Raw genomic sequence first — 142,039 nt, 5'->3', positions numbered from 1 at the left:
TAGAAACGCTGGAACTAGGGAAAAAATTTTGAGTCAAGAACGGCTTACGAATCACCCGCCACTCTCTAAGTAAATCATCAAATCAATTTTCTCAGAATTTCCATCTTGGGGCGGAGCAAGCTTATATGGAAGGAACGTACAGGACGGTGTCTGTAAGACGAATCTCGTATTCCAGAGAGATTGGTCCGTGCCCAGTTTGTCAGTTAGGGACTTCAAGGAAAACCTGGAACAAATCTGCCTTAGGATCCTCAGCCTCTTCGGCAAAAGATTGTCCCTAGTTTGGTCAGGAGGAGATACAAGCTCTTATCTTCCATCTCTAAGGGCAGCAGTCCCCACGAGACTTAACTCGACATCATGAAAAGGGAACGAGCACCCGCCTGGCGAAAGCAAAAGAAAACATGACTGGTGAGGCAAATCCAAAATCATGCCAGTATTTTTTTTCCGATAAAATCTGCTCCCAAGATGAAAGGGAAAAGTCAGGAGTCCTTAGCCACCAAAAAGCTCCAATCCCAAGAGCAAAATGAATTAAATTTTGATGTGAATCTGGGCACTACAGATAATAGGTAAAGGTGTGCGTGAAGCAGTCCCCAGCAGATAATGTGAACTAGGGCTCAACCCTGCCGTATTAGCCCAGAGGATTTTTAGATCTTCAAAAAACGACAAAGAAAATCAGGCTGCGTAGCCTTACCCCCAGAAATCGACCCAGGGCCTTCCTGCAACCACATTCCCCACAAGTAACATTCTCCAGTTGTGGGCAGGTTGATGCGGGCAGCCACCCCTTACCTCCCCTGCGCAGCCAGAGTCCAGCAAAACCTCCCGCTCTCGGCCCAACGATGATAACTGTTCCCCAAGTCTAATTATCTTTCCTGAAGTTTTTCTTTCTGTTCTGTATTAAAAAAACCAGCTACCCTTTTACCATCAAAATCAGGTACATATTTGCCCTCAAAATTACCTTTACTGCAACGAGTCGGGCTTACTCGTCCGCAAGCTTACTAGTTTTTTTTATTAAGTGGACAAAACGGTCTAATATGTCCCACTTGCTTGCAGCCATAACAGGTAGGAGGCTGCCTACGGGAAGGAGCAGCTGCTGGCTCAGACTGCACCGGGAGCATGGACCGGCCCCGGAGGCAAGTGAGGAAGATGCCTCGACATGGCCTCCCTTTGATCATCCGCATCCTGAACCCCTCTAGAGATGATGGAGAGGCGGTCCAAATCCGCAAAAGATGCGGGGACGGCTACAAAAAATCAAACGGGAGCGTTCTTCAGGTTTAATGCCCTCCAAAATAAGGCTCACCAACTCCGTTCGCTCAAGCTCAAGCGCAACACCCGGGCTACATCCCGTATCTCCCCGACAAAATGGCTCAAACGTCTCGTCTGGTGCCTGAGGACGGTAAAACGCGTTCCACCCGCAAGCGCTCCCTAACCCGAGCAGGTACAAAGAACTCCAAGATCTCGGCGTGGAACTGGTCAAAGGTGGCACCTCTCTTAAGGCAGTCTAGAAGGCGATCAAAAAGCGGCCTTAAGGAAAAACTGCGCTAAAATCTGCATAAGCATGGCATCTGTCATACCAGGAAATTTCTCTTAGCTTAAAAACTTCCAGAAGGAAATGGATAAGGTAAATTAGTGTCAAGCCCATCAACTCTGGGGAAGTGTTGTAAAACACTCCCCAAAAGGAATGGGGCAGTTTGCCAAAGCTAGAAAAGGAAGGCACAACTATAGATGATGCCTCACCAGCCGCTTCAGGAGGGCCACTACCCATCGGAGACATAGTAACTCTGGGAGGCTCGAAAGAAAGAGCCGGTGGATGGTTAGCAAAAAGTAATGGTAGTGGGAACCTCCGTTGGAGTGACAGCGTAAATAGTACCCCCTTCTCTTTTACACCGAGCGCACCTCACTCAAACCATCTAAGGCTTGTTTTAAATTTTGTTTACTGGCCGAAAAAGCCCAACTTTTAATATCAGAGTCTAAACTAGGAGCTGAACATAAGTAAAACTATTCTGTCACGCCAAATGTAAAAGCTGAGATGCCAAATCTAAATCTAGCCTTTGCTGACCCGGGACATGGGAAGTGACTCAAAATTAATATCGTTCTTCTAATTCCTCCATTCGGGTTTTACAAAAACTCGTCAAATTCTGTGTTAATTTGGAACTCTGCATTCCAGCTGCGGTCCAACGCTATACAAGCCCGTAATTGAGCTCTTAATGCCCTCATCATCTCCCTCGGGCTTCTGTCCTCTCGCCAGGAACCTCAAAAACCAACTCGGGCTTGCGTAGATGTTCAGGCACCAGGGGAAAACGCCATACCAAACAATTAAGACAAATAAATACAACAATAAACAACCAAGCGTACGCAACAATTACTTAGTAACCTAAGTGGACTCAACTCAACAAAAGGCCTTACACTGAGACGAGGTCCCAAGTGAAGAACTTAATACCTGCTACCTAATAGGAAGGATACCCTGCAAAATATACACTAACCACAACCTACAAACACAGAAGCAATAAATATAACAAAACAACACATTGATAGGGGAGAAGTAGAGTACAGTTTAGATAAATTTAGCGGTTAAGCAATTTAGAGTCCCTTGCTCCCTGCAAAGGGTAAGTCTGCAGGAAGCAAAACACTAAACCAAATTCCACCCGGTATCCTGTGCTAGGGCGAGCTCCTAATGAAAAAAAAGTTGTGTACTCTAACCTCCCCCTACCTAACAGTAACCTACACCAACAAACAAAACCAGAACTGAGAGACAGCTGAGAGAGCAGCTAACCACGCTCTGCTACCATTGAAACTAATACATCGCCGCTCGCACACCCACAGCAAACCATCAGGGAAGCGCGCGCAACATGGTGGCGAACGGGATGCCGGATCAAAACAAAACTAGGTAAAAAAGAACACCGTGGTCAGTATACTCAGGTTCATTTACTAAGACACAGCATAGGACTATCCAGTCAATATATTATATATATATATATATATATATATATATATATATATATATATATATACTATAAATAAAAAAAAATAAAAAGTGCCTGCAGTAGTATACCTCAAACAATCCTTGTCAGGTGCACCTGCATACAAAAATTAGAAACGCCATAATTTGAAACAAGAAATGCCAATTCCACCCGGTATCCTTCGGCTAAGGGCGGGCTCCTAATGAAAATCCAAGAAATAACTAAATAATATCTAAAACTAACTTAAAATTAAATAACAAAATATAAACTATATAAATGGCAACAATAACAATAACAAATAAATAAAGAATATGAGCAGGGTATCACAGATGTTGACTAGTAGAAATGTCCATCATGGTGGCCGTCCTTCAGCAGAGCGCAAAAGCGAAGGTTCTCTGCGACCACGCATGATGAAGAGATGACAGCAGAAAATCAACAACTCATCTCCTGGACCTCATCAGTGAGGGGCCGTAAACTTAGCCGCACATGTCAGAAGGAAAACAGCTCAGCAAAAACTAACAAACACTTAATTAAACAAAATATTAAACTGGAGCTACTCCTAACTTGTACACCACGGCTCGGAGTCCTTGACGCCACTCTTCCGGAAAGGCTAAACGCCTTCAAATGGTCAGTGGGCTCTGCAGCCAATAAACCACACACACATACACTATATAAAACACACATGAGCCGGGGAGATATAGGTATTGAAACCGGCTCAATGTATACAAATCTGACAAACAACACAGTATTTCAATTGTTAACTCTCCAGTTCTTATCAAAATACAATGTTCATAGGGACCCAAACTCTCCGGGGGCAGAGCCGGACTACGAGAATGACAAGGGTGGCACCAACACTTGGGATATGTACGAACCTGTCAAGCAACTCTATCTTGCAATAGGTAAACTACCTAATTTTATCTGTTAACCTAACTTAACAAAAAACGTAACTTATTAATTAATACCTAATAAACTTTGAGTGTGTTATGAATTATTAATGTGTTATTAACAGTTCAATTTCAAAAGAGTGTGTTTTGTTATTTCTGTTATTCGTTTATTATAAAGTTGAATATTAGCAATAGAATGTGTAAAGGATACCACGATTTCGGATAATTTATATTACTTGGAGGTTTGGAATATAGTATATTCTATATTATCAAAAAAAGTTAAGGCATAATGTTAAATACGTCGAGCGTGGCTGCTGCTTGGATGGATGACCACTGAGCGATCCTGTCCTTGCAAGCGGCCCCGCCTGCCAAGCCATGGTGGTGGTTCGGAAGTCAACTTTAAGCCGTTGGTCCCCAGGTTGAGTGTAAGAGAGAGCTTCTTAGCCCCCTTACTTTGGCTTTACTTTTACTTTACTTTTACTTTACTTTTACTTTACTTTTACTTTACTTTTACTTTACTTTTACTTTACTTTTACTTTACTTTTACTTTACTTTTACTTTACTTTCACTTTTACTTTTACTTTACTTTCACTTTTACTTTTACTTTTACTTTACTTTCACTTTTACTTTACTTTTACTTTACTTTTACTTTACTTTCACTTTACTTTTACTTTACTTTTACTTTACATTTATACTTTTACTTTACTTTTACTTTACTTTTACTTTACTTTTACTTTACTTTACTTTTACTTTCCTTTTACTTTACTTTTACTTTACTTTTACTTTCCTTTTACTTTACTATTACTTTACTTTTACTTTGCTTTTACTTTACTTTTACTTTTACTTTACTTTTACTTTACTTTTACTTTGCTTTTACTTTGCTTTTACTTTGCTTTTACTTTACTTTTACTTTACTTTTACTTTACTTTTACTTTACTTTTACTTTACTTTACTTTACTTTTACTTTACTTTTACTTTGCTTTTACTTTACTTTTACTTTACTTTTACTTTACTTTCACTTTTCCTTTTACTTTACTTTTACTTTACTTTTACTTTACTTTTACTTTACTTTTACTTTACTTTTACTTTACTTTTACTTTACTTTTACTTTACTTTTACTTTACTTTTACTTTACTTTACTTTTACTTTACTTTTACTTTACTTTTACTTTACTTTTACTTTACTTTTACTTTACTTTTACTTTACTTTTACTTTACTTTTACTTTACTTTTACTTTACTTTTACTTTACTTTTACTTTACTTTTACTTTACTTTTACTTTTACTTTACTTTTACTTTACTTTTACTTTACTTTTACTTTACTTTTTACTTTACTTTTACTTTACTTTTACTTTACTTTTACTTTACTTTTACTTTACTTTTACTTTACTTTTACTTTACTTTTACTTTACTTTTACTTTACTTTTACTTTACTTTTACTTTACTTTTACTTTACTTTTACTTTACTTTTACTTTACTTTTACTTTACTTTTACTTTACCTTTTACTTTACTTACTTTACTTTACTTTAATTTACTTTTACTTTACTTTTACTTTACTTTTACTTTTACTTTTACTTTACTTTTACTTTACTTTTACTTTACTTTTACTTTACTTTTACTTTACTTTTACTTTACTTTTACTTTACTTTTACTTTACTTTTACTTTACTTTTACTTTACTTTTACTTTACTTTTACTTTACTTTTACTTTACTTTTACTTTACTTTTACTTTTACTTCTTTTACTTTACTTTTACTTTACTTTTACTTTACTTTTACTTTACTTTTACTTTACTTTTTACTTTACTTTTACTTTACTTTTACTTTACTTTTACTTTACTTTTACTTTACTTTTACTTTACTTTTACTTTACTTTTACTTTACTTTTACTTTACTTTTACTTTACTTTTACTTTACTTTTACTTTACTTTTACTTTACTTTTACTTTTACTTTTACTTTACTTTTACTTTACTTTTACTTTACTTTTACTTTACTTTACTTTACTTTTACTTTACCTTTACTTTACTTTTACTTTACTTTAAGTTTACGCAGAATATATGAGGCAATAAATTTCTTAAATCCATGAATGAATTTCCTAGTACTAAATAAGATCTTTAAAAACCTTCAATCCATTTGTAATCCATTGTGGTTTCTTAAATTAAGGAGTTTGCCTAGGATGATTTAGTATTGTAACGCTACTATTAAAAATGCAGATTTTTATAATTCTTTTGTTATTAAAGTTGAGAGATTTTAAGCTTCTTATCCAGTTTTTTAAAATAAAAATTGTAATATATTGCATATTCTGTATTTTAGAGTTTGAATTGACTTATTTAGTTATAGTTAAATTATTGTCAGAAAATAAATAACGTTTAATATCAGTTAAGTTACAGGCGGTGAGACATAAATCATCTGTCCTGTCATTAATTCAATTAGAATAGAAATATCTGGCATATCATATATCTTTTATATGATATTTAGAATTATTCTTACCAAAATTCTTTTTGCGTATTGTCACATCAGATTCAGTATTATTATTATTACGAAGTAAGTTTCTAAGTAGAACAGTAAGATTGATAACGTACAGGAGAGGTGACTGAGGTGCAGAGTCACTACCGTGGACACAAGATGGCTCTCTGGCTGAACTTGATCCAGCAACTCTTGAATTCAGAGAATGACTTCCTAAGTTACAGGGAGTTCGAGGGAGATGAAGACAATTTGTACGCTGGTAAGCGAAATTTTTAAAAACATTACAAAATACTATCTCTTTTTGTCTGATAATAACGTTGTAGTGTTTCAAATTCTAGGAATTGATGGTTCTATGCTTGTTATGTAGTAAAACTTGTAAATGATAACATTTAATTCTCCACATATATTAACATATGTTTGATAAATCTCAATTTCAATTAATCATAGTAAATTAAATTTATTTTACATCATATATATATATATATATATATATATATATATATATATATTACATAATGGGTGGTAGCACATAACTAATGGCTATAATTTTGACTAGTCTAGTCAGATATTGCTTGTTACGGCCGACCGTGTTGGGGGTGTACCTACAAAGCCACTGAGAGATGTTGGCGTACAATTGAGAATTGAATTGAGCAGCTCCAACTTCAATTAATTTAGTGTCGAGATCCCAGTTACATCATGAGCATCTAGCAACCACATACCATGCTTTTGTCTCTTATTACTTGTAATTTGTTCAATTAATACAAAGTAGCAGTAATTCAAAAAAATTTAATGACTAACTCATGACATAAACTTTTATTTTAGACTGTAAAGCACACAATTATGTCTGAACTTGAAAGTGAGAAAAGATTGGAAATACTTTACGTGTAATTTCCTTTGATACATAAATTTATGTTTTATTACAAACTCAGACTAATGTAATGTATATATTGAACACTTTGCCATAAAGTCTAATGGTCATTTACAACTCGGGAATTTATTTAAATCTTATGCAGATAGTGGAGTTTATTTTTTTATTTCATGAAGAATGCAAATAAAATCCCTTTTGTTACTTCTATACAGTATGAGTTTAGCTATAAAGCAGAAGTTATAACAAATATGTATTATTTACTAACATATTTATTTGGTAAGACACTCAAAGTGCTCACTCTTTAACGAAAAAAGTCTACTTGGTTATGTAAAACGAATTTTAAATTATTGAGAATCGAGATACTAAAAGGAAAAGGGTGTAGAAAATATTGTTTAGTGCGTTTTGTGTTTATTTAAGATTAACTTCATTGTATATTACCCAACGGCATCTAAATACAACAAAGTCTGAGGAATAAAGCGTATAAAGGATAAAATATTCAATGTTGTAGAAAATAAGAATCTTGAAGTAAGGAAGTAGGGCATATCGTCTACGATTTAGCGTTTTTTTGCGGTCTTACTATTCACTAAGATATCTTTATTAGGACTTAATATCAGGACTGTACCTATCCGAAGGTGTATGAACCATTCACTATTTACTATTACGTAAACAATTAAACTTAAACCAGCTAGCGAAATAAAGAGTTAATCTTGTAGGTAGCATTAATTTATTTATATACATATTCTTTAATCTGTCTAGTCTCAGTTGGTAACTTACTCGCTATATACCGCAAAAAAAATTATTAAATCAAACATTTTACATGCCTTTACATTTTACAAAGTAAGAGTAAAATGGTGATCAAGTTTCTTCAGTTACTTGTTATCTATTTACACAGCATATGTCCTACACAGTCGCCACCATCACTACTCTCCCTATAGTACATATGTTACAGGCAATGTGTACAATTCAGGCATTGTATGGAATACCTAGGCATTGTATACATTGCCGAGTGAATCCAGGCAAAGTATGAAATAAACTCATTTCTTAACAATTGTACAAACTTTGCCTAGGCATTGTGTATAATGCCTAGGGCATTATATAGAATGTCGAAAGTTTTGCAGGCAAAGTATAAAATGAACAACATTGTTAAAAAAATTTTTATTGCAAATAAACAAACATGAAATGTATTAAACATAGGATCTGAAAATCCTCATATTTTACTAGAGTAAAATTTAAAAAGTGAAAATATTAATTTAAGAAATTACTTGTTACAGCAGGAAAGAGAACTATGGCACTTCGAGTTGCATTTTCGATTGTTTTTAACACAAGCACATTGTTTGGTTTGACATTTAGTTTTGCAAGTGCATCTCACAAATCCTTGGCCGCTTCCTGTTGACTGAGCTGTTGCAACGGTACGAAGTCCTGTTTCTTGATCAGGCACCGTCTTCTACTCGAACTAGGCTTTTTTGGCAAACTTGTAAACTGTGACCTTGCGTACAGTTGTTTCAAAACTCCGTTGGCGGTCCCTAATTTGTAAAACCTATCTTCTGTCGTATCCATGACCACTGCCAGAATATTTCTCAAGTCACCTCTTCCTTTGTCAACGTCAGGAATTGGAACACGAACAGTGACTCCTTTGGTGACGGGGGGAAAACTTTTTATCGGAATTAGCTTTCATTTTCTTAGCTTGTTTTTCAAGACAAAGCTTTTGACCTCTTCCTCTCTTTATCAATATTTTCCGAATTAAAAACAAGGGGACACACAACAGGGTTTTTTCAGTATCATCACACCCCTGAATTGAATGGCCACATGAAATATGTATGTCCGCTAAACATTTTGTGCAGTTTTGTTTATCATTAGTTTGCTGCAAACAAACGCTACACATTTGTAGAAGGCTAGAAACTGACCGAGACATCAACGGTTGCCTCATTAACTTCTGAAGTGTTATGATCGGTTTGGAGTGGAGGTTCTAGACTTGACATTGTTTGTGTTTCTGTTGTGTGCATGTTATTAACCACTCTTTCCAAATCTTCTTCGCTGTTAATGGAATCCAAAAATGTCTCGAGGCAGAGAAGATGTTGTAAGACCGACCTTTACTTTACAGCCGAAGAGAGCCTCATAGGGCGTTCTTTTGATTCCTGAATGTAAAGCTCTATTTTTCATAAGTTGCACAAATCTCAATCCCTCACTCCAACGGTCAGTTTTTTCATCTTGCATCCAAGTCGAAATCATGTTTTCAATATCTTGGTTTGCACGTTCTACACTACCCTGACTTTGAGAATGACGTGGTTTGCCATGAACGATTTTTAACGTAGGCCAATATTCTTTTAAATTGTAAACTATTTTGTTTGCAAACTCCCTTCCATTGTCTGACTGCAATATACTTGGTGCTCCAATGAGAGTAAAAATATCAACTAGGTGATATGCTACTTCCTCAGCGGTTTTAGTTTTGAGAGGCTTAAGAATCACAAATTTTGTCAAATTGATCCTGACAGACCATTATAAACTTAAACTCCCTGTCGGGCTGTGACTGGAAATCAATTAAATCTACTTGACAACGAGAATTAAATTCTGATGAAATCAGGGGCTTTACTACCACTCCTCTTTTCGAACCCTTTTGTTTCTTCTGACATGGCTCACACAAACTAATATATAGCTCAACATCATGACGTGTTACATTTTTTTACTAATATCTAGCTCTTTTAACATTCGATCTCTTCCACCATGACCAATAGCTACATGAGCTTCATGGAGAACAGTAAATAAATCTGAATCGTGGACATAAAAATTTTGCAACACTGTCTCCTTGTTTTAATGGGTGAATTAGTTTTTGCACATTTTCTACGATCATTACATCATACCTGTTGAGTAGCCAGTAGTGACGAGGTTCCTTTCTGGGGCTTGGCCTTGGCATCTTCGACCTCCAACACCAGCTTCTTATAGTCGTCTTCAGTCAAAAAACCACTATTTTTAGCACTTGCATTCCGAATTTTTACAAGTTCGGCACTAAAACGAAGTTTCATTAGCGATAAACGATCACTAGAACTACTGATACTACTGTTCACTTGTGACATTTTCAAGCAAAAATACAGTGGCACGACAGAACAGAACTGAAGCGTAGGCCTAGCACAATACTGTGGCGTGACGGAACAGAACTGAGAGCAGCGTTATAGCGGCGATGGGCGGGGGGGAGTAGGTGAGGCAAGCACGTTGTAACTTGGAAAACAATGGAACAGACAGATTTTTTAACTCTGCCTGAACTCCAGCAGGCATTTCTATAGAATGCCTAGGCAAGTATGAAAATGTTTAAAATTTCACACTTTGCCTGCTTACTTTTGGCAATGTATAGAATGCCTAGGTATTCTATACAATGCCTGATTTTACACTTTTGCCGGTAAAACATATAACAAGTATTTTACGTAGGCAATGTTATTTTATGTTTAGTAAAAGGTTTAATGCTAAACTACTTATGCACCTACATGCATTAATTCAGAATGCAACTTCATCTCATATAGAAAGGAATTTAAAACTGACTAAAACATATGTTCAAGTTAAAATGATTAGCAGTTTCACAAAGGAGTAGAAGTTATCTTGAATTTGATAAGTGGGTGCAATCTGACATAATTTAATCAATCTTCAGTACACAGTAAATGTTTACCACATTTTTCAAACAAATTGGCAATACTATGTTTTGCTTCTCACCTCTGCCAGACTTTATTCAGAGAAAGTTACAGGAACCGTTGTATATGTTCAGGAGTGGTGAGGCCGAAGACCTTCACTCGGCCACCCACCCCGACCCCGACCGTGACTACCCCCCAGGGCCAGGATTGTGTCTGGAATACCACCTCTGTGGAAAGGCCGCTACCTCCACCTCTACAAGATGTGTTCAGGTTGACCGGTCCCTGGGGTGTCACTTTCGCTATCGGATGTCTGCTACTTCTCTGCAATCTCCTTCTGTTCGCTAGCGTGTATCGCCGTCACTTCAGAACCAAGAACAGTTTCGAGCTGCGATACCGAGCGGCTGCAGACGGAAGTTGTCCGGAGGAACGACTCATCGCCAAGAGCCAGTCTGCTCCAGAACTCGCTACTACGTCTTTCCTCTCAGAAAGAACATCGCCAAAAGTCTTGAAAAGGTCCCAAAACAAATCCTCAGTTTAGGTATCTGTTTCACTATATAGTAGCAAAACCTACATTTAGGACTTTGAGACTGTTAAATGTAAATCAATATTTTTTTTAAAGAATAAAATGTCTTTTCATTTAATAATTAGGTAATAATTACTGTGTTATGTTTATCTTATTTTTAGACCATACTTTTCTAGAAAGATTGCTACTAATTAAAAAATGGTTTAAATACAAAGTTGTAGAATTTTTATCTTTTTAAAAAATTGTATTAAACTCAGTAACACGAACGAATAAATTTTCTGGTAAACACTTACTACTATGAGATGGTAGATTTATGTTGTGTTTAGTAATATAACTTTTACAAGGCAAATATTCAATGATATGACAACTAGCAAGTGATACTAACAAGAACCATCAATCCATCGATACTTATGTTCTTCCTACTATTTTCTTAATATACTTAGCATATTTTTGCCGTAAAGAAAGTAGTAAAATGCATCTCAATAAATATTTATTTGCAATTGATTAATACGACTTTCAAATCAACGTTCGATAGAGTTTCAATGCACAGGCGAAAGATTCCAATAAACTTGTCGATAAACTCAGCTAGTGAAAGGAAAACCATGAAATATGGTATAAATATCGTAGATATAGAATGGACTTATAAGAGGATGAAGATTTGATAAATAGGAAATCGATGTATTAATGTGTGTCCGCTGCCTCAAGATCCCTAGCGACCCTTGTAATCCCCAACTAATTGTAGCCTCTCTTCCTTTAGATTCAAGATAGCACTATGTGTCCTATTTTCCAAGGACGTGGTTTATCTAGAGTGCTTCACTCTTAAGTACGACGGAATCACCCTGAATGTAACTCTCTGGACATGCTCGGCTTAGTGATTTTCTAATCTCAATCACTTGTTGCAATGCCATGCTAGATCATTACCGGCAGCGAATTTGGAAAGAACACTGAGAAGCTGTCATAATGCTCCTCGTAGCATCGTCTACAGTTTATGAACTTCCTAAGCAACAATATATTGCTACTCCTGTTGAGGATGTTGTGTGCTGTATATCTTCATTAGTCCTCATAGAAAACTGTACGATACCAAATTACTGTTTCGCTGATTCTTGGATTTGGCACAGTGATGAATAAGCTGAACAAATTTCATCTTCTGTAAGCCTTATCTTTAATGATGTACTTGGAAGGTCTGTGGTTTGGGCCTTAATTTTTAATTCTTTAAGAGAAAGGCCCACTGTTGTTCCAACCTGACTAAATATAGGCTATGGCCTCTCATTTCTGACCATACACGACGAAAATCATAACACTACCTCCCAGATCAGGTGGCCCCTATACGAAAACGGTCTCTCTGAAAGCACTCTTCTCGCTCTCGATTAGGAAAGTCTTATTAGACGAATCATTAAACAAAAATTTTCTAAAGCCACATGCAATAGCAGTTGGAGATTTCTCATCACTACATCTCTTGCTGATAAAATTTTTATAACTGTTAAGAGAATTTTCTCAGAATTTTACTTCTAGAATTTGAAATATTCTCCTACCAATCCAGAGACTTAATACTCCAATGGTAATGAATAATAATACTGTATACCACTCTGTACGACCTTTGTATTTTATACGTTCGTTTGCTTTAAAACACAATATCACCTCTCAATTTCTATCAACGTTTCATATTTAAGGCTATTTAAAATTTTGTAAAAATAGGGACAATAGGGAAACATTGTATTTAATTGACTTCAGGTTAGTTAATATTGAATATACTGAGAAATATGATTTTCGCCTCTTGTCACACAAACATAATATATATATATATATGTTAAAATATACTAGTAATGGAAATATATATATATATATATATATATATATATATATTATATATAATATTATTATAAGTAAAATAGTAATTTTACTTAATCCATAAATGTGTGTAAAGATTAAAAAAAATATCGTACATTTACACGACCTATAAAAAGATAAAACTCCCAATTAAAATTTTGCACATATTCTAACTAAAGTTATAAATTACGAACCAAAAAGACATTTAACAACTTTAAAAAATAACAAATATATTCTTAATTGAATTAAATATAAAAGCTTAATATTTTATTAAATGTATAAGAAAGTTATTGAACTGATTCATTTTAAAATACGTTTTATATTCATTAATAGATCTCAAAAATTGTACTACTGAAATAAACAAAAACAGTTGTATAACTATAGTTGAACGATTATAGAACCAGACCCTAATCTGTGACTAACTAAAGAGTATGATTGATTATGCAGGAAAGTTAAGCCATATAATGTCATTAATTTTTTCCAAACAGTAGAAATGTATTTAAAAGGATTTTCATTACACAGATCATGTTTTTAAGGCCAAAGAAATGCCTAGGTATTTTGATTGTATTATTTACGTTTTATCACCTAAACCAGCAGATTATCTTTCCTCAATCCGTTAACTATAACTATGTCTGGCCGCATTATAAAGACTAACTGTGGAAACTGAGAATACATAGTGGTTAGTGAGAATGTACAAGGGTGACCAGACTGTACCGAGATACAATATTAATTATCTCCAGCTTGATACCTTGGTCTGTGATTACTGAACCATCCGAAAAAATAATCTTATCGGTGTTATATGCGACTACACTGTATCAAGATAAAATAACTTTTATCCTCTTAACGATATCCATCAGTCCTGTGATTACTGATCCATCCGAATAGTCATCTTATCAGTGTTATAGGCTTCCACCTATACCGAGATAATTTATTTATTCATTTTCTCAACGATATCCCTTGGCTCCATGATTACTGATTACTCTGACAACTTAACTCACTCGTGTTTTATTTGCTCAACCAGTTAATTTGCAAATTATTTTACATTTATGGCACGCATATCAATTATGACCCTGTATAAATATTATTTCTTTTTTTACGAGACATGAGGCATAATAAATAGGTACACAGTTTTGAAAATATTTATGAAACGCTTTGTCGTACGGTCTTTTTAACACATTGATTACATTTTCCCTCCGTACTAACTGCAATTCCTCCATAACTTAGTAATATTGTGAAATAACCTAAATGCTGTCTAGTCACACTTTGACATTGGAAGTCAGGATGGCTTAATAGTAGAGTAGTACAAGTCACAGTCAGATAATCATTGATCATATCTACCTCAAATTGTTCATGAGATAATTGTCAGTGATTAGTGTCCATAACATCAATATCTGTAGAAGAAACCAAGTACTGACTCATAAATGTGGTTGGCGTGCAATTTATTTAATTATTCTATTACCTCATGTCTTTGCCCCACACCTCTTATTATTAGTATTAATTCCGTCAATCGTTAACTATATTAACAGCCTCATTAATCTTAAATTACGCTTTCTAGTCATCTAATAAGCTTTTACACGACACATATATAAAATTCCCGTAAATCTCCCAATTTAAATTTGATCAAAATCAATTGTAGATAAATTGAAGACGCAAATTAAAGTTCTACCTATAAAAACTGTCAATAGAAGTTCTGAGTAAATAGAAGTTATGAGTACTGCTTCTAATTGTAAAAGTTGGACAGTGCCAGTAAAAGAAGACAATGGAAGTTGAATTTTATGAGAATCACTCATATTAAAACGCTAACACCAATTGTGCTAAGCATAATACAAAAATCAATTTGTTTTGCAATCCGAAAAAATACTTTACCAAAGTTCTGTTGATCGTTTTCTTTTAACGATCTTATTCTGAAATAAATGTGTTTTGTTTTAATCGCCATCAAAATACTTTAAATATCAAAGTCGTATGTAAATAAAGTCATCTCTATATTTCTTATTAGCATAAAAATGAACAAAAATGTTTAGATTAAAATACATATTTGCAAGATGTAGATCGAATATCTCTTTAGCTCATGACCTAGATGAGATATGGTTACGGCAATTAGGAAGCAAAATTCTTATACTACGCTTTTACTATTGAAAGGTTAACTGTTTGAACATGCATTGAGCATTTTCGTCGAAAATTCATATAAAAACTCATTAAAATATAACAAACAGATCAAGGCTAAAAGTTTGTGACTTTGAAAAGGAGATATACAGAGAGAATTAAAAAGCAAGATACGAGGAAAATCGCAAGTTAAATTAAATAAAAGATGTATATTTTTTTAACAACATTGAAATACTTTTAAATAAATTTCTACCAAAACACTTAATTCATAAGAATAAACATGTTTTGGTAGATATTTAAATCAAATGTACTCTATGAGAATAGTTAACTATCTTATATATAGACATACAAGTATGTAGCTTAAGGTAATGTAAATATCTAGTTTTAAGAAGGCGTTTTGTCATTATCAGTGAAAATACCAAGAAAAGTAATTTTATACCTTTAGAGTTATCCTCCATAGTGTAAAATACATGAACTATATGAGAGGCTGCAAATATATGTATATATATGGTATTAACTTGTACACGAATATAGCATTTATGAGTTTCCCTATATTTATATGTTTAAATTTGTAATTATTTGTAAATTAGTTAACATTCCAGAAATGTGTAAATACATTTGATAGAAAATATTATGGTTGTTTTCTTAATGTCTTCATTATTATTTGTAACATATTTAACAGATTAGTCGGAGTATTCACATGAGAGGATCAACACGTAGTTCAGATATCCCGTGCACCCCATTCGTGCGGCCTAAGGGCCCTACACATGTCCTTGACATTCCGTGATCTCAATCTCCATGGATTCTTCACCTATCATCAATACTAATGAGGACACTGTTTTTGTTTCATTAGCACCACAAAATACATAGCAAAGGCAGAAGGAGAAACTTGGTTGTTTAAATAGGGCTAAAGACAATTCTCTGTTTGCTTTTAGTGTTATTCATGTTGTCATTTTGTTTCTTAATATCACTTTGACCAAACATTGTCGAATAAATCCTGATCCTAAACGTGGAGCCATGTTACAGGGGTTTATTATATCTATGGCAGTTACATAATCCGGTGATCTAATGGAAAATGATTTTTGTTCATACCAGCACTGAATTGCGACTTTTAGTAATATTGCACTGCGTTACCAGTAGAAGATACAAGATTTATAAAGAATAAAACTGAGCCCTCATGAAATAAATCTGGCCCTAAAGATGTTCACCATTTAAATTAAAACAAAATATGTTAGTTACTCATAATTTAGTAACATTTAAATAAAAACCAAGTGCGTGTACGTTTAAGTTATTACTTTTTACATATTATAATCATAACATTGTTTACTTTTCTGTGTAATTATTAAACCATTTTACTGAAACGGATAAATAATGATTTTTATCAACTGATTAGTCCTAAAGTTAATATAGTATAACTATTATCCTAAACCAAATTTCAAATTGAAAATAATTTTTCTTTTAAAAAACACTAACGGAATTCATTAACTTAAATAAATAAAAAGTTTCAAATATTAATTGCAAATTTATTTTCACCAAATATATAAATTCTATGTTACAGTAAAAAATTTACAACCTCATTAGTCTACTACAAACTCTTTTAAATGCGGCTCCTAATTTATTAAAATAAAAAACTATGAGTGATAAACAATGAAACTTAATTGCATGTAATTATCAATTAAATTTATTATTTGTATTAAATGGTACTTCTTTCAAGAAACACCCCAAAAAATTGTTACGCACTAGTTATAGGAATATGTTAAAACACAACATTTTGTTCATTGGACAATAGTTACGAAGAATCAATCACCAGCGACGTACTGTATTTAAACAATTTGCGACTCTCCGACTATAAATATCTCTGACCTACAAATTCCCCTCTGGATGCTCCGAAACACAATCCTCTGCTCTCATTACACAATCAACCCGCGTCCAACCGATTAAAGGCAGTCAAACAATTGACCTCACCTTGCTTACTGCTCTGTTCTAACCATTGTCTACTAAATAAACCAGAATCTACAAGAGAACTCATTGGTTTTTAATTTTGTATGGAGAATAATAAGAAGTTATGTAGAATAAAAATATTCTAAACTATACTTTCGCGCAAGTAAAGAATTATTCTAAATTATTTTGATATTGATTAATTTTTTTCAGATTTACTTTATATTTAATATGTAACTTTATTATACACCAGTTATGAGTAGCAATAGCATTATAATTAAAAAAATCAAACTAAAAGAATTTATTAAATTATTTGTAGTAAAATGGATACGTATACGTGTAATTGAGAGCGATCGAGTTTTAATAAGGAATTGTGGAAAGGATTTGTGCCTCCTTCTTTATCTTGCTAGCAATCAAGGAAGATATATGTTTCTTTCGTTTTATGGAGGTATAGATTAAAGCTGTTCCCACAGTTGTAATTAGATTTTATACTTATATTTAGCGGAAACGAAGTTATAATGCTTCGTGAATAAGATTAAAGTATATTATTTCGTAGCTAATCAGTTTTGGGACTTTGAGTCCAGAGAACACGACTAGGAAGACGATTGCTACGACGTCTATGGATGATGACTATGCTATGAGTCAGGAAAGGAAATTAAACGAAGGACCTATTAGGATGGGAATTTTTAATATTTAGGTAATATGATACGTAATAATATTAGTTTTAACATATTTTATGGACTACTACTATCTCAAAGAAATAGGTTCAATTTAATGATTAATGTTACATCTTGGTGTTAATAAATTACCCAGCTATAGGTCTATAAGTACTGAGTGAAACAATCTATTCTAAATTTGAATGAAATTTCGTTCCTGTCAAATACTCAAATTACTGTAATTTATTATAAAATCTGAGTAATAAGGCAACATTAAAGTACGAGAAACTACATAGGTGTTCTACTTGAATTGAAAATGTTATTATAATTATATTTTTACACAGAAAGATGATAGTATGGTAAAGGAATTATTCTTTTTACTAAATCTAACACCTTTAAACATTTAGCCGGTTTTAAATTTACCCCAAACGGATTTTCAGGTAGGGAAAATTCTTTGAATAAAATCTATCAACTATGTCTTAGTTTTCTCAGGGTTTCTAGTTTTTTGCACTTGAAGATAAGCGGCTACCTTTCTAACCCCAATATGTGTATTTAAGCAGTTACTGAAGCTTGTCACGTATATCAATTTAAAATTAAAAAATGAACATTCCATAAACTAATTCTTGAAACAAACCAATTCTAACTCAGATTATATATATAGTATATATATATATATATATATATATATATATATATATATATATATATATATATATATATATGTACAATATTTACAATCAATTTAAACTAAAATTAATCAAACAATGTTAGTTTTTTTTATAAATAAAATTCTTCAACGCACTACACTAAATCAAATAAAATCCGGTAAAAAAAAAGTAAAAATGTACTTTTAATACAAAAAAATTCAAATGTTCCATTTTGACACCTATTTTGTAACTAAAACTTAAGCTTTTTGTACTTTTATATCTTAACTCGATAAAAAAATGTGTAAATGTTTAAAATTATTACTTCTCAAATATTTTATTTTACATTTAATTTAAATAATCTTCTAGATAGGCGTATGATAGCGGACAAAATTGAGCGATGGAGGTAAAACTACCGGGGATTTTTTATTTTACCGTACCTCCCACAAAGCTGGGGTCTTGGAGCATTTTCCCGAAATATGTTGTTATTATACTAACAATATAAAAACGTTTACAGCTTTGTGAAAGGATATTATTCTTATTTGCAAATAGCTGTAAGAACCGGTTATAACTTAATTAAAAATTTAACGGTTACACAAAAGAACTTAAAGTAAACGACACTAATATTAAGGGGTTTACAGAGGCTCCAGAAAATGGCTCTATCTTAAGAACTGCAAGTCACATCCTCTATCTATGGCCCAATTTATAAATTATGAAGGTCTCCCTGAATACCATTATCGTTGATTTAAAAATATGGGCATGTATTCGTATGAATTATAGTATGTATTGCACAAAAAGATTTTTTAATAAAAAAAATGCGTAGTAACACTATTGGAATGTATATCGACATGTATTTTTTTATAGAGGATATAATGTGTACCGTATGTATGTATAAAGTTTGTGACTTCTGAATTATAAATTATGTCCTTTATTACTGCCGAGCTGTTGACACATAGGCGTGGAAAATGAATGGCGATAAACAAATATAACATTAAAATAGAAAATTATAACTTAAAATTAAATATTAATTGTACAGCAAGATATCTGGTTACTATGGTGGTCTGATATTAGATGGCACAAACACGTGTTAGAGATCTGTAAATAACTGTCATAATAGGCTAATTGACTAAAGTAAACGTATATAAATGAATTAAAAATAAATATTATTTCTTTACTTGGAGATTTTATATTATCTTACTAGTCATACAAAAGAATATGATGGTATGGTAAATACTCTCTCATGGAAAACATTTTATACATGAATGAATGGGTTTATTTTCATCAATTTACAATATATACAGGAACAAATTATACATGTAATAATTATTATCAATCTAAGGTTGCTCTAAGGAAATGGGTCTACATAGGCAATGTGGCATGTGCGTTGACCCGAGTTGCTCAACTAAAAACAATAATTGCAACAATGAGTTTGAACTATTTTTGTACGGTTTAATTGAAAGCCACAATACCTACTATATACAGCCAATGGCGATATACGTCTTGAGTCAATGTGACGGAGTGTGTACGTAGGGATCGGGGAGGTGTAGCAGAGAGTTAGCGGTCAAAACCGTCCATAGATGGTCGCTATCAGTGATTCGGCTTCCGATACCGTTAAATAAAAAATTATGTTATTTATGTGTTTTTTTTTATAAAAACTGAGGGCGCAGAATAGATATTAGTGTAATTTAAATTTGAATAAATAGTTCGATATATAATTTGGGAGATGTAGTAGTAATTAGTAGTTGAGATTGATTTATTCACTCTAAAAGATCAAATTCCAGTATTATTAGAATAGCGAGTATTTTGTGAATGTGAAATTGGAGAAAAGAGGTTACTGGAATTTTTGTAAATATAAAGTAGGAGATTTTTTATAAAAATTTGTCTTTTGGTATTATATTTCAGTTTCTTTGTACACTTAAATACTACCTTTATTAAAAATCTGCTATATGCTCTTCTTCCAGCAAGCGGACTTACCACTGGTTTAATGTAAATCTGTAAAATTTCCAATTGACCTATTTAATCCCACAAAACACAGTTTAAGTTTGCTTTTTATTTGAATATCTGGATACGTTCATCTCTCTTAAACAGAGCATTACTACAGGATTCTTTTTCTTCTTCACGTATCAAAGAAAGTGTTTGAGATACATTCGCTATCTTTACTTCTTACTAAAAATGGTCTATTACTCAGGGATAGGGTGTCTTACAGTTTGGTTTGAAATTTATTAAGGCTAACCTTGCCCTAAAAAATATAAATACTAACCTATATTTATTAATTTAATGTTATGTAAAATTTCATTAATTCTCTGAACTACATTATAACCAACTATAGATAAATAATGTCCATCTCAATTTTATTTTTTTATAATCTCTACACAATTTATAAGTGTTCCTCAATATTTAAGAAAAGCAGCGGCTTCCGATGAGTCATGAGCAAAATTTGACTATCTTTTCGATTCAATAGAATTAAGGTTTTGACAATGTCATCTACAAGGATCTGAGGCTGGATAAAGGTGGCATATTTGTGTCAAAGCTGACATACTGCATACTTTTATTCTTTGTTTTCTTCAGAATATTAGTATAAATTTTGTTCCACGTGGCCTTGCTGGTCGTCTGGGGTCTGGGCCGCGAGGGAGTTGTAGAGGATATTATCGGTCAAATAGAGAATTACCATTCTCTTGTTCACTAATTTTCACATTATTGATATTGTCTACACTTAAAGCAGCTATGGTGAGAAGGGTTGATTCAGTTTAATGTTGAACCGCCTATCAATCTTTCGACCTTTCTTCCAGATACTGCACGTAAGAGGAAGGGAGACTGGAGCTAAATTCAACATTAACGTTGGAGAGACGGTGGTTAAATCGGACGGTGGGAACAACGGTAACTTGGATAAGCTCACCAGTGTTGATTTTGGGATAAGAATGCCCTAAACTGTTTTAAAAACAACAAGCAGTTTTCTACTAAATATTACAAAACTGAAACCTTCTATTGGGTATATTGCAAATATCATACACTATGTATGGTTATTTCAAGTAGCTTGGAGAGAACTAAAACAATGCAATGGAATGATAATTTTTTACATTTGTTTTATTGATTCTGATAGAAATATTTCACAATCAAATTTGTGTTTTAGCAAATACTGTTTTTACACAGAACCTATTATTGAAAAATACATATTATTCAGAAGATTTCATTAATCTGTCGGTAAAAAAATATTGAAGACTATACACTACAGCATTTAGTATAAGTTTAAAATTATTCTATACACGTGGCTCTGAGAAACTACATTATGTTATATTTCCTTATTTAGTGTTACATCTGAAATTTATTTCATTGTTATCATTTCAGTTTCTTTGCAAAACCCCTTCACACTTATCTTAGGCTCAGAGTCATACCTGTTATATTATATTTTTTTTAGCAGCTTGAGTCACTTTTAAAATACGTTACAGTATTGTTATAGCATAAAGTAACGGAGACCAGTTTGAACTATTCCGGGCCTTGCACAAGCAGATTTTATATTTACGTGATTTTTTATTGCTTGGGTTAACTATAAAATTACTATTATTATTCACTTATTATATCAAGCTTGGCAAAATAGTGGTATTGTAAAATTTATTTAACGCTGCAATTCTCACATATTCAATTAAGGCTAATCTAGACAGTCTAGTTAACACTAAAATAGTACAAGATTCGAGCGAATTCACCCCTTATTTGAATTCTAGCAAATCCACAATTATCATTCCGTAATTCTGGACAAATCTTAATGCTTTATAGGCTAACGAATCAAGCTCAAAATGACAATGTTTAAGAATCTAACAGGTTTTATTTTCGTATCTATAAGAACTACTTTTCTAATGTTCGAAATCTACCTTTCAAATTTTTATGTACTAAAAAATACAATTAATTACTTGGTAATTGTAGCGTTTTTAAAGCTACATTGATTTATTTTTTTTAATTAAAACCTAAATTAAATAAAAAATTTTGGGATCGAAATATTGGGACTTAATTTTAGATTAGATTGTGAAAAGTCAGGGTAAAAACGAACATGTGAATCCTTTGGCAAGTTAGTACTGGTAGTTTTAAATTATTAGGAAGGCAGGTTGACTGCTTTGAATTGATTAGAACTTGTCTTGTTGCGACTATTGTTCTTGTTGTTTGATACAGCTGGACCAATGAGAGAACACCGGGGATGTCCTGCAAAGTTGATTGGAAAGGGAAGTATTTAAGCGCCCGCTCATAATTTTCGCCCCTTCTTTTGATTATTATCGTGATTTAAGTTAATTACAGTGCGTCGTGTTTCTTAAATTTTTTCAGCGAGAGATTTTGAGGTAAGCACCAAATTTATTGTACGTGTTATTGAAATAGTCTTCCTGATTTGATATTAAATTAATTTTGTTGTCTTTTTGTAGGAAAAAATTAAATTCATAGAAACTACACAGCAATCTGAATAACTTATTCTCGAGGAACAATAGAGCATAATAGAATCATACAAGTTACATTTGGTTCTTGGTTGCAAGAAAAGTGAATTAAAATTGAACTTCGTTAATAACTTTAATTGAGATTTGGAAAAGTATTAATTTATTAACATTTAACTGGAACTGTTTTATTGTGAATTATTAATTGGAAATTAATTGAACATTAATAATTGTTTGAGAGAGTTGTAATCTGAATTGCAGAGACTTAACAGTTAATCTTGGAATGTTCAAGGTAACCGACGGGTTAAAAGTAAATGAACTATTAGAGTTTTTAAAAGTTGTTAAAAAATTAAAAAACGAAACGAAATGTACTGATCAAGAAATCCTGGAAATTTGCGTGTCCTTTTGCCAAGGTCCATTATTGGCAAAAATTTTGGAAGCGAAAGGGTATGGACAACCCGTCAGTTTTGTTCATTAAAATTTGTTAACTACCTTTGTACCCCCTTGTTATCGCAAGAAATTAAAATGTGAAAAGATCTATTGCCCCCAAAAATTTAATGAAAGCCTGAGTGGTTTTATACTGGATGTTAAGGAATGGGTTAGTATATTAGCCACATCAATGTCAGAGAGGGAAGTAGTAGATATTATTAAAACGGGTTTAAACCCAGACACCCGCAATAAAATGATATTTATGGGAAATCCTACTTCGCTCGAAGAGTTGGATGAAATCTGCATAAGGTGCCAAAATATTGAGTATGCGGATAAGTTGAGGATGGTTCAACAAGGCACCTCAAGCAGGGAAAGTAGGCCTATAACTAATCATATTCAATTGGGCCATAACAATCAAGTTTTATGTTTTAGATGTAAGAAAATAGGACATTACGCTAAAGACTGTAGAACTTGGCATGGTAATGAGGTTATTAATCAACCTAAATTGCCTGTTGAAGGGCTACCCCGTTTCTCCAATATTACAAAAAACTTGTAAAAGGGGAGGGCTTAGAAAAAGGTAGCTTAGATTCTAACCCTTCCCGTAAACTGGACACTCAAAAAGATTTTAAATATAGTCCGCTACAAAAATCCGGACATATTAACCACATGTGGCAGAAACGCCATGAGGAAAGCCAAAGTACCTTGCCAAGTGTACTAGTAAATAAAAAACAAAGTTAATGTGAAATTTTTGTTAGACACTGGAAGTGCACTACGTTTAATCAGTGCGAAACTTTATAATCATTTAAGGGAAGTGAATTTAGTTAACAAATTGTTAGAATCTAAGGTACAATGTGTTAGTGCTGGAAACCAAAAATTAAATGTACTAGGAGAAGTAAATCTTAAAATTAAAATTGACAAATTATCCTGGAAGGTTAATCTAGTAGTAATTAATAACTTATCACAATGTGGAATTTTAGGGGCTAACTTCATTAAATCAACTGGATTGTTGATTGATTTAAAAAACAATGTGTGTAGATTCGATTTTAACTTGAACAAGTCAGTGCATTTAATTCAAAACACTAGCTCTAATGTGTTAAATATAAATCATAATTATAAGATAGGGAGTTCCAAAGCTACACAGCAAGTTTTAGAAATCATTGAAGAGTTTCCTGAAGTTTTTTCTGGACGTCTGGGGAAAACTCTCGATTTCGAGTACAAAATGCAACTAAAGGATGATGCTATAGTCAAACTGCGGCCTTATCCACTTAACCCTCTGAAGATGGTGAGAATGAAGGAGATCATCGGTGAGCTACAAGAACACGATGTTATCGAGCCAAGCCTAAGTGAGTACTCCAGTCCTTTTTGGTGGGAAAGGAACCGGGTAAAGAAAGGTTAGTGATAAATTATAAGGAATTGAATAATAAGATTGAGGCTGTAAATTTTCCAATTGGGGATCTCCATTCTTTAAACCCGCTTTTAAGTGGTCACCGCCATTTCAGTATCATAGACTTATCAAAAGCTTATCATCAAATTCGATTAGTTGATGAAAGCCAAAATTTGACAACTATCTCTGTGCCATTCGGTAGTTATAAATTTAAAAGATTGCCATTTGGACTTCATGTGGGCAGTGGCGTTTTAACTCCTTATTTAAATTCAGTGCTTGGACACTTAAAATTTAAATGTGTTTTAACATACTTAGATGATATTATAGTATACTCTAAGGGTTTAGTTGGACGTTATGCCCACTTAAAGGAAGTTTTACGCTGTTTGAGGAACCATAAATTGACAGCAAATGTTAATAAAGTTAAGTTTTGTTACAAGGAAATAAGTTTTCTGGGACACATTGTGAGTGAAAATAAATTAAAAATTGATCCAGAAAGAACTGTAAATATTCAAAAGTGTAGGAGACCTAAAAACAAAAAGGACATTGCGCGGTTTATAGGAATGACGTCCTATTTTTCTAAATTTATTGAAAACTATGCGGACATAGCGGCTCCTCTGAACGCTATGAGGAAGAAATGTGCAGTCTTCCGGTGGACCGAAGAGTGTGAAAAATTGTTTGTACAGTTAAAGAATAAGATATCTAATCCCCCGTGTTAGCTATTACTGACTTTAATAAAGAGTTCACCCTGCAGTGTGATGCGAGTGACAGGGCTATAGGAGCTTGCTTATTGCAAGAAGATAACAATAAGAACTTAAAACCTGTGGCTTATTACTCGAGAAAATTTACTAAAAATGAAGAGAAACTAAGTACTTACCACAAGGAGGCTCTGGCAGTGGTGTGCTCAATAAACAAATTCAGGGAATTTCTTGAAGTAAGGAAGTTTAACTTGTACACTGATAACTCCGCACTTTCTTGGGTCTTGAGCAACCACACTAAACTAGGGGAACAATTTTGTCCATTCCTTTCACTGTAAAGCACATTAAGGGGAGTGATAATGTGACTGCAGACTGTTTGTCACGGCTATTTGATGACACTGATGAGGTTAATGGAGAGGTGTTGAAAGAACTGTCAAATAATTCTGCTGTTAATTTGTGTACAAATAGTGTAGTAAATTTAACTTGTAATGTAAATAACTTCTATCCTTTCTTTCCCCAAAGATTTAGAAGTGGAGCAGAATAAGGATGAGTTTGTGCAAGAACAGTTAAAAAACATTAGTAGTGATGATGAGCGCAAAGGTTTTTGGGTAGAAAAAAGAATTTTCTTTTATACAAATTCGAGATCTAAATTCCCTAAAATAGTTCTCCCCGAATCGATGTTTAAGGCGGTCTTTGATAATTATCATAATAGCCCTAGTGGGGGGCATTTTGGAGTTAATAAAACATTAAGGAAAATTGCAGCGGTGTTTTACCATCCTAATCTGAATGAGTTTGTGAAGTCCAATGTTAAAAGGTGTTCTGTTTGTCTTAGCAGTAAACCTACTAACTGAAGGGACCGTGGTGAACTGCATGTAAACCTTTCGACACGTCCACTACAGAAAATCTACATGGATGTATTTGGACCTTTGCCTTGATCTTCAAAGCAGAATGAATATATCCTAATCATGGTGGACGACTTCACAAATTACAATTGGATCGTACCTCTCAAGAAAGTAAATTCAGGTATAGTGTTGCAAGCTTTAGAGAGTAATAATTTTTAAAACTTTGGTTTGCCGGAAGTTATTGTAAGCGACAACGCTACTTACTTCACCGGCGAGGAATTAAGAGCAAATCTTTTCAAATGGGGTGTGAAATTAATCACTACAATCCCGTACAACCCCCAGGGTAACAAATCTGAAAGATATTTAAGAAACTTAAATTCAATTTTGACATGCTTATATAGTGATTGCAAAAGGAACTGGGACTCTGATTTAAGTAAACTTCAACAAGCAGTTAACTCGTGTGTGAATGACAGTACCGGGTATAGCGCATATTTTTTAATGTTTAATTTTAAACCTAACAATGAGTTGGATTTAAAATGGAACTTGAAATCTATTTTTGAAAATTTAGTGCCAAAGGAAAAATGTCAAAAATATGCCGAGGCGTTGGAAAATTTAAATAAACAGTTTATTAAAAGGTTATATTTTGCAATGAATTCCATTCATAGAGTTGATATTGGCATTTACGGCGGGCAAGCTAATAAAGTACTCTATGTGCACTATATCCCAGTCAATTTACGACTGATTTTCACATTTGCTCTCTGACGCGGTAAATGTATGCACAAAACACGAGGGTTACACAGACATGTCATGGATATTACTAAAGCAACATTCCAGAAGAATACAATTTCAGATATGGTACCACCTGGTTATACCTCATAATGGCCCTCGGGGAGTTTGCTTAAGTTACATTCAATTTTACCATTTACGGCGGTCATGCTAATAAAGTACTCCATGTACACCCTATTCTGTAAATGTACAAGCGCTTTCTACAATTTCTGTATGACTCGGTAAATTTAAACAAAACATGAGGTTTACACAGAAATGCAATAGAGATTACTAAAACAGCATTCTAGAAGGATACAACTTCTGCTATAAGACAACGTAGGTATAGCACATACTGGCCCTTGGAGATTTAGCTTATGTTGGATTCTGTGTTGCCATTTATAAACGTTCATTGCAGAGAAACAACAAAACTGGTCATGTACTGCACAGATCACCACACTGGTCTAACTCCATAACGGCTTGCAATTCTCTTCCTATAGTAAGTGAAGTTGATATAAACTATGTTCCACTTCACGAAGTTTTTCTGACTTTAGAGTCCGTGTTTCTTCATAAATTAAAATTCAAAGTAAGTGTTTAATTTGAAGTATGTAAATAAAGTCATCTCGATATATCTTATTAGCAGAAAAATGAAAAAAAATGTTCAGATTAAAAAACATATTTGCAAGATGCAGATCAAATATCTCCTTAGCTTATGACTTAGATGAGATTAGGTTACGGCAATTATGAAGCACAATTCTTATACTACGCTTTTACTATTGAAAGATTAAAACTGTTAGAACATGCATTGAGCATTTTCGTCGGAAAATCATATTAAAACTCATTAAAATATAACAAACAGATCAAGGCTAAAAGTTTGTGACTTTGGAAAGGAGATATACAGAGAGATTTCAAAAACAAGATACGAGGAAAATAACAAATTAAATGTAATATTTTTTAATAACATTGAAATACTTATAAATAACTTTCTACAAAAACACTTTAACTCATAAAAATAAACGTGTTTTGGTAGGGATTTAAATCAAATGTACTCTATGAGAATATTTAACTATCTTATATATAGACATACAAGTATTTAGCATAAAGTAATGTAAATATCTAGTTTTAAGAAGGCGTTTTGTCATTATCGGTGAAAATACAAAGAAAAGTAATTTTATACCTTTAGAGTTATCCTCCATAGTGTAAAATACATGAACTGTATGAAAGTCTACAAATATATGTATATATAAAAGGCTTGGCTTGTAATCTCCCTGAGTGGTCGGCTGCTGAGTTTAGAATAATTTTGTTACAATTCATTCAGATATTCTAGTAGCCAAGCACAATGTCACAGAAAGTACCGCTCTTGGTATGAGCAACCAAATTGGTATATTATTTTCTAACAATTGGGACAGATTACAGACTTACATAATGCGATATTAATTTAAGAGGCAAATGACAGTTTGCGGATCTCCAGAAATAGATTGTTCAAATAATGCGTCTAGTTCCTTACACCACGTTAGTCATTATACTGTTTTTAAATTATTTGAGAGTATTTGAGAAAGCGTAACTGAAACTGCTCGTAGTTATCAGTGGTGAATCCACTCGAAGATTTCATCGCGGAAAATCAACACTCGTTGATTCTGTTTTTAGTTGCGAAGATAGCGAAATCCAAAGAAAGAATGCTGAAAGTGCACGCAAATAAATATTTGTGTACTGTATAATATGTTTGGAAGTGTGTTGAACAGTTTCAAGTGGTTGTGTAGATGACTGTATCGAGTAACAAGGAAGGTAACATTTTGGAGTTGTAACTCAAGACTTCTTCTTTTCAATATCGCACTAATACTTTAATTCATGATAACCGGCGCATTACAGATGAAATGATAGCTCAGGATGGCACGTAAACGTTGGAACTGTAAATAACACAGTTCCGTATGAGCTGTATTATAAGTGAACTTGTACTTGGGGGAAATAGTTCCATAAAGCTTACGAAAGTTATAAGTCTCTATAATGAATAGGTAAAATCGTTGTTTAGTTGAAAAAGAAAGATTTCTAATTAGAAGACGTGCCCAAGTCAAAATGGTAAAAACTTTATTGAAAGCCTAAGGACTTTCCCTGTAAAAAACTCAAAACTCGGCAATATGCAGGTAATGCCATTGCTAAGTAACGTGTGATTTCGCATTAAGAAACAGTCAGGTATTAATAGAAGTAGCAATAGTATTAAATCAAGAAATACTAACAACGGGTATGAAAGATCATCCCACTTAAATTCTAAAGCCGGTACCTTGCAAATTTATGGAATTATAATACAGGTGCTATGTGAGAAAAAATCTTTCGATTTAACGAAAAAACTGAAAGTATATGTAACAGATTTTACAACTTAACCCAAATTTTATGCAATGGTATACACGAAAGTTAGAACAATAGTTTGAGTTGATATATAAATTTTTTCTGGAATATATTAAAAAATTTTGTATTAACCAATTAAATCTTTATTGCGTGCACCTCATTACTTAGTGAATGACTCTTATAGCATGTCGTAGGGTTTGGTGACAGCACATAAGTACCAACAAGGTTACAAACCGAGCACAGTACAGCAGGCAAAATGCACTGGGATTTAATAACAACACACATTTGTTAGATAACATGTTGGTCTTCAAATAAGCGGTGTCATTTTATACTTGCTGGGTAATTGTAACATATTATACAAATAAATGTAATACAAGCAGCTATATTGATTGCTTCATGATACTTATGTAACTATTTACATGTTATATTGTTCATATATTGCCATATAGAGATAGCAAGATGTAAATAAAGGCCGCCAGTTAACATGAATGTTTTATGTGATTTATTTAATTTCTTAATCTACGCCACACATTTTAAATAGCTTTAGAAACACTAAAACGAACGGAGCAAAGCTAACTGTACAGAAATATAGAATAGCCATTTGTACTGTCATGGAAAACGGCAACAGTGAAACGAAGGGGCTCTCGCTTACAACACAAAAGTCTTTCTCTTTACTTCGCCTCTCACATTTCGCTTGAGACAATAAAGCAGTCTTTTGTTGATGCTCTTTTCTCTTATTGCTTCGTTAACAAAATTAAAATATTCTATAGTTATATTGCTGCGCAAATCCATAATGGGGTCGTTTCTTGTCGTCTCGGTGTTCATTAACAGAGTTAAGAACAACATTTTTAGTTCGGTGTATAAACAATGTTGATTATTATCTAGGTTAACAACTTAGGAGTGTGGTTTCGTTCATAATATTGTTATTGCTTGGTTAAATTGTTACAGTTATTTATTGGAAATGCCTTATATATTGATTGGATTGTACTTCCAAATACTTCATTGTTAAGTGGGAGATACCACGCCAATGCCAAAAGGTTCTCTCCCTAGAAATTACCCCTCTCTCAGCCACAACAAATACCGGAAAACATTAAAAAACACAAAATACTGAAAATATATAATCCGGGGTATTAAGTGAAACAGGAAGTGCTGATTTATTTAAACGGGTAAGCTTTTGCATGGCCATAAATCAGTAAAAGCTGTGGAGTTGGTGACTGGAAACGAATCTGCTGCCATTCTGATATTTCAGGAGCATGGTGAATAGTTTTGTTGTGAAGCTGATCTCTTACTGAACATAACTCTTGATACAAAAATCAATCTTATTAAAACGTACTCAGGGCTGTATTATCATATACATAACCCTGGGAATTATAGTATAGTAAAATTTAGGCATCAGACAAAGAAAACGGTACTCTAGTAACAGTCGCAGTAACGTGAACGCTAACAAACAAGCAATGTAGATCAATCTAACGTCAAAGCTTTGGAAAAAAATAGCCAAAACTTTTAAAAACATAAAGAACATTTTCCGATAAATTTAAATCAAAACTAACTATGTTCCAAAAAAGTAAGGTCTTTCAAAAATTCAAAAACCTAAAACTCCTCCTTGACCTATGGCAATCAATAACCCTCTCAGAAACTAACAAGGATACAAACAGCATTAACAAGGTTAAAAACTGAGGTGTTTTGTGATTAATCAGAAAATACTGAATGGTAATAATTCAGTTACCATTAACATTACAATTTTACCTTACGGATGTGTGTTAATGTACAAGTGTCTAAAAACACTACTCCACGTCATGAAATACAAAACCAAATGGACGAATACAAAAAAATTGTTTGTAGAGTATAAAATGTTCTTGTTACTTGAAATACGTTGTCAAGTTTCAATGTACTGTAGAAATGCTTAGATTGTCTCTTCTAATTTTCAAGTTTCAAGTTAATCCATCAAATGAATATAACTGTAACGTGTCTATAGTAGGGTTATCTTCTATAAACCAATTACAACTACTTTTGTTTTAGTATAAGAGCGATCAATTGTGTTCTGAACTAATAGGCTAACCCTTAATTTTAAGAATGCACAAGTTCCAACGGAATTCAATTATTAAACTCAGTATAAAATAATAGTAATTTTAATAAAATTTAAAATCAATAATACAGGAACGCCAAGCTATCTTTTTTACTTTGAATTTATTCTCAATTATTTCATATTTTTAACCCATCAAAAGTTCACAAGTCCAGTCTTAAAATTAACAATCAATCAATCATTCAATAATTGTGTCCTTCAAGTTCTCAGTGCTAATGTTTTCAACACAAACTCAAAATAAAAATCTTCATTAAACTTCAAAACAAAATAATCTTCTTCAAATATAAAATGAAAACAAATAATAAAATAAGACTTCTTCTCAAAATAAAAATCAAACAAATTAAGGTAATATTAATATTTAATATATGAACAAAGACTATGTCCAACCAGTTAAACTCAAAATTGTATCAATTTCAAACTACTTATTTTCTGTAAATTTCCAATTTACAAATTATTGAATTTTCCAGAATTGTCCGCTTGGCTTTGAATGTTAAATTTAGGAACTTGTTAAAATGTAGATAGAATCTCAGAACATTAAATAAATTTTCTTTTTTAGTAGCCTATTCCTGATTAAACCAAATTGAACAGGAAAATATCATCAAGTAATTTTCTATTTCAATATTAAATTCTAACTTTCACAGTACCTCACACATCTGCTGAAGACTTCACCAAGTAACCAAAATGACTATTATAGATTAATTAATTTAAACTTGAGACTTTAAATTTTGAAAAGAAATTTTAATCTTAAACTCTACCTTCTTCCCGAAAAATCAATACGGCAAGAGTAGGCTATCACTTTACACGACTTCTCTCTCTGAGCACACAGCAAAGAATCTCCGAAAAACGTGGTTGAAGCCACCGGAAGAATCTAGAAATCCCTCCCACCATCTAATCAACCTAACATTGGCCAATCAAAATTGAGCAAACACAATGTCTGAATTGGGTGGTACCTATCCAACCCAGACCTGTAACCTATGCTCAATACCTAGATACAAAAGAAAGCTTCTAGCATTCCTCGAACCCGAATCGACAAGAAATTCAGCACTGCTGGAAGGATCAAAATCTTACAATTCACTTATTATATTAATTCACAATTCTCTTAATTAAAATTAATTATAAAGATTCCCATATATAATTAAATAATATAGGAAGCATCCTATAATAACTATTAAAGGTTTTACTGTTTCACATTATATCTTTAAGATTGTGAGATTAATACAATATTTATTTACTTAGTTATGATTGATCTGATAGGGTCTACTAATATAGTTAGTTATACAGAGTATAGTTCTTTAAAATAATTTGTTTATAGATGGACAATAGTGATAATATTTTGACCGAATGGACGAAAGAGACACAGAGGTTTGGATACCGCTGGGATCGCAGTAATGAATACTCGATTTTCAAAGTTTACTTATACGTTTAATTGTGGCAAATAAACATACAAAATCTTGAAATCTAGATTTTTAGATGTTAAAAATAATATAATGTATTGCCACGTTGCTGCCAAATTGAGTTATTATGAACTAAATGATATCATAGGGGTGGGCCTAATGGTTCCATTGTTCTATGGGGATTTTGCATACGAACTTAATAATACTTAATAATTATTCAATAAATTGAATTTTTTCACGTTAATGTCGACTCACGAGCGCGGGTGTCAGCACCTGACTACAGCTGCAAAGCTGTAGTCTGAAAAATAGGAAATTAGTAAACGAGAATTCTAAAAATCCAAGTTGAAATCAGATTCAAAGACCCGGTTGAACTCGCGTACATGGCGCGCGAGATGTTACTCGGCAGCAAGATGGCCAGCTACCTAGTTCACGAGAGAAAAAAATTAATACGCGTGCCAATTAGGTTATTAATCCACCAAGAATTTAGTTCCAAGAACATCGGATGTAACTTATATTAACCAGTAACGAGTAACAGGGTTGCGAAAATATGTATTATATAAAATACAACTAAATGACGGTACAGATTAATTAATTGGCAATATTAATTTTAAAACTTCCTTTTCACATTATTGTTATTTTTTAGCAGAAGAAGGAAACAACAGTGAATCTCAGTTTTCCGCTTTACACTTAATCGACGCAGTATTGATAAGAACAGATGTTACATTCAAAAAGAGAATGGTCACTATTTATACAAACCGTGAAGAGGTACCTCTAGATTGATCGTGTGTGTGGTCCCTTAAGAGTCAGGACAGTGACACACAGGTGGGAGTTGCCCCTTAATTGGTGTTGTCAGAGAAGTACGGGTTTAAAACAAGTTAGCCACCGCTGTCAGTATAAATGTGTTGTAACTGGAACTACGTGCTTCGTGTAAACAGCATCTTCCTGAACTATTCCTTGCAGTAGCTGGACGTAATTTACTGTTAGACATATTATCCTTATAAGGGGTACATATAAGGGGCTAATATGACCAATGCACAAGTGTGACTATTCCAGTAGCACATAAGAGTAACTGGTCATTAAATGTAATTTTTAACGATCTAATATTTATTTTATTTTTATAAAACTAAAATAAATTTTTAAACATGAAGCAATATTTTTAGTTTGTAATGTACTTAATATACGCTTTTACCTCACAGGTTTAAATATAATTTAATTCATAATTTTGCATCATCTTTTTTGAAGAAGTTTTGTTGTTGTACTCTTTCTCTAATGTACTTCACCGGGTAAATACGACCTATTAAAAAGAAAATGTAGAGTATTAGGTGGTGGAATCTATTATAACAGTTTAATTGCTAACTAAAAACGACCGTCAGTGCTGGCCCGGACACGTCTGAATTTCTTCCTTTATAGGGCAAACATTTAATATGAAGTGGGGTGTAAAGATGTATGCTGATGATATCAGATGAATCGAAAAAAATCGTAGTTGTAGCTGATAATTTTGTTCTGCAATTGGCCATTGATTTTTCTGTAGAAAATTTTCCAAGTAAATCTTCTGAGACACATAATTTCAAAATAGGGGGTTTCTTGGGTCATAGGAGGTGTACCCGATTCTTTAACAACAAAATTTATTTTGCTTGAATGGGGTTTGCCTGTGTAAGGGAGAATAAATCAGGAATGAATTATAAATTTACCTTCCGAAGTTCCTTAATATTGTGACGTTATAACACATTTCGTCAACACTGTGTTGTCTCTGTGAAAATTTATTCGGAGTATGAATTAAGATATTTTTTCCTTAGAGTTTCGTTGCACGTTAAAATTACATTAAAATCGCACTACTTTACACAGAACAATCACACGTTAATAATAAAAAAGACCACAAAAAAAATCGCTATGGTGTGAGAGCTACATGTTCATGCCCGTTTTTTTTCAGGTACATAGTCGTGTCAAACAATGAATTGGCTTGAGAGATTATCTTATCATTAAATACGTTGTTTTTGGATTTCCATTTTCACTGCTTTCTATATCTCACAATATTGTCAAAATATTCTGCAAAGTGGAAAAGAACATTAAAATACCTTTCTTGTATTTGTGAGTTATTTTAAGACTCTAATTTATATTGCAGTATATGTGTCCACATTGTATTACATGTTTAGCGAAGTTTGAACATTGTGTAGTAGTATTATTTGGATGGTGTTATTTAAAACGGGTGTTAAATAATGATCTACCCATTGATCTAGGTAGTCTAGTATTTGGGACAATCACTACACTGTATGTTATATAAGTTAAATAATGGTCTAGCCATTTATCTAGGTAGCCTAGTATTTGGGACAATCACTACACTGTATGTTATATAACTTCACTGCCATCGAAATTATCCTCGTTTCGTATTTTACTGAGAATTATTAAGTCACTGATTTTATTTTTAGTACTCAATGCCACAGTGTATCCATTTAGATATGATGTTGACCTTGTGGATATAACCTAAAATATATGTGACAGAGATTTCGTTGAAGCGTAAAGTTGACAAATATTTACTAAACATGGAAACCTGCCGATGTCACATCGTTGATACGTAATACGTGTCATGAGGTCGCAATATTGAAGAACGCCAGAAGGTAAATTTTTAATATATTAATATTTTGGAGGTTCCAGCGGTAAAAATGTGCTGCAATAAAAATTTAGAGCTTAATTTTTGTGTTTTTATATTGTATAATTAACTAATCTTAATATTATGTTATTTTAAAATGTTCATCAAATTTTGAATTAACCGCTATATTTTGTAATCACTCATTTTAGACTCAGTAACGCCAGAGAATGGTTTTACATGCTGTAAAAAACAACTGAATGTAACAGTGAAATCCCAAACCGACCCAATACACCACATTACTATGTCTTATAAATATATATTTTTTTCTGTTGACAGTACTTTTTATACGTTTACATCAGCTATTGACCTTTTAGTTCACTAGGAATAGTACTTTTTTAGCAAAAATGTGTTAAGGTTATGATCCGTGATTTGTTTTGATGTCGTGTTTACGGTTACTTATTGTAAATTTGGTTTATGTTAGTCCTGTTTTATCAAAACGCTAAAATTGAATAAATAAATGAAGAATAAAGATATTTATTGCCACTGTTCACCTAAAGCTTAAATATACAGTCATAATTCAGCCATTACTCTATTAAAAAGTCATAATTTCAAATAGTTCAGTCAGTAGAAAACGCTTGTAACGCTCCATCTGCAAATCTTTACTGCTAACTAAAATACATGTTAATTATGAGTTCACAAATAATATAATCTATCACTATTGGTCTCATTATTAATTACAGTTTATAAGAAACTAACTTTCTCAATATTAATAATTAATTTGGCCCGTCAAGAACCAAACAATTAGGGGTTTGAGCTTAAAAACTAGAACCGAATATCATTACAATAAAACTAGTACAAAGTTATGGAGCTGGAATTGTGCAGCTAGCCTCGTGCAATGCTGATACGAATTGCTGACTACAGGGCTAGCTAGCCTCTCACACAGGCCATAGTCCTTCTTGATTGACCATGGCCGCTGGACAATTATCGCTGCTTGACTTGCTGAGCAGGTGGTCGGAAGTCGTGTTAAAAATTATATGTAGGTAACATCGTCGTCCACGCCCTCCCTATAGTTATTTAAACTGTATTAAATTGTCTTATATATTTAATTTGTTCTAATTTATTTGGTATACTATTTCTATAAAAAAATATTTAAAAACCGAATATGTAAATGAGTAATGTTGGTATAAAAATTATCAATTCAAATTCAATCACAAATTAAGTCGTTTTATTTACCTGAGTAAAACTTTCATAAATTCCGATTATTTACTTAAGTGGGTTTAGTAAAGTTCACACACTCAATATTCAACACCTCATAGAAACGTTTCATATCGTACACTTTTTTATATACAATAAATGCACTTACTGTCTCAAAAAGTCCATCAATTGTCAAAAATGGTTCTTAACTAGTCCATCGTACAAATTAGATTTAAAACCCGTTGCGTAAGATTCACAAACGACACACATATTGGTTATTTTTATAAACTTTACACAGTCAATTTTAAATGCCTTACCTGTTTTAGTCAATCTTTTCCTGAGGGGTATCAGTCAAAGTTGTTTATCGCAACCTCGTATACCATTACATTCCTTAATGTGCCTTAAACATAAAGATATTTTTCATGTCAATATTTCAAATCTGTAAAAAGTGGTTTACCGGATGCTGACATAATTGGGGTAGTTATAGTTGAAAAATTATAAAATCTTGCGATTTATGACAATGCCCTTATAGAATAATACCGCATTTGGTTGTTAGATTAAAAGAGTTACAGTAACATTTAAATAACATTAAAGTAACAAAGTAAGAGTTCGCAGATACTTACTCGTATAATTTCCCCCTTCCCTAAATAAGCCTTATTCCAACAAATTTCAATTGTAACTGCCCTGTGTGAGGATATTATAAAACAAAATAAATAGGAGAATCAATACAGTACAAGATCGATGGTGCAGATAAAAAGTGCCATGGTCACATTCAAGGTTAGAACCAGCGCTATCTCTAACTCAAATCGAAAGTTCGACGTCTAAGAATGTCCAGGCGTCGGCACTCAAATCAACCAAATTAAATTAAGTTTCACTTTCCATAATAAATAGATCACTCTAGATAACTTATTACATATATTTGCAACATTTTCGTTCCAATTCAATTTATCTCTAAATTATTTCTCAATACTTTTATTGATTTGAAAATATCTTGTTGATTCAAAATAAGGATCAATCATTTTGTTTTACATTTTTAACAGATAACTAGACTCGAACCAATCCACAACTATGATTCGTATAGTATTCGATGACTTCACCAGAGACGTGTTGTCTTCAGCACATTTTACAATATACAGCAATATTAAAAGGAAATCATGAATTGGTATAATGAAAAGAACATTTACAAAGACCGAGACTTGTACAAAGATTTAAAGTACTTTTACATCTTTAAAAAACGGGAACATGAGTAATATGGGGTTATAAGGCAAAAAAAAAACGCGTTTAGTCCGTCTGTTCCTCCTAAACTTAGTCCTAAACCCTTCCTATCTTGTTTTTTTGTGCCGTGACGATTGCCATTGGCTAGTGCCCTCTAGTAAGTCGTAGGTTGTTGGTAGACGAATGCAGAGGTATTGTGACCTGTATTCTGTAGTTCAGTTTTAATGATTAGTGTTGTGTATAGTTTTTTATTAAGTGCATATTTTTAGAGTTAGTGAAATTGACAAACAGCATGGCGGTTGCAATTCCTGACTTAGGCGTGCCACAATAACATCAAATATACTTGAAAATATCACATCTAATGGTATTTTCTTTGTTAAAATTTATGCCTTCCTAATTGCAGGGTGGGTTTCATTACGAGAGTGCGTTTAGGTAAACAAGGCCTAACCATGTTATTTAGTGGTTTATTTGGTTATGAGTTCCTCCTGTAGTAAATAAATGTATAAATAAAGGATTATTTATATTACTCTTAGTTCAACCAACAGAACAAAATAAAACAACACCGTTCAAAGTTTATAAGAAGCATTACTATTTAACCCCCCCTTCTCAATTAACACCCAAATATTCCTTTTATAACAGAAATGAAATACTTAGTTTCGATACTTTTACAAAACTATACGTTTTCAATACTTAAACTGCTTTATTTTTTGATAGTGTGATTCCTAAAACATTTGTTTGATAAAAAATGTGTTCAATAACAGCTAATTTGTAATAAGTAAAGCTTATAAAGTTCGCTATAACATAAATTAAAACAAAGAAATTGCAGAGTAATTTAAAAAATAAAACATTTTTTCTACACCATGGGTGATTAGAATTCACTTGACCGTGAGGTGTTTGGTCTCAATTTGCACTCAAAATCAAATGGGCCAAAATTAAGAAACTACATTTCATGCATACGATCAATATATAATATATGATGACATAGATAAAAAATGTAAAACTGTTTAAAACCTCAATTGTCAATGAAAACTTAAAACCATTTACATTACAGAAATTCCTAAAGCACAGTTTACAGGCCGTGTACGTAAGTCATGTTATTGTCAATGGGATCGATTGATAAACATGAACATGTATATCGCGTTGTTTTCACTGACTGGGTAGTTAATTATATGAACATCGTGTTAATGTCACTGGCTATTTGTACATATAAGTTATAAATAATGCTCTTTACGTTGCGCTACTTGGGTAGCCATCTTTTCTCATCATAGGCCTCATTTGCTAGAACATGTCAAGTTTATTTTAATATTAAAAAACCGTAACAATTGTATGCTCTTATCACTGGCTTCTTTTGTCGTCTTCTGCTTGTTCAATGCGATGGGACGTAATTGTATTCTTGTGATGGCTTGGGTGGACTCGTATAAACATAAATCGTGTTTCTTTCTAGTTTGTGGTAGGGCAGGCGTCGCAAGTAAAACTCTCTGTGTTTATCACTGTCAGAGTGGGTAGTATTTCTTGTTGAAATTACTGGCTGAGTGGGAACATACGCGTATATCGTATAGGCTCATTACTAGCTAGGTAGGAACATACCTGACAATCAATTCTTCATCTTACTAGCTCTATAGGCGTATAAATTCATGTAATTCGTATATGCTACTTGAGCAGGATGTTGCAATTTCCCTTACTATCACTAGCCAGAGGAACACGTTCGTATAACTCGTGAACTGTGTAGCATCTGCTTCGAAATAATGTTCATTTTATTGACTGGGTGGCACGTTTACGAACATCGTGTTCTCGCAAAAGGTTACGTGCGTATACATCATCACAAACTGGATGGATACGTGCCTATAAACTCTGTTCTTGTCACTGGCAGGGTGGGCACGTTCACAAAAATCATGTATTCATATCACTGTCTGAGTTAATACGAACGTAATAATAATTCTGTATTCCCTACTATTTCATTATTTTACATAATTTACCGTACACGTTTCACAGATAAATATACAGGGATCTACAAGTAAGTATTATCGAATCGAAAAACTTCTTATACAAAACTAAAAGCAGATGTTAGCAGTGCTACGAAAATAATAAAATAAAATAAGTTAGTAAATTGTTATTAAATTACTGAACCCTTAAAGCGTTTTCAAAACCAATTAATTTATATATTTATTTATTAAGAAACAACGGGATTCATACTTTTTGGACAGAACAAACAACAAAAACCAGTACCTTCCCCTCAAATATCCCTAACAGCATGGCCAGTATAACAAGGCGAAAGTAAATAAGACTTTTCGCGTCCTTGAACCCGTTCACAATTTACTACGGTAATTAAATGGATGAGGTACCTCAACTGCAGTAGTATTAATATTGCACATTGTTACTAGAGATAGATAGCGCACCTGTGAAAACACGATATTAAATGTCGGGAAATGTTCATTATACCTTAAGCCTCAGCTTAAATAATTACAAACTGGAGCTATCTGAATTAGAACAATCCGTGTCCACAAACAGCTGTTGTACTTTCCTCTTGGAAAGTTCTGTAATTCGCGTTCACAAATGACCCTCTGAAATTGTTACATGTTACCTGATAGGTACTACCTCGAGTAATGTTTTTCTTTCGTCGCCATCAGGGCAGAGTTTCCTGTTGTTCGTGTTCTTAATAAATAGTTTCTTGAGTAAAAGTGTAATGTATTGTTGTTTTTTTTTTGTTGTATAAGTTATGTGTGTATTTATGTTCACTGTTTGTGAAGAACAAAGGAATGCAAATACCTAGAGGCATATAACGATTAAGCTACCCACATTACATCGAATACTACCAAGCCTTAATTCTCTAATACAACAAGAATACAAAAAAATAAGCAACTTCATGATAACATGATACGTTATAGTAAAGTATTTAAGACGTTATATTAATAAGCTAGTAAAACAAAAGAATAACACCTCTTCTATTTTGACACAGCAATTCGTATTTTAAAGAACACTTATTATATTTTTCCATGCCCTCTGAAATGAATTAAGAAAAATAAAATCTGCGACTATTTATAATCGTTTTTTACAGATTGTTAAAGAGATTAGAGGCTAATAGTGAAATATGTATATAAATAAAGTTAATATAGGTCTAGGAATACATCTTATAAATCATAAATTTAAGAAAACATATATTTCATTATTAAGGAAATGCAAAAATATATGCATTAGCTAGAAGAGAGCAAATGATGGGTCGTCGAAGATTTGCTTACACAAAATTCTTAAATCGTTTTTATGAAACATCATACACGGTTTTGCTGTTTGAAATATACGTTCCTAATCCATAAATCTTCCGCATTTGAAATCAAATGATGTGGAATATATTAATCATCTGTTGGCTGGATCGGTACGTGAACACAAATCGTGCTTTCTATTGTCTGCCTCGGTGGACCCGCATATAAATACGTTTACGTTACTGTAAGTTTGACCTGACACATGTAAATCATGTAATTTTTGATGGCGAGGTGGAAAAGTGCGTACACTCACATGGGGCAGGTACGGGGTGATAATACCCACATATGAAAACCAATTAACAAATATTGTAAGTACTTAGTTCGCTATCTTTTGTCTCCTACATAAACCAGATATTATAGTTGGAAAACGAATTAAAAAAACAAAGTAACAAGTCATCCACATAAGAGCTCCACATTAGACCCAGTAAGTTATATATTAGCCGTTTAATACAAAATTTATACAGAAACCCTACAATAAAATGAAAGAGTATATATTCTTATATATTTTACTTCCGTCCATTTATTGCATCAAATAAGTTTAGATTATTCATACATTCTTTGGTAAGCACATTATTGGATCCCATATTGAACGTAGCTTGGATGACTAGAGTTCACAAGCTATTGCTTTGCTCGTGATATTCCGTTTTTAAGTGGTTTTCATAGGCAAATCTCATTAAGTTTTCGAAAACTTATAACAAACTTTCAGAATAGAAATGTAAAAAATTCTTTCATATTATCATTATCCTAGTGCTATAGATTGATAAAAAAACTTTAAAATGTCACTTGTTCTACAAGAAACACTTCAAAGGTCAATATCGGGAAAGATAAGACTCCAGCTACAGTTGTAAGGATCTTACCAGACAGCTCATTGTCCACATAGATAAGCCCTGATGTCAGGACTGTTATTCAGAGTGATGTGGAGGTAGCTCTCTGCGATGAGGCTGTTATCTCGAAGTTTGCTGACTTCAGGCAACAAGAATATCCTAATCCATCAATGAACAGATGGGCACATAATGAAGGCACGCTTTCGACTGGGTCTAGGCTTTAGATCCTGAAATATAAATTTTTTTAAAGCGAATGTCGCGTGGATTTGGTGTACCAGAAGAACTTTGTAAAAATTCAGATGAGGTCGTAACTGATATTTGTAAAAATAAACTTACTGTTGGCATATCACTTAATGAAAATGAATGTTCACATTGAGTGAGCAAAGTTGAAAGAGCAGATAAATATAATACAAGACCACGGTAAATTTTTAAGCTACTGGGAGCGTCGGGAGTTTTTGATGTAAAAAGAAAGATTTGAGGAAAATAAAATCTAAGTACAGGAAAACCTGAGAGTGTATGATTAGGAACTGTTTAAAAGGGATTTTGCATTGCATTGTTTGAAAAATATGGTCTCTTTATGGAACAATAAACTGGGATGACAATAACAATTTCATAGGAAGTGGTTCCTGGGATTTCTGAGCATAGATTATTAAGGGCTGCTTTGTAAAACATGCATTGTCTGAGTGGTCATTTTTATGAATTAATTTTTATAATTCATTTTAATATAATAACTTTAACTCCTACTTCATAGGGTTCTCATTCTAAGCTGGCGTTGTAAGGGGAATTCAATATAGAACATTTGTTTACTTTTGTTTAAATCTATGTTAAAATAGGACTTGTATGTGTATGAGTAGGATAATTTTAATATTCTGTTAGAATTTGTAAATATATTACTCTCTGAATTTAGCTTGATACTAAGTCCAAATCAAACTGCTAAGTGACAGGATAAATGCGTTACTATATTTGTTTTTTCATAAACTATTATATTAATTTATAATACAATGTGTTTCATATAACAGATACACTGTAAGAATTAGTCCTGTTCGAATGTTATATTCATTAATTAGTTCCAAAATATTAGCACGAATTTTATACAATATGTTATTGTTATAAGTTTTAAAATTTCTGCTAAAATTATAAATTGCATTAATGATTTATTGATTTATTTATGAATGATAAAGGGCTTAGCCTTTCCCCGCATATTTTTATAAATTTCCTATTATAATAAATTGCAGGATATTTTTGAATTTGAAATTCACTAATCAACCAGTTACTATTTTATTTCAACATTTATTTCCCAGAACAATCAATTTTATCGGAAATTGCTTTTATTACTGCGTATTACTATTCTCAGCACCCACATTTTTGGGACATCGTAATTATAATAGGCTTTAATTAGATTAAGATTTATATAAAACGAAATTTCGTTTTTTAACTTTGTGCCCCAGTTTTTTTCTCTTTATGCATGTACTGTTTATCGCCTTGCCCCACTCATCGCCGCTACCGCCTGTCCGTAGTTTCTATGCGGCAGTCTTACAGGCCTCCTCACGGCCAGTGCACTACTCTTCCCCTCACCAGTCAACATCTCTGCCAAACTCTTGCACCTTTTCCATAGTTCTTGAGGGCTCATGTCAATGCACAGATTTTGTTTTGTCGCATTAAAAACTGCGCACGATTTTTCAGTATTGTGTTTGTTAAGTTATTTTAGTTTCAAAATCATTCCTAAAATCAAATGTTAAGGAACAATTACAGGTTCTATAGGGATAATCATCTGAACAAAGTTGGTGGACGAGTTGCTATTTATATAAAATCTCCTGTTCAAGCTTCTATTCTGCACTGCTCCAACACTTCTCGTGCGGACAGGCCCGAATATATGTTCTTGGGTGTATGTGCTAAAGGGGAATTTACTTTTAGTTATAGGGCTCCTGGCCTGGGTTATCTCACAGAGTTCGAGTCCGTGCTACAACCCCTCATGCCATTGTAATGGGTGATTTCAACATAGGCTTACTCAGATCTATGACCTACTAGCAAAAATATCTGACTCATTAATGTTTTTGATTAGCTATGCTGTATACTCAAAGTCACTCACCACACTGCACTCTACTGGATCTCAGTTAGCCAGCTCCATGTATAACTTACTGTTCCAGGGCTTTCAAAACATACGTCTTTTCTTTTGCCTATATATGCTCCTATCCCGCAAAGTGATATCACAGTTTATTTCCTACATACACTATAAGTCTAAAGACTTCAGAGCTCCGTTTGCTGATGAACTTCAGCTTCACTGGCACAAAGTAACATTGCTTGGCCCTGTTGATGCTATAGTGGGTGCTTTAAACGATGCCATTCTCAATAGCCATGCAGCAATCATCAATAAAAAGGTGACCTAAAAGCCAGCTCCTTGGATCAATGATACATTTCAGCAATTGGAAAGCTATAGTAACTTCGCTTTCCGCAAGACCAAAGAAGCAAATATCCTGATGGTTGGCTGATATATAAACAAGTGAGAAATCGAGCACAGAAAGAACTCTAAAATGCAAAAAAGCTTTGGCTGTAATTTTTTTTCAAAGAAACTATGAACCAAGTCAATATTGCCAAAACTAAAACAGCTTGGAAAATGAAAACTCTCTAACTCTGATCCGTTAATCTATAATCTCGATTCCATAAATACTTTCTTTTTAAAAATATCAATAGATGTATCTGGCGCTCAAAAATATTATAATGAGTTTATTATTTCCCCTTGTGATGCCCCTCCTTGTCAAATTATATCACTACAGTTACAGAGCATCTAGTGATGTGGACTGTCTTGAGAACAACTAGCATTGCTGTCGTTTCTCACGGAACTTCTATCAGGTTTATTAAGGATACTCTGCAGTTTATGCTTCCAGTGAATACTACCATGTTAAACAAGTCTCTGAGTTCTATTTTCCTACAGCTGTGTAAGTCTGTTCTTGTTTGTCCTTTGTAAATAATTCCTCTCCATAATCGCCATCTGACTTCCGCCTTAACAGTCTTCATCCTGCTGTTTGAAAATGCCTTGAACGATTATTTTACAATCATATATCTTCTTTCATTAAAAGAAACAATATTATATCTTATGTTCAATCTGGTTTCCGATCTAATCACAGTACCGCCAGTCCTCTCCTTAAACTAGCAGAGGACTTACGTATGGTGTTGGAAAGGAGACATGCTACCATTTTGATATTATTTAACTCTTCTAACGCATTTGTTTATCATCTTCTTCTTCTTTTCAAGTTGTAAATGGTTGGTTTCTTAAATGACTGCGTTGACTGGGTTGGGTCTTACTTGTCTAATTGTCAACAGTGTGTGAAAGCTATCCGTCCCTCGTGGAGTTCCTCAGTACTTTGTTCTTCCCCTGTTGTTTTCTCTTTACATTGATACTATTACTACTTCTGTTACAAACTGCCAATGCCACTTATATGCAGATGATCTAAAATGTATAACTATTGTACAGTTAGTGATTTTGACAAGAGTGTTACTTTAATCAATTCTGACTTAAACTATGTCATGTTAAGAGTACACAGCATCGCTTAAAAATTAATGATGGCAAACGAAACAGTAAACTGACAACCCAGATTGACTTTGAATAACTAAGAAATGTTTTTAATGGTCAAAGTTTTGACTACTGTGATAAGGTGAACATTTTTAAGCTGCTGATAAACAAAAGGTTAAGTAGGACTGATCAGGTTAATGTAACTTACATAGAGGTTTTGCTGGAATCCATATCCTCAAACGTATAGCTCTATCTGTTGTTGATGATAATGTAATGCTAGTAATGACGCTTATTTTTCCTTACTTATATTACCGCAATGTGATAATAATCCCTGACAGGTTTCAATGCACACACATATATTGTCTTCATTTTATTTTCAATCTATGATGGGATGATCAGGTGACTCCATATAACAATTATCCATTCTTAAACTGAGCGAGCTAAGTAACTATTACATCCTTATTCTTTTTCACGCAACTCTTAAAACTCGATCTCTTAGTTACCTGTCCAAGCGATTTGTCTTTATGTCTTCCATAAGTGCAATACCCGGCATGGGTTTTCTCGATTCGTTATTCCTGTCCATCAAACAGCTATGTTCAAAAACTCTTACACAGTTTCTTACACAGTTTGTGGAATTCCCATCCTGATGCCGTAAAAAGCATGGTAGACGAGTGTGATAGTGCTTTGGAGGTGACGAAGAGTTGAGTGTATTATAAATAATAATTACGATTTGCAATCATTGTATTTTAATTTGTTGCTTTGTTAAGTATGGTTTCAGTTTTTAATTTGTTTTGCAAGAAATTGTGCAATGTATTAATTTTATTGTGTGTGTGTGTGTGTGTGTGTGTGTGTGTGTGTTTGTGTGTGTGTGTGTGTGTGTGTGTGTGTGTGTGTGTGTGTTTGTACTTAATTTGTAACTTTTGATGCTGTTTTTGAGGTTCAGTGGAGTCATTATTGCTAAACTCGCCATGGAAAATAAAGACCATCTTAATCAGTTTATCATTCGTCAAGATAAACCACAATGAATACAGGCTTGGAAAATATTTGAGTGAAGACTAAACTGTGGTTAAATCAAATTGGTTGTAATAAATAGTGTAATACATTACATCATTCGAATGCACAAAATGTTACATGTCCGATTCACGTTATTTGTCTAGAAGGTTTGTTTAAATTTTAAAGTCAAAATACATGGATATGATTATATTATTCAATCAATAAAACATTTCAAATGATTTATGGTAAATTACTATATATATATTACTTAGTTGATTATTGTTTGAAATTTGAAAGCTCATTCTGAATCGTAATACAACATAATTGAATCGTAAAAAGTAAGGGCTCTGTGGTGTAATGATAGCACATTCAACCGGCAAGTGAGAGATCCGGGTTCGACTCCCGGTGGAGCAAGTACTTTTTGTGATTCAATGTTTATTGAAATATATATATATATATATATATATATATATATATATATATATATATATATATGCGTATGCATATGCCTGGGTATAACGTTATTAGAACGTGATAAAAAATAAATCAAATAAAATTAAAACGCACCAAACTGAGTTTGTAAACTAAATATAATATATTCACTTTTCAATTGAAGGTGTGACTCAAACCTTAGCAGTTAATTTCTTAGTGTTAACAAACATTTATTTCGTAAATTTAAACTTTTAAAACTATGTAACACACAAACTTTGGGTTATACAAAGGCACCCATACATTATTAGCCAAAATAGAATATTTATTGGTGAAAAACTTATCGGCCCGAGTTTACACGTTGCAGATGTTATATGACCCATCCCATTCAAATATTTAATATAGATTAAACTCGTGTATTAACAAAATACGTAGTTAAATATTGTTTATAATATTTTAAATTAAACCTTCCTTAAATTTTCTATAATGCCTATAGCGGATGGTTATTTAAAGTACATTGGAGGGAACAGAAAACATTGTGATGGGGTGAATTCATTTATATTAATTTTACGATTTTTTATAGAAATGTTTCACAGTAAAATTTGTGGTTCAGCAACTAATTTTATCGCAAGGTACCTATTATTAAAAACAGTATTACTCGGAAGATTTCATTAGAATCGGTCGGTAAGCAAATACTGAAGACTGTAGTATGTGGTGTACATTGAAAATATTTCTGCTTATGTGGTTCTGAGAAACACTTCGTGTGTTATTGTATGTACTTAGTAGTTCATCTTTACTTCATCTCATTGTTATCTTTCAGTTTCTTTTTGAAATATCCTCCAAGCCTACTGTCACCATCAAAGACATACCTGTAATATTCGATTATTTTAGCAACTTAAGTAACTTTTGTTAATATCTTACAGTATTCATATATTCATAATCATAGTCATAATTTATTTACTAGTACATGAGAACAAAGGTGAAATTAGGACCACATGGCCCTTTATTACATTTAATCTCCACAAAATCCAACTAATAAAAAATAAATAGCTCTAGTAGAAAAAATGTATACTAGTTTTTTATAGTATGTGATCAGGGAAGGCAAGCTTAATATATATTGCGGGAATCGTCTCGCAGCTTATAAACTGTTTAGTGGTGACTGTTAGTGGATATTTTGTGGATTTTGCGGTCCATCTACAGTGTATTAATAGCGTTTTTATGTAGATGTTATATCGAAGGTATTTTTCATATAATCAAACAGTTTTGACTAAATCATTAATTTTTGTATTGCAATTTTTTAAGATTTTAGAATTGCAAGCGTAATTAGTTGTTCTTGTATACCAGTTAAAATACCCCATAACCACTTGAGTTAACCAATATAATGTAATGCTTTGATTAGTTAGTTATTTTCTGATTAATGCGTGCATTTCATGTAAGTGATACCGCATCAATAAACATGTAAGTACAACGATGTTAGTTAATCTGGTTTTACAAAAAGTTCTAAATATTACCTACCTATGCGGTGGTTTGTAAATAGAAACAACTACCACACATTTATTCCTCTCCTAAACTTACGTTTCTGAATACTCCAAATAGTCACTGGTACGCGATAACAGTGAAATAGTTGTAACAAAATAACCTTGTCGAGACAACAGTACATAAACAGTACATGTCATTGTAAAACCGTCCAGTTTATTATCTTATGAGGAAACATGTTTTAAACCAAGTAAATTGTATTTTTCCTTAGAACCACACCTACGCATTGGAAACTGCAGTATTTAAAGTATCGACTATCGAACCTGTCAGAGAAGGAAATTCCCACTCAATATTTATACAGCTTGTGCTTAGATAAAGGTAGATTAAAACAGCATTTCAAGAAAGTTGAATCGGAATTTAGACTGAATGGAGATCCTCGGTCAGTTTAAAACAAGTGCAAACAAAAGAACGAATCGTCCGAGAAGGATAAAAACAGAATAGAGATACATTTTTGTTTTGTTTTCATCACCCTTTTTCTCCCTGGATTAATGGAGAAAGTTAGAAGAATAAGTAAAAAGTTCATCAATAGAACAGAGTTTAAACAAACAATACTCATACAAGAAGTATGTAGAAGATCAAACCTGCAGTGTTAAAGAGTAGAATAAACCATGTTTCACTTTCTAGAGTAATATTTAATTTGGTTAATGGGATAACTTCAACTTCATATGTTTATCAAAATATCAAAACCTTTAACTACTGTATTAGTAAAGACGTATCAACATCGAATATAACATTAATCAATCTTATCATTAAGTGATTTATCTCTGCAAGTCTAGACTATTAAAATTAAGGCTAAACTAGTACACTTAGTTAACCTAAAAAAGTTACAAGGATCTTGCGATCCCACCCTTATTTAAATTCCAGCGAATCCACCTCGTTGTGATCATTGAGTTTTGATTATACGTCTGGCCAAATCTGAATGCTTTGAAGGCCTACGGACCAAACTCACAATGACAACGTTTCGGAATTTACAAATTTTAGTTTGGAATGTAATAGTTCTTTTTCAATGCTTGAAATCTTACTTTCTTATTTGTGTCCAGTGAAAAGCTACTAATTATTATTTTGGAAATATAACTAAACAGTGTAGAATTAATGTGAAATATATTAAAATAGGGCCTATTGTTTTAAGAAATATTTTTCTATCCTATACTGAAACTGACTTTGTGCTCCCGAAACTCTCAGTTACAGTAAGAATCGTGTCACATGTCGACTACCCAGTGAATGGCAGCTTAATTGTCAATGCCTTCTGAAATGTATACTGAATCTTGTTGTGTGTGAGTAATTGGTTTAATTCTTCCAATACAAGTCGCATGTACTGCATGAGCCATTGGTTGGTAATGAATACTCTTAAATTACCCATCTTGCCACAACCATTATAATATGTTTCATTATGCATCACATGAAGGAAAGTTTTTTGTAGCAAATATTGGAAAGTTCATTACTTAGGTATCATTTCTTTTGATTGTAGACCCTCGTACAAAGCCCTCGTACACATAAGTCATACCCAGATATAATGCTATCCAAAATTCGTTTATGTTAATAAGTTGTCATTTAAAAATTATATCCATGTGTGATTTTTCTTCTGTGAATTGATGTTTTATTTAAAGATATTGAAAAACTACCATTAATAATAAAGGATTTACAAGAAACAGTTGAACGTGATTAAAATCAATATGTCACCAAATAAATTAATCAATGTAAGTTTGGAAGATATTACAAATAACAACTATTAGACATGACCTTTATAAGTTCTAGTCCAAAAATGTAATTATAACTTAATAATGCTGCTATGAACATTTTTTATGTGTTACAAACAATTGACATGCAGCTATGCTACTAAAATATGTTTATAATGCTTAGTAGCGTTATATTGTGTTTTTATTCTATCCATCGTTACACCATTGTGATTTCTGCCTGCCTTTGCAATGTACCATGATTTGTCAGAATAAGTTTCTTTAAAGTTTTATCTTCACTTTTTAGCCACATTCAGCCTCATATTAATTTGAAATATTATTTTTTCATTGGTAATAGCGCGATATGTACACGTTATTCATTCACAGTTTTAAATAGCATTGAGTGGGTGACAAGTAGGGCAGATATAATTAGCTGGAAATCCAGTATTAACGGTTTCATCAGTTATCATAAAGTAAAAAAATGAAGGTTTATATTTTGCAATGAATTCGACTATAGAGTGGATACTGGCATTTACGGCGGACAAGTCAATAAATTACTCTATGTGCACCCTATCCTCTCAATATACGACCGCTTTCTACAATTTCTATGACTCGGTCAATGTATGCATAACACGAGGTTTACACAGATGTGTACTAGAGATTACTAAAACAGCATTCTAGAAGGATACAACTTCTGTTATAACACAATCAGTTATATCTCATACTGGTCCTCCGATAGTTTTCTTAAGTTGGATTCAGTTTTACCATTTAAGAACCTTCATTCCAGAAAAACAACAAACTGGAAATAGGTCATGTACTGCACAGATCACCGCACTCCATAGCGGCTTGCAATTCTCTTCCTTTAGCAAGTGAAGTTGATGTAAACTATCTGCGACTTTACGAAGTTTTGTGGCTTAGGAGTCCGTGATTCTTCTTAAATTCAAATTTAAAATAATAAAATATTGTAACTTTAATATAACAAATGCAGTAAGACGTTTCATCTTCAAGGAATACATCATTATATAATGGGAGGAAATTTCAGCTAGCTTACAAGATTTGTATTGTTACGGAAAAAAAAGAATTACATCAGTACTTCATATTTATTGCTGTTTAAACTAAATGTACAGAACAATCTTCAATAAGTTCTACTAAAAAAACTTAAAGCGGAAGTTTTCGTTCGATGGGATCAACCTGTAATAGGATTTTCAGAAACTGGAAATAAAAGTACATATGAACTTGGAGTTAAATTTGGTTCATTAGTTGTATAAAGTCAGCTTTAATGGATTTAATTGAGTATTTTGATACAAATAAATTTATGAACTGTTAAGAAAATACGAATTGAAAAGGATAAAACTAGAATATCAAAATATTTTAATTTTATTTTATTTGTTACACCATTTACGGTAATACACCATTTTACGTATAAGAATATTAAGACGGCAATATACATTATAGAAAAACAATATAAAAGTATCAATAAGAAACAATACAATAGCATGTTGCAAGTACGCCAACCAACATGTTCAACAATAAGCCAAATCAATATGCAAACTTAGTATCCTGAAATAGTGGTTTAATAAATAGTGGTAATACGAGGAAAATCATATAAATGATAATAACAATAACAGTATTAACAATAATATCAATAGCAAACATAACAGCAACAATGAAACAATGTCAATGTACATAAACATAAAGCAGCAAATGACAGGCAACACATATTCATATGTAATACAATGTTTGAGCAGTAGCCTGATTTAACAAATTACATTTTTTATATCTATTATCTTATTCTATTTTATTATGTGTTATAAAACTCTTTTTCTACAACTATATTCTTGTTTAAATCATATATCCTATATATATATATATATATATATATATATATATATATATATATATATATATATATATATAATTTTATCACTTAAATATACCCTACTTACAGTTAAGTTCTATATTTTACTATTTGCTTTATATGTTTATTCCATACAAACATAACTTTTTTTTTCTTTTTTTTTGTATGGTCTCAATTCTAAATTCCTATACGTATACGAAAAATTAATCTTACACAAGAAAGAATAATTTACACAGTATTGATGTACTATGAACTTATAATTCATATCTTTATAAAAGTTTCATTTTGTATTTTCTTAACAAAGCTGCATTGCTTTCCATATCACTTTCCCGCAGTTCTCTTTCTAGTACATTCAATAATCTAATAGATGTCACTAAGAAGGACTTACTGTAGATAACAGTTCTATGAATCGGAATTTGTAAAGTTATTCCTGAAAAACGAGTATTTCTAACATGTACATCAGTCATTCTTTTGTATCTTTCAAACAAATACACTGGTTGTTCATTTTTAAGTACTTTAACTGCCAATTTCATTATATTCAATTCCATCCGCTCCTTAATTTTCAATAAACCAAGGTCTTTATAATATGGTGTTACATGTTGATCCCACCTTAAATTATAGATATATCTTATGCATGCATTTTGCGCTTTCTGTAACTTATCAGTTAACTCATTATTTATGTCACAATAAGCTATATTTGCATAATCAAAAATAGGTAATACTAGTGTTGCTACTAGAAGCTTCTTAATATAAATTGGAGGATTAAAGCTCAATTTTCTAAATTTATGCAAACACTGGAATACCCTCCGAACAATATAATTTACTTGTATACGCCATGATAAATCATTAGACATTCTTAAACCTAAATTGACATTTGAGCTCTCTAAATTTAAATGTACATTGTTTATCATCAAAGGTGTCAAACTGTTAACATCAATGTGGGGTAGCAACCTTGAGGATCCAAACAATACCGGCTTACACTTTGTTATATTAAGCTGTAATCCATGATCTTTACACCATGTATGTAATGTACCCAAATCCGCATTCATACAGTTAACAGCATCATTTACACATTGAATATTAGGCCTACTGTTTAAATATAACTGAATATCATCTGCATACATCATATATTTACAAAATATAACAGAACTACCAATCTTATTAATGTATAAAGAAAAAAGCAAAGCAGAAAGTGTGGATCCCTGTGGAACACCTACAGAGTTATTCTTCCATTCTGAAAAATTTCCATTATTTGTTTTGATCCGCTGAAGTCTATTGGTCAAGTAATCTTGAAACCAATCAACCACAGCGGAACTAAAATTGTAAGATTCCAGAACAGACAATAATAAATTATGATTCACAGAGTCAAAGGTACGACTTAAATCAAGATCATTAAACCCATTGGAGACTGAGATTTTAACGCTATTGTGACAACCCAGGACTGAGTTTTTTTTTGTTTAAAAAACGTTTAATAGTTTTTTTTCAGTTATGGTGGTATAACTTACCTGTAAAAAGTTTTTGTTGTGGAATTCATGTGTGGGTATATATTTACAAATAATTACAAATACACATTTTTACTTTTTTTAGTATTTTATTTACTGTATGAAAATTTCAAAAACAGTTCTCCAAATGTAAAGGAACTTTACATTTTTTACATTGGTAAATTGTTTCTGATCGCCTTCCGTGATCATAACACACTTTACATCTTTTGGATGGTCTAGCTTTGTTTGTTGGAGGAATTTTTTCAATGAAATGTCCCATTGTTTACATTGTAGCCTCATTGGTTGGTCTAGTGAAGGCCTCCCTCCTGTAGGCCTATCAGGAAGCTGAACTGTTGATAGTAACTGGTCAACAAATGTTTAGCCTAAATTCTGAAAGATGAATTTTCTTTTTAGTGACCAAGTTGTGTACAATACTAGCATTACATAATGCAATATCAAAAAAGGTAAAAAAATATTTTTTTTTTGTACCCTTTGGCACTCCTACGCATTACTGGAAAGGAGGGAAAGTTTTTGGTCCTGCTTGTCTACCCCACACATATACTTGTTGTAATCTACAACAACATTTGGTTTGAGGCTTACTATGGATTTTGTTTTCTACTTTCTCGCTGAGAAGTTACTTCTTGGAAATCTGGTCTCTCGTGGTATGTTGAATGCATTGTCACATCCTTCCTATCTTTCCATTTCAGACACAACATGTTATTACTTGAGCGAAATGTTATTTCTCCTTTCTTCAGTTTTTCTTTCTTTTTTTATTTCCTTGGGAACATTTTTTTCTATTGGCTCCTCAATGTACCAATGCAATAAGTATCTCTGTTTAGGAGCTCCAAAAAAAGGTTTTGGCGATGAATACCAATTTGTCCATAAACATAAGTCGACCTTCACCAACTAAGTCTTCTGTCATTGTCAAAACAACTTGTTCACTAAAACTAGCATTGTAGTGTCATTGGTAATTTCCTTCTCCAGTGTATATCTTGAAATTGTAGCAAGTACCCTGTTACAGAATCACATACCTTATAATCTTAATTCCAAACCTAGCCCTTTTTGAAGGGTTGAATTGGATGTAGGCTAACCTTCCTCGGAAGGACATCAAACTTTCGTCAATACAACAAAACTTTCCAGGTTTGAATACCCTTTTGAATGATGACAAAAAGTAATTCAACAACTGGTCGGATTTTCCTTAGTTTGTCAGTTTGCAGAAGTGAGGATGAAAAGTGTAAAGTATCTAGAAATAAATTTGAATCTGTCGCGTGACATAACCTCACTATAGATAGGACAATGAATTATTTGTCTGCGAGACCAATAGTCAGTTACTTTTTGTTTTGGGTTTTGTGACATCAAAAACAACAAGGCTAAAGTAAGCCTTCATTTCAATCCTTGGTTACATCAGTCCAATTATTATTAGGCCTAACATCCACCTCCACCAAGAATTTTCTCCCTAGCATACTTGTTAGTTTCACTTACAACTTTATCCCAGAAAACTCATTGGTTAGAAATTGATTCAATACATCTAGCTCTGTTACAATCAGCATTCAATTGCCTGGAAACAATTGGATTTATACCTGAATTTCCAGTAAAAGTTGATTTGCCTTACTGTGTTTGTGTCATTTGTCCAGGTCCAAGTTTGGAGGTTAGGCCTATTGTCATTGTCGTCATCGTCATCACTACTATCACTTCGCCCGTCATTGTCACTGATTTCATCATTATCGTCATTGATATTCACAGTTTCGCCATCTAAATCACCACTATCACTATCACTTTCATTCAGTACATTATCCACATACGCAGTATAACTCCGACGACCGGAGAAGGAAAACACTTCATCGCGAGACGCCATGTTGCTCGACTGATCGCTGTTCTATTGCAAACAGTTACGGTATTCAGGTTTATGTTCGGTTTTTTGCATTCAGTTTCTTGTATTCGGATGTTAGATACCGAATAATACGATTCAACTATCGATCGCTTGTTGGTGAACGGAATAACCATACAAATAACCGAGAATTATATCGATTGAACAAATCCCAAAATTCATGACGGACACTGTCCGTCATCCGTCTTTACGCGCTGTATACATGATGACGGGCAATATACGTCATCCGTCGCCAATGGGTTAATAATTTTATCTCTCTGTTATCAATAGCATGTCTGATATCGTCTGTTATTTTAACCAATGCGGTTTGTGTACTGTAAAAGGATCGATAACCAGACTGATATTTATCTAAAATACTATTCCTAGTAACATAATTACAAATTTGGGTATAAACTATTTTATCTAATATCTTACCTAATACACTTAATATGTTTATAGGCCTATAGTCTTTACATTCTGAAGGTGTTTTTATCTTTGCTAATAGTATAATAAGAGCTCTTTTCCACTGACATGGATAAACAGAATTATATAAAGAATAGTTGAAAATCTGACACAACACATCACTGATTTCTTCACAAACCAATTTTAAAAATCTAATATGTATTTCATCATTACCAACAGCATTAGACGATATATCTAACATCATTTTAGGAATTTCTTCTCTACGTACTACAGAAAAAATAAACATATCATCAATACCACTAAAGACACCTCTTTGACTTTTATAATAATCAATCAACTCTTCATTTATACTATGGCTAACACCACAGAAATAACTATTCAACTTATTCAGTTGTACAACTACATCTGACATAACATTAGCATTTTTACCAACTCCTTGACTGTTAATTACATTCCAAATATCTTTGCAATGCTTATCTGGTTTCAATAAAGAGTCAAAATGACGGTTTCTCGAGTCTCTTAATATACGTTTTACTTGATTTCTTAAAACTCTGTAATTTTCCCAAGTTATAGGATCTTTCGTCCTTATATATTGACTGTACAACTTATCCCTGTCTTTCATCATTGATTTTATTTGTGTATTTATCCAAGGGCAGGGAGTCCTTTTTGTTGAGATATTTCTTTCAGGTACATATTTATTAAATAAATTATTTAATTTATTAACAAATATATCTACCTTTGTATTTATATTGTCTACTGAGTAAACATCATCCCACGATAAAGTTTGACATTCTTGCCTTAATCTATTTACATCTGCATTTTTGAAATCTCTAATAACTTTCATGACCCTATTAGTACTATTTTTAACTCTAAGACATAGCTCTATGTATATTAAATCATGATAAGATATACCAGCTATAGATATTTGTCCGTACACATTTACTTTGTTCACGTCATTACAAATCAATAAGTCCAATAAGGTATCAGATGTAGGTAAATGGTATGTTGGTTGTAATGGTAGAATAGTAAAATTAAAATTCTCAACTAAATTAGTAAATTGCGTTTTATCTGGAAAAACTCTGTCTGTACTTAAGTCTATATTAAAATCTCCTATAAGTAATACATCTGAATAAGTAGGCAATAAATCCCCAATTATGTCAAAACAGTCCGCAAAAATAACATCCATTCCAAAGGTACTTCTAAAATAATAAATTCAGGAGAGAGAGAGAGAGAGAGAGAGAGAGAGAATTTTATAGAAAATATATATATATATATATATATATATATATATATATATATATATATAAAATTTATATATATATATATATATAAAGCACACACACACAAAACACATATAGCTAGAAAGCTAATGCCTTATGAGCTACCTACCAGCATGGCAGATGTATAATAAGGTAGCTTAGCACTGGTACACAATTGTCTATTGACAGATTATTTCATATGTTAACCTTCTCATGAAGATTGTTACATATTTAAGGTACAAACGAACTTTCTTTACACAAGTGTAATGTTTAAGATTGATTGTTTGCAAAGTTTCTAAAAGTGTTAATACGTTTGGTATTTGCTGATTTATAAGAGTTTGAATAGTAAATGATTTGAAATAGAGAATCTTTTTTTTTGTCATTTTGTCCTCTTCTTACGGATGTAGCATAGGAAACTCTACAAACTTCTTTGCCGTAGCATTCAACATTGAATTATAGGTTTTTTTACCCACCTTGGCCATAGAATTGATTAATTGGTGTAATTTGGCAGAAAAAACCTTTAATTCCCAACCAAAGTAATTATACGACCATCTCATTTTAAATTACAGTCAATGATTATGTTCCGCATTTAGCCTCCGAAACTCCTTTCAATATTGGAAAGCAACAATTATACTTTTTACCGTTTGATAAACGCATACACTCATGGTAACTAATAGCCAGAACTATGGTTGGTGACTTGTGTGACGAATAGAATTTAGAACTATATTCTTTTTTTCGAATTTCAAATTCATCGATTATCATGAATTTAGTTTTCGTAACAATACTTTCTGATCCAGGGCGTCAAACGTTTTGATATACTCTATGAAAACCGCAATAACGGTTCTACAATGGTGCATGCAGCTTTTATTAAAATTTATAAATTATAAAAGTCAAGTTTCCATACCTTTGTCTTCTAAACCCTCACTGGTTCGCGAAATTATCATTACTTTCTGTAAGATAAGTATTCTCTATATTGACGAGAAAACTAATGTTCAAATACTGTTTCTATAACAGACAACATTGTAGTATTCAGACAATAAATAGAAATCTATGATTTTTGTACAAGACTTATGTATTGGTTGGATTATTGATTTCTTTGCTAGTCTTTAAAGAATACAATAAGACTAGCATTTTACTTTAATAATATTATTTTTGCTAAACGTATGCTATAACTCTAACACAAATACCATCCATAAAGGAGATTTCTTATAACATAGATGATCTATATAAATTTGCCCATTTCATATGTGTGAGCTCTAGGTACAAAAACAGTTTGCAAAGGTGTAACTGAAGAGACGGGCAGATCAAGATTTTATAACATTCTGAAGTTCTTTACATTAGCTTTAAAATGCTAGAAAAATATAATTCGTATTTCACTTTCTAACAAATTGTATTTATATTTTCTACGCAAAGCAATATCTATATTTTCCCTCATTTGAACCGTAATGATCGTTAATACTCCTGTCTATATTAGTAGTAGTTCTGTATTAGCAGTTGGAGTGTATTTTTCCAACTTACCTCTAAAAAGCCAATCTCTATCCCTAATTTCATTCAATGTATTATTAGTTATCCAAGGCTTAAAAACCTTCCATCTAGTCTCATTGTTAACCTTGGATAAATTAATGATGTACTGAGTTTTATGATAAATATATTGAAAATATGTATTCAAAACACCATTGCAACATATGAGTTTCGGCTTGAAATAGTTTCAAGCAAGTGGCTTTCATTAAAATATGGTCAACGGGTCCATTCATTATAATTATTTTACAAACATGACCGGAGTTTCAAGATAACATCATTATTTTGAGAAATGAAACATCCAAGCGGGTAATGATCCGACGGTTTGTATAGGTAACAGTAGGATATACAAATACAAGAATCACATAGTATAAATAAATGATTAAAGTTTAATTTTATGAACGTGCCATTTTTAATTACTTCTCTTGTATCCAACGTAATACATTTTAACCTTAGGTCCGGCAGAAGATTCATTGAATCATACTTTTAACATACTTTTTTGTATTAACATTTTAGGACACATGTTACAGTGTTAATTTTATACACCAATCCATTCAGATCCATCCCAAGATTTTAAATATGGAATTTTATTTTACTATTATTATAAAATAATAAAGACAATAAATAATATATAAACGCTGATAGATGCTATAGTTGTGGAGGGCGAGCTCATTCTCACAACACCATGTCTGATAATGACGTAAACACTTTTGTGTATATATCTGTACGTATAACTTTTGTGTCACGTAGTGACAAACAGTTCTGAATGTTATCATTAGTGCTACTTTGAGAACAGTAATATTTAACCCGTTAAGATTTGTTTGAATGCGTTTTACCAAATGTCTCTAATGGCAAGCATTCATTGATAATAATACCGTTGGTTTTCTTTCTTTTTATGCTCTGATTTTACTTAGAAAACTATTTTTTATTATAGTAAGTTATATTTTGTACCAATAACTAATATAGAAACGTATAAAATATCAATTTTATTTGCTAAAGCAGGGAATGTTCTGGATGAATTCTAGAAGACAAAGTTTGTTTTGTTCGTAAGTTCCTAGTATACTCGTTTTAAAATTTTACTAAATTATTTTTATCAAAATATCTATAATCGTTTTAAATAGCTTATCGTTTTTCGCTAGCCCAAATGAAAAATATTTATTCTGAGCAACTAAAAACTGAAAAAATATATTCTTAAACGTAAATTTATAGTGTCAATTATTGTCAATCGCTTTACATAGAAATTATTAATGGACATTACATTTTAGGTTTTAAGAATGTGTGTTTAATAATGTAATTAACTGTCTCCTTGTTTTAGGGGGATTTTATTTAAATTTTACTGTAAGATTTAAAAAAATGTCTTTTAAAATAAAATTTTGTAAAGTCGAAATTCAATATTTAGCGACCGTTTGCTACCTCATACTTTTCATACGCATCTATAATTTTTGGTATAGGCTAAATTTCAAGTTGTTGTTTACAATTATTGCCTCTTTAACGTTTTATTTTATAAAATCAATGTATAGCAAGTCAAGTATGTGCATTTACTGGTATAAATGGATTTTACAATAGTGTTAGGATAACAATAACAAAATAATACCTAATGTAATAAGTTTTAAAAATATTTAATACGAATTCCTAAAATAACAATTACAAACATGAAAAAAGGGCCGGGCCACTCCAGAAACCTTTTGCTGCCAAATATAGAATGGAAAGCTCATATTTAAATATTTAATTGGGAGTGCCGATGGCTGACTGGACTTTGAGTCTAAGTTACAGATAGCGCAGGTACAAATCCTTTCTGTGACCGTTGCACTTTTTATCAGTACAATCAACCTCGTACTGTATCGACTCTGTTTGATAAGATCCTCGCACAGGCTAGTGGCTCATGAGGACAGGCAGAATAAGGCTTAACAGGGGGGTCAACTCTCCCTTTTTCCTAAAAAAAGGTTGAGTGGAGTGATTTATATTGCATTGCTCTTGGTATAAAGGTTTTTTCACGTTAATAGTTATGTTTCAAATCAGAATAAGCCATTTTAAATGGTTTTCAAATCTTGACAACGTTCCAAGTTCGTTTAAAAACTAGTTCGGTCAAGATTTGGTGGGCTGTAAATGTTAAATAAAGTAACTAGTTATTAGTAGAACATATTAAAACTTGCTTTATAGCAGCGAAACGAAATTATTGTTTGATTGGGATCAGCAGCTTGGGACAAAATATTTATTCTGGATGTAGGCTGCAAGACCTTTTCCTCTTTCAGGACGCCTTCAGTAAAAATAATTACTGTATTTAGGTATATTAAAGCATCTGTTATGCAATCTGAAATAAATATATATTTCACAAAATAAAACAATATCGATATTTGTATTATAACAATATACTTAACTATTAACACTAGTCAAGGTACTCTCTAATTGAACGCATATTTAGATGCAAAATATTAGGTGGGTAATGCGGAATTGATGGACATGATCGCATGTCCTGAAACAGCGAAAAGGAAGTATATTATCGTATGTCAGTACTACTTATGTTGTTATTTCGCGCCTGCCAGTCACTGAGAAACAGTTACTGTCGACAGACAAGCCGTGACATTGACCGTGAAACCAAGTCAGCTGATCGCACGCACAACAGTCGCGGTCACGCACAGGCGACCGTCATTTCTTTGTTTAAAAACAACACTCTTAATAACCTAGTTTCTCGTCGCTTTGGATTCACATTGAGTTACAGTGTGCTTCAGATTGAGTATTGTTCTTTTTGACAACATTAAAAATGAGATGGTGTGTTGAATTATTCTCAATTAGTTACAGTTTAGTGCTTGTGACTAGTTAATAATATTCTTAGTGGCAACATTAAGAATGAGATAATTTGTGGAAAAATTGTCAATGACTAACAGTTGTGACTGAATAGTATTCTTGTTGTCAACATTCGAGTGGGATGAGTTGTTGAATTTGCCTCATTGAGTTGTTCAGTGCCTGTGATTGAAAAGTTTTCTTGTTTACATCACGAATGTGTTGAGTTGTAGAATTATTCTAAATGAGTTACAGTTGTAAATAAATAGTGTTCTTGTTAGGGGCATACTGAAATAGATGGATTATTTCATTATTCTCAGTGAGTTAGAGTTGATCAGTGCTTGTGACTTAATAGTGTTCTTTGTTGGCAACATTACAAATGGGATGAGTTCTTGAATTCTTATTACTGAGTTATGGTTGTTAAGTGGTTGTGACTGAATAGTGTTCTTGTTAGCAACATTACAAAATGAGATGAGTTGTTACAGTAACTCCTGATATAAAGACTAATATTATAAATAAGAAATATGTAGATTAAAACTGGTATTTTATACTCAAATTTTTTAAACACTGGTGTAACTTAACAATTTGTAATAACGTTTACAAGAAAAACTGAGCTTCTTAAGCTTCTCAGTTAAAATTGACCATTACCTTAGATTGCATTAGTGTAACGTGAGATAAATCATTCATCTGAACGAGGTGTTAAGAGGACCGGTGTTTTATTTCAGTAAGTTCAGAGGACCTACGCTAGGTATGTGTCACGTGACTTTATTGTTACATTAATATTTAGTAACTGAGCTACTTGGGAATCTCACTCATCAGATAGCAGTTTTTCGTGCCTTCATTTATAAAATTGATTGACTCATCTCTTGCTAATAATAAAGCCGAAGCCATTACCTTATAAAACCACAACCTCGACTTAATATTAAAATATTTGCCTATTTAATACTGCCTTAAACAGATTATAAACGTACATGCAAATATGATTATAACAACCAAGTAGCATAAAATATAAATAACTGTATCAAATAACTATGTACTAAAGTATTAAACTACAACCTAAACAGTTTTTAAAGTATACATAAATTAAATCCCTCTTACAGAAATTAACTTAGAAAAATTATGCTTACATCTTGACTACAACCTAAACCACTTATGAAACATGTGAAACATCACAAATTCTGGTTTTACAGCACTTTCAAAGCTTCAAGGTTGTCTTTTCTTGCAAACTTGAGTCGGTCATTCAAAAGTAGTAAATAAATAAACCGTCGCTATATTTAATAAATTTACTGTTTGGCTTAAGAAAACAGTTATTTTAGGTGTGTATAAATTATAATAAAATGGAATATTATTTTAATATTTATAAAAAGTAATAATATGATACATTTTATTCAGTTACAAAGAAAGAGTTTCAAATAGTTGATGTTTAATTAATGCATCGTTTTATATTAACATATCGAGAAATTAAAAGGAAATCTCATTATTATTACAGATAATATGACAATTTTATCTTATAGTCAGGTTAACTATATAGGACTGGAATAAAGATAAAACAGTTCGAATAAAATATTTTCAAAAATAAAAGTTTTGGTCAATGAAATTTTATCAATCAAAGTGAATAACGGTTGGATTAGCTTGCATATTTTTATTTTTACTTTCTTGATTAAATTTCTCATAATAATACAAGGACTGAGTACCTTTTGCTTTTTGAAGTTAGCCTATATCGCAAATAAGTTTACATCGGCCGAAAATGTTTTTTATTTTTTAAGAAAAATAAACATCTAAAAATCAAACAAGGAAATGGCAAACATTGTTTATAGTATAATTTACGAACCTGACTACTATATATGCATTTAAACATTTAAAAAGGTATCACTAAAAAGGTATGGCTTTTTATAAGATTTTCAGTACTTACTCTTCAATGGGTTAATTTTATAACATACGAGTGTATTACTATATTATAAAACTTGTAATCCGTGCAAAAAGTAAGAAGGGTGTTGTATCATCCCATCCTCTGGTGCAATAAAGCTGTTCACTCTCTTGTTGAAGTAAATTGCTATCTTGTTGCGCAAAATAAAATAATCAGGATGCATTAATCGTATTTTCACAGCTTACAACATAATAAAAAATTCTTTTTCGCCTATTGGGTTTAAAAGATGGTTGACTAATCATTTTTCAGCAAATGTTCACTGTTTAACTATTCACTAAATAATAGCAATTTCAATTATTGCTGATTTGATAACTATTTGCTGTATCGGTCACTATAGTATAGAAATGACGCATTTACCTACATTATACATACAATACTGAAGTGCAAAACAGAAAAATACGCACAATGATAGTCCATTACCATAACTACAAAGCTCACCTGCTGGGGGTTACAGGACGATAGTAGGTGGTTTAGAGTTACTCCCTGTCAATACGTTGTGTACAGATCCCCTAATGTTCATGCATATACATAATATCAAATCTATATCAGCCCTGGGTCACTGCAACGCAACTGTGTGCTAAAAGAAATTTACTTGCCTCCTGTCCATTTATGTCATGTTCATGACCACTATAATTTAGAAACCCCAAGCAACGTCACCCTAATTTTAGCAATCAACACTATGGTCACATTTTGGAAAGACTAACGGAAAGAAGCAGCTAAGTCCATTTCGAGTAATTTCACAAGAGAGCCTTTTTAATGTTTAAAAAGTCCTTAACAATGAGTAATAAATACAAGAATATAATAATTCTGCATAGTAAATATTGTTTTGCATTGCTTTAAATTAGCAAAAGTTATATTGTTTTATTGTTTATTCCCAAAACTCGTACTTAAAGTCATAAGTATAAAACAGAATGTCAAAAACAAGTTCCGTCTAGAGACTTACCAAGTTCTGTACTAAACCAGGTAAAATAAAGGCCACATATAAATAGCAATTTATGTTTTTATTCAAATTAAACAAAGATACAAGATAAACTCTACTTAGTCCATCTTAGTTTGATATCCAGTTTATTCATGAGGCAAACTTCCGTAGTATTCTTGAGCTTGCGAACCACATAATTTTTCAAAGCTAGCAAATTTTAGTACTTGACAATGGAATCAGTACAAGACCTAGAAAAACAAACGTACAGTATTTTATATTAGTAACCTATAAACTATAAGTTAGGTTAGACCTAGAAAAAGGAGGTTACATTAGACTAGATTAGGTAGCTACATCACCAGGTGCTAAATGAGTGTTACCTTAATTGACATTAAATATATTGAAAGTATAATAAAATAAGCTATACAACCTTATATCATAGTTAAAAATGTGTCTGGTGTAAATTAGACTAATATTGCTTACCTTAATATGAAAAGTTTGGCACGTTAAATTCTCCCTCATTATTTTCATGTGGTGGCAGATCCATTGTGGTAATGGATGCAATTTCAAAAGAACCATTAAAACTTGTCCTAAACTTAACTTCCTTCTCTAGATTTCTTTCAAATACAATGTCTCTGACAGGGCGGGTTGCAGAGGGACACTTTTCCTTCTAAAAACGGCGCAAAGTTTACTGTCCATTGACGAAATGTATCAACCGTGGCTTCGTGCACGATAAAGGGTGACAGTTTTGTCTGAGCTGTTCCAAATACCTCGACCCAGTCATGTGGAAGCTCAGCACGAGTTTTTTGGTTGATCAACCCTAATTTTTTGTCAGTCTCAAGGTAACTATGTCATCTTACTGGAAAACCTTTTGTTATTAAGTCAAAGAGTCGCTCAGTATGAACCAAATTATAGAATAAACGAACCAATGTACAATTTTTGTTCTTTCCTGAACATCCATCACAGAACACTTCCAGTTTCCTTACTCTTTCGTCTAAGTCATAGTAAACAAATTTGTTAAGTATTGAACATACGTCATCACGTCCTTCTTTTCCTAAACATTCTGGGTAGATGATAAAGACGCTTTTCTACGCGTTAATATATGAACGTTGAAGTTGTAAACGGACAATTGCCTTTTATCGTATACATCGTTAGTAGGAACGTTGGGCAAAGGCAGTTTTTTGCCGAAATCAAAATCAATAGCCTCGTAATCTGCGTGAGTTTCAATAAACTCTTTAGCAGATTTTTCCTTGTTATAGAATGTGCTTGCTTTTCTTTCATGGACTTGGCTTTTAATATGTAAACTTTCGATATCCTTATTAATTTGTGTCAGTTAAATTATCTTTTAATACCTTAACTTTGGCTGAAAACTCATTCAAGCACTGCATGTATCTGTGCGAGGATATCCGAAAGATGAATGAATGAATAACGTTTATTCCAGCAGTTTATATATACATATATACAATCTTTCTTAGATTAAATAGCTATTATTTTATATATACAGCAGCTTATATATATATAGAAGAAATGTAAGATAAGTGTAACGAATAGAACAATAAATATGACAATACTGGAAAGCCTACATGGGCAATCTGCCTGTACGTAGGCCTAGTAGCATCTAGCCGCCAACATAAAATTTTAATAATACGCTGGATATGTTAGTAATAGAGTAAGAATAAGGTAAAAGAGATAAAAGGATATATGTCTATTGCTTCTTGAATTTTACTGTAAGTGATTGTTTTTATTCAAGCGGTGGAAAAAAATGAAATAAAAATGGTATATGTGGCTAAACTAAATAATCCATTTATGAAAGAGTGAGATGAGAGAGAGAGAGAGAGTGTGTGTATGTGTTTTTCTGTGCGTGCGTGCGTCTATATATGTTAAATTCACTTGAAAAGATTTATCTGTAACACTAATAAGAAATTTTAAACTGATGGGTATGTTTCTTTAAATATATTATACATCTTAGTTGTATTCAGCCCTTCCAACAGATAAGAATTCTTTAAGTACTTCATCCATAACGTCTGGCTTGTCTGGGACAAGCTGCAATGTGGGCCTTGATGGCATTTTTAGTTTCATCTGAAAACCTCCAAGGCCTATTATCATGTTTACCCCGTTTATTTAAAAGGTATTGACCATTTGACTTTAAACTAGACACTAAATACTCAACTTTGCCTTTAGTAATGCCATGAAAAGCAATGAAAGCTTTGCGACAAATGACAGTAGGCTTAATAGCTGCATTGATATTCACCAATACTCTATATTTGTAGAAGGCATTGTTTTGTTTGTCATTATGTGTATTTATAGGCCGTTTACGTTGAATAGGAAAGACCGAAATTAGGCAGCGCAAGTAGCTATTTTGCATGTTAACAGAATGTATTAAATTAAATTCCTTTAAAATACTATTTATAGTAACATCTGGGACTTTCTCAAAGCACTTAAAGGTACATTGGCAATCTTTACCCATAGTATGTGAAGTTGGTTAATTTTATTTCTTACCTCTGACATCCTACTATGCCTTTTCCTTTACTTCCAAGTTTCAAGTTTCATTAGAGAAGTATTAGGAGGAATTTGTACGCTCTTAGTTGTTTACGGTATGTGAAAGACATTGCAGGTTTGATTAGAATATTCGAACGTTTCATTAAACTACCAAAACTCAATAAGCAACTTTATCATATGTATCGCTAATTTATTGTAAAATAATTAGGGACTTTATCACGGAATGCGGTTATCCGAAGTTCCAGGCTATATTAAGTACGTTATAAAGAATGTAATGTTATGTGATCAAGTAGTTATTTGGTATAAGTCCAATTTAAAAAGTAACTTAATTCATTACAATTTTTTAATTATTTACTTATGCAGTAAACTCTAACTTGATATCTTATAAAATGTTTTGTAACTGTAGCTTTGACAACAAAGAACGTCACACGGAAAGCTCGATCAGTAGATTCCACCGGCCGGCGTGGATGGGAGGCGGAAGGAGGGTGATGGGGTCTTTTTCTCTAACAACGATCTTATCCGCACATGTTCAGAAACAATGATCGTGGTGAAACTGTGATATATGTGCTGTTATATCAGCCTTCGAATGTGCACTTTTACGTGTTGTAGTAGTAGGGTGGTTACTGTTTCATTTTTCGATAAGCTGACATGCGAATTTTAAATATTGTGCACATCTGCTTGTTTTGAGTTTTCTAAAATAAATTTCAATTGTTATTACTTAGAAGTTTGTTCTATTTTACATGAATATCTACAAAAATTTAAAAATATTCAGTGGATTAGTTTTGTTTTAAACGTCCAAGTAGAATAAATTTGATTTATTTGAAATTTCTAAAACTTTACGGACACAGTTCCAGTGCATCATTAAAATTCAACAAATTCATCAAATGACGTGCCTCCAAAATGTAAATTACATTGTTGGTAGTGCATTTACTACAAATAACTTAGAAATATATATATATATATATATATATATATATATATATATATATATATATATATATATATATATATATATTATTGTATCTGTACTACCCATTTCAAAGTAGAAGAATATTTATTTTCTATTTGTATCTTTTAATAAAGATAAATTTTCTTGTATTTTGTGCTTTTTATGCAAAAAACGACAGTTTTGAAGCCCAGTAAGTTTCAGTAAGAAAAAAATAACCGTAAAAAATGGACTAGATTTGCATAAATATGTTACAGTAAGTTTAAGTCTTGTTCATTATTTTTAATTCATTCAAACATAATAGTTGAATCAAACAATGTTATATGATAATTTATAATCCTACTATATCGTTGCCTTATAAATAAAAATAGAATTTGTTTGTGAACAAATGAAATTAAAAATATCCCAATACTACAATTTCATTAAACAAAGATAAAAATGTCTAGGTAAAAAATAAAATAAGATTTCCACGAGATTTATCTGATGGTAGGCAAAACATAGAAGAATTACTGTTTCTGGTTCTCTTTCGTACACTAAAATATCTGTGGCTGTTATAAGACTAGTTTGTGGTTCTTCATTTAACTTAGTCATGCTAGGTATAATAAATATAGTTATTTTAATCTATTATTAAAATATAATTGCGTATATGTTACTATTCCGAGCTAGGATTTTATATTGCTCTTAAGTTAATGACACGATTTTCCTTTAGTTTATGTAAAATTTGTTAAAGATTAAAATCATCTACCATACATCGTTCTATCTACATTTTACCCACATAACTTCACTACAAAGTCTCCTAAGGCGTCTTACTCGTCCTGTAGATTTAAAAGACAATCGGATCACCCTTTTTGTTGCCAGAATATTCTTAACATGAACTTGTTGCAGTACCACAAAACATTAATCTAAGAGTCAGCGGTAGGAGGATATTATGGTAATAAACTATTTTTTATTGTTAACTATTTACCAAACTAACACAATGTAAATATTCAAATATAGGATTTTGAGTCATACATGTAAATGTGAGTTTAGGGCGTGTAAATTACTAATAAGCAGGATTTTTATAATAAGATAAATGTCAACTTGTGGTTATATTTGTGTACTGTGCTTGTTGTTATCTATGATTTTCAGCGTTATCTGCTCCCGATACCTTATCTGAGTTTTTTTGTTGTCAGGACAGATTAGTACCACACTTACCTTTCCGTGCAGTGTAGAAAATGATCAGACCATCCAGAATTTGATCTTTTTGTGATATATCCTACCTCGAGTACAGTATTTCGTATGTCGCTATTAATATAGGACAGCCAGCACCATGGCGCTACCGTAGCCTACGCTGATGACCAGAGGTGTATGTCAGGCTGACATGGACTTTTATTATTAGAAGGTTTAAATTAACCAAAATGTCTTGTGTTAAATTCTCCTGATTTTAGCATTATTATTATTTAATAGACCCTAAGATACCGTAACGTCTGAAGTCAGCAGCAACCAATACGAGGTTGACACTTGATCATAACAAGACCACGTGATGCTCGTAGGACAATTATATATTACATCGTTTAAGAAAACTAGTTCCTTTTAAATGTTCTATAAGTTCTTTATTTGTCATACTTGACAATACGTTAATAATGTGAACCTCGTCTTTTGTCTCTCCGACCGTTAACTTCTGCATCGTTAAACTTGGCAGTGAAACAAAAATGTAAGATTTTAGTTTTATTAAGATTACAATAAATAATAATATTTGATACCATTTACATTTATGTTATACAGCTAGGATTGTACGAACCTCGAGATAAAAATGGGAGCTGTAACAACCGTACTGGCTCTGAAAAACGGACGCGTAAACTGTAGGCCTGGCAATCTATAATTGACGCAATGATAGTTACCTTCATGAAAAGCAATACTTTAATTACAAATGGACAGTATGTATCCATTAAAAAAGTAGCAAATCAAAAGCATGGTAGAGGCCTTCAAACGGCCACGGTATACTGTTGGTATTTTATATAACCTATCCAAAGCCTTTAATTGTGCAGATCATAAACTGCGTATTACTAAAATAAAAACTATAGCTAAAAAATAAAAATTAACTAGTTTGATGACTTTATTACCTTCAAGGTAGTTTAAAATCCTGAAATGACTGATAAACACAATTGTACCAATTAAAAACAAGTTAATATTCACTACGAAGTGCCGCAAGGTCCGTTTTTGAGATCTCCTTTATTTATCGCAACGATTAAAAACTAAAATGAATAAAAATGTTGTTATTTAGTCCATTGAATCTAGAATCAACAAGAAAATTTCCTTAAACTTGTTAAAACAAGCATAAATTGCTTAAGAACAAGAAATAATTATTCAAAACGATTTAAGACATGCGGAATTCAATATCAATGATTACCATAGATTTATAAGTAATGTTTCAAATGGAATAAACACAGTAGAAACATTAGATTGAATCACTTTGTTAGAAAATTGACTTCACTTAGTTTTCCTTTGAGGAGGATTTAAAACTCTCCGTTGGACATAATGAAAATTGCTTACTTTACATTGGTATGATATTTATTCTTTAATCATGCTATTTTTTATGAGAATAAGGGCACATACTTTTATACATTTAAGAGGTACAATCAGAGTAAAGCTAAGACTAACGATTAGAGTCAGTAACCTTATTGAAAAATAATCAATTCATTTTCTATCAGTTTTTATAATTTATTATTTTTATTACTTTTATAATTTATGTTAGACTGACAGGCTATATTTTTTATACATAATGTTAGTTTATTTGTAATAAAACCACAATACAAGCAGGTCCACGTTTTTAATGAAACAATATGTAACTCAAAATCAATAATTTAAAAATAGTTTAAGAATATTATAAGGAAAATATTGAGAAAAAAGTTTATTATTGAATCAAAACGTAGCGATAAAGTATTAAGTGCAAATATTGTTTTAGGAGACAGGATTTTTCATGTGTTATTTTATACATTCATTGTTTATTTATTTTTTATTCCAATTTTGTAGTTTTATGTAACATAATTTCAGTGGTGATGTTGCAAAATATATTTGATACTCGTGGTGTATTATATCGTACTTTAGTGATTTGAACACTTATTCTCGTTATTTATGAAGTTTACATTTCATATTTTAACAAGATTACCAAGTTCCTTTTTTCATTTTTAATGAAACAATATGTAACTCATAATCAATAATTTAAAAATAGTTTAAGAATATTATCAGGAAAATATTGAGAAAACAGTTTATTATTAAATCAAAATATAGCGATAAAGTATTAAGTGCAAATATTGTTTTAGGAGACAGCATTTGCATGTGTTATTTTATACATTCACTGTTTATTTATTTTTTATTCCAATTTTGTAGTTTTATATAACATAATTTCAGTGGTGATGTGGCAAAATATATTTGATACTCGTGGTGTATCATATCGTACTTTAGTGATTTGAACACTTATTCTCGTTATTTATGAAGTTTACATTTCATATTTTAACAAGATTAGCAAGTTCATTTTTTCATTGATTATCTTCAATTATTAGGAGGACTACTATAGCTATTACTCAATGTTCATAGTACTTTTATCATAATTAACGTGACAAACTCTTTACAAAGTTAAAAATTTCGTTCACAAACCGAACGAATGTTTATATATAAAAAAGAGTCACAATTAAAATTGGTTAATTTTACTTGTAGAAGCTGAAGAGCTTAAGATAAAAACGTTTTAGATCAATTTAATGATATCTTAATATGTTTTTCGAATATATAGAATTGTGAAATTTTTTACTAAATACTAGAACGAATAATAATTAGTAATGTTGATATTACTTTAGATTTTAAAACAATATTTTACCCTATAAACAAAATAAGTTTAACTTTCTCAAATTTCAAGCTTTTTTAATAGTGTCTAGGCTTAATATTTAGTGCCAATTGTTAATTTCAACATTCTGTTGAAGTAATTATCTTTGTTTTAGGAGCCACGCAAGGTGCTGAAGACAGACGTGGAGGGAAACAGAAATGGAAGATATTGTTAATATAACAGACATCTGGAAACAAGAGAGATGACGAGAAGAATGGGATATTATCAGTGTATCGTGAGCTATGGAAGCCACGGCCTCGTATGATGTGGGATGGCAATGTGGATATGTCTCATAGCGCTCGTGTTGATGTTGGCTCCAGTGGAACCGGGGCCTCGCTACAGTTCTCGCATTGTGGACACGCAAGCCGGCCCGGTCCGTGGGGTGAGTTTTGATAATCATCTCATTCAAATAGGAACCGGACTTTAATATCCTCGACCTAAAGGCACAACTGTGTAAGAGTGGCTGTGAAGAATGGGAGGGTGGGAGATAGCAAACGAAATTAGTTAAAACATAGAAATTTTACTTACCAAACGGGAAAACATATGGCTCTATGGTTTCCGTTGATCATAGTTGGAGATACGGCAATTTTTCCCTTTTTTATGCAATCTTTTCTCCTTAAAATTAAGAAACTTCAGAGACAAAGCAATCGTTACACCTTGGCTCCTTGCTTGAATACAACCCTCAAGAAAGTTTGAAAAATATGACAAAAATACTCACTTACATCTCATTAAAATTAATCCAGGATATAAGGCAAATTTCAAGTGTATCTGTTACTGTTTGTGTACCTTTGCGATCAAGAGATATATACAGTGCCTTCATTTTGATTACCTATACTGAAACTTAATTATTCTTCTTTACTTCAAGTCAATTATAAATGTATTACTGAGCACAGTAAAGGTTATGTGGCTATGATTTCTGCCATTTTTCACACTTGGATCAAGTTTTTAAAGCCCTGTAACATGCCACATGATAGGCGATTGTTTGAAATGTCAGTAGTTAGGTGGAAGATAAACAAAATGTACATAAATTTCGTCACTGAGTTTAATAACATTACTACTAACCTGGGGAACTAGAATGCAACCATTTTATTTTCCAATTTCTTTTCCTCTTGTTTCTGGAAGCAGTTGAGTAAAAGTTTTAATCTTTTAAAATATGGTTAACGATCCACCCATGCTTACTCATGTCATGTTTAGTCCCCAGAGGGACCTCCTTGTCCAAGTTGTCCAAAGAATCTCGGTCTTATTTATAATATAACAGACTGACCTGTTACGTTATTACAACATACTACATTTAAACTGTATTCAACCCAACTCTAGTTGGATTTATATCGTTTGAAAATCGAACGTACAATTATTATTCCTATATATAAAGCCATTCATTAAATATACTTGGAAGAATTTATTTGAAAATTGAAAAGAACGTCATTTCTTACGATTTTTACTATATACATATTCTTAATCGCCTCAAAGAAATCCATAATTATGTAACTTGTTAACGTAGCTAGCAAACTCTAGATTTTATCCGTATATTTTTTATTTATTAATTTACGTACATGCTTGGTTTTTAGTTTTTGCTTCGTAGTAGCTGTAATAGTTACATTTAAAAGACTGTTTCTATCTGGATAACTCTTTAACTTACAAAAGATGTTTTTTACTCTTCTAAACTTTCTTCGAGCGCTGATTCTACATAGATCTACTTTCATGGAGTTTTTCGCAATTCTGGGCGACTGAGAAATACACTATCATTGAAAGTTAAAAATATTAACTATCAGTAAGAAAGTAGAATACCATAAGATAAGATAAAGTCTGATATACCGTACAACTTAAATAATCTCAAAATTAATTCAGGTATACTTTCTATTAAAAGGTTAAAATCTATGTAATATATAAATTTCAAATAAGTTATTTTGGGAACATTTATATTTTGAAAAATAAACGTATTTCTTATAGTTGCTTTTGCCCAAAACCTATTCGAACTCAAACTATAACAATTACACGGTTAACGGAATTTAATGTAGCAAAATGGCAAGTTGCTTAATCATCCAAGTTTTGAACGTCATTAAAATCTTTGTAAAATAAATTAAATATTTAGATATCGATAAGCCTCAGTTCCTTTGATATTTACTACAGAAAAACAACAATGCATTCTTACATTTTTTAGGATCATTTTTGTAGGCTAGGAATAGATTTTGTGTGTAATGAAATTGTGTAACAAAACTTTTCAGAGATTAGTCTAGTTTCTCGAGCTTGTCTAACATCCAAGATACATATAATGTCTGTCTAATACCACTAATTACCAACCAAGTAATTTACTATGCAATTACTCTATGCATTATTCTGTGAGGGTTTAATAATGTTGGATGTAAATAGGGAACAAACAACTCGTTATACTTCGGGCTATTGTTAATCATTATGGTTGAAATAGCCACTGTTACGTTTACGTTGTAAGCATTTTAAAACCACATATAGAATATTAACCATATCTTAGGTCCTTAGGTATATAAATTTTTAACATCTCTTTAACAAACCATAATATCATATTATCGTACATCATAAATAACTTTTGTACTTTATAATCACCCAATCAGCCACTAATTTATGTTTCTTATTTAACAATTTTTAGCTTTAGAATGGTTTTTTTGTAATAAACTGAAAAACATTAGCCAAAATTAACACAATTGATAATTGTGCTTCACTAGCAATGCTGTCACATAACGGCAGTTTGTACTTATCATAACAATGCCACGTTATATATGTATAATACTATGCATAAATAATAAGTATATAATAATATTCACTTTAAGATGAGATGTGCATAATTACTTTAGCAAATTTTACCTTAAATTCGTCTCCCATTTATAATAAAACTGATTTTTAAGGGAAAAGTATGGCACATAAGGTATTGTGTTTGTTACTGATATTGTAATCTTGACACAATCGAAATTAGCTCTTTATTACGTAATTAAGGGCCTATTATGTGAATTACAACAGTATACAAAACAAACAGTATTTGGTAGCCAATAGTTTTATAATCGACAATAATAATACTAATTCATCAGTAACAGTGAATACTTCAATAACCGAATAACCTTCACTGAGATAACTAGAGCCCATTTTTTATGGTAGACTGTGAATTTAGAGTGAAAAAATAAGTAATTATATTATAATATAATTAGAATATTTCTTAGTCTAATGTAAACTAAAATATACCCAAATTATAAAAATATGTATAGAGCTTATATTGTAATTTTAATGAATCTTTATAAACATAAAAACATTGCTCTCCAGCTTGATTGTCTTTCACATATATTCAAATATGTATATAACCTTGCCTCGAAACTTCATTTAATTATAAAGGCTTGTACGCACTTATCTGCACTACGTTAATACATTGCGACTTCAATTGCGTGACTGGGTAAATTAACGACCAATGAATATTGAATTTATATTTTAAACTTAAAACATTTACTTTGTCATGATATAACATACCCTCAACATCTGTAGTTCATTTGAGCCATTATGTAAATATGGTGTCTCAAACCACCTGTCTCCAATGTCTAGTAGTTGTCTAATGGCTAACTACAGAAATGTAGTTTAAGCAGATTCCCTACTACATCTTACCTAAGGAATTTTGATAAATTTATTTAAACTGTGTAAAGATACAAAGTGTCCCAAACCACAGGTCACACGTTTGAACCTCAAAACTTTCAAATGCAAACACATGGTGTACATAATTCTACAGGTTTTTGCTTCTACAGTATTCACAACGATAGTAAATATAACTTGAACCATGTTCTCGATCATTTTAACGCACACAAAATAGTAACCAAAATTAAAAATCAATGGTAAATCTCTAGTTATTAGGGAAGAGTGGGATAACACGGGTCACTAGATATTTTAGGTTGATAGAGGCTATAACATAAAATTATATATTTAAACAATTTTCCATATGTATTTACATTTAAGTTAAACAAATATTTTTAATGTTTATCAAACTGTCTGTCAAACTTCATCTTGCCCCACCGGGTGGGGCAAGTTGGGGTCCCAGGTAGGGAATGAAGGGGCTATCACTGGCAAAGTGCAAACAGATGCACTGATTCTGCATCTTCATCCTCTTCTCCTGCATAGGTGCAGTGGACCTAATTGTTACATTTCCAACATTGCACCCATCCCTCACTAAACTGTGAATATAAATATCCACAGTAAAGGCATTCAGCTTCGAGTCGTCTTCTGATAAATAGGAACGTGGGCGTTTTCGTTTTAAAGTTTCGTTAATTAAGACTAATACTTTCCCCCTTGTGCTGTTCTTTTTGTTAGACTGTCTAGTAGATGGCTTATGCAAGTTAGTATTATTTTTCTTATCATTAAGTTTGTTTTTAATTTAATTTTAATTCTCTAATTTCGTCTTAGCCCTTTCTTTTGTTTGCAGTTTCTGTTTCTTTCTTAACATTTATTCCTTCATAGAGTTCAGTTTTGTAGGGCGATTTATTTAAAACTGCAGTCTTCCCATGCTTTTGACTCCTCTTTTTAAAATATATGTTACTGCAACTGAGATTTGGTACAATATCTTCTGGCGTAAGCAATATTGAATGAATTGGAACTTTGCTTTTCCCTGTAATTTGTGTGCCGGAGGCAGCTGGCTGAAGGCTTGTGGGTATAGCAACATGACGGCTTGCTGATGTAGCTTGCTGAAGGCTAGTGTGGACAGCAGAATGAAGGCCTTCTAATGCAGCTGGCTGAAGACAATGATCAGCTAATTGTCTGTCTGTAGTCTCAGATGGTGCATAATCATTATCATTAAACACTGCTAGGTTTACAGGCCAAGTGCTAGTCTTTTTAAATCCATTAAGTGCAGTAGTCATTGTAGATGCTATAATGAATGCATTTCCATACAGTTTGGAGATCTGATACATAGAAACATCCCTCCCTGGGTTTTATATCAGCCACATTAACACTCCCTAATCGTAATACACACTAAGCGCTTTCATGAAACTTACGTCTAGAGGTTATAAGCGGTGGGTGCAGTGGGGCGGGGGACCCTATTTTATTTGGTATAATCGATCATTTCCATGTTTTTGTGGGAGTAAAATGACCATCGAAGTTGAAGAACTGGAATCTCTTTAATATTTCAGCAACTCAACAAATGTTTACACTAATTAAAAAAATATTGGATTGTATCCAACCTTACTGGTTATTATGCCAAAGCACGAAGGGAACATTCATTCAGCAACTGATCATTGGCTGGAATTCGAGGGAATACAAACATAGATGGCATGTACGACCATGCAGCATTTTAAACAACTACTCACTTTTGAAATCGTACATCGCCGCTCGCACACCCACAGGAAACCAACAGGGAAGCGCGCGCCCATGGTGGCGAACGGGATGCCGGATCAAAACTAAACTAGGTAAAAAAAGAACACCGTGGTCAGCATACTCAGGTTCATTTACTAAGACACAACATAGGCCTATCTAGTCAATATAAATATATAAGTATAGATACTATAAATAAAAAAAAAAAAAAAAAAAAAAAAAAAAGTGCCTGCAGTAGTATATTCCTCAAACAATCCTTATCAGGTGCACCTGCATACAAAAATTAGAAACGCCATAATTTGAAACAAGAAATGCCAATTCCACCCGGTATCCTTCGGCTAAGGGCGGGCTCCTAATGAAATCCAAGAAATAACTAAATAATATCTAAAAATAACTTAAAATTAAATAACAAAATATAAACTATATAAATGGCAACAATAACAATAACAAATAAATAAAGAATATGAGCAGGGTATCACAGATGTTGACTAGTAGAAATGTCCATCATGGTGGCCGTCCTTCAGCAGAGCGCAAAATCGAAGGTTCTCTGCGACCACGCATGATGGAGAGATGACAGCAGAAAATCAATTCATCTCCTGGACCTCATCAGTGAGGGGCCGTAAACTTAGCCGCACATGTTAGAAGGAGAACAGCTCAGCAAAACTAAATAAAACACTTAGTTAAACAAAAATATAAAACTGGAGCTACTCCTAACTTGTACACCACGGCTCGGAGTCTCTACCTCTCTACCACTCTACCGGAAAGGCCAACGCCTTCAAAAGGTCAGTGGGCTCTGCAGCCAATAAACCACACACACATACACTATATAAAACACACATGAGCCGGGGAGATATAGGTATTGAACCGGCTCAGACTCCCCCCCCCAAAAGGAGGAACTCCCCTCTGTTAATTTCTTCAAAATGAAGAACCAAACGAAATGCCTCTCCCCCCCAATGGTTGAAGAATTATAAACCGGAAACCCTGAAGTCTGCAGAAGGGAAAACCAAGAAAATCCAGTTGGAGGCAAGAAATCACTCCAAGAGTTGCGTGGGTACAAAGAAGAAAACAGGACCCTTGATCAGGAAGAAAGAGCAGAGGTGATCAGGCCTCTGGACCTAAAACCCTCCCGCACAGACTAAAGAGAAATCACGGATGACTCCGGCAAGGCTTCAGATGGGATATGTGCGCCTTCCTGAAAATCTTCCCGGACTGAGGATCTCCCAGTCGGGCAGTCACCGGAGTCAGAAACTTCAAGATGCGGTGGGGACCAGTCCACCTGTAGCAAAGTTTAGCAGCTCTTTTATCCACAGCCGAACTGACTGGGTGAGCCTTGCAGTAAACTAGATCCCCCACCTGGAAGGGATTGGCAATACGACCTCGGTTGTACTTCCTCCTTACTAACTCCCTAGCCCGAATGAGATTCCGCCTGGCTGCCTCCCAAGTGGCTTTCACATTGGGAGTACCAGGAGGTGGCAGAAGATCGCTAATTTTCCAAAGGTTCGCCAAAGGGTTGTTTGGCGGAAAGCCAAATAATAACTCGAAAAGTACCGCCTTGTGACTTTCATGCTGGGCCGTATTAAAGGCAAATTGGATCCAAGGTAGTTGTTGATCCCAGGTGGTCTGATTTTCCGCATGAAAGGCAATGAGAGCAGATCGAAGATTGCGATTAAACCGTTCGGCGTGAGAAGGCTGAGGATAGAAAGGGGAAGTAGTCACATGGCGGATTCCGTGCCCAAAGCACATTCTTTTAAAGATATTGGAGACAAACTGTGAACCATTATCGGAAACTAAGGTGGCGGGGATTCCAAAGTGTTGAAAAAAATGGTTACGAAGTGCTTGCACCGTGAGCTGCGCGGTAGCACTCCGCAATGGGAACAACCAAACAAACTTGGAGAAGGCATCCACACAAACAAGTAGGAACTTATTTCCGGACTTGCTACGCGGGAGAGGCCCAACATAGTCAATGAAAACCTTCTCCAAAGGTTTTTCCGCCACCTCAGATGACAAAAGACCCAACTTGGTATTTTGAGCGGGTTTGCTTAGCGAGCACAGTTCACAAGAACGTACTCGAGCTGCAATATCCCGGTCCATACCTTTCCAGATGAACTTATCCCTAATCCTCGCGATGGTCTTATGAATTCCTAGATGTCCGCCCACAGGAGAAGAATGAAAATACTGAAAGACCAACGGTACAAGAAAGCTTGGCAGCACTAACTTAGGTTTTCTCCGCTGCTTGTCACGGCAGCATAGAGCACCTCGGTACAGAAAATAAGGAGGGTGGGCACCTCCGTTTTTAAGCTCATTGGTGATAGCAGTCAGCTCGGGATCCTTAAGTTGGTGTGGAACAATGTCCGAAAATGCCAGAGGAAAGTCTAGGAGCACGCCACAACATGGCGGCTCTGATAAATTCTGGTGGTCGTTGGGTAAGTGATACATGCGTGACAGAGTGTCCGCTATGATATTTTGGGTGCCTCGCACGTGCTGCACTGTGAAATTAAGGGCAGAAATTTGGACTACCCAGCGACCAATCTTCCCGAGCTGACGGGGGTGGGCAAGGAGCCAAGAAAGTGCCTGGTTGTCGGTTTCCAACAAAAATTCTTTATGTTCTAGGTAACGCCTGAACTTATTAATTCCAAACACGACAGCCAAACATTCCAGCTCATAAACAGAACAACTCTTCTTCTCACAAGGGGTTAACGTGCGTGAAGCATAAGCTATGGGCTGCCGGATACCATCTACTTCTTGCGATAAAAACAGCAGCAACGGCTAAGGAGGAAGCATCAGTTTGCAAGACGAACTTACGACTGAAATCAGGCATAGCCAAGACTGGAGGCTGCATCACTGCCTCTTTCAGCTGCTCAAAAGCAGTCTGTTGCGCTTCACCCCACTCAAACTTGGCACCCTTTTTCCTAAGAGAGTTCAGAGGGGCCGCCACTTCAGCAACATTGGGGATGAAACGACGATAAACATTTATCATTCCCACAAAACGGGCAATCCCCTTGGCATCCTTAGGAGGAGGAAACTCCCTGATTGCCTGGGTTCTCTCTGGATCAATACAAACACCTCGAGAAGAGACAAGATGACCCAGAAACGATATTTCCGGCTGAGCAAAACTCACCTTTTCAGGATTGACGGTAAGGCCAGACTCTCGAAGCCTAGTTAGAACTTCCTCTAGATGAGTCAAGTGCTCCTCATAACTCTCACTGTACACAAGCAGGTCATCCAGATAGTTGAACACGAACTTAAATTTGACATCATGAAAGATAGAATCCAGGAGTCTGGTGAGTGTCTGGGCCCCCACAGCCAAGCCCATTGGCACTCGGGTGAACTGGTACAAATTCCAAGGCACACAAAAGGCAGTGAGAGGTCGAGACTCGTGTTTTAGAGGAATCTGATGATATGCCTGATTAAGATCAAAAATGGAGAAATACTTGGCCTTACCAAACCAGTCGAAAGCAGAATGCAAATCAGGGAGAGGCACGGAGTCAATTTCTATCTGAGCATTGAGCTTTCGATAATCCAGGACCAATCTGGACTTCCCATTAGGTTTCGGCACTAGAAACGCTGGACTGGAAAAATTTGAGCAAGACGGCTCGATTACCCCACTCTTAAGCAAATCATCAATCATATTTCTCAGAATTTCCATCTTGGGCGGAGCAAGCTTATATGGATGGGAACGTACAGGACGGGTGTCTGTAAGACGAATCTCGTATTCCAAGAGATTGGTCGTGCCCAGTTTGTCAGTTAGGACTTCAGGAAAACTGGAACAAATCTGCCTTATGTCCTCAGCCTCTTTCGGCGTAAGATGTCCTAGTTGGTCAGGAGGAGTCAAGCTCTTATCTTCCATCTCTAAGGCAGCAGTCCCACGAGACTCGACATCTGAAAAGGGAACGAGCACCCGCCTGGCGAAAGCAAAGAAAACATGACTGGAGGCCAAATCCAAAATCATGCCAGTTTTTCCGATAAAATCTGCTCCCAAGATGAAAGGAAAAGTCAGGTCCTTAGCCACCAAAAAGCTCCAATCCCAAGAGAAATAATTAATTTTGATGTGAATCTGGGCACTACAGATAATAGGTAAAGGTGTGCGTGAAGCAGTCCAGCAGATAAGTGAACTAGGCTCAACCTGCCGTATTAGCCCAGAGGATTTTAGATCTTCAAAAAACGACAAAGAAATCAGGCTGCGTGCTGACCCAGAATCAACCAGGGCCTTCTGCACCACATTCCCCACAAGTACATCCAGTTGTGGGCAGGTTGAGCGGGCAGCCCTTACTCCCTGCGCAGCCAGAGCAGCAACCTCCCCTCTCGGCCAACGATGATAACTGTCCCCAAGTCTATTTCTTTCTGTTTTCTTTCTGTTCTGCATTAAACCAGCTACCCTTTTACCATCAAAATCAGGTACATATTTGCCCTCAAAATTACCTTTACGGCACGAGTCGGGCTTACTCGTCCGCAAGCTTACTAGTTTTTTTTATTAAGTGGACAAAACGGTCTAATATGTCCCACTTGCTTGCAGCCATAACAGGTAGGAGGCTGCCTACGGGAAGGAGCAGCTGCTGGCTCAGACTGCACCGGAGCATGGACCGGCCCCGGAGGCAAGTGAGGAAGATGCCTCGACATGGCCTCTCTTTGATCATCCGCATCCTGAACCCCTCTAGAGATGATGGAGAGGCGGTCCAAATCCGCAAAAGATGCGGGACGGCTACAAAAAATCAAACGGGAGCGTTCTTCAGGTTTAATGCCCTCCAAAATAAGGCTCACCAACTCCGTTTCGCTCAAGCTCAAGCGCAACACCCGGGCTACATCCCGTATCTCCCCGACAAAATGGCTCAACGTCTCGTCTGGTGCCTGAGGACGATAAACGCGTTCCACCCGCAAGCGCTCCCTAACCCGAGCAGGTACAAAGAACTCCAAGATCTCGGCGTGGAACTGGTCAAAGGTGGCACCTCTCTTAAGGCAGTCTAGAAGGCGATCAAAAAGCGGCCTTAAGGAAAACTGCGCTAAAATCTGCATAAGCATGGCATCTGTCATACCAGGAAATTCTCTTAGCTTAAAAACTTCCAGAAGGAAATGGATAAGTAAATTAGTGTCAAGCCCATCAACTCTGGGGAAGTGTTGTAAAACACTCCCCAAAGGATGGGGCAGTTTGCCAAAGCTAGAAAAGGAAGGCACAACTATAGATGATGCCTCACCAACCGCTACAGGAGGGCCACTACCCATCGGAGACATAGTAACTCTGGGAGGCTCGAAAGAAAGAGCCGGATGGTTAGCAAAAGTAATGGTAGTGGGAACCTCCGTTGGAGTGACAGCGGTAAATAGTACCCCCTTTTCTTTCACCGAGCGCACCTCACTCAAACCATCTAAGGCTTGTTTTAATTTGTTACTGGCCGAAAAAGCCCAACTTTTAATATCAGAGTCTAAACTAGGAGCTGACATAAGTAACACTATTCTGTCACGCCAATGTAAAAGCTGAGATGCCAATCTAGCCTTTGCTGACCCGGACATGGGAAGTGACTCAAAATTAATATCGTCTTCTAATTCCTCCATTCGGGTTTTACAAAACTCAAATTCTGTGTTAATTTGGATCTCTGCATTCCAGCTGCGGTCCAACGCTATACAAGCCCGTAATTGAGCCCTTAATGCCCTCACATCTCCCTCGGGCTTCTGTCCTCTCGCCAGGACCTCAAAAACCAACTCGGGCTTGCGTAGATGTTCAGGCACCAGGGAAAAACGCCATACCAAACAATTAAGACAAATAAATACAACATTAAACAACAAAGCGTACGCAACAATTACTTAGTAACCTAAGTGGACTCAACTCACAAAAGGCTTACACTGACGAGGTCCAAGTGAAGAACCTAATACCTGCTACCTAATAGAAGGATACCCTGCAAATATACACTAACCACAACCTACAAACACAGAAGCAATAAATATAACAAAACAACACATTGATAGGGGAGAAGTAGAGTACAGTTAGATAAATTTAGCGGTTAAGCAATTCAGAGTCCCTTGCTCCCTGCAAAGGGAAAGTCTGCAGGAAGCAAGACACTAAACCAATTCCACCCGGTATCCTGTGCTAGGGCGAGCTCCTAATGAAAAAAAGTTGTGTACTCTAACCTCCCCCTACCTAACACTAACCTACACCAACAAACAAAACCAGAACTGAGAGACAGCTGAGAGAGCAGCTAACCACGCTCTGCTACCATTGAAACCGTACATCGCCGCTCGCACACCCACAGGAAACCAACAGGGAAGCGCGCGCCCATGGTGGCGAACGGGATGCCGGATCAAAACTAAACTAGGTAAAAAAAGAACACCGTGGTCAGCATACTCAGGTTCATTTACTAAGACACAACATAGGCCTATCTAGTCAATATAAATATATAAGTATAGATACTATAAATAAAAAAAAAAAAAAAAAAAAAAAAAAAAAAAGTGCCTGCAGTAGTATATTCCTCAAACAATCCTTATCAGGTGCACCTGCATACAAAAATTAGAAACGCCATAATTTGAAACAAGAAATGCCAATTCCACCCGGTATCCTTCGGCTAAGGGCGGGCTCCTAATGAAATCCAAGAAATAACTAAATAATATCTAAAAATAACTTAAAATTAAATAACAAAATATAAACTATATAAATGGCAACAATAACAATAACAAATAAATAAAGAATATGAGCAGGGTATCACAGATGTTGACTAGTAGAAATGTCCATCATGGTGGCCGTCCTTCAGCAGAGCGCAAAATCGAAGGTTCTCTGCGACCACGCATGATGGAGAGATGACAGCAGAAAATCAATTCATCTCCTGGACCTCATCAGTGAGGGGCCGTAAACTTAGCCGCACATGTTAGAAGGAGAACAGCTCAGCAAAACTAAATAAAACACTTAGTTAAACAAAAATATAAAACTGGAGCTACTCCTAACTTGTACACCACGGCTCGGAGTCTCTACCTCTCTACCACTCTACCGGAAAGGCCAACGCCTTCAAAAGGTCAGTGGGCTCTGCAGCCAATAAACCACACACACATACACTATATAAAACATACATGAGCCGGGGAGATATAGGTATTGAACCGGCTCACTTTACTGTGTTTCCTCTTTCAGCAGAGGTCAGTACTCCAACTTATTTTCTTCCTTTCAGAGCTCGAATCCCCAGTTTCGTCACAGTTATATATTTTACTAGCCGTAAGTTTATGTTTATTCACGACGGTCTTTAGCAAATCAAAAAATGTTGTCACGTTCATTTTGTAAAATGCGCTTCCCTAGCTGTAGTTGTTATTTCTGGTTTTCTTAGTATTACCTCATAGTCCGGTAAAATAAAGATGCAACCTCGGAATGAAAGATAATAAGCTAAAAATTTGAATAAGTCTTTATTTTGATGGTATAAAATTTACCTCAAAAGTCTCATATAATCACGTGTACGTGACTTAAGATATTAAAGGTCAAAGATCACGAAAATCAGTTTTTTCAAATATCTCGTTTTCCTTACCCTAAATGACTTTGAAGGTAGTTAGAGACATTGTAGAACGGAGAATTCTCTTCAACTTTTGTCTGTAGTACTTTTATGTACGTTCAACCCTTTTTGATATACAGCGCAAAGAGTAGGGGACCGCTTACCTGTATATACGAGAATGCGAGGTCAGCCAGTAGAATACAATAAATAAATGAGTTATATTGTTAATTATTCACTTACTATTATTATTATTACTTAATAATATTATTAATGTTATTATAATTATCATTATTATTAAATTGTTACAATTATTTATTATTTAATATACCATATTTATAGATATTAATTATAAATTATATATTCTATAAATAATACTTATTTTATTTTTACCAAACATACAATATTAAAAGAAATATTTCAAATGAATTTTAATTATATATTTATTTATTGATCCAATAATCAATTTATTAAAATTACAAATATAAAATATTTTCTTTATTATTAATGATTAATAGTTTTGTTTTAATTTTCTTCCGGTTCATCGTCGTCTTCTTTGTCTTCTTCTGCTTCTTCTTCTTCTTCTTCCTCTGGCTGTTCACAATCCTGATTTCCTGCATCCGCAATTAGAACCACAACCTTTCTTGCAATTGCAAAATATTTTATTCAGCAGTTCTTCTGGTGCTGGTGGTAATAATGTCGTTATTGGTTCCAGGAGTTCATTTTGCAGTACCCAGCCAATTTCCTGGGGTTCTAAATCATTTCCCAACCAAATTAGGGTCTGATAATAGACACGAACATTTCGGAGCATTACACGTTGCTAAGAAAATATGTACTCCATTTTCAAATAATTCTTGTACAGAGCAGTTTTTTTGTTTAAATAGTTGAGTTGATTGATTTAAATCGTGATTTTTTTTGAACATTTTAGTAAACGATATTTTACCTTTTTATAAAGCACAGAAGTCGTATCACACCCACTAAACGCGTGTAAAAATAATATGTGTTTCTTAGAATGAGCGTATTTATCAAAACTTTTCGATGAATACAGTTTTGTCTCCACATTACACTTACCGTACACGTGATTATATGAGAATTTTGAGGTAAGATTTATACCATTAAAATAAAGACGTATGCAAATTTTTAGCTTATTATCTTTCATTCCGAGGTTGCATCCTTATTTTACTGAGTTATCAGGATGTCGGCGCTTAAACCCTTGTATTCAATCTTTACCAGCAATGTGTTTGATTTAAAAAAAAAAAAACTTATGTTCTTTGCCTAGTTTTTTCCGCCCATTTATATGTAGGTATCCTGGGGTCATAAGAGGTTAATCAAAATAATCTTTTGTACATTTTAAGTATATAGTTTACAAGAAATGTTGCCTCGTCCACAGTTAATACTGGTTTTATCAAATCAAATCTTTGGTACAAAATTAAGGAATTATTTTAATTGGTACACCGTACCTGATGCAGATACAGTAAATATTTCATTAGGCCTAGCATATTTTGACTGGCTATTTTTATTTTTCGTTCAAGTGTACTTGGTCGTTCTCCTAAACGAATCATCACGGTGGACCTAAATATATATATAAGTAGATATGTATATGGGGTTCCTGGCGCACTTTCGGAGCCAACCGAAAAGCAATGTAAAATACTGTTCAATGTACCATAAAGGAAGCTGAGAAATAACACAGCAAATCTCAATGAAAAATTAACCGAATCTACAGTCGTTCGTCTCCAAAAGCGATCGGTACATTACTATCTACTCTGTGGAATGAAAAATTAACCAAATCTACAGCTGTTTGCTTCTACTTTCTTAAGCTGTGCTTTGTAAAATGTTGTCAAATCTGCTACGAATAAAGGAAAAATCTTCGAAATCTTAATAAAATTTAATCAATTTAAAACATTTTTACTAAAAACATACTGTACTTTAATAAAAAACTTTTCTACTAAATAAACAACATGAACTCACCAAAGTCTCTACAATTTCTAGCATTAAAACAGTGCAACAAAGATGAATTCAGTGAATTGCAGGTTTATTTTCAACAACAGTTGATACCGTCTTCGATACTTTCCTTAAATGATACAGAATTCAAAGAACTTGTAAAGTCTTTTGCAGAAAAAACGTCTAATGGAGTGTTTTACTATCGGCAAAAAACTAAAAAAGTAAGGGATTACATATTTAATATAATTACGAAAGATATTGAAAAGAAAGTAAAAAATAAACAAACAGAGAGTTTTCATCGTTTTTTTATGACATTTTTCCCATATTATACGTCCTTTCAAGATAATCAAGACTTAATTGATGAATTTCTTAGGAATTTTTGTGAGTATCAAGATTTATCAACACAATTCATTAAAGAGCATTATAGAATTTTTCTTATAGAATATAGCCACATTTTGTGTGAAACAAAACGTATTACTGTAGATAATATTCCATGTGATTCCTATGAAGAAAGACACCAACTATGGTTATCAAAACAGTACTATGACGTGGGGAGGGACTGCAAGTTTTAGAGTTAAGACTTTATTCTACAAAGTTAATTGTTATAATTTCTTTATCTTTAATAGTCTTCTTTCCAGTAACAACCAAGTGTAATTTTTCATTTTTGTTTAATTCTTTAATCTTTTTCTCATCCAAAACAGTCAAAAATCTGTTCGGTAAGTGTACTTTACAATCTTCCAACTCGGCAATTATTGTAAACCCGAATTTATCTTTCATTTTCTCCAAATTCATGATTTTGTACTTCTTTTTTTCTTCTAATTCATTCAACTTCTTATACTCTTTAAACTTGCATTCACCAATATCATTTAACTCTTTCAAGAACTCCATTTAAATAGAAAAAATTCAAAGACGGAAAAAATGAAATTCGCTAACCTTCACTCGAGAAGTCGGGGAGAATGTGAGTAAAACCGCATTCTTTTCACGAGGTTCTTCGTTTAATTTCTCCAAATGTACTATAAAATCATCGAGGATTTCTGGTTCAAAATCATAAACAAATTCTACATCTAGATAATAAAAAAATACAGGTAATATCTTTTCATAATAAACGTGTGTATCGATACCTACAAACCTAATGTATTCTTTGAAAAGGAAAATAATTTTTTCAACGGTTCCAAGAGATAAGTAAAAATTTTTATTCTGTTTTCTAAATTCTGTAACAAATTGTGTTTGTTTTTTACCTCCATATTGCAATTTTGTAAGCAGATTATTCAAATGTGTTAGTTTATTTCGAAATTTCTTAGGTTTAGGTCTTTCATACAAAATTAAATTACAATCTCTACAAACTAAATATCTTTTATCAATAATTTCTCCTCTATTATAACACTTGTAACAGTTGGCATTATACTCTTCCATTTATACAAAAAGATTTTTTGTTATAAATGGAGATTATGGAACTAACTCTGCCGAGAAACAAATTTTTCAGCGCAAATGTTTATGTTTATATTTCAACTACCGAGATAAAAAGAAATGACTTTATTTTATTATTCAACTATTTAGGATATTTTGTCTATGATTACAAAGATTATTCCGGAAGAAATCGAGATTTTTCATCAGCGAAAGAGTATATTTTTGAAGTTTTAGAGTTTTAGAATTATTCTCTTCCTTAAATTTTGCGATCTCGGTCACATATTTCAATAAAATTTGCACAGGATAGTAACCGCTATCTATAATATTGTTCCAATCAACTGTATCTTTATTTTCATCCAAAAACTTTATACTCAAGTGTTGATAGAGACAAAGAACAGACATATGATCTTTTAATTGATAATGTATATTTTCTTGAATGAACTCTGGGGACAGAGTTTGATATTTTGCAATGTTATACCAATTCAATTTGTTTACGTATAATCTCATCATATCTTCGGATAATTCATATTTTTGAGAAATGTCATCCCAATGTTCTTTTTTCAAATCTCTTTCGTGTTGCATGATAAAAAGATCGAAAGCACTGTAATGTCCCGCCATCTCTATTTATTAAGAAAAAATTTCAAAATCAAGTTTTTATAAATTGGCTCTTTCTTGAGTTACATTCAGCACATTTTCCAGAAATTCTTTTAACTCCATTGATATTTGCATAGTATTTTATATCATTTGTTGCAGTTTTTTCTTTACATCTCACACAATATATGAGCGCCATTTATTTAGGGAAAATTTAAAATGAATCATCATAACCGCCTAATCTATTAAATCTGTTATCAATGTTTTCAAAAGATTTATTAACATCTTCTTTAAATTTATTAAAGTTTTCTTCTAGTTTATTTACTTTATCGAGATATAAAGAGTATTGATCATCTATTCTTTTAAGTAATTCATTATTATGTGTTACTTTCTCATTGAAACGTGTACCAAAATTTTCAAAAAAGTTTACTTTCTCATTGAAATGTGTATCAAAATTTTCCAGAATTTTTGTAACTACTTCACTAACTAATTCATTAACATTATTTTTATATGTATTAAAGTTTTCTTCTAGTTTATTTACTTTATCAAGTAATTCACCAACATCGTCTACTGATCTTTTACTTCTTTCATCAAGTTTTTCATAGACTTCTGTTGTAAAATCTTTAACATGCTGTTTATGATTCTCATAATTTTGTTTTAGTTCATTAAACATTTTAATAGGATCTTCTAATTGAATCATTACAACAACATCAAATGGATTAATTCCTTTACTAACACTGCTAATTCTTTTTCCTTTAAAATCTAAGGCATTTTTAACATTCGGATCATGTAAATCAACAATATCGATGTTTTCTGATAATTTTAGAGGTTTTAAAATTTGTTCTTTAACAACAACATCATGTTTGTCAATACCAGGTCGAACACCGACAATTCTTTTTTTATTAGCCAAACTAACATAATTCTTTTCAACTTTGATCGCTTCAGTAATTTTATCAGCTTTTTCGATATGAGACATTAAATTGGTAAATAATTTTTTTACACCATCATCAACTTCTTTTTCCAATGTTTTTATTTTATCAGCAACTTCATTTGAACTCATGAAATTTGCAAGTTTGTTATCATATTCTGCTTTAAAATCTTCAATCTCGACAGCAAACATATCTGAATCTGGAAGGTTTTGTAATAAATTTTCTAACTTGTTATCAAACTCATTTCTCAAACTATCAAAATTCAAACTATTATCTACATTTTGAATAATTTGTGTTCCAAATACGTCAAAAATATTTTGTGAATCCATATTTATTAAGTAATAATTTGTTAACAACTTCTTTAAATCTTTACCAGTACTCAGTTCATTCAAAACAAAAACACATAAATGACCACAAATTGGGGGATATTTATAGTCTTGAATCTGAGAATCATTGTAGTAGACGCTTGATTTTTTCAAATATTTAATCAATTCTATAGGTGGTTTGTCCTCAATTCTTCCATACGAATCAAAATAACATGCATTCTTATCATTTTTATAATAACAAATCCAATGCGTTCCACTTCCCATAATCGAGTCTAAATTCACAATTCCACATTCAAATTTCTTAACTTTTTCAGGTAATGTATCTCTCATGAAGATTCCTCTAAAATGTTTAATATTTTTGCAGATTTCTTCCAATTCCCCGAATGTTAAAGGTTTAAATTTTTTTTTCAATGTTTGATTTCACGTAATTCAAAGTTTTCTCATCTAATCCAGATCCTGTAACATCTTCCAACTCTTTATCTAACCAATTTAAAATGTTTCGAACAATAGGAATCACATCTTTTTTAACGATTGGAGCAGCTTTACGAACATAAGGAACAACATTTTTAACAACTGGAATATTTTCTCCAAAAATCTAATAAATCTTTCAAAAGTCCACCATTTTTGAGTTCTTTCAACTGATTATAAGAAAATTCTATTCTGGTTCCTTTATTGTTTTTCTTATGTTTTTCGAGTTTATTGTATTGTCTATTTGTTTAAAAATATCTTATCTTCGCCATTTTTTAGTTGATCTATTTTAAATTGAATACTAACGGGTATTTTCTTCTTAAAAGCGGATTTTATTTTTTCTTTCTGATTTTTGCTGAAATTTACGTTCACCTCCATTTATATAGTTAAAATTTCAAGTTCTCTTCGATTCCCATTCCTAGTTTTCTCTTCAAAAACATTGCTCCAGCTGTTGGAAGCGCAACAAATCTTTCACCTAAAGTAGCATCTTTTGAAAAAAAAAATCTATCCATTGCCTTATCTTGCAAAACTTTATCTGCGATATGTCTGGAATTTGTGTCTCTATGTTTTGCATAAAAAATATCGTGTTCCATAGCAGCTTGATCTAATTTATTTATACCAGTATCTCCTCTTTTTAGTCTTTTTTCGAGTTTTGTGCCGGGCCCCAGATACTGATAAGTTGGTACGTGTAATTCAAAAGGTAAATTGTTGATAAAATCATTCAAAAGTCCACTACCCTCAATCATAGATGAACTTATTGCCGGCAAAACTCGTTTTAAATATTTAATTCCATCAGGTTTTTCAATCATTTCATCAAGTTTGTTCGAAATAAAATCTTTAATCGCTTTCTTTTCGTTCAAAAAATTGTTGTTTCCAGCCTTTTCTTGAGCATAAATATAATTTATAATTCCATCGAGTTTTGTCAAATCGTCGATATATCTGTACTCAATCTTATTATCACTGTATTTTCTTATACCAGATCCTTCGATTCGTTTTTCCCAAATTGGTTTAATCAAATTGAGATATTTTTTACCTTTACTTGACTTTGGTTTCTTAGTTGATGGATCATTATTTTTGTAAATTGAATCAGATTTCCATAAAATTTCAGTATACTTTTTCAAGTCTTCTTCAGAATATAAACCGTCTTTTGGAACATCAGTGCCTGTTAATAATCTCCATAAACCCTGAGTACCTTCGTACATTTTTTCATTAATAACTATGTCATTATGTTCAAAATTTACGGGCAAATTTCCAATCATAAAACTTTTCTTTTTTCTATCCCAATACAAACCAAATTTATCATCCTTCGCTCTAGGAAGGAATTTTCTACCAATTTCACCAATTATTATATCCGTCGTTCCAGGACTTATTGGTTCAACTATTGTAGATTCTTCAATGATTCTAGGTCTAAATGGTGTTGACGATGGTAATTTTGGCAATTCAAACTCAGATTCTGGTATCGAAATATCAGCAAATTGTCGTACAACTGGAACCAAATTCATCAAATTTTGATTATCGCTTAAAACATTTTCAATTTTGCCCTCAACATTTTTTATTGCAGATGTTACAGGTTGATTAATTTTTTGAATAAATTCTTGTTCTTTTTCATCAATTCGAATCTGTTCTTTAAATTCTTTATTTAATTACTTTTCTATTTGATCAAGTTTTTTTGCTTCTTCTGAAGTTACGTTCGCCATTTATTTAGGAAAATTTTGAAACGTAAACGTGGAACGTGGAAACGTGAACACGAAACGTGAAAACGAGAACACGAAACGTGAACACGGAACGTAAAACGTGAACGTGGAACGTGGAAACGTGAACACGAAACGAGAACACGAAACGTGGAACGTAAAACGTGAACGTGAAACGTAAAACGTGAACGTGGAACGTAAAAAACGAGAACACGAAACGTAAACGTGAACGTAAAAACATGAAAACAACTAGATTATCACACGTTTATATTGGAAAATTTATTCAAATATTTGCCATTTTTAGGCTTCAAAGTTAGATTAATAGTTAAAAATCCGTAGTCTTCCTTCCAAATTTTATCACATAACTCAATAAAGTGGTTAAAACTCATATCAGATCCCACATAATTGTTATAAATCTTTCTCGAATAGTGATCATCTTGCTTAAAAATACACAACATATTCAGGTTATTTCTTATAACTTGTTTATCAACCTTTGAAAAGCATTGAGAAAGATAGATACAAGAGATATTTTTGTGACGAGACATTACGAAATATTCCTTAATAACGTCCTGATTTTCCAAAATACAATCATCAAAAACGATTAACGAATTGGGTTTACATTCGCTTAATGGAACTATGTCCTCAGAAGCATTGTAAAAATGTGATATTTCTTTGCTTAAGTTCTTCTCAATATTTTCAAATCTTTCTTGTAATTTTTTATAGGCGTCTTGTTCTAAAGATTTACTAAAAACATACAAATTGGAATAAGGAATCAACCTATTGTAGATAAAATTCAATAATAAAGTTGTTTTTCCACATCCACTTGAACCAACAATTAACAATCTGATTGGTTGATCTTTCTTATTTTCTTCAAACGTTTGAAGTTTTATCTGATCTTTTTGCTTTAAAAATTTCTCCATTTAAATAGCGAAAATGAAGCTGTTCAAGTTGACTTCAGAAAGCTCTCAATTATTTTTAAACTTGGAACATCCTATACACTTAGAGGAAGAATCAAATTATTTTATCGGTTTAAGCGGCTTTTATTCTGATAATTTTGTAATAAATATTAGTGAAAGTTCTCCTTATTGTATAGGATTTAGTGAGAAGAACATAACAAAATATTATGGTTTAAACAAAGGATATTATACCTTCGATCAAATAAAAAATTCCCTTAAAAATTATCTGAAAACATTCAAACAATCAGATAAATCTTTAAACTTTGACGAAAACAAGTTTGAAATGCAAAAAAATTATCTCTCTAATAAAATTCAAATAAAATCACCAGTAAGAATAATGTTTTCAGCAATTATAGTAGATTTATTAGGGTTTGTTCAAGAAACTATTGAGCCAAATCAGGTATATTTAGGAAATAAAACGCCAAAATTTAGACCGTTTGATGTAATTGAAGTACATTGTAATCTCGTTGAACCTAGTTTTGAAAATCATACTGAACATCTTCACAAAGAATCGGAAATTTTGTACACTTTCTTTCCAAATGTTGCTTATGGATCAAAAATCAGTGAAAAGCCGAATGAAATCGATTATATTCCAATTAGAAAAAATATTAAACGAATTCAAAAAATCTCTCTAACTATACAAGACTCTGAGGGAAATTTATTAAATAATGAGAGTAAAACAACAATATATTTAAGATTGTCGAAAGAATGATGAATCAAGGGGGAACGAATCGTTCTTACCTTCAAACTTTCAAAAAAAACACTGTTTTTATCAATGAATCTGGACTTTACACTCAAAATAAAAATTACTAGTTAAATTTCTTTTCTATCTAAATGGAGACAGTTGTAGATCTAATAAATAATCAACTCAAATTCAATAATACAGAAATTTTTACGATTGTTGACGAAAATAACGAAATTTGGTTCAAAGCAAAAGATGTTGCAGAAATTTTAGAATATGAAAACACGAGGCAAGCTATCATAAATAATGTCGATAATGACGATAAAACAACTTTTGAATGTATAAATTACAGGAGTCTATCCCATAGACCCCGAGAAAATATTCAAAAACATACTATTTTCGTTAATGAATCTGGTTTATATTCTTTAATTTTGAGATCTAATAAGCCAGAATCGAAATTGTTTAAAAAGTGGGTTACAAAAGAAGTTTTGCCAAGTATTCGTAAATTTGGTGAGTACAAACTTGAAAACAAGATTAAATATTTAGAGGACGAAGTTAAACACTTGCAAATTAAAGATGAAATAAAAACGGAAATAATCGCAAAACAAAGTGTAAAAATTGACTTAATGAAACCAGACCTTGTTTGTAAAGATTTTGCTAAGAAAAAACACCATGTTTTTGTATTAATTAAGAAGAATCACATGTGGGAATATCCTTATTACGTTATCAGAGCTCAAAAGAGAGAAATACCGAAAAGATTGAAAGAACTTGAAATTGATTACCCAGAAATGGAAATTTTATTAAGACAAGGAGATCCAAATAGTATAAATCTCTACAACCAAATGAAAGAATCTTTGAATATTTTATACAACGGAAATCATTTTACTACAAATATGGCAGAATCTCGACTGATTTATAGAATATCTAAATTACACGATGAAAATGTTTCTAAATTTTACTAAAAACTCGATTTATTATATTTTGTTTGTAAATGTTTAGCATAACTAGGTAACCATCGTAGAATTTTTTTTTCATATTCACAAGGCATTTCGTTTTTATAACTTTCGCTGAAAATTTTTTTAGCACAATCTTTGCAAAAAGCATCTTTTCTATCTTTACTATACTGCCAGTTATTAAATTCAGAAATATTTTTAATTTCTTTACAAAAGTAACACTTTTTCTCTTCTAAAGTTAATTTGTTCATTTTATCATATAATTCCTTACAATAACAGTCTTTTCTATTCTTTTCCTTATAAAATTCTTGACACTTTGTACATTTCTTTTGAGACTCCATTTATATAGAAAAAATTATTACACGATGAAAATGTTACTAAATTTTATTAAAAACTCTTAACTTATGATATTTGGTTTGTAAATGTTTAGCATAACTAGGTAACCATTGAAGAACTCTTCCACATTCGCAATGAGTCGGTTTATTTTGACTTTCTCGGAAAATTCTTATAGCACAATCCTCACAAAAAGCTTGTTTTTTATCTTTACTATAATGCCAGTTGTGAAATTCTGAAATATTCTTAATTTCTTTACAAACGCAACATTTTTTCTCTTCTAACGTTAATTTTTCTATTTTTTCGTATAATTCTCTCTCATATTTACTACGGAAATCCTTACACATAGACCCTAATCCTTCTATTTTATTCTTATTTTTATAAAAAGCTTCAAAATCTTTAAATTCTTGACACTGTGTACATTTCTTTTGAGACTCCATTTATATAGAAAAAATTACAGCTTTGACTTTCTCAATTCATATTCATAGAAATTTCCGGTTATTTCTTCATTATTGAAATCTTTTATACTATAAGTTACAGGATCTGTGTTATTAATTTGATAAATTACAAAGATTTCTCTTGACCAATTGTTCTTATATTTGTTCGAAAATGTTTGTTTTTTACTAACAATTCTTACATGATCATTGACTTTAAATTTAGTTTTCGTGTGAATTTCTGGTGGAACATACTTAAAAACCGACTCTAATAACTCTTTTTCTGCATCTTTATCTACGTCTTTAGGCTTCATTTTGATTGTGCTATGAACAGTATCGTTATATTTCTTTACGATTTCTTGAAGAATATCGATCCATTTAAAGTTTTTATTAATCTCAAAAAGAACCTTCATTCTTTCATTTTGAGTTCTGTTATATCTCTCTACAATACTTGATTTCTCTTCGTTTTCAGTATGATAAATCTTAATGTTGTATTTTCTCAAAACTTCGTTAAATTCTTTATTTTTAAACTCTAAACCCTTATCTGTATGAAGTAGATTTGGTGGTTTGTGATTGATCTTTATCGCGTCTTTTACTATATCTTTGAAGGCTTTTGAAACATCTTTACCGTTTTTTCTTTTGATAGCTCTTGACCAAGCATATTTTGAGAAAGTATCAATAACATTTAACATATACTTGAATCCATCATTTTGATCCGAATAGTTAGACATTATTACTAAATCTGCTGCCCATAAATCGTCAATTCCTAAAGTTATAATTTTTCTCTTTTTAAACTTTTTTCGTACTGGTGCATGAATTTCTCTAGCTTCAATCTCTATTTCTTCTTTATTCTTCAATTCTTTCTTTACTTGTTTTTCATAAGGATTCTTTGTAAATTTACTCTTATTTGTCTTACATTTTGAACATTTTGCTGCAATTCTATACAATCCGTTTTGAGTTTGAACAATCTTAGCATCGATATTTTTCGTTTTTTTCTTACACTTGTGACAATGTATTAAATCATCTTCCATTTACATATCAAAGTTTCCAAGTTTATTTAATTCATCTAAAATATCTGTTTTATATCCATACGGTACTGTATCGATCTTATTTTCTAGGACAATTCTCTTATCATCTTTAGCGTTCAGTGCTAACTTGTTTATAGTGACGGTGTACAACTCATGTTTGTAGCTTTTGATTACTGTCATCTCCCTAAATTCTTCTTTATCTTCGAACAAACATTTCTTCAAGTTTTCGATATTTATTGTTTTATTTACAACGCTTCTCTTAATCCCTTTGCATCTTACTGGATTTTTGTCTAGATATTTGTACGAGTACATTTTCGATCTCAATCCACAAAATTCTTCTAAGATTTCGCCATTTAGCTCGTCTTTAAATTTTCCAATAACTTTCTTGTTTTTAGTAGCGAAACAGTCGTGATCTTTTGGAAAATCGCTTGTATCAAAGTCATCTATATTTTCTTTAATAATTTTGTAAGGATCACGTTTCAATTCTAGAAAATAACTGTCTGTATCCATGTAACACAGATTCAAATCTGGATCAAAACTCTTTAATTTTTCATAATAAAATTTATACATTAACAACTTTGACAAATCAAGTACTGAAAACCCTATGTAAATCGGCTTGTTAAATTTTACTTTCTGTTTGTACATGTGACTCGCTATACAGTTGTCGTCAAAGATAGTGAAGCTTTTGAAGTTCGTTTTCTTGGCCTGTTTCATTGAAAATTCTTCATTTCCTAGTCTAATATCGCATCTATTTCGCACATTTTCCATACTTTTTCCAAAAACTGAGTTGTTCATCAGCTTATGAAAATCCTTCTCAAAGTCACTTGTAGCTTTGGTCCTCATATTAGTATTAAAATCAATGTACTCTTTCATAAAAGGCTTCTGATCGAATGCAATAACTCTATTCACATGTTTCAAAATCATACCTTGTTCCAAATAGAACTTCAAATTTCTCGAATGAACAACGTATTCAGTTTTATTCAGTAGAGTTGTGCAAAGTTTGTTTTTAAAATGTTCTGGAGCAAGAGGTAAATCCTTGTGATGTTCGTGTAAATTCGTTGGATATCCAAGATCAACTTCGAGAATATAGCCATAATCTTCGTCGCCAGTGAGTTCCAAAATTGTTTCTTTCCATTCTGCAGTTGTGTAAGTTTTTGGATCCATCCACTTGATATCACTAAACGGCAGTTTTTGCATTAGGCCATACCCATAAAGGTTATTAGCATCAACGTATAACAAATAGTTTTCGGGCTTTGTCTTATCGAAATCTTTCAAATATTTGTTATTTGCTTTAACATATCGCTTAATACACTGAGAAATGCCCCCGCGAATGCCTTTTTCAATCATCAAATACATATTATAATCGTTAATTAGCTGAAGCTCAATTTTCGTTAATTTTAACATTGCGTCCCATGCGAGACTGGGAGCTGTTAGATAGTGTGCCGGATCGAGTTTATAACAATTAAGGCAAATGTTTCTGAAATTTTCGAATATATCAGCAAGCAATAAAACATCTTGGATATTGTACAAATCAGAGTAATTTCCAAGATTTTTCTCTTTTAATTTGTTCCAAACGCTCAAGTAGTGTTGATAATCTTTCTCAGATATGCTCTCGTCTGTCAAAAGTGAATAGAAATCTTGAATTTTCAGCTGTTCTGTGTAATCAAGTTTTTCAATACTATCGATAAATTCGTAAGGAAATATGCCTTTTCCAGATAGAATTTTAAAGATTTCTTCTTCGTCATTTGGCTGTCTTTCTATAATTTCATTCAGTCCATCCTGTATAAAATGATTTGTATGTTTGAAGTCTTCTTTCTTTAAATTTTTCGCAAATTTTTCAATAGACGAGGCCATGAATCTAAATGTGTCTACGAAAGAGAACTTTATAAATTTTCTAGGTTTATCATTGTCAAACTCATAGCCATATCCAGAATTTACTGAATAATTTATATATTTTTCTTCTGAGTTTGCGATCAAATCAACGTTTCCATATTTCTTAGCTAATTCTTTTATGTACAAATGTGTGTCATAGTTACTCATATTGTGACAGAAAACTGGAATGTTTTGTGGAAATTTCAAATTCAGATTGCAACATGCATGAGCTGCGCCTCGAAACTTGCCGGTTAAATGACAATGATCTCTCACTTTATTATAACTCTTATCTTTCCAACTATCAGGAGTAAAACCATACTGAATTGACCCAACATCATAAGCAGACCATTCACAGATATGACAAACGTTTGAATTTTGATACGAAATTTCTTCTTCTTCTGTCAATTTCATAGGTTTCATGTTCTTAGAATTATATTTTTTCGCTATGTATTTCGATAATTTATTGAGTTCTTCAAACAATTTTGTCGGGACGTTTTTCAAATCTTCTTCATTTTTGGCACGATAACATATCGGTTTGTACATGCGATTGGTCACATTCGACACTAAATATAGAGTAAAACCATAAGGAATGTGCCTCTGAATCTTGGTTGTAGTTGATCTTTCTGGATTGTTCTTACATGTCGGAATCTTTTCCAATATGCTCTCAAAGTCCATATAAATTACGTACGGATGGTTAAATTTCTTTTGATAATTAGTAAATTTAGTTGTTTGACCTGGAAATGGCTTAATTGGCTTACAAACTTCATGATTTTTACAAATTTCTAAGTGATCTGTTAAATCTCCAGATTTGTAAAAATGGCTTAAACATCTTCTACACAAAAATTTTCTTTCTTTATGTTTAGACAACTGCGAAGAAACAAGCTTATTTAAATCGGTTATCAAAACATAATGAGATTTATCATCTTGTTTAACATACAATAAATCAATGTTTGCTTCAGCGTCATATTTTTCAGAAATTTGTAACGGAACAATGTTAATATTTTCATCAAAACTGTAGACATTGATAGACATTGTTGGATACTTATACTTGGAATTGTAGCTTCGTTTTTCAAATATTTGTATATCTTTCAGAGACATTGGATACTCAAAACCTGAAAATATTTCGTCATTCACAAATTATTCGTATTGCTTTACACGTTCACAGTCTCTTTCTGGTTTTCCAATAGCACATCTTATTGAGTAAATAAAGCAAAAATCATCTCTATTTTTTATATTTATACAAGCTTTTTTATCTTTGATATTCTTTTGTAAATCGATGTATGATCCTGCATTCATCATTTCGTGTTTGTTAAGGCTCAAAACTAGTTGTTTACAACTTTTAAATGTCCATCCGGAACCTTTATTTGGATTATTCGTTTGTTCTCGATGTGTTAATTTATTAAATTGCTTAGTAATAAAGTCGTTTACGTCAAAGATTTCATCTGCTTTTATAGTAAAGTACATTGGGCAAGTTTGTGGTTCACCGTTTACTAAAGTTCGTTCGTATTCGCATTCCAAAGAGAGATATCCTTTACTATTTTTCACAGTGTCTTGAAATTTTTCTATTAAACTTTTAATTTCTGGCCTCATAATTGATAGATATTTGTAAATTGACATGGAATTATCGTTTAAATTTGTTAAAATGTATTGCTTGAAAAGACCGTGTATTGAGGATAAAACTTCAACATCTATGATATTTTCAGGTTTTTCGTTAAGAGTTTTGTCAATTTCTTCGATTATTTCAGACTTAGTTTTATCGTTTGTTTCAATGGACAATTTTTCAGCGATTGATTGAATTTTTTCATCATTAAATAGATTGAGATCTTTTTTATCTTCCTTAAAGTCTTTCTTTAATTCACGCAATTTTTCTATATTATTCATGTTTTCGTGATCGGCAATTTGATTTTCTCTAGCCCACTGTCTTAAATAATTTAGTTCATTATTGTAAATTTGCTTGTTTTTTTCATGACTTTTAGAATTATAATGGCGATCATAGTTTTTTCTTAAAATTTCTATTTTGCAGAACGGACATGATATTTTATCGCGCTCCATTTATATAGAAAAATTTATTTATCTAAATGGTGATTGTAAACCAACGATTGTGCCTCTCACGGCGTGATATCACTAACGGATATGACGCGGGCGAAGCGATTATCGTGATGGTCGGTCTGTAGTGGCACACCTCGTGCATAGCGCATTCTTTCGGAACTAAAATGTCGGTAATGCAGATTGCTTTAAAGAATAAAAATTGTGTTTCCGTTAACTATTATAACATTTTCTTTTTTTAAATGTAAGATAATTTTACCTATTTTAAATATGCGTACATTTTGTTACTTGTAATTTTTAAATTATATTTTAAATTAATTTGTTAAATTTTTACTTCTCGATTGGATGTTGTAGTTTCTTGCTCAGTATATATGTCCGCGAATTCGGTTTGGTCGGTTAGGAAGTATACTTCTGAACTGTTTCAATGCGAGTGGCCATAGCGGAGAAACACCAAGTTCAGAAGTATTCAGATCGTATTCCGGAACCATTTCTCTATCCGTATCTCGCTCTTCTCTCTCTCTAGCCTGAATATAGATCCTAGCCTATAAACGGCAGAAGTGATCGTGTCATAGGCATAAAAAGAGAGGGAGAGAGAAAGAGACAGAGGGAGGAGAAAAGGTCGACCGAGAAATGGTTTTGCACTTTTTGACTTTGAATTTTTTCTATTTAAATGGAGTTCTTGAAAGAGTTAAATGATATTGGTGAATGCAAGTTTAAAGAGTATAAGAAGTTGAATGAATTAGAAGAAAAAAAGAAGTACAAAATCATGAATTTGGAGAAAATGAAAGATAAATTCGGGTTTACAATAATTGCCGAGTTGGAAGATTGTAAAGTACACTTACCGAACAGATTTTTGACTGTTTTGGATGAGAAAAAGATTAAAGAATTAAACAAAAATGAAAAATTACACTTGGTTGTTACTGGAAAGAAGACTATTAAAGATAAAGAAATTATAACAATTAACTTTGTAGAATAAAGTCTTAACTCTAAAACTTGCAGTCCCTCCCCACGTCATAGTACTGTTTTGATAACCATAGTTGGTGTCTTTCTTCATAGGAATCACATGGAATATTATCTACAGTAATACGTTTTGTTTCACACAAAATGTGGCTATATTCTATAAGAAAAATTCTATAATGCTCTTTAATGAATTGTGTTGATAAATCTTGATACTCACAAAAATTCCTAAGAAATTCATCAATTAAGTCTTGATTATCTTGAAAGGACGTATAATATGGGAAAAATGTCATAAAAAACGATGAAAACTCTCTGTTTGTTTATTTTTTACTTTCTTTTCAATATCTTTCGTAATTATATTAAATATGTAATCCCTTACTTTTTTAGTTTTTTGCCGATAGTAAAACACTCCATTAGACGTTTTTTCTGCAAAAGACTTTACAAGTTCTTTGAATTCTGTATCATTTAAGGAAAGTATCGAAGACGGTATCAACTGTTGTTGAAAATAAACCGGCAATTCACTGAATTCATCTTTGTTGCACTGTTTTAATGCTAGAAATTGTAGAGACTTTGGTGAGTTCATGTTGTTTATTTAGTAGAAAAGTTTTTTATTAAAGTACAGTATGTTTTTAGTAAAAATGTTTTAAATTGATTAAATTTTATTAAGATTTCGAAGATTTTTCCTTTATTCGTAGCAGATTTGACAACATTTTACAAAGCACAGCTTAAGAAAGTAGAAGCAAACAGCTGTAGATTTGGTTAATTTTTCATTCCACAGAGTAGATAGTAATGTACCGATCGCTTTTGGAGACGAACGACTGTAGATTCGGTTAATATTTCATTGAGATTTGCTGTGTTATTTCTCAGCTTCCTTTATGGTACATTGAACAGTATTTTACATTGCTTTTCGGTTGGCTCCGAAAGTGCGCCAGGAACCCCATATACATATCTACTTATATATATATATATATATATATATATATATATATATATATATATATTTTTATATATATAAGGAGTTTAGAATGGGTTAAGGTGGGGTAGTAGATGATACCTGAATTTATCATCAAACATAGGGGGTTTTCAGTTACCTCAGTTGTTGCACTTCTTACGGGCAAATTACCCTAACCCTCAGATATTATTCATGGACCACAGACAAACTACTGCTACCTAAGTTATTATCGTGGATATGTTTTATTTCAGGTGATACAGAACTCAAACTCTCGCCACGTAGAGCCTGTAGAGATATTTTACGGGATCCCGTACGCGGCACCTCCTGTGGGTGCCAGGAGGTTTACGGCAGCACAGGAGCCCCTGGCATGGGTAGGTACGCGGCTAGCGGATACTCTGCCTCCAGTCTGTCCTCAACAACTGCCAGACATCACCAATGTGTCTGCGACCTCGAAAACCCGCCTGCAACAGATCCGACAATTGCTGCCTCTTCTCCACCGTCAGAGCGAGGACTGTCTGCACCTCAACATCTACGTACCGGGGAGCGGTATGTACACAGTATCCTTCTTTGTTCATTCTAGGTTGCTGCACACACCATACTAAATACACACCATCCGTACCATAGCCAATCATAGAGAGTATCTCAGTCTGACTGGCTAAAAGTTCTCCCTTGAGTAAAATTTTAAATTATATCATTTGACTTTACTGATAACATTAGATACCCTTTGAATGATACCTCATGAGTGACTGAGAAGCGTTTTATGAATGTTGTACTCGTTTGTGTCATTGTTTTGTGATTGTGACAGTATCGTTAAGAGATTTTAAATCGATCGCTCTGTGCGTGTTTCGATTTGATCATGACTGACTACGTGGGTTTTACTACGTGACAATGCACAATAGCTGTCTTTAATGTTGTTTGTTAACTTTGGGCAAAAATAAAACCCCTCATTGCAGCAAATAATACTAAGAGGACTTTGCACTACTTGCGGAATGGCACAGTATTCAGGATGTGTAAGGTTTAGGAAAGAGACATCCTGTTGTCAAGATTCCATGAGAAGTGATTACATCAATCATGTCACCTTTGAACTGTGCACAAAGAACCATAAAGAAAGAGTGAGGGAATCGATACATGCTTAACACATTAACTTTAAACTATTTTAGGATCACGCAATATTAGCTCACACAAGCGCTATTGCGTAATCTAAAAATAAAGCCATAGGGTAGCATTTATGCTATTTGCTTTAATTACGTAATGCATAAACAGATTTACTAAATCCTTAATTAATATAAGTTATGTTAAAGATTTATCATCAATGAACTGCCAGCTATATTGATGGGCAACGACGAAATTCTATCTCTGCTTTATCCTTAATGAATTCAATTTGTCTGGTTTCTAAATAAAAGGAAATGAACGAAGGTCTTTACACTTTTTATCAGTGAGAGAAAAGGATTAATTTCCGCAAGGTTTACTAAAAACTTCCGTCCACTCGTGTTCAGATTTACGTGCCTTTAAAAACATTCTGGTGCCCTTAAGCAATAGTAGAACTTCATTAATCGTCTTTGCTGCATAGCCACTCAATACATTACATCAATTTAATAGCTTATTGCGTAAAATATACAATAAAAAGTACAAAATTAAAAACTAGTATTTTAATAGCCCCTCAATGCATTAACTGTACTTGGATTTTTACGTAACTACATAAAAGTAATAATAATATACTTTTATGTCTCGTCCATATATTTTACATATTTGGGCGTTAATCGATAGCACCCGCAACACCCAAATACGTTTATAACGTTCCGTAAACTGTTTTAACAATTCTTAAACGTTTTCAAGATTTATTAGATCTAAGTGTTACTATTAAGATTGTACTTTCCTTTACTTATGTAACTTATATCGTTATTACAAAAACCCATGTAACTTAACATATTGTACTTTCGTTGTGTCCCGAAAAGACACATTGTATTATATTTCATAGGTACGAAATATTATTTTAGTTCAATATGTGTATAGTAAAAATATTGTCCTTATACAATATTTTGATATTCAAAGTAAATTTACTTAATGCAGGAATAAAAAATCATATTGAACGTTTTCATAAGGACTATCTGAGTACCCGATAATTTGTACTAATGTAAAATGTTTAAAATGGTTTATTATAAATCACTGTGACCGTATATATTTAATGTTTAGATATCATTGAAAAGATGATTCAAGTTTTGTTCGTTTTAAAATGAAAGTAATATAAAGTTTTGTATTAATAAAAATTAACTTTTTTGGTTTTCCATCAACCCTAAGTAACCGTATTGTTTCTTCCATGGTTTAGTCCAAAGTATAATATTCATATACGCAAAAGCCCAAGATAAAATGAAACTTTTTATCATTCCTCTAGTTTCGGTAATTTAACAATTGACTGATATTTGTTATCTGCTCTGTGTTTAGGTAGAGACTAAATAATGTTAAAAGTAATTTTTATAAACCATTTCAACTTTTTAACTGTTTCAGAATTTAAAGAGATCAATTAGTGTATATCTTGTGAACAATTTACTTTTATAATAAGGTCTACGGGCAGTCCAATCGCCATATACCGAGAGTATTATCTACATGCCATATACTAACAATACTAGGTGACAAATCAAAGTAATTATTTTTTAAATGAAATTTATAACAATACCTAGCGTCACAGGGAGAAAAAAATCAGTTTTAAGTCATTAAAATCTGGATTCAAAACTAAATGTTTACTCATACAGGGTTTAAAAAAGTAAACTGCACTAAATATCACATACACTTCTTACACTCACTAGTAAATAGTAATATTAACATGTGGTATGAAAATCAAGGCCATAAATATAAAAATACGTAACACCAATGTATTGAAAAAGAAACGTTAACATTAACACAAGATTACAACAGGAGGTGCATTTACTTTTACTGAGTTCCAGGTCGTACTATTCTATGACAGGGTTTACACATCAAGTTCATGTAAATAATTTGTAAATACTACATACATCCGATATGTCATACTTAATGTTTCACGTGTACTGTCACAATAACACAAACTACCGTAGAGTTTCTTCTGAAAGCTTGAATTATTTAGGCATAGGATGACTTACAGTTTTAGAAGGTTATGGTTTTTTATTTGTCATAAATGCTTTTGTTTGTGTAACGACACAGCCCCTAACATAGATCATGTAACTAGTTCCGAATTCCGAAAAAATCTATTGGGCAAGAGGAAGAAATATCCTACGACAATTATAAAACACACACACTATCACCATTTGTATAACTTCCCAGCAGATGCATAAGACACTTTTGTGCTGGGAAAATGCTAAAGGCGATCACTGGGCCTTTAACGCAAGTTCTAACAGAAGAATTTATATTGAGGAGGAAAGGAAGTATGAAGAGGAAAACCTTGAGCTATGGTTAAGCAAATGTTTTAATTGAACTGTAATGGGAAGTGTGAAACAGTAACTAAAGTAGGAAAACACTCAACATCTAAAAAGTAATGATGAAGGAAAGAAACAATCCAGATTCTGAATTTAAGGTCAGTAAAAAATTCCAACTAAATTCAAAATCTCTTCATTCTACTATTATTTTCATGAGGTCAAAGGTTAACAGCACTTGAAATGTTAATGAAATTTGAAGACTCTCTGGCTGCAAAATAACTGAAAACAGAAAATTAAAACCAAGCCCATAGGTTCTGAAAAAGAGATGTTTCAAGGAAAGAGCTAGTTGTTATCTCATATATGGTGATTTTAATTACCTGAACCAGTATAGAAGGTTACCTTAAACATAGATTTCCACAGGTTGAAGGGAGCTCGTCATCCAAATAGGGGTATAGTGCTACCACATTCCAAAATGTGTCATCATGCATACAATCTTCAGCAGAGGAGATATGGAGAGCTTCCACCAGAATCGTCTTGTCTAGTACTTCTCAAACCTATGACTGAGAAGTAGAAGATATTCATATTATCCATCGCGAACGTAACAAAAGCCTATGCACCTAGTAATACAATTACTTAAGTCATATGTTTCCATAGTTCCAAATCGGGCTACAGGAAAATCCAGAAAGTTGTTAGTGACTTATAGAATCCTCTTGCTTTTGGGTTAAATGTATAGGAATACTTTGAACGCACACTTAGTGACTGGAAAACTGAAATTTGATTAACCAATATAGGTAGAAATTTCAAATTATATACACTAATTACTTGCTACTCTCTCAAAAGTCCCGGTTATGTTAGAGTAAGATTAGAGAGAATAAGAGAGGAGTGATCTAGCTATGTCTTTAAATAGTCACACACTCTAAGCAACATTAATACATGCTTCACAGCCTCACAATTGTGCTGGAATTAATAGGTTCAAAATATACATATAAAGCGGTAATTTAACAGTGTATAGTCCCTTTACCTCATCAGTGGTCCACACATGAGGAGAAGATTGCCCTGACTTTAATTATGTAACAAAACGTGATATTGGGAGATGATAACAGATGAATACTGTAAAGTGCAACAATGTTACACTTTAGCAGACGATTAAAATAGAGGATTATGTACTAATATATCATTATATTTTAAAACAGGTGAAGGTAGGGCCATAATTTAAGACGTATTGCATTTATATTACGGCTGGGTGTGTTTGTGATAAAAATACATTTTTATTAAAGACTGATAACATAATAAATATTTTGGAAAAAGAAATGAAAAGCGGTGTGTGGTGCGGGTGTACAAAAAAATAATTTAATATAAATTGTAAAATAAATCGCATCAATACCCATAGTGCTTTAGATGGAGCTTTCTAAAGAAATTTGATTAAAACAGACTATAAAAGTAAATGGTTAGAAAGGTGAATGTAAAGTAAATAATAGAACAGGATCAATAGATATTAGACCAAAATACCAATAAAACTAAAAATTTGAAGATTTTACAAAAATATCCAATGATTGATAAGGATCGTTCTGATATAGTAGACATGGAATATAAAAGATTCAAATATATATATATATATATATATTATATATATATATATATATATATGCGAGAGATATTTTAAGTATAGTACACATTTAATAATAGTATTTTAATAAGATTAAATTAAAGAAAGGTATGAGGAAAACTAATAGACTAATAAGAACGGTTTTAAGATAACTGTATTATAATTTTTTCATACCTTTTTCGAACATAGGAATGATTGGTATTGATTACATGGTTTATAAATTGCTCAAACTGATGACAAATGGAATTTAAAAAGATCAGTTTTAAACACCATTAACAGAATAATTATATATTAGACATATATCTCAATTTATAATAGAAAAAGTAAAACAACAAATAACTCAGTATAATTAGCATTTTTTCTTAATCATATAATGAAAATAACTGCGGTAAAACGCTTACCTTCTGTTTGGATTACTACGACACGCGATAAAGTGGTAATGCAATCAGCACCACACTTAGAATACTGCACTACATACACTGCTCTTTGTTTGCGGGGGAGTGTTATAAAGTGGGGGAGGGTGGGCAACCGCCAATTATTCAACTCATAAAATATTAGTCAGTTAAGGGGATTCTGGACACACATTTGGCCAAAAATGTCAAATTATTACATTTTTTTTATTATTTATTTTTGCTCCCTGGACATTTCTCTACAAGAAAAAAATAGGTTTTAGTGTTTTTGGACCTTATTTCCTAAAGAAAAATTAAATTTTCATTAGGTACTACACGGGCGTCAGCGGCAACAAAGTTAGCTATTTCTTGCCCACTGAAAAATCCTCTAATATTATTATCTATGTACATATTATAGTATGGCTACTAATATACATTGTTTATTTTACATGCCTTTGAAGTTTGTATTGATTCTCTGTCAGCTGTCATAGATCAGAAAGAAAAAAACTGTGTACTATAATGTTATTGTTTTGATTGACAGTTGTTCCTAGTTACACTCAAGATTATTATTGCAGTATATTCTTCTTTATTTTTATTTGGAAGAAGAGGAGAGGATTAAAGAAAAAGGACAGATGTATGGAGCTGGAGAGTTTTGAGGCATATAATCTATGTGTTTGTTTATCTTGTTATAAAAATAATGTTACTTTCCACTCTAAGCAAAATAAACATGGTTTCTTATGTAAATGAAAAATTATTTTCACTATACAGTAGGCCTATGGTAAGAAAGTATTGTTGTTAGTGATAATGGTAGAAAATTATTGTTTATTGAATTAAATTTATATAGGTTAGTTTATGTTTATTTTCTTCAGTTTGTTTCTTTAAAAAAACTAACAAAACCTTAAATGTCATTTTCCGAAAATCACATTTTACAGCGTTTTGTGAAGAATAGATTTGAATAACTCAGGTAATAAACAAGATATCAAGCTGAAATTTTTACTTCATGTTCTTGATTATATAAAGCAACTTTTTGGGTATAATTAAGTGTCTAGCATTAGTAGATTTTAAAATAAAAATTGGCTTATAATGTGTGCTAATAAAAAATTTTTTTAAACTATTCTCAACCTGGTTAAAAAATAATATATGCATGGTATGGTCAAAAAAATACCCAAAAATTTAGATAGTATCCATGGCTACAAAATGACACAAATTTGAAGGTGTTAGGTGAAATATTAGTCGAGTTATATCAATATTAAAAAAGTGTTATATTTTGCTGAATAAAAAATTATAAAATGGTACGTATGGTATTTATACGTCCTTCTACCACTTAATGTGGGGTTTCTGAACCCAATCAATGTTAAAAAAATACTAAAAGTCTTCTTTCATCAAAAACTAAAAAAAAGATATGTCTGAGTCCAGAATCCCCTTAAACCCAACAAAAACAGCATTTAAAATCAAGAACATTCGTTTGACTGGAATCAAGCACTGTGCTATAGTGTTCTTTCAATACTAATTTTAATGTTTGGATAATGCATGTTGGGAATTTTAATGCCACTATGGAATTTGATTGATCAAACTAACAATTATAAATCGATATCTTTATATTTAGTGCTCAATTGTTAGTTATTTTTAAATAAATAGCAACTATTATTGCGCTGGAACCTTGTTTTGTTCAATCAAGACAAGAATGTTAAGGTCCCCTCATTGCACCTGGTTCTAACCTAATTTGCGTTTGTTTCCGGAGGATTTTCAGAATTGAAATTTTGATGTAGGGATCGCCTCCTTTCGAGATCCCGTGGGAAGGAGTAGCTGGAACTAGATATGTTTGTATCACCTTGGAAGAAAGGGAGGATAGTTCTTTTTCAGGCCCTTCCAGTCAAAGCTGCCAATTATAAGAACTTTCAACATTAGCAAAGCTCCACTCAATCTAACAGCCATTCCCTGCAGTATACTGGACCTTAATATTTATCGTTTTACTCCTATATCTGGATATTTGTGGTTAGTGATATGCCACTGCTGGATATCCACGAGGTTGCTGGAAGGGACACAACGGATTTTGCTGTCCCTTGTGTAGGTTAAACTGGAAGGTATAACCCGCCGTTTATTAATTTAGTTTCAGTCATGATTTTACAAATTCTATTCCTAAATACACCAACCCTATGGAGAGCTCATATCACTAGTCAATTTTACGATCAACTGAAATGCACTAAAATAATTAGCCGCAACTAATTTCTGCTGGATGCTCGCTTTACTAATACGGGATGTTTTTAAATGTTTACCTTTTTCACATGCGATAATAGACCAACAAAAACGCTTTGAAACCATCGCATCACTAAATATTTTATCTTGTTGACTAAATCCTACGCTTTTCTGAATGATAAAAATAAAGCTATAATTGTTTTGTAATCATCTCTAACGTTATCATAATGTATTGCTATTTCATTTGTATATATTCCAGCTTTAAAACGATAGTAAACTGGAGTTTAGGAATCGAAATTTATACTGTTGGAATATTGAGTAATGTATCGTTCAGACAACAAAACAACTCTCGTGAAAAACTAAGTTGACGTAGATGATCAATCTTATAATATTATGTTTTTATAAATATGAATTATGAAATTAATAGAAAAAGATTTGGTAAATCAATAGCTGCATGATGTGAAAACCCGTTAAAATTTTTTGTTTTTGTGGTGGTTCACAAAAACTATCAGATACGTTATCATTCTCGACTAAGCCGCAACCCGTACATTGATAATGTAGTTATTGTCATTGTCAGATATCAGCTATGGATAATCGACTTGTAGTACAACTATCCAAAAATAACCTATTTATAAATGTGTTAAGTATATCCCTGGTTAACGTATCCACAACTAGTTTCCACTATGTTTTTATTGCAGAAAACGTATTACTGGAACTACGCTCTCGTTTACGACACGATAAGTATAGATAGATCAATGAATGTTTATAGCTCCAAAAGTGAATAAATCCTTTTTCAAGCATTCTTTCACTTATAACGATTCTTTTCTGTTCAATTTGTTCAACGAACCGCCACTTTACATTAAAGAATCTAGTAACCTAAACATATTGTACCGTTTTACTGGCACATGAGGGGTTAGCTTTGAAATTTAAAATTTTTGTGAAGGTTTAAAAATAAAAAAAAATTTTCTGAAATAAATAAAGTTCAAACTAAAATAAAACTTCTTCTTAAAAATAATTACTAGAATTAAAATAAAAATAAAAATTTCTTGATGACTTTTAAAATCAAACTTCTAACATATTCTTCACTCCCAAAAATGTACAAGGTTCTTACAGCTTGTTTTTTATTCAATTTTCAAAATTAAATCATTTATACTCTAATCTGATCTGGCATTTCTTCAATTTAATTTATCTTCAAATTTCAATTATATTTGTTACTAATTTTCTTTACTTTACTTTAAAAGTATTCTTCAGTGTTAGAGATTTAAAAATCAAAAATTCTTCAGTGTTAGAGATTTAATAAATAAAAAAAAAATTCTTCAGTGTTATAGATTTAATAAATAAAAAAATTGCTGAAAGCATCCGCAGGTTCGATGACGATTAGCAAAAGATTTACTTTAAGCACTATTTGATCTACTCGTTACAATCACTTCCGATGAACTGAGATGGAGGTACGGTACGTCTACCTCACCCCACCTCTCAATTTCGTTATCAAACACTGCCATCTGCGATGCGCGCCTCGCCAATAGCAGCCTCTTTTGTACAGTCCAGCCCTTATCATTCATCTGGGCCTACTCCTCCACCGGTAATCCAGTTACCCCAGAATTATTATTTAATACAATCGGTACAATATTTAGTCGTTATGTTAGTTTTGGCTGGCTTTAATATTGATGATATAAATTAACTAAGAAAATTACTTCCTTAGCTTTAATATTATTTTTAATTCATAAAATTATTATCTTTACAATGCAGTTTCTATTAGTTAGGAAGAGAAGAAGAAAGAATAAAAAATTACTTGTTTGTTGTTGTTATTTTTTAGTACAGCAATTGCATATTTTTGTGATTTGCATTACAGTAGAGTTTTAGTTCTTTAAATAGTAACCTTATTAAATAATAAACAGCGAGTTTCAGCATTCGTGTCCATAAAAAATTTTTTCGATGTACAGTAATTATTTTTAACACAATCAGGTAAGATAAAGTTTTTTAACAGTATCTTACTTTTAGAGATAGCGATAAGAGCGAGTTAGCTGCGTCTGACACAAACGTCACACAGAAACTGCTAAACAGTTACCAACTCTGGACTCTAGAAATTACGTTTTCCTTTTATTGTTATCACCGGTCACCACGATACTTTTTCAAATTTGTTTAATAGCTGCTTTAATAATTAAATATTTCATATAAGCTTGGCCAAGTATAAAAACCTTAAAGAATAAAAAAATGTTAATGTAAAAGAAATATTTACACGAGTGGTTGGCGGTGGACCTTAAGCTATAATGCTACCCTATACACACACACACACACACACACACACACACACACACACACACACACACACACACACACACACACACACACACACACACACACACACACACACACACACACACACACACACACACACACACACACACACACACACACACACACACACACACACACAAGTGCAGAGGATTGGGAGGGGCAGAATATCCACCCCATTAGTTACCTAGTGCACATCCCCCATCAAACCCAGATTATTTATTTGTAATTATATTCTAGAGTTATTTGTGTGTATATATATATATATATATATATATATATATATATATATATATATATATATATATATATATATATATGTAACTGCAGGTTGTGAAAACAGCAGGCGCTGGCCTGGCCCCAACTCTCTGCGCTCTTAAGTGTTGGAGTGCGTGCGTGAGTGGTAACACAGCCACAATCTCTCATTGCTAATTCTGCAATAACAACTAAATAAAGTAAAGAAGCATTATATCCATATTAAAACAGTCAGTTATCAAATAAAGAAAACATATTTTTTTATTCAAATACTTTTTAATGTCATAACTAATGATAATATCATTAGTGTGGAACATATTTGTTATTACTTACATGTATAAATACGATAATAATCTAGGAGAAAAGATAAATTTGCGTTGTATAAGCAACCAACTTGATTTTTCTTGAAATCAAAAGGTTATTAAATTATTCCCAAAAAAGAAGTTTACCGTCAGCCACGCTAGTTTTGGTGGAGATCTAAATTAGAATGTAACAAAAGAATTAGAAATACCATTCCATTTCGACATCCACAGCGTTTAAAAGCACATGTGACTTATTACTACAATATAACATACATAAATTACAAAAATATACATGTAGTTGGCAAGTAAAGGTTTTTCTTTATTTATATGTTTTCTTCCACCATGGTACACAAATACTATATTCATACTATCAGTCCATAATATATACTACATTTACTACTTATACTATCCAGATTTTAACAAGAATCATCTAAAAAACAAGATAGAAAAATAACAAGCATAAATATATTAAGTTTTAAGAAATAAATAAAAATAATAAATATAAAATACTGTCCAAAAAACACTTCCTATCTCCATTAATAAGCATAAACAGTAAGATCAACAAATAATATTAACAAGCATAAATATATAAATAGATTTAACAAACAAATACATATCAAACAGCAATAGAGTATTATAAATTTCAAAAATATCAACAAGCATAAATATATAAATGGGTTTAACACCACCATAAGATGTGTGTGTGTGTGTGTGTGTGTGTGTGTGTGTGTGTGTGTGTGTGTGTGTGTGTGTGTGTGTGTGTGTGTGTGTGTGTGTGTGTGTGTGACGATGGATTTACCTATTGAGGAACGACGTTGTGCACTTTTCCAATACACATTGACTCTTATATGCTGAACCAAACGTATATGAAGGAACTCTTATTTATACTGTTATTTTTTAAACAAGAGTATAAATAAATAATATTATAATATGATATGAATAATAAGACAACGCAGCCACACTTTATTAAAGTTATAGAGAAATAAAAATTTAAAAATATTGTTATGACATATATACCAAGACAAAAACATTTTAGCAAAATTGCGAACCTTATGCGTGAATTGCCAAAACGTTGTGAGAAGACATCAGGGAGTACTAAAATGCAATTTAAATTCTTACGCATACAATTGCGGCGTAGCATAGCGTCATTATCTAGAATGTATGGTTTACAACGTCTGAAAATATTGTTAACACAACGAAACATATACGAGTATATATCGTCTGCACACTAATTGAAATTTATAATTTATTAATTGAAACTATTTATATGTATCACTCCTTTATTCCACCATTTATTTATATCAACCCCATTCAATTTCTAAAAGTTTACTTCTCAATTTTAACTCTTTACTTTTTGAGTTTTGAATCTTATTTGTTAATAATGTGTCCTCAGTTCTCATTGTAATCTAGTAATAATTCGATAGTGATTGGATATTTTTGTGGTTATACCCGTATTGCTGGTTTCACTTTAGTTCTGAAACACGTCTGTGGTCTATGCATACAAGCAAGGACCAGCGTCTACATTGTTATTTTCTCACTAGAAAGACTGCTCAGATATTCCTCCTATATGTGTGTTGTTTGCATTGGAAATTTTGTTTGCGAATTGGAGTTGGTGTAGCATTGGAATCCAGCTGCCATGTTATTTATTAATAAGCTTTTGTATGAAAAGGTATTTGAGCACATTGTAGTCTACTACTGCAACTGTAAATATTCAAAAGTTAATATGATTAATTTGTTATAATTTAAAAGATTCATATTTTATTTTTGCACTGTAATATTTCTGTAGCCCTGTGACACATCATTCTGTCTAAGCATCGTAATACTAGGGTAATTGCGTATATTGAACGTACCAGCTTCCGCTTCACAGCATGTAACATCAGCCAGAAATCTCATCTATGTAATAATAAATCTAAATTTTTTTATTACACCAGAGTGTACTAAATTAATATCTTTTGTTTACGATTAATTTATAAGTGTTCAATAAATAAAGATTTACAGGGTAATTACTGTTACGTTAAAGGCTGTTATAATTATTAATGATTTAAACAGATTTTCTGGTTATTTTCCCGAGAAAAAGTTTGGTATTTTTAGATGTTATAACTTTATCTGCCTTCACATAAAGTAGCTATGGTTGGAAGGGGTGAGTTCATCTGAATGTTGAGTTTAGCTCCAGTTCACCTTTCTATAAAAAAATCTGACGCTGCCACAATCTTGACTCCTGGAAACTAGAGTCAAGTTCGTCTAAATATATTCCTCACCGTGTTTATAGGTCGTGTCTAAACGTCGTGATACATTAGATTGTTCACCTGATGAGAGACAATGAGCTTTTACGCTAGTTTACATGAAATGTTTTAGTCTCAGTGTCTCTGATGTCAAAACGATGTAGTGGTTGGGCTTCATCGTCGACATTTATTTACCTGTTCAGACAAATATGACTCCAGATTCCAGGAATCAAATCTGTGACAGCGTCATATGTCAGACGCTGCACTAGAAGGAAGGTGAACTGGGCTGAACTTTACATACACAATAAATGTCTTGTCACATAAAATCTTCCCTTCTCATTACTCATCTACGGATTTTGATTGATAAAAAACCATGGTTTACTTTGGCCATACTACCAGAACATCTATTGTCATCTATAGTCTCAGAACTTGTATACAGGAGTGTCGATGGCCGAGAAGGCTAATGCATAATATTTTGAATCGGAGTTAGATATAGCGCAGGTTCAAGTCCATTACACTGTCTATCAATACCGTCAAAGTTGTACTGTACCGACACTTATACTTGTTCTGTTTGATAAGATCCTTGCACGGGCCAATGGTCCATGAGGACGGACATCGCGCACAAGGCTCAAAAGGGACTCCGTTTAAAAAATCCCTTTTTAAGTTGAACTCCCCAAGCATAATTGAAGAATGTCCACTCGGCGGGGAAGCAGTTTATTCCCTAGGCAAATACTTTCTTTAGGAAACGGACATATCTTCCAGGAAAAGTTTTTAATACTGGATATATATCTCCTTCATCCGATATAGTAGATGGACTCCATGAAATTCTAGATTAAACCACCTACGTTATCTGTTTATGTGTGCCAATTTCACATTAGCTGATCAATTATACTACTTTCACTTACATCAAGCTCCTTAACCTCTTGCTCTCTTCTAGCAGTTTCTTATTCTCTTCTAGCAGAAGGGTGATTTCATTTTTAAGGGATTGACATGCAATGATCAGATTGAGGCTGCACGTTCCAAATCATCCTCAAGCATCTATGCCTTGAGGTATTTAACAAAATACTGTTTGACTCAGGTTCTGATTATGGCGTATTTTGGCATAATTTACCCACATATTTCTTAAGAAATAATGCTTTGGGGAGCATGTACAAACACAGTCTTTATAAGAGCTTTCAGACTCTAGAAACAGCTGTTAGAACCATTGCAAAATTGAAACTTAGAGAGCTTTAAAAATCTGAACTGTTGACGCTGTCTAGTCTATATAATTAGTGAACAACTATGTTCTGTATATTTAAATGTCCCTTAACGAGGGGCGTAAACTACAATATTAGGAGACACAGAACGGTGGTTTATGAATACTTACCCTTACAGGCGGGAGTTTACTTTATTAACAGATGTCTAGGCTCAATCAAGAATGTCCCAACGCTCAAAGCGGTAAAACTCGTCTAAAACGCCGTTCAGTGTTACATGCATTTTATAATGTCGGCGAGTTTCTGGCATTAGACTTGAAGACCATCTAATAGGCTGACTGACTTCAAAGCATGGTCTGGTGGTATATAAACAAATAAATATATATTTCAGAGTGAATGTACATATTTGTATATTTGCAAGGAGAAAACTGTAGCGAGCTTGACAAAGTTAATAGTATCCCTGCCTGGCTTTTGCAACGCAATATATATTATAGATTGAAAAAGGGTTTCAGTATTAGAGAAAGGAAATTTCACAAGTTCTTAATAATAATTATATGGAATCAATTGTGGAATACTTCTACAGATGCCAGTGTTACCAAAGATGTAGTTTTTGAACCGCATCTTGTGGACCAGATTTTCAATCATCATCTGCGTCATGATAATTGCTCAATTTGATATCTAATTTTTTATTCCTGGAATCTTGATATTATCTCTTGTATGGAATTTTTTCCATACATGTCCATGTTTGGGATTTTACACTACAGTTCTCAAATTAAAACCCATTACTAAAGAAGGCACGGCCACCTTTGTGTGTAAAGCGTTTACTGTATCTTTCACATGGTTTTTTTTTAAATTTGGTATTGTATTTTAACAGTTAATTACAAAATAATAGATAGAATATTCAATATTTATTTCAAAATTAATACAAAAATTGTAAAATATAAAGAAAACGAGCCATCAAAATACTTCCAAATCAATGAATTTTAGGCATAAAATAATGATCCTTTAAAAGAACCATTTATATTGACAAAACTAGTTTAATCTCTTGTTATTATAATAGAGAGACAAAAGAACTGACATTAATTCATCATCATCTCAAAGTTGTAACATCTAACAATTGGCTGACACTTATAAACGAGTTTTATTACTATGCTCACGAAGGATATTCTAGGGAAATGTATGAGCATAAGTACTATTTTAGGTTATATACATTTATCAAAGGGCAGATTTTAAAATGTATCACTTATCTTTTGAGGGAACAAAAACAATAACTAACAATATCGCTTCAATGTTTTATACATAACCAAATTATTTAAAACAAAAAATTATGAGAAATTCATGTAATATTCATTGTTTATACAGTTTTAAATTCTGATATAATTTTAATAATATTAAAAATAATTTACTAATAATTAGTAGCTGATGATATTATAACGTGAAGATTACCTTACAGGAAGAATGGATAATATCATATTCTGTAAATGACGTAGCCGACTAATGGTACGGCTTTGGAGTGAGGTATGGTTACATAAGCTCTAAATACCTAAATTACTTTCTTGATGCCATTCTGTTACACGCTCGCTAATATACGCCTGCTGTGTCTAATTAATACGTTCGCTCCCAGGCGGCATATATATGCCTTGTGGTTTGTTTCAGTTGACCAACCAACATTATATGATAAAGACTTGACCACATTAACAGCCATACTAAATATTTCCCTCCAAAAATAATATAAATGTTGTAGATTAGTTTATATATAACTAAATTGATTAGACGTAAGCACATTTTCACTGGTGGCACATATATTTACTTTTTCATTACCATAGACTAGCTTACATATAAGTGTGCCTCTTGTAAATCTGCTATAATAATAAAAATTAAGTTAGAAAAAATGTTATGGTAATCAATACCTACTCATAAGTTTAAGTTTGAACTATATCTGGAACTTTTTTCACAATCGTTGACAGGTTAACTGTGATGAAAATTTAAACCACAGTGGTACCAACTTTAATAAAAAATTACAAGTTTAAATATGACTTAACCAGAAACTAAGTGACACACAGTCTGACACACATCTCTTCGGGCGATATACAAAATTTCATCAAATCTCAATCATACACTAGACAAAATAATTTCACAAATTAAAATCAGAATCACACTGGTCGATATCAGTGATACAAACCACCACATAAAATGTATCACTGGTCTGTAAAGTAAGAAATATGTGATCGACAAAACAACAAACAAACAAAAATGTGGCGACTGGACTAATTTACAGGGAAATAGTGTGTAGTGTGGGAGCGAACGCGTACATCTTGGCATATCAACTTACTCATTTATAATCTATTGCGCCCGTACTCATATTATGCGTGAATCAACAAATTTTAAATTATTAAGAATTAAATTATTATTTTATAATGTACTATACAATGCGTTAATATTAATATCTACGAGCTATTCTTAGTTTGATAACTATTTGTTTTTGCAAATTTCATACTTACGGATACATTTAGCGGGAATTTGGTTTGTAACTGAGGCAGGCCAATTTGTCTAAAATATATGACTAAACCGCAAATTGGTATCCAATCCCAACAAGTAAAAAAGGATTCTTTATGACAATTCTGTATTTAAATTTACTATGTTTCGTGGAATACTTTTATTAGTAAAGTCACACCTACATGTCCAACATGAAGTAAGTATTCACTCGTTATTATTTATAAGTAAGTCAAATCTGCTTTTTAAAATAACGTTTTTGTTGAGTATTTTAATTATTGATAGGAATAACATTTTGTGTAATTCATTCAAAATCATTTCCATATTTATACAACACAGTTTAATTAATTAAAGCTGAAGGCTCTTCCTCATTGAAATGTTCATTGGATATATGCTAACAATATTAAAACTAAACGAAGGTAGAGAAGAAAACTTTAATTATATTTCAAAATGTTATTTATTATTGTAATGTGTTGTTTGGGATTTTTTGTTAGTGAGTAATATATACCTCCAAGTATAACATGATTAATCGATTATAACAACAGAAGATGAAAGGCAATTAATTTCTGAATAAATTTTGCTCTGGGGTATGTTGCAACTACATTGTTATTATTTATGTCGCAATAACATGTTAAAAATTTATTATTATGTGTACGAGTACATTATATGATCTGAACAGGGTTATAATTCGGTTCTTTTTTATGGTTCTATTCTATTAAGTTTAAGAAATGAACCCCACGATTGCTTCTTGTTTAAAATTTGTGATAGTAAGAAGGCATGGAAAATATGATCTTATTTATCCCTCAAGGCTTTTCTAACGGCAAACTATATAACTATGCATAATTAATTACATTTTATTTTTGGTGGTTATATACTCAACACTGCATCCAGCGAAAACTTAACGATAAAATTTATATTTAAGTGAAAAATATAAACGTTAGTCTTTTTCGGAAATAATCAAGAAATGTTTAATAGGCCCGGAGGTCTAATTGGGAAAGGATTTCCCAGTCCCAGAGGGCAAAAGGGATGTGGAGTTATTTTCACGATCAATGCAGTCGTTAAACCGATAGAGTGGAAGTAAAAATACTTTAATGCTATAATTGTGTTTGTAATTTACCTAATTATTATAGGCAGAAATTATTAAAAGGTTGAGTAGGTTTAAGCGTACGTCTGATCTTATACTTTTCTTGCGTATTGTTTGTTATATCTGATAAAGTCCTGGAAATAGTTCTTGTGTCAAAGTGTGATTGGAAATGTCATATGCCTCGTGGAACAAAGTTGACATAATGTACAAGTTTAATACGAGAGAGAAACGATACAATTATTGATTATTCCATCTACCAGATGCGAAAATATTGTTGTTGTTGTTAATATCGCTCACCGTTAATTATGTCAGGTAATATTTATTAAATGTAATGATTTAATGAATTGATTACGGAATAAGCCACTTTAAATAACCACTTCGTCAGAACACAGAGATGGCGTTATCAAACATTTTCACTGCTTGTCAAAGTGACGTGTCCAGTATTAAGTTAATTGAACTACCTGAATATCACTGTTTTGATCACTAAATCTTTTTCTAAGATATTTATTTATTAAATTCTACAATTATCCAGGCGGATAAAAAGTATTGCTTTGAAAGAAAACACAACAGCGTTATCTGATGAGAAAATGTCCCTTTCATAAGTAAAGAATCTAAAAATTATCGGAATGTTTGAGAAAACAAAAAGCAAATTACAGAACTATTTAAAAAGTACAGGCTTAAATACACCAAAAATGGTACGTCGCGTGGTTTAAAAGTGATGAAATGTTGATCAGTGGCGTACAACACAACAGAAACAGAACAGTGACAGCGGCAGGCACATGACAGAATTGCTAATTGAACTGTCAAACACTAGAAAACTCATCCTACTCCAGGAATATAAACATGCTTGCTTGTGCTCTCTGGAAATCATCCCGTACACTGATATCAGTAAAGTGGTTATTCGACATTTTCGTTAAAAACAACAAGTTTCCCATTGGATATTTTAATGTATCTATTGTATTTTACAATAAAACGCTAATCCTATAAAATTCCTATTACCATTATAAAGTCTACCCATTTCGTCAGGTGTAAAATTTAATAGTATTTGTTTGTGTTCGATTAATCTTATGCTTTATGTTTAACGTGTGAATAAAAGGACAGATTTCAATGAGAAATGCTCTACACGACTTTTAAAGACCTTCATCATGTTGATCTCATTATATCTTCAGGATTAGCCTGATGAAGGGGATAGACTAAAATCCCCGAACTAAGTTCTATCATAGTCAAAAGCAATCTCTAAACAAAGAATTGACTTTCATTAGTTAGAATATTTATAATGAATAGTGCAAACCTATTTACTAGCCCATTTCATTCAAATAAAAAAATTGTAACTAGGGGAATTAAAAACAATGTTATATTAATAAAATTCAAATCCGGCCGAAAAGCGGGTGGGTGATCAGCTGGCAGCCAGTACTTTGGTGAAACCTAGGCAATCGGGAATTGGTCTTCCATGGCTTAGCACGGGCCTTAAATTAAACCTGGTAAAATTTTTAGATTGGCGAAAAAGGGATCTTGTTTTAAATTTATTTACATAAACGTTATGTTTGTCTGTATTGTCCTCCGCACGTGCATCTCCTGCTCTCTGTCAACCATCCATCGATACTTTTGCTATGCGAAGCAACATATTACTTCCTTTTTATACATGACTTACTCAAGTAACAAATATATGTGTGGTATTCTGTAATACATTTATGTCTAAAATTATGTACTGTATTACAAAATAACATCTCAGTTGTATAACATACTGTTGAAAACACTCTTTATGGTAATTGTTACGTATTGTGTCCTTTTTTTAACCACTGCATTTTTTGTTGATGAGATCTTACTTGATTTATGCATGTTGTGCATTTTAGTATTGTATTTGTAAAACAGTTGATCAGTTGAAAATAAATGAATAAACAACAAACACATCGTAACGATATTTACGATCATAAGCAGTTAAATTTTATACATTATACTACTACGCAATGTATTAGCATTTAATTAGAAGTGGCGTGTATTCATGATTATTAGAAAATAAATATTCTATATTTAGATACACTGATAGGGCTCGTATCATTTAAAAACTTTTAATTTCTTTACAGCTAGTTTTTTGTTGAAGATGCGCCAAACTATAAGGCCACATTTCTGTCAGACAGATAGAAAACTATAGACCTATAACTATTTTTACCCTTGAGTAAAGTGATTAATAGTTTGAAATTACTTGAATCAGAGTCTATAAAAGGAGTAACGTTATACTGTAAGAAGGAAACAAATACGCATTTTAGATGTGGAAAAGTGCTTAGCTTTTTATGTTTAGGGAATGTGTAAAACGGCACATAAATTAAGGAGCACATAATTTTGAAATGTTTATAAATGTATATATAGCTATTAAATGTATAAATATTTTAAACCAATGTGTAAACGTTAGTTTTGAAAAATGTTAAAGTAAATGGACTGGGAAAAACAAGCTATTATGATCTAAACCATATTTAGAAAGCACATTTCATACTAAAATTAAGTTCATAAAATTAATTCAGCGCACCTTAAGTTAGCATTTTAGTATGTAAAAATTGTATAAAACTTTAATCTTTTTACTATCGTGATAAATTACAGTTTTCGAAAAATTTGAGTATAGTGAGTTTTTTCGGGTAACCTGAGTATATTATAGTTGGTGTTAGGTATTGTTTTGGTGGTGATAAGTTATAGATAAAAGGGAAAAATATTACATAAAAAGGCTATGACATAGTAAAATGTTAAAAAAAGTTTTCACTTGGTTTTCAAACGCGACACTAAATCACTAAATAATCTTTAAAATATTTTTTTGGTATTAATCATGCCTTGATAAACGTTTGATAACCTCCAAATTCTTGCAAGTTTATACTTCTCAGTTGCACATAAACTAGGAGCAGCAAAAAATGATGTGCCACCTACATCTGGCTAACCCAATAGGTTTTCAAAGTAGTACATGACTAAACGAAAATTTCGAGATACAAGGGTTGAAGTATTTATCGCTGGGTCTACTTTACTACACTGGATGGCTGTGGGAGGAGGTGGGTATCGCTGAATGCTTAAGGTTGTTGCAAGCCTAAACATGAAGGAGAACTGCATCCTATCCGCTTTGACTTTAAGTCGCTGGAACAAAGGTAAACTCCCCTTCTTCCAAGGTGAAATGAGTGATATAGTGCCCTCCTTAAGTTGAGTGTAACACAGGATCTTGACAGAGGGCGGTCCCTACACCCAATACTACCCATATCGAACATCCTGTTATCCGAAAGCAAGCACAAAATTTCTTTTGGACTAAGTGGAAGTTACTTCATTTTCTTATACTAACATCACAAAGTGAAACCGCTTGTAAATAATACTAAGTTTAATTTTGACAAGGAAACAGCTTACAAAAAAATCACATATATTCGTCGCTCTCTCTTTCTCTTTAATAAATACATTTTATATTTTCAACATTAGATTTTAAATTATAAACATATTGCTGAAATATTTATAATTTAACTCTTTATAATCATAAAAACTTCTACTTGGAAAGACACTCGCTGCTTGCAGGACATGCCCAGGAAAGTCTGCCTATGTGAGATCATATATATTTTGGCAATTTAGTCAAATAAATTTCAGAACTATGATTAATTATTTTCATTGAACATAATACTCTATGAAAATAAATATTGATATGATATTACTCTGTCTGACAAGTGATACTCAGAAAGTTAGCGGTAGGGTGAGCGATGTGTGCCGGTCTTGTTGAAACACAAGTTGAATTCTCACATTAAGCTGGAAATCAGCAGCGGAGGCAAAAAAAACTTCATCTAATAGCTGAAATAGCAGGCTCCAGTAAGACTCCCATTCCCAGAAGAGAAAAAAAGTCAATGGTATTATTTACTGTTTAATTCACGCTTTTGCACTTTGATTTATGTGATTAACAGAAAATACTGTTGTAAAGAACATGATTTGGCAAAGAACTGTCTTACATTAAGTAGTTCCAAGCTGTAGAATAGAATATGTATAAACGTGATCGAAGAATACTACCTGATTAGAGTAAACGTTTATTGGTACACCTATTTTACAGGGAGTCGAGGGATGTACGCTCCTTATGCCGTTATTGTGTACGTGCACGGCGAGTCTTACGAGTGGAACTCTGGAAACGCTTACGATGGTCGCATCCTGACCGGCTATGGTCATGTTATCTTCATCACCGTCAACTTTCGCCTCGGTGTCCTAGGTAAGGCATTTCCGTTTGAAATATTTATAAACTACAACTGATTTATCCACAGACTTTTGTCTACGAGGAATTAATATTGTGTTACGTGTATAGTTGTAATGAGTGAGGTTATAGTAATATATTGTTAGATTATTGTTATGGGCTTTCAATTTGCTGTAGAAAAATCACAATTTTAACACCCTATAATACGATTATACTGAATATATCTGTAAAATATTATGGACCAGACACGCCCAATAAAAAGCTACAAGTTATAGTTAATATTTTTATTTATATAAAATGGCTAGTATTTCAGTTTTATACATAAAATTTAATGAAAATTGACAACATAGAAAATACATTTCAGTATGTATATATAATCCCAGAAATACACGCAGTTTGAGCTTCATCACATTGAAAACTGCCTTATTGCCCTATGCATTAAATCATGTTTAGTAATAAAGAATAGACAAATGCTAATTTATAGCGCACGACGAGATGTTACTTTCATCAACATCTTACTTGGACTCGTAATAGATAACCAGCCTTCATGATAAGCTATCTAACAGGTAGGTCACCGCCGTAGTTTATGAAATAACACAGCACTAAGCCTCCATTTACTGTCCGAGTCTCTATTGTTGTCATTTTCACATATTGCCTCAAACAGAGATAACAATCTTGTTAGTTAAAAATTATATTGTAACATCAATACAAGGCTAAGAGGCATGCAGAATGTTTGAAAGTTTAGACCTATCAATTCTCTCTTGTGCCTTACATTTTTTAGTTCTACAATAGGAACTGGAGTAATAATTCAACTTATAAGTATAATGTAGTGAACGACTTCATACAATGTTTAGCTCTTCCAAATTTTACAAGTGTTACATTTCATTATTACAATGCTAATATTGTCATATTTTTAAACACTACAAATGTTCATGTGTAAGTGAAAATATACTTGTGTAAACCTATTAACAATGGTTTGATTTGGAGTAATACTGTAACTTATTGTCATAGATCGTGTCCCTCCACATTGCGTCTAAGTGTCGTGAAATAACCTTGTTTGATAAATTAACGGACATCAATAAAAGGTTATTTTAATATCAAAACCTATATCGGTGGTCAGCGTCTATATGGTACGCTTGGAAATATTACTTTTAATCCCTTTAATGTCACTGTTGAGGTTTTAGCGTTTGTTAGGGACTCTAACATAAAATTCCTCAACATTTCATAACTAAACGTACATTTAAATGGTATTTTTAAACATATCAGTCTGATATGTTTTTATGCCACCATTTTAATTATGACATATACTTTCTATTGTACCATGGATTGTGTTCAATTGTAGAGTAATGTAAACAACATATAAAAACATGATGTGGTTTGAATATTCCCCTATTTTTTCCCTCGTTTCGTGACAAATTAAATTTAATTATGGTTGTCTATTGGCGGTACACGGTACATTACAGATCTATTAAGGCGTTTAGCTAGTTAAAAAGTAAGTAGCAGTACAATTGAAATTACAATTTACTATCGTATTCTTGTAGTATTTTTTTTAACTTTAGGTAATCGATACTGATATGACTTATGTCAGATCGCCTACCCCGACTCATATACTGCCACTCATAGATTGTAAAATAAAAGTTGTTACAGACAAAAAAGTTGCCAAATCACACTACAGCTGCCGCTTCCTATACATGTTGTACATAGAAGTACTTGCCTGATACTGAAGACGAACGACTTAACCTCAAGCAGCATGATATGGGAAATAAAACATAGTTTAGTCATCGCTATTTATGTAATAATGTAAAAAGAGGACTTGAAAAAATTATAAAAAAATAATAAACTCTTAAATTATAAAAACAACACGAAGAAAGCCTATGAAAAACCATTAAATTGCTCAATATGTAAAATCACGTAATATCCCCGTGGCTTTTCACTTATGGGTACAAAAACGGAATGTTTAAGTGATTGTTAACCCACCATAGCATTAATGTATTGTGTATGGTAATAAGTTAACTATTGTTTCTTGTAGGTTTTCTAAAAACACGCGGAGATCTGTCAGACAATCAACACTGTTGTTTTGCCATATCAGACATCGAGGCAGCCTTGCGATGGGTAAACTCCAACATCGCCGCCTTCGGAGGTGACCCGACCCGAGTGACTCTGGTGGGACATGATACCGGCGCTGCACTAGTCAATGCGTTAATGCTTCTCACCTCGGCCAGAGGTATGGTTAAGTGATAGTAAGTATGTAGTCACTTGGCATAGTGTGACGATCATATCTACGGCCGTATACTCATATTGAACAACTATACATCAGTCTGTGTTCTACTTTTTAACAGCATAAAACTTATAGTTGGAGCTGTGAGATACATTGTCATTAACCTTTGAATAACAAGGTCTTGAATACCCTATTACATAATACATATATACAGTTATAATGTTTCTTGTCTTTGCTTGGTCTATACAAACATAATATTAATAAAGTAAATATTAAATTCACTTACGGAGGAATACTACTGAAAGAACCGTAAGGACAGCCTCCTGTCGGGATCTATGAGGAGGGTTTGTGGGCATTAATCTTAGTCACGTTATCTAGGAAGAAGGGAGGGCAGCTCTATATTAGCCTCAATTCGGGCAAGGGTGGCACGCCCTTATACCCGGCTAGCTGCCTTAGTACAATAGGTGTCTCACCAACTCTAATGGTCATACCCTGCAGTTAATTAGACCTGTATATCTACACCTACTCCCCAATATCTCGACATTTTCGGTTAGTGTTTGCCGCTCCTAGACATACATTATCTTGCCCAGATTTCTCATCGGTTTTTGCTGTAAGAAGTCTGTGGTCTTAATGTTATCTGTAAATATCACGAATAGTTTGAGTGTTCAATATTCTTAAAGTCTAGGAAGGATGATAATGAGATTGAGAATTCAGATATAGATTTATTTTTGTTGCTTTATTATACCTGTACACCGAACGTCTTATACTCTCATCCGACTTTCTCTCTGTAATTATTTTACATAAGATGATAAATATTGAATAGTTTAATATTAAGGTTGTGGCATCCACATATTCAAGGAATTCATGTATGCTCACCGGATAGTTCATTCATAGCTTCATGTTTTTTGAGTTAGTGACAGTGATTAGGGGATTACGCACTCTAACAAATGTTAAGGACCATGAAATTATCTTAGATAGGTTTATTATTTGATTTTGGTGCAGGAAAATGAGCATTTTATTGCTGCAATAGCGTTACCTGGGTTCAACTTGACTGGTGGCGAATAGCCTAGTTTGCAAATTGATGGTTAGAGGTTAATTATTTTGAAGAGTTTTTCCAATAATAAATTGAACAAGTATTGAAATTAAGTGACATTAAGGGCACTATCTATCTATCTCTTTGGCGATTGCCATAATATCAGCTAGATTTTCTAGGATTCAGGAGTGGGCGATAGCAAAACGCGAAATTGCGTTCTAGTCAAAGGAAGGAATTTTAAACATTTATTCACGCATTTTCTCATATAGTTTTGTTAGAATTGTAGTACTTACATGGAGCGCAAGATTCCACTGTCCATTTTGAAGGACTTAAGAAACGATCGGTCATTAGTTAATTCAATCCACAAAACAAAAATTGATAAATATAATTGATATATACAATAGAGGGATAATTCAGTTTAAAAAACAAACTGAAATATTAGAGACTGTACAATGTTTAAATGGCTCTAGAACAATGTTGTGGTGTGTAAGAAAAAAACAGTGTTGTGCGGTACAGAGTAAAAAATAGCGGAAATTAACTTTTGGTCGCTTGCCAAGATTATCTACATTGGCCCTCTGTGAGTGAGAAGTGTAGTGGAGAGACGACTTAGCACTACAACTACTTATATTTTTTTGATAAGACAGGTATGATAAAACTTAAATTTGTTTGATTAAAAACTTTATTTATAGATTACTGCCTCTGAAACTAAATAAGACTTATAGCTTAATACTCTATGTAAACTAGTGTATTAATCACTACCCAGCGGATATTTCTGTATATTTCACATATAGCCAAATTAACTGAGTGACTTTCATATAGCCGAAACTGTTTTATTTTAAACTGTGTACGCATTTTCTTCTTACCACAGAAGCTTCGCAGTATATTCGCATACTTATACGAAACATTGTACACGTGTTTAATTACTTTCTACGTAACTGCTAAGAAACGGGTTTGAACATTTTACAGCATAACCGTGAATATACGCGGAAAACAGCGATATTGTCAATAAAACTTTGTATTACAACCAGGATTAATACAACGAGAAAATGATACTTAGACACTACTATTAGTAGAATTTCTTTACTGTTACAATAGAGTGGAAACACTGCTGATATTTGTAGCCAATTTCCTATTTTTAATTATTTTAAAGAATTTTATTGTTTTGTTTAGGTCCCTATTTCGCTTTTCTTCTCTCGACACAAACTATTCCTTTCTTGTTACAGGTACCCCAGGATTAACCCATAATAGTCCGAATCAGATATAGTCTATTTCAAGAGGTCTTATATTATTTAAGTTGCTTTACAAACTGTTACTTTTTTCAATATTTTTCTGAAGTTTTTTCTACATATACGAATCTCTTTTACTCGATCTTTTTGATTTTATTTTAGAATGTAACCGACAGATGAAAGTTTAACTTACAAATTCAAGAGATTTACTGTTTTTACTTCAATTAAATTACTGTTTAAGTAAATAGAATATTTAGTGGTATTACAACACCAAAAACAGATACATAAATAATATACGAAAACGTTAGCGTGATTATTTGTGAATTAAGTTTTTTTGTAGGTTACAGTTATAATCTTTCAAGGATCATGTCTCTATCACGATTCTTCACAATATAAATAACGTAAAATATCTTGCCACGAGTTAATAGAATGAATTTTTATTACTACTATATAAGCCGCATTAGTAATATCCCATATAAAAAGCTTTTAGAAAAGTCCTAGCCTTTTGGAGTCCTGCGATTTTTCAGGATATTGCGGTACCATATTAATATCGCCTATATGTTTTGGATAGCAAAACTGACTGCTGAGAGAGCTTCTCAACAGGGATAAATGTACATATTTACGGAATTAAATGATTTACAATGGTGTATAATTTTGTATATTAGTCTACTACATATATAACATCTTGCTAAGGGGAAACTTAGCACTGGCATTAATGGAGTAAACAAAATACACAATATGGTTGAGAAATGGAAACTGGTAAGCGGTTGGTTGGGAAACTGTGCGCCAAAATTGTAAATTGCTTCAATCAGGCTAATTTTCAAGATTGTATGTAGAAGTCGTTGCTTAAGTAAAATCCACTACAATAACCGGTAAATGTGTTTCGTTTTATACAGTACTTTAAAATAAAAGTTCAATTTCTGTAACTGTATCAAGTGGAGGTAATGTGGTCCCGGGCGAGATAGTGACTTGAAATGGTGTGTTGTGGTTGTGCATAAGAATAACATTGCTGTAATGGAAGGTTTAGTTGTTTCTATGGTCTGAAATGTGCTTAGTTTATAATTGTAACTGTGATTCAATCGAAATAAATAAATGCAATTTGAATCTACTTGTGTTTTGACTAATGTAAATTAGATTACCATAATTAAATCTTGTTTTGTGTTTTCATTTTAGTATATTTGGATGAGCATCCACTGATAAATTAAATAAATAGCTATAAAAATAAACTGATTTATTAAAAACCACGTTTATGAAGTTTTATAACAAAATTATCAATTTGCCCAAGATTATCGATTAGTAGAAGTATTCTCTGGACACAAATTATGACACCTAATACCAAAAATGATTAATTTGTATGTTCTAAAACCACGTTTATGAAGTTTTACAACAAAATTATCAATTTGCCCAAGATTATCGATTAGTAGAAGTATTCTCTGGACACTAAAACGTTTATGAAGTTTTACAACAAAATTATCAATTTGCCCAAGATTATTGATTAGTAGAAGTATTCTCTGGACACTAAAATTATGACACCTAATACCAAAAATGGTTAATTTGTATGTTCTATACGCGAATTGATGAAATTAAGGTGATAATTTTACAGCTCCATATGGATTTAAAACTGTTTTAGTGAAAAGAGGGACACTGTTGTGATAGGTGTATTTTTTATAGCAAAACATTAGAAAAAGGAGTTTAAGTCCTTAGAGATACTTGTATGTAATAAATACCCGATCAGATAGAACTGACCAGAAAATACACTATGTTTTAGGCCTCTTTCATCGAGTGACTCTATTGTCAGGGTCAATGCTGAGCCCTTGGGCGGTGGCTTCATCGCCCCACTCTGTTCATCTCCAGGTCACCGAGCAAGTACGTTTATATCTATAATATTGCTCTTAATAAATATACACTGAGTACATTTAGCATTATAAGACCTGAATTATAATATCTGACTTCTCAAGTTACAAGAAGATTTAGCTATAAACACGTGTTACATTTTGTGTTACATTTACGTGTCTTATACATTTTATTTTGGACTGGTCCTATTCTCTTTATTGATACTCTTTCTTAAGACCATAGCAACTCTGTATTGTTCATTCGATCATCATGATTTTCACCCTTAGTAAAATAATCTGTAAGGGGTAGTCTGAAGAGTTAGCTAGTAAAGCTGTAGAGAGTCCTGGAAACTCTTTCACAAACACTATATAGCTAAAATGTTTATATTTAACTTGGATTTCAGATTACAGACAATTTAACTGCACTAATTAATGTCTACAAACTTCGTGTGAAAATGTATTTATTTATTATTATATTTATGTTACAAAAACAATGATTTCTTTCTTAATACCAAATAACAGGTAATGTAATAAATCGCTTTTAAAAGTGAGAAGATAATCTAATTTTTCTCGACTAATTAAATGCATAATAATTTAAAAACTAATCCACATAAGAATGATGAACAAAATTGTATTTAAATATCATCCAAATTATTGTTTAAACTCTCTTATCAATGCACCCTAAAATTTCAGCACCTCTTAAAACGTCAACGCTATTTTGTACGTATAGTATTATTTTGAAACTGTCACTTGAGATTTTCAAAAATATGAGAATGAAATTTATTGATGAAAAACAAAATTTTATGTAATAAATTCTATTGTTGTGCTGAATGTTATGGTTGTTTTAACAATGAAAGTTCCCTGTCACGTGTAGGTCGGTTGTGCCACACCAAACTCTGCCTCAGACCACGTTCTTCACTGCCTCCAGGAGTTGCCACTCAAGTCTCTGATGGAAGTAAAGTTAGAAGATCGCAGGTTTCTTACACAGTTTGGCCCCTGGTTCTCACTCAACCCCTCGCTGGAGATCGAGCGTGCCGGTGACACCTTCGTCGACCGTCAAATGCTACTGGGCCTCACTTCTATTGAGAGCTTCCGTGAACTCGCCGCCCAGCAAATAGAAACTGGCCTTCATCCCGACGAAAAGGACGAGATTTTGAGGTTTGTTTCTTTCAACATAGATACGTTTTCAAAACCCATAGTCTCCAAAATTGTTTCAGATCAATTTTATTTATTTTTTAAACTTTATATTTACAATAGGTAGCCTACACAATAACAGGATTATGGTAATTTGGAATCGCCATATGTTACAAAAATAGAACACTGAGTTTGAAGAACTGGAAGATACTCTTCCCCGCAACTGTCCAAATCTAATTCATAAGGATAAGTATAAATCAGATTATTTTAAATCAATTGAAGTTGGTCTCAGTCAATAATGACAAAATAAACAGATTGGCTAAGACCAATTCACGATTATGCACCGGCTGTGCTGTCTATGATTTTACTCTGCTAAAGGTCTCTTTGGTAGGACCACATTGATATACTATCAGACAACACATTCAAGGCTAAAACCTAGGACTCTTTACGAAATATATTAAACGCAAATTCTATCTACAGGCTATGAAAAGCATACATTTACATTACTCTGCTCTAAACATTTTATAAAACGAGTTTGGAAAACGAAAATAGATGAATGTGTGAAACTTGTTCACAGCAGTCACATTTTGAATGGTTCACTAGTATATTCATGTTAGGAGTAATACTAATGATGGAAAAATCAACTTTGCCTTGCGGTTAGAAAATATATTTTGAGCCTTTAAGAAGATCAATGAAAGAAGGAGTCTCTGGCGAAAGCAGGAAAAAATAAATGTGTCAATCGTGACCTGAAAGACTTTTAAAGTTCAGAGTCATATATTCCTGTTATAATAACTATAGAAATGTATTATATTTCATACGCATTGGTAAATAGTTGCAGGTATTATTTAAAAGTAAGAAGTTTTTGAAATGAGTTATGAGGTTGTTATGAGTTACCAGCCTACAAATTCTTAGTGTAGGCGCAACGGATGTGGGTTTCTGAATATTTATCGTTTTTTTCGAATCAACAGCTGATATGTGTCAGCTGTTCACATATTCTGGCATAGATGCAGAACTAGACCTGTATGTTTTTGTCTGTTTAGAGGACATTATTGTAATTTGAAACGTATTAGTAGTTTTAGGAAATGTATTTTAATTGACGAGAAAGGAGAACCTCACTTTATAAAAAGAATAATGTGAATTATACAAACTATAACTCAGGTAAGTATCTGTGGTTGATTAATGAGGATAACATAAATCCCAGAGTGAAATGAAGATAGTGTAGTAGATATCTGGAAAATAAGAAAACATTAATATATTAATAGGACTATCTCGCGGTATTGCTAGTTCATTCATGATTTGCTAAGCTATTACGTATTCTTACGATAAACTATGTTTAGAAAGAACAAAAACCAAGTCCCTTAAAATTAAGAGAACAGGAAGAGGTCGAGGACACGAAGACCACATCAATAATCCAATTCTTACTTTTGATGACGAAGACTGTTCCGAGTGAAGAAACAGACATAGGAGAAGTAGTCATTACGTGTGCACGTAAAACTATAACAACGATTCTTCTGCGAGGGAGAATGAATGTGTGAATCGGTCCATACAAAATTTAAATTATGCTTATAGAACATACTCGTTAAATATAATAACCTACCAGCTATCGTTCCTGCAAAATGTAAAACACACGAAAGGACGAATAGTGAGATACGCACTACAACATCAGGTTTATAGCTTTTATCATAGTCAACGAATGGAAATTTCGAAACGACGTTTCTGTAAGGTTTTCTTTATTAAACCAAGATATTGTAGAGATTACAACTTACTACTGTAAAGAAAACAAAAAAATTCCTTCAGATGGTTTGAGGAAATGAATAAAAAGGCAGAAAACCAAAACGATGATTAACCTTCGAGGACATTCAAACATATACCTAACTAAAAAATGTATCGATTGGTCATTTATTAAGATATGTAAAATTGTGGAAGAGAGAGCGGTTCCAATGAAGAATGCAAGGAATTTCAGTGCGGTATAATAACCCTGCTTTGGCAGGATACCTTGGAGGTCACGAGGTGTGTGCTGTAATATAAATTCGTTCTTAATGATCTAAAATGATGTAATACGAGCTAATAATATATCTCAATTTCGTGGATACAAACGTGGATAGTTCAAACTTTCTTCATTCATGAGAACTCTTAGAAACAATAAGGATTTGGGAAATGTTTGTATCAGATCGCACCCTGTTGTACTATGCCACCGAAGGTCAGCGACGTGTCTTCCATCACATCTGGAGTTCCATAGTGTCAATTCTTATGACAGATCTCTAGACGTGTCTTAAGACAGGTTGCTGGGACTCGAGATGCCAGACGAGAGCCACCTCGTTGCTGCGTTGATCGCAGCGGTAAGTAGGCGACACTCAAGCTCGGCCTGGTTATGGCCGAGTAGATGAAGGTTTATAGTCTGTCTCTAGCGATCAAGAAGAGAGAGATAGTGCTCTTTACGAAGATGAGAATTCCTAACGTTTTCCACTTTAAAATTCGCATTGGCCAACTGGAGACCAAACCTGCTGCCAAGTGCCTCGGAGTGATGATTGACAACTAGCTTTCCTTCAGCGAGCGATACAGTGCACCGCCGACAAAGCCGCAGGCTCATGCCAGCTTCCTTGCAAACGCAGCTTGTTGATGTCATCAGTCAATGTGTCCTTTTATACGGAGCTGTGGTCTGGGCCAACGTCTTGGAGAAACATGTTTAGCGAAACCGGCTCTGAGTCCAGCAACGAGGAGCCCTCCGGGTCGCATTAGCTTACTGCACGGTTTCCGAACCAGCACTGATGGTGTCGTCACCATCTACCATCTAGCGATGGAGAGACAAACATTTTATCGACTAAAGATCAAATTGGGTAGAGATACTTTTGCCAAAGAAGAGCGCACCCCCAGCTTTAACCGCTGGAAACGCGATTGGGAAGCCGAGACTGATATTGCGGACACGGCACAGCACACCGAATGCGGCAGATGGCATGTGCGGCGGGCTTCTCTCTCTGCTGAGAACGGCTTCTCGGTCACTCCCGAGAACATCTTTGGAGCTATGCACCAGAGAGATGACACCTGGAACTGTCATCTCCAGGTTGTGTATGTCCAGTCTGTACTTCGGGCGAAAAAGGTCGACCTCGATGGGCCTTAACTCTCTGATTCCCTCGACAAGGAAAGCTCTATTGGTGTAACTTCACAGGCCTAGTCAGAAGTAATATGGTGAACAGTTCCAGGCTATTATCCTTGGTGACGAGGGGTTTTTTTAGAGGTAGTCCGTTGGACAACGAGCCTGCGAGGGTCCGGCGCTATTGAGGGGACAACGAGCCTCTCAGTGTGCGCAAAAATCATTTTAACCTCCTCCCAACAAAAAAACTTTTTATCACTCATTACTTATTGCCAAATATTTCTAACTATTTTTTAGCTACGTTAAGTAATTATAAATTTCCAAAATAGTCATACCGTGGGAATTTAAATAAATAATAATTTACCTATGGTTTGAGAAAATCTGGGCAATAATTTCCAGGTAAATGAATGTCTGCAATGACCAGATTTCATTGGACTCTGAATTTCCCTATAAAATGTATACGATCGCAAAATATAGCTAGAAATATTGTCGGTATCTCATTCTGGTAAACGTAATTGTGACAACACAGTATCAGCTGCTATTGTCTGCTGCGGTCAAACCGAGCTGAATAGCAGTGGATTCGACCTGTTGATGATTGAGTCTGGTCATTGAGTTTGGTATGACCCACATAACAGTATTTGGTTAGTGAATTACGAGCTTTGTAAGACAGATTTTACATAGTTTCGACATTAGAGACACATTTATTACAAAATGCAGTGTATTATAGGTGAATAGGAATGAGAACTGGTGGTAAACTAAACATTCGCATTAAACCTGTACGATATTCAAGTATTCTTCACGTATAAGACTCTGGTTAGACTAAATTAAAATTTTTTTTGGTACGTATTTGACCTTGAATCCTAGGTCCATTATTGTAACTAAACTTACATGTACAGATATAAATAATAAGATGAATATAAACACATCCTGGCATTATATCTTTATAAAAGTTAAAAAAAAATACGTTGAGAACTGTTTTTTTTATCACTATTATGTCAAAAACTATTAACAAACAGAACAAAACCGATTATATTTGGAAAAATATAACAACTTTGGCAAACACTAAGTAAGTTTATCAGAAGTAAATTAACCATACTGTATTGCCACTCAGTTATATATTAATCATAATTGTATACTAGTTACAGATATTACACATCTTAAAAGTGTTTTTTAAAAATATAGCATCACTGATCATTGTTGTAGGATATATTTTAATCCTACAACACAATGATCAATGATGCCGTGATTACTATGTTGTAAGTATCCGTCATTTTAAACTGGTGTCGAATAACGGTATTTGGGTATAATATATTGTTGCAGGATGTTCGTTAACAATGTGTACTCTCATCACTTAAATGAGATCTTCTCGGTAATATCTTGTTGCAGGATGTTCATTAACAACGTGTACTCTCATCACTTAAAGGAGATCTTTTTGGTAATATCTTGTTGCAGGATGTTCGTTAACAACGTGTACTCTCATCACTTAAAGGAGATCTTCTCGGCTGTGAGGAATGAGTACTCGGAGTGGAACGAGACAGCGGACACTCCACTCATAGTTCGGGACTCACTCCTGTTGGCTCTCAGTGATGGACTCACGGCGGCACCCCTTGTGAAGCTGGCCTACCTCCACTCCAGACGTGGTTCCACCACATATCTGTTCCACCTGTCCCACCAGGTGGACAAGGACCTTCGCTCTTTGGTGAGGAACACTTTGTATTTTTAACATGGAGAAATCCATTATATTTATAACACATCATTATCAGATTTAAAACTAAAATGAAGTTTTATAACTCTAATCTATAAAAGTGCAGAATGCCTTGTTTATATTTCTCCACTGATTTATTGCAATACAGAACCATACAAGAGTGCGAGTGTCTTGTGTAAACACACACTTAATATAAACTTCAGTTGAGAACATCGCTGAGTTTTAAATTACATCCAAGATTCAAGATTCAAGATCTTTATTCGTAAATGAAAAATACATTTTTACATTACACGTCAAATACTAAAAACTATATCTAACCTAACAAATCTCTTACACAGTAAAAACATTTATCAAGAAAGTGTGTCTTTAGTTTGTTTTTAAATAAACGTAGATTTTGCTCATTTTTAATATTCAATGGCAATGCATTGAAAGCTTTTGCACCAAAGTGGTATGGACCCCTCTCAAATGCGCTGGTACTATGTGCAGCCACAGATATCAGCTCTCTTGATCTGGTCGGATACTGATGGTAGTATCCATTGCTTAAAAAGCTTTGGATTGCCCTTAACAAAAGAGCATAGCTCGTACCCCACCAGACCCGCCAGAGTAAGTATTTTTAATTCACTAAAAAGGGGTTTACTAGTCTCTAATCTCCTACGTCCTGAGATGATTCGCAAACACCATTTCTGGAGGACAAATAATCTATTGAAATTTACTACGCTGGATGGACTCCAGAACATTAACCCGTACCTCAATATCGATTGAACGTGAGAAAAATATACTGTTCGTAGAAAATCTTGGCTACAGACCTTGGCTAGATGGTTGAGAGCAGATACCATGGTTCTAAGCCTTTTGCTGACATGTTCCACATGGCCGCTCCATGTGAGCCTATTATCGATATATAAACCCAGAAATTTAACTGAGATTTCTTGCTTGGCTTCCTCGCTTCCTAGTTTGATAAGACCCTGAATATTAAACTGGTTTGTGTTCCCTAGATGAAACTGGATGATATTAGTTTTGCTGATGTTTAATGTAAGTTTATTTAAATTGAACCACTGATTTAAACTTTGCAACTAGATGTTTGAATTCGATATAGCCAAATGTGGGGATTTATTGGAAACAAGAAAAGAACAATTATCAGCAAACATCGTAACTTTGAGGTATGTTGAAATTTTTGGAAGATCATTTACATAAATGAGAAATAATACAGGACCAAGAATAGAGCCTTGAGGAACACCACAAGTAATGGTTCTATATGATGAGGAAACTTTATTTTGGCCATCAACGGTTTGATTCCTATCAGACAAATACGACTTCATGAATTGAAAAGGGTGACCTCTAACTCCATATTTTTCTAGTTTTCCAAGGAGAATATTATGATCAACGGAATCAAACGCTTTGCTTAAATCACAGAAAACACCAAGGGAATGAAGTCTATTGTCTAAAGAAAGCGATAGTTCGTTTATAAAATTGAAGATGGCTGATGTAGTGGATTTCCCTTGGCGGAAGCCATGCTGCTAAGTAGAGAGAATGTTGTTGATTTCTAGGAAAGCCACAAGTTTTGACAGACTATTGATTCAAGAATTGTTGAGAAGGACGATAGAATTGAAATCGGTCTATAGTTTTCAGGTAGTTGTTTACTGTGAGATTTGTAGACTGGAATGATTTTACTGATTTTTAAGAGGTTTGGAAATATACCTGAAGATAAACTGGAATTACAAATGTGAGAGAATACTACACTTATAGAAGGAAACATTTTCTTTAACACTGTGCAAGGAATCTCATCCACTCCAGCAGCATTTGCACTCCTCAGCCGCCTCACCGCTGTCTCAACCTCTGAAACTGACACCTCGGTAAGAAACAGAATTTCTTATTCGTTTTGTCATTGAAACTTAGTTCAATATTTTCCTTATTTTTTTGTGGTTTCAATTTCAAGGTATCATTGACTGTTTTCCAAATTCATTCTGAACGATTTTTTGAATCTATGATTCGGTTATGATGAAAAGATCGCTTTGCCTTGTCAAACTCAATTTTGTACTCACGTTTCCTCTCATTAATTGTTTGTTCAATTTCAGGTGTCCGTGATAAGGAGAGTAAAAAACGAATGTTCTCATAGTCACGTTTTAAATCCGGAGTTATTCATCTCTGTGGCTGTTTCTTTCTAACATTGATTTTTTTGTTTTAAGCGGGAAAGCTATATCAAAATACAAAATTTTTTATTTGTGTCAGTAGCATTATAAACTTTGTCCCATCTCTCCGCCTGCAATAAATTTGTAAATGTAGCAAAAGCATTGTCAGTATAGTAACGTTTTTTTATTTGAATGTGCTTTTTAAATGGCACACCTGGTGAAATATTAAAATATACTACTTGAGCTCTATAGCCTGAAAAAGATATGTCTTGATTTTTTATCAGCAAGATTTGATTAGAGTTCATATTAGTCACAATATTGTCAATAATACTGCTACCAGTGGATGTTATTCTTGTGAAATCTTTTATAAGAGCTACAAATCTATATAAATGAAATATGCCATTAACAGTTACACACTCTTGATTAGTCAGATTGTGAAAGGGCATATTAAAATCTTCACATAAAATTGTGCTCTAACTAGAACACTCAAAATAAAGAAATAATTCATTTAGTCCATTTAAAAAAATTGAAAAATTACCGGTTGGAGGTCTGTAAATAACAACTACATTAATTCTAAGGAAAGAGATTGATACACATGTCAACTCTATATGAGATTCCACTCTCAAGCTTTTTACATTTTCTATGATTTCAGTGCACAGAAAAGATTTTGAAAAAATTGCAACGCCTCCACCTATATGGTTCCTTCTATTTTAAAAAGAAACTAATTTATAACTATGAAAAAAAGCATTATTTAAGTTATCATCATGTAACCATGTTTCAGAGATGCAAAGTATATCGGGATTCGTGTCGTCCAAAAAAACATTTATTTGATCAATTTTATTACAAATGCCCCGTGCATTGAAATGGATTAAGCTAAAATTTTCATTCTGCTTTTTATAAGGAATACATTTATTGTGAAGATGAAGTCAAATTTATATTGTCAAGTACAGATTGTCTAAAAAAGAATGAGAGTTTTTTGCATTATTAACCTAGTTACACAGTGAGTATTTTTTTGTTAGAGTAAGAGAGCTATTCACATGTACAGGGCTTAGGCCAAGAGGAGGAAAGTCCACAAGCGATTCTATTGACACCATAGCGGAAGAGTCGGAGACCATCGGCAGCGGCAGGTTGGTAGCGGGCGGTCCCACTGGGTCGGGGCCGGGGCAGGTCTCTATGCGGTCGAGATCCACAGTCTCTGTGCGGCAGGTGGTCGTGCTGGTAGATTTTGAAGCCTCAGCATTCAAGGATGGACAAAGTCCTGAAGATGAGTGTACAGAAGACTGGACTCGTGACTGGACAGTTTTAGCATTCGCACAGCTCAGAACCTTCTTTCCACGCTTGTTTAGATGGAGTCCGTGGCGTGTGTAGTGGTTTCTGTAGAGAATGCAGTTCAACTCGCCATACGTCAATCTGAGTTTACCCTTGTATTCTCGGATGAATTTTGCTATTGCCAGGTTAGCATAGAAGATTACATCGTTAAGATGGTTTAAATCATAACGATACGGAACACAGAAAGCTGACTAGGGTCATGGTCACTAATGTTGTTTGTTCCGGCTAACAATATTACAAAGTCATCTTTGCACAAGTCTTTGACAAAAGGTTTACCCTCAGAGATGATTTCCTTTAACTTAGCTCCCGGCTTAGAGTACACGAAAACATCATAATCTCCAACAAGGTCTTGAATGTAGGGATGTATATCCTTCCCCTGGCTGTCCGTCAACACTACGATTTTTTTACAGTGTTTTGGATCACATGTCTCACGTGTTACAGATGGTGGTGGGGCATTTTCAGATCGATGGACTTGCGCTTTGGTAGTAACCTTACAGTCCTGACGATCCTTTTGCGCTAGGGAATTTTCTCTGTCCAAAGAAGAAAACTGATTTGATGTTTCAAGTGTAAATCGTTTTGAGGGTCCATTTTGTTGTTTGAATGTTCTTCTTGGCGCTAGAAAGATCGACTTATTTTAAGAAGTTGCATTATTCTTGGAATTTTTTTTATTTCGTAGTTTAAACTTTATTTCCAATTTATTGTAGTGGGATTGTAATGTAACAATTTTTTTATTTATTGAGTCATTTTCTTGCTTCAAAACGTGCTTTTGATTCTTTAGATTGTCAACTTCTTCTTTCAATTTAGCAAGCTCAGTGTCAACCATCCCTTCCATTACTAAAGACTCTTCTAAATCTTGTTTTCGTTTCATCTTTCCATTTTCTAAACATCTTTTGAATTGACAGATTTCATAACTCATTTCTGTAAGGTTCCCTGTAAGGTCATTTTTTGCTTTTATTGTTGCATCAAGTCGATTTAATAAAGTCATTAGGTGGGGGATTAGATCTACTATGGCATCAGTTGTATATTTATCCAATATTGTATTCAATATTCTATACAGATGGACGGCTTGATAAATGACCTCTTCATTTAGTAAGTCTTCCTTCAGATTGAGGATTTCATCTTGGCCCCCTCGCATTAGGTTTCCCCGTACCCTACGAGTCATCATTTTCAAATGCAGTATTTTCTTGCGGCTGAAATTGCTGAGTATGTGACACTAACACTGGTGTGTAGTGCCAGGCAATATCATAACAGGTAATAAATTAGAATAATTGTTTAACTTGATTCTAGGCGGACTAGCTAATTCTGGGAAAGTGAAACTCCTTCAACCTTTGCCGCCGCTATCACCGCAGCGCAAGAAACAGCCTTAAATTCCCTGAGTAAAGTAAAAACGGAAGGCGTTCGTGTTAATTCACAGCGACGTTCCGCCTTGCACAGCAACAGGGGAAAATGAGGGTGAATCCTTTCCCCGCCGCTATCGCACCTGGACGCTCAGTGCGCATGCGTGAACTCAGACGACGCTACTGAACCGGACTCCTCAGACAGCGTTATCAATGTCTATTTAGAAACACGACTGACAGAGTTATTTAGGTGGAAAACTCACTTGCGTGCAGCACTGTGGACGTTTTCCCGGAAATGTCAAACACTAAAACCTTTTGCAGCAAAATTTTAAAATAGTGTTAATGTACTTGAAGTGTCACAAATTTAGATATTTTTATGGAGCGAAATATTTTCCTGTTGACCATTTGTTTACAGGTGTACCAGCCTCCTTACAAACATACATACATCTTACAAGCATTGCGATATTCAAATATTTTACCTTACTAATTTAAATGAAATGCCTTTCGTTCTTAAACTTGTTATATAAAGAAATGTTTTAAATAACTACATGGTTTATATTTAAGACATGTCGTAAAATGGCTATAATTCATGTTAAAAGCTATTTTTTATTTTAATATAAATAAGAGCTGATAGCAGAATAACTTTTATTAAACAAATATTGAAATTGTTTGGTATATTTTATGCAATATGTATAAATGGCCAGTCAAAAAATAAAAATAAATTCAGCAATCCATTGAGTTCCTTATTTTATTGTTTGGGAATTATCTTAAGTGCTCTTCCATTGGCATCTGAATTTGAGGTAATGATGTTTGACATAATCTGTATTCTCTTTTCGGAGTAGCTTACAACACTGTTCTTCACGCTGTTTTAAGTTCATTATGTATTTTTGGTCGAAGTATGCTAAGCTTCTTTTCCTGAATATGAAAAATGAGTTGCATAAAAATAATTGACTACTGAATAATGATAAAGCTTCACAAAATAGTACAACGTTTAATATATATCCATCGGAATGTGATTGTCACACTCTATAAAGATCAATCGTAATACTAATAACCAAATAGAAATAAAATAAAAAACGTTTTAAACAATGGGATAGCTTTTTTTACTAAATAATCTGCACTTTTATTCAGTTTGAAACACGCTATTTCAAATACAATTATTTTCATTACTTACTAAAAATCAATTATAAATTATTTAAATATTAATTTTATAACATAACTTAACAATAGATCGCATAGATCGTATTTACCTTTTATGGGCGCACCAACTAGAATGGTGAGAAAAGACTGTAAATTTACGACATTATATTTAATTTAATCGTATTTAAGAAAGTAAGTAACCGAATAAATGAATCCCAAAATTAAATAGATCCGTAGACACCTACCCTAAGTACAAAGTCACACAGGCTAGCTATTATGAAATACCACATTTGTATGATACAAAAACTCGACCCAGTTGATAGTGGCAAGATAACAATCGGCACTGATTTACTAACTTGTCACAACGCTTACTTAAGAAAGATAATCTCTGGAAAGTTTTACAAGCTGTTAAATCTCAAACGTTCCAAATTTTTGCAGCAAGCATGCGGGATTACATTTTGTTCTAAAATCTTATGGTCTGGAAATATTTTAAATATCAACGTTCAAATATTTTATTGAGTTTAAATTTTATCATTTGATTACACTAAG

The 142,039-nt window shown here is 32.9% G+C and overlaps 2 protein-coding genes across 2 annotated transcripts; both read left to right on the top strand.

Moving 5' to 3' along the window:
* The first annotated feature begins 3,767 nt into the window (after positions 1–3,767).
* On the top strand, positions 3,768–12,935 carry LOC124372040 (neuroligin-3-like). The gene is made up of 3 exons (XM_046830404.1): positions 3,768–3,853; positions 6,422–6,562; positions 10,923–12,935. The coding sequence occupies exons 1-3, from the start codon at positions 3,817–3,819 to the stop codon at positions 11,324–11,326; spliced, it is 582 nt and encodes a 193-aa protein (XP_046686360.1). The 5' UTR covers positions 3,768–3,816; the 3' UTR covers positions 11,327–12,935.
* A 58,551-nt stretch (positions 12,936–71,486) lies between these two features.
* LOC124372039 (neuroligin-1-like) lies at positions 71,487–140,537 on the top strand. The gene is made up of 10 exons (XM_046830403.1): positions 71,487–71,758; positions 101,958–102,252; positions 123,185–123,337; positions 125,349–125,543; positions 129,565–129,662; positions 130,503–130,786; positions 135,306–135,552; positions 136,374–136,437; positions 138,730–138,954; positions 140,428–140,537. The coding sequence occupies exons 1-10, from the start codon at positions 71,648–71,650 to the stop codon at positions 140,535–140,537; spliced, it is 1,782 nt and encodes a 593-aa protein (XP_046686359.1). The 5' UTR covers positions 71,487–71,647.
* The last annotated feature ends 1,502 nt before the right edge of the window (positions 140,538–142,039 follow it).

Source organism: Homalodisca vitripennis, unplaced genomic scaffold, assembly GCF_021130785.1.
Source record: "Homalodisca vitripennis isolate AUS2020 unplaced genomic scaffold, UT_GWSS_2.1 ScUCBcl_2360;HRSCAF=7038, whole genome shotgun sequence".
In the NCBI taxonomy this organism is placed as follows: Eukaryota; Metazoa; Arthropoda; class Insecta; order Hemiptera; family Cicadellidae; genus Homalodisca; species Homalodisca vitripennis.
The sequence above is the reverse complement of the archived record's forward strand: the minus strand, read 5'-3'. Positions and strand labels throughout refer to the sequence as shown.

Bases quoted from the DNA above. Each gene is read 5' to 3' on its own strand.
- LOC124372040 (XM_046830404.1), top strand. From the start codon at position 3,817: ATGTACGAACCTGTCAAGCAACTCTATCTTGCAATAG. The intron at 3,854-6,421 runs GTAAACTACCTA...GATAACGTACAG, and splicing joins GCAACTCTATCTTGCAATAG to GAGAGGTGACTGAGGTGCAG. The intron at 6,563-10,922 runs GTAAGCGAAATT...GTATATGTTCAG, and splicing joins TGAAGACAATTTGTACGCTG to GAGTGGTGAGGCCGAAGACC.
- LOC124372039 (XM_046830403.1), top strand. From the start codon at position 71,648: ATGGCAATGTGGATATGTCTCATAGCGCTCGTGTTGATGTTGGCTCCA. The intron at 102,253-123,184 runs GTATGTACACAG...CCTATTTTACAG, and splicing joins CATCTACGTACCGGGGAGCG to GGAGTCGAGGGATGTACGCT. The intron at 136,438-138,729 runs GTGAGCCTATTA...TCACATGTACAG, and splicing joins GTTCCACATGGCCGCTCCAT to GGCTTAGGCCAAGAGGAGGA.